We start from the raw sequence: 144179 nt of genomic DNA, 5'->3' as shown, positions 1-144179 counted from the left end.
TTGATCCCTGCTCATGCTAGATCCCACATACCACAATTAAAAGATTCCACATGCTGCAGCCTAAACACACACTCACATACACACGCACAAGATCCTGCATGCCACAGTGAAGATCTGCAGCTAAGAGCTGGAGCAGCCAGATAAATATTTTTTTAAAAAAGAAAGAAAAAAAAGAACACCTGATCACAAAGCTAAAATTTAACTAATATATTGAACTATGAGTAGACCCCCATACCCCACCTCCAGTCCAGCTACTTAGAAGTAATCAATGTTAACTTCCTTCTTGTATAACCTTCCAGAAATGTTCATGACTATGGAAATATATATACAAATATGTTTTCCCCCAACAGATGGTCTCAAACTGTACATACTTTTCTGCAATTTGCTTTTTTCCTAAAAACTACATTTTAGACATTTTTCTACATCAGTATGTGTAGCTCTACATCTTTTTTTACAGAAATAAACCCATGTATACTATTTTCACAACTCATATAAAGGAACAAAACTCACTGCTTAAAGGTTATAAAGTCAGTGTTGGGGGGAAAAAAAGGTCTAGCCATGTGCTGTTTACAAGAGAAATACCTAAAACATGATGCAGAAGGCCTAAAAGTCAAGGTATTCACTCCTACACTGTTGGTAGGAATGTAAATTGGTGCAGACACTATGATGAGCAGTATGGAGATTCCTTAAAAAACTAAAAACAGAGCTACCATGTGATCCTACAATCCCATTCCTGGGCATATATCCAGAGAAAACCATAATTGACAAAGATACATGCACCCCAATGTTCATTGCAGCACTGTTTGCAAGAGCCAAGACATGAAAGCAGCCTAAAGTCCACGGACAGATTAATGGACAAAGAAGATGTAGTACACACACACACACGAAGGAATATTACTCAGCCATAGAAAAAGAATGAAATATTGCCATCTGTGGCAACATGAATGGACCCAGAGATAATCGTACTAAGTGAAGTAAGTCAGATGAGAAAGACAAATATCATATGCTATTGCTTATATGTGGAATCTAAAAAAAAAAATACAAATTAACTTGTATACAAAAGAAAAATAGACCCAAAGACATAGAAAACAAATTTACGGTTACCAAAGGGGAAAGATGGGGAGGGATAAATTAGGTATTTGGGATTAGCATATATCACACTACTATATATAAAACAGATAAGCAACAAGGACCTACTATATAGCACAGGAAACTATAATCAATATTTCATAATGACTTATAAGAGAAAAGAATCTGAAAAAGAATATATATGTGTGTGTGTATAACTGCATACCTGAAACTGACTCAATATTGTAAATCAACTATATTTCAATAGGAAAAAGCACCAAAAGGTGGAAAGGAGACAAAAAAAGACAAAACAACAAAAAAGTGTTCTTGAGAGTTGTTTAAAAAAAAAAAAAGTCAAGGGATTCATTAAATAAGAATACATTCTCTGTGTGTGTGTTTGTGTATTTAAATAAATAAATGGAGGAAAAGTGAAATTTCTGCCTTACAGAAGAAAACTAGCCATTAAGTATGGAACAAATGATGAAAGTAGAAAACTGCCTCTTGGCAACCATCATAATAGTAACTGATGCAAGCTAGAATTATTAATTTTTACTAAAGGGTAAACACTTGAAAATGACAGCTTATTTACAATTGTCTCAAAATCTCAGATAGGGAATTTACAAATTACAAAAGGAAAAATAAGAACTTTCCAAAGAAAATTCCTGACAGACACCACCCTAACCGGGTGATCTAAATTAGCAGCACAGTTCATGTGTCCATCATCTGATATCAGGTACTAAGAAGGACACAGCATTACTTCTGGGGTATTTCTGTCAAAATGCATAATGTGAATATCATCACAATGAACCATCAGACAAACCCAGCTCCAGAGACATCCTGCAACAGTAACAGATCCTTCAAAAAAGTCAAGTTCATAAGAGACAATGAAAGCACTGAGGAAGCATTTCAGATTTAGAGTAACTAAAGAGATGTGACAACAGAATGCAATATGTGATTCATGACTTTCTTTTGTTATAAAGGACAAGGATTTGGATAACTAGGAGAAATCCCAATGGTCTTCCAAGATTACAATTCTGATCTTATAGCCACCTCTACTTGACTTCTTCCAATAGAGGCCCTTTGCCGTCAAGATAGAAACCAAATCTGTTAGCATGGAATTCATTGCTCTTTGTAAGATGTCCGATCTATAAATCCTTCAATATGTATCTCTAAGCAATGACTTTTTTTTTTTTGGCCAAACTGCTCGGCATGTGGGATCTTAGTTCCCTGTCCAGGGATCGAAACTGCATCCCCTGCAGTGGAAGCACAAAGTCTTAGCCACTGGACCACTAGGGAAGCTGCTCTAAGCAATGACTTTCTTGTTGATGGTAATGTCGTTATGATTTCATACAGGGCTGGGTATGGGAGCTACTAGATAGCAGACTCAGAGCCTGTGGACCAGATCCCACCATCCACGATGCTGGAAGCACAGGGGTACAATTGCTATAGATAAGCTGAATTCCGTATCTCTAAAAGTGACACTAGGTCAGTATTTTTAAATCCATCTTCCCTCCAGGTGATTCGAGCGTGTAGTTGGCCCCTAAAAACCTCTCTACTCTCCTCTCCCTACCCTCCACTCTTGAGCTCTGGGGATGACAAACCATAGTTCTGGGGACCCACAGTCTTTTTTTGGTAATATTTATGTATTCGGCTATGCTGGGCCTCAGTTGCAGCACACGAACTCTTAGTTGTGGCATGTGGAATTCTAGTTCCCTAACCAGGATTCGAACCTGAGTCCCCTGTATTGGGAGTGTGGAGTCTTAGCCACTGGACCACCAGGGAAGTCCTGGACCCACAATCTTGAGCTTCCATCTGGGAGGATTCACCTTGCTGTGCCCACTCCCCTGGGCTGCACCTGGCTCCTCTGGACTCTAACATTGCCACATAAGATGCGTGTTTTCCAGAGATACAGAAATTTGTCATTTCCAATAGACATATCTCCTTGAGGCTGACTGGGAAGCCATGGGGAAGGCACTGAACCAGATGTTCTGGGAGTCTCAGAGGAGGAGGCAAGATGTCCCTGGGTTGGAAATTCCAGAAAGGCCTCCCGGAGGGAGTGGCTTTTGTGCAGGGCCATCAAAGTAGGATAGGTGGGTGGAGACCTATAATTGGATTTGCTCCTATCTGATCTGAGTTCTCAAAGCCTGAGGCACTTTATTTTTCTTCTCCACCCTTTACCCCACTTGAATTAAAATGTGATCTTCTGCACCTTGAGGGTGCTTTACCACATGGGCTTTAGAGTCTGAGAATACTGGGTCTGTACACGTGTGGCCTGGGGTGTGTCAGGGGACCTCACTGACCTCAGCTTCCTCATCAGAGAGCTGGGGATGATGGCACTTCATAGGGTTGCAGGAAGCATTGAATGGAATGCTCTAGACAGAGAAAAGCACTGAAGATGAGCAGCTGAACAGTCATTCTGCGGGGGCTTCAAGTAGGGTTTGATGGACTTGGATAGGACATTCATCATATCTCAAGTGGCAAACATATTACCTGACTCCTTTAATTAAATGTCTTATTTTGAGATCATTGCAGATTCATATGAAGTTGTAGGAAATAGCTCAGAGAAGTCCTGTATATCCTTTACCAAATTTCCCCCAATGGTAAGTCTTATGAAACTGTAGGACTATCAACCAGAACATTGACACTGATACAATCACAATTCAGAACATTTCCTTCTCCACCAAGAGTTCCCAGGCTACCTTTTTATAAATACACACACTTCTCTTCGACCCCATCCACTCCTTAACTCTTCAGTTCAGTTCAGTTGCTCAGTCGAGCCCAACTCTTTGCAACCCCATGGACTACAGCATGCCAGGCTTCCCTGTCCACCACCAACTCCCAGAGCTTGCTCAGACTCAAGTCCATTGAGTTGGTGACGCCATCCAACCATTTCATCCTCTGTCATCCCCTTCTCCTCCCACTTTCAACCTTTCCCAGCATCAGGGTCTTTTCCAATGAGTCAGTTCTTTGCATCAGGTGACCAAAGTATTAGAGTTTCAGCTTCAGCATCAGTCCTTCCAATGAATACTCAGGACTGATTTCCTTTAGGATTGACTGGTTTGATCTCCTTGCAGGCCAAGGGAGTCTCAAGTGTTTTCTCCAACACCACAGTTCAAAAGCATCAATTCTACAGTGCTCAGCTTTCTTTATAGTCCACCTCTCACATCCATACATGACTACTGGAAAAACCATAGCTTTGACAAGACAGACTTTTGCCAGCAAAGTAATGTCTCTGCTTTTTAATATGCTGTCTACGTTGGTCATAGCTTTTCTTCCAAGGAACAAGCGTCTTTTAATTTCATGGCTGCAGTCACCATCTGCAGTGATTTTGGAGCCCAAGAAAATGAAGTCTCTCACTGTTTCCATTGTTTCCCCATCTATTTGCCATGAAGTGATGGGAGCAGATGCCATGATCTTAGTTTTCTGAATATTGAGTTTTAACCCAGCTTTTCCCCTCTCCTCTTTCACTTTCATCAAGAGGTTCTTTAGTTCCTCCTTGCTTTCTGCCATAAGGGTGGTGTCATCTGTGTACCTGGGGGTATTGATATTTCTCCTGGCAATCTTGATTCCAGCTTATGCTTCATCCAGCCCAGCATTTCACATGATGTACTCTTCATATAAGTTAAATAAGCAGGGTGACAATATACAGCCTTGACATACTCCTAACCCCTGGCAACCACTAATCTATTTATATAATTTTATCATTTTGAGAGTGTCTTGCATGCAGGGAGCTCAAACCTGGTGCTCTGTAACAATGTAGAAGGGTGGGATGGGGTAGGAAGAGGGAGGGAGGTTCAAGAGGGAGTGAACATATGTATACCTATGGCTGATCCATGTTGATGTATGGCAGAAATGAACACAATATTGTAAAAAATTATCCTCAAATTAGAAATAAATTTATTAAAAACAACAACAACAACAACAAAAAAACCCAAACCAGCCAACCAAAGAGTGTCTTATAAATGGAATCACATAGTATATAACCTCTTGTTCAGTTCAGTTCAGTTGCTCACTCGTGTCTGACTCTTTGCAACCCCATGAATCGCAGCATGCCAGGCCTCCCTGTCCATCACCAACTCCCGGAGTCTACTCAAACCCATGTCCATCGAGTCAGTGATGCCATCCAGCCATCTCATCCTCTGTCGTCCCCTTCTCCTCCTGCCCCCAATCCCTCCCAGCATCAAGGTCTTTTCCAGTGAGTCAACTCTTCGCATGAGGTAGCCAAAGTACTGGAGTTTCAGCTTTAACATCAGTCCTTCCAATGAACACCCAGGACTGATCTCCTTTAGGATGGACTGGTTGGATCTCCTTGCAGTCCAAGGGACTCTCAAGGGTCTTCTCTAACACCATAGTTCAAAAGCATCAATTTTTCGGCGCTCAGCTTTCTTCACAGTCCAACTCTCACATCCATACATGACCACTTGGGATTGCCTTTATTCATTTGGCATAATTCTCTGAAGAGTCATGGAAAGGTTGTTGTGTGAATAATTCATTCCTTTACATTGTTGAATAGTATTTTGGATGGACCACCATTTAACCACTCACCTGTTGAAAGACATCTAGGCTGTTTCTAGTCCGGGGCTACTATGGATAAAGCTGCAATTAACATTTGTATATAGGTTTTTATGTGAACTGAATATATGTTTTCATTTTTCTGAAACAAATGTCCAAGATTGTAATTTCTGGGTTGCCTGGTCATTATGTGTTTAGTTTAAGACATTGTCAAACTGTCTTCCAGAGTGGCTGTACCATTTTACTTTCATGCCAGCAATATATGAGTGAAGCAGTTTCTCTGCATCACTGCTGGCATTTGATATTGTAGTTATTTCTTATTTTAGCTTTTCTGACAGGCAGGTAGTAGTATCTCATTGTGGTTTCAATTTGGATTTCCCTAATGGCGAATAGGGAGGAGGGAATGGCAAACCACCCCAGTATACTTGCCGTGAGAACCTCATGAACTGTATTAAAAGACGAAAAGATATGACGCTGAAAGATGTCCCCCAGGTCGGAAGGTTTCCAATATGCTACTGGGGAAGAGTGGAAGACAACTAATAATAGCCCCAGAAAGAATGAAGCAGCTGGGCCAAAATGGAAATGATGCTCAGTTGTGGATGCGTCTGGTGATGAAAGTAAAATCCAATGCTGCAGAGAACAATACTGCATAGAAACCTGGAATATTAGGTCCGTGAATCAAGGCAAATTGGACATGGTCAAGCAGGAGATGGTAAGAATAAACTTCAACATCCTAGGAATCAGTGAACTAAAATGGACATGGACAGGAATGGGCGAATTTAATTCAGAAGACCATTATATCTACTACTGTGGGCAAGGGTCCTGTAGAAGAAATGGAGTAGCCCTCATAATCAACAAGAGTCTGAAATGCAGTCCTTGGGTACAACCTCAAAAATGACTGAATGATCTCAGTTTGTTTTCAAGGCAAGCCATTCAACATCACAGAAATTCAAGCCTATGCACCTACCACCAATGCCAAAGAAGCTGAAGTTGATCGGTTCTGTGAAGACCTAGAAGACCTCCTAGAACTAACACCAATAAAAGATGTTCTATTCATTACTGGGGATTGGAATGCAAAAGTAGGAAGTCAAGAGATACCTGGAGTAACGGGCAAGTTTGCCCTTGGAGAACAAAATGAAGCTGAGCAAAGGCTAACTGAATTCTGCCAAGAGAATGCATTGGTCATAGCAAACACCCATTTTCAACAACACAAGAGATGACTTTAACAAATGGTCAATACTGAAATCAAATTGATTACGTTCTTTGTACTGAAGATGGAGAAGCTGTATACAGTCAGCAAAAATAAGACCTGGAGCTGACTGTGGCTCAGATCATCAGCTTCTCATAGCAAAATTCAGGCTTAAACTAAAGAAAGTGGGGGAAACCACTAGGTCAGCCAGGTATGACTTAAGGTGATGAATAGATTCAAGGGATTAACTATGCTTGAAGAACTAGGGACAGAGGTCCAAAATATCGTACAGGAGGCAGAAAACAAAACCGTTCCAAAGAAAAAGAAAAGAAGGCAAAGTGGTTATCTGAGGAGGCTTTACAAAGAGCTGAAGAAAGAAGAGAAGTGAAAAGCAAGGGAGAAAGGGAAAGGTACATCCAACTAAACACAGAGTTACAAAGAATAGAAGGAAGAGACAAGAAGCCCTTCTTCAATGAACAGTGCATAAAACTAGAGGAAAATAACAGAAGGGGAAAGACTAGAGATCTCTTTGGGAAAATTGGAAATATCAAGGGAACATTTCGCCCAAAGATGAGCACAATAAAGGACAGTAACGGTAGAGACCTAGTCAACTCAGAAGAGATGGAAAGAACACACAGAAGAATTGTACAAAAAAGATCTTAATGAACCAGGTAACTATGATGGTGTGGTCTGTCACCCAGAGCCATTCTGGTGTGAAGTTAAGTGAGCCTTAGAAAGCACTGCCGTCAATAAAGCTAGTGGATGCAATGCAATTCCAGTAGAGCTACTCAAAACCCTAAAGGATGATGCTGTCAAAGTGCTGCACTCAATATGTCAGCAAATTTGGAAGACCCAGCAGTGGTCACAGGATTGGAAAAGGTCAATCCTCATCCCAGTTTCCAAGAAGGGTAGTACTAAAGAATGTTCAAACCATCAGACAATTGCACTCATCTCATGCTAGTAAGATCACACTTAAAATGTTGCATGCTAGGCTTCAGCATTATGTGAACCAAGAACTTCCAGATGTCCAAGCTGGGTTTAGAGAAAGCAGAGGAACCAGAGATTAAATTACCAACATCTGCTCAATCATAGAGAAAGCAAGTGAATGCCAAAAAACATCTACTTCTGTTTCATTGACTGTGCTAAAGCCTTTGTGTGGATTATAACAAACTGTGGAAAGCTCTTAAAGAGTTGGGAATACCAGACATCATCTTGCCTGTCTCCTGAGAAACCTGTAGACAGGTCAAGAAGCAACAGTTAGAACCCTGTATGGAACAACTGACTGGTTCAGGGCTGAGAAAGGAGTACGACAGGGCTGTCTGCTGTCACCCTATTTAACCTATACACTGAGCACATCATGAGAAATGCCAGGCTGGATGAGTTATAAGCTGGAATCAAGACAAGTGGGAGAAACAAACAACCTCAGATATGTGGATGATATCACTCTAATGGCAAAAGCAAAGAACTAAAGAGCCTCTTGATGAGGGTGAAGGAGGAGAGTGAAAGAGCTGGCTTAAAACTAAATATTACAAAACCTAAGATCATAGCATCTGGCCCCATTACTTCATGGCAAATAGAAGGGGAAAAGGTGGAAGTAGTGACAGATTTCCTCTTCTTGGGCTCTAAAATCACTGCAGGTGGTGAATCCAGCCGTGAAATCAGAAGACGATTGCTTCTTGGCAGAAAAGCAATGACAAACCTAGACAGTGTGTTGAAAAGCAAAGACATTACTCTGTTGACAAAGGTCCATATAATTATGGCTATGGTCTTCCCAGTGGTCACGTACGGTTGTGAGAGCTGGACCATAAAGAAGGCAGAGGGCCAAAGAATCAATGCCTTCGAACTGTGGTGCTGGAGAAGACTCCCGAGAGTCCCTTGGACAGCAAGGAGATCAAACCAGTCATTCTTAAGGGAAATCAACCCTAAATACTCATTGGAAGGACTGATGCTGAAGCTGAAGCTCTAGTATTTTGGTCACCTGATGTGAATAGCTGACTCTTTGGAAAAGTCCCTGATGCTGGGAAAAAAATTGAGGGCAGAAGGAGAAGAGGGCATCAGAGGATGAGATGGCTGGATGGCATCACTGATGCAATGGACATGAACTTGGGCAAACTTTGGGAGATGATGAGGGACAGAGAGGCCTGGCATATGGTAGTCCGTGGAGTTGCAAAGAGTCAGACACGATTAGGCGACTGAACAACAATGACAATTAATATTGAACATCTTTTCATGTGTTTTTTTGCCATCTTTAATAGCATCTTCATGCCTTTTAGCCATCTTCTAATTGGATTTTTGCCTATTTTATTGCTGAGTTTTGAAAATTCTTTATATAGTCTAGATATTCTGGTTATCATATATGTGGCTTGCAAATATTTTCTCTGGAGAAACATGTCCAGAGCTATTTTTTTTTTTTTTGTCTTAACAGAATCTTTTGCAGAATAAAAATTTCAATTTGATGAAGTCTCAATGATCAGTTTTTCTTTTTATGGACATTTTTTTTTTTTGGTGTCAGGTCTAAGACTTTTCCTAGCCCTAGGTTGCAAAGATTTTCTATTTTTTTTCTAATTGTCTTACAGTTTACATTTCATAGTTAAATTTATGACCCTTTTTTTCTTTTTTGTAGCAACTGAGTTTTTTTAAAATTTGTTTTTGCCTATAGATATCTAATTGCTTCAGCAGCAGTTTTTGAGGTTTGCCTCCTTTGAATTGGTTTTACATATTTGTCAAAAATCAATGGGGCATATTCGTGTGAGCCTGTTTCTAGATTTTCTTTTTTGTTCCATTAATATGTCTAAAGTGTCTCTTTGCCAATACTATCAGCTGTAATGACTAGAGCTATAGAGTAAGTCTTGAAATCTAGTAGACTGATCTGTTGTTTAGTCACTAAGTCATGTCCGGCTCTTTTGTGACCCCACGGACTGTAGCCCATCAGACTCCTCTGTCCATGGGATCTCCCAGGAAAGAATACTGCAGTGGTTTGCCATTTCCTTCTCCAGGGGATATTCTCAACCCAGGGACCCAATCCTCATCTCTTGAATTGGCAGGTGGATTCTTTACCATTGAGCCACCAAGGAAGCCCAGTAGACTGATTACTTCCAGTTTATTCTTTTTCAAAATTGTTTTAGCTTTTTGATTTTCCCTATGAAGCTTAGAATATTCTTGATGATATCTATAAAAAGTCTTGCTGGAATTTTGATAGGAATTAAATTTTTATATCCATCTGGGCAGAATTGATATCTTTACTATGTTGAGTCTTCCAATTCATGGAAAAGGAATATCTCTCATTTAGATATTCTTTGATATCTTTCCTCATATTGTAGAATTTACAACATACAAGTCCTATTCTTGTTTTGTTAAATTTATACCGAGGCATTTTTTTGGAAGGATTGTTTATAGTATAGTATTTTTAATTTTTGTATCCACATGTTCATTGGTAGTATATAGAAATATAATTGATCTTTGGATTTTGATCTTGTATTACACACCCTTGAGCTCATTTAGTTCTACAAGGGTTTTGTTTGGTTGGTTTAGTTGTTTTTTGTTGGGTGGGGGAGGCAGATTCTTTGGGATTTTTTTATGTGGTCATGTCATCTGCAAATAGGAAACTTTGTATTCCTTCCTTCTCAACTTATATGCATTTCATATTCTTTTTTATTATACTGATTTGACCTTTCAGCACTATATTCAATAAGAATGGTGAGAGTGGACCTCCTTGGCTGGCCTCAGTCTTAGAGGAAAAGCTTCCGTCTTTCCCCATCGAGTATAATCTTAACTGTTGTAGGTGTTTTGTAGATGCTCAAAGGCTTGGGATAGATTATTTCCATTCCAAAGGAGAGAAACAGGAAAGAAGGAAAGGGTGATGGATCTCAAGCAAAGCTAAAACCTAGCAAGGCAAATTCCACTGGATTTTAAGGCTTGAGAATAATCCTCTTTGGTTCCATGCTCTGCCTCCTGGATCCCCCAAGACAGTGATTCCACTTCGCGGTTTCCTTCATTTCACTTCTTTTCTTCATGTTCCCTTTAATTCAAACTGGCTGGGGAGATAAGTCCTGGGTGTTCATTGGAAGGACTGATGCTGAAGCTGAAACTCCAATACTTTGGCCACCTCATGCAAAGAGTTGACTCGTTGGAAAAGACCCTGATGCTGGGAGGGATTGTGGGGCAGGAGGAGAAGGGGACGACAGAGGATGAGATGGCTGGATGACATCACCAACTCGATGCACATGAGTTTGAGTAAACTCCGGGAGTTTGTGATGGACAGGGAGGCCTGGCGTGCTGTGATTCATGGGGTCGCAGAGTCGGACATGACTGAGCGACTGAACTGAACTGAACTTGCTAGTAGAATCCCATCTCTATTCTGGCCTCTGTTCATTTCCATGTATGGGCTCTCTAGTTGTGGTGCATGGGTTTAGTTGCCCTGCAGCCTGTGGGATTTTAATTCCCAGACCAGGGATCGAATCTGTGTTCCCTGTATTGGAAGGCAGATTCTTAACCACTTGACAACCTGTGAAGTCCTCTCATTTTTTTTTTTCCCACAATATGGATATGTTGAAAATTTTCTGAATCTTCAAGTTCTGGTTCCTTTTTCTTAATTCCTTCTTCAATTCATCTCTTCTCTTCCACGTTTTACTCGAAGTATTCAGGAGGAACCAAACTTCTCTTTCAATGGTTTCTTCTCCTGGAAATCTCAGCAAAGTATCTAATTTTATCATTCACAATTCTACCTTACCCAAAACACTAGAACACATTTCAGCTAAGTTCTTTATCAAATTATAACAAGGATCACCTTTCCTTCAATTTTCAAACTCCTCTTTCTCATTTCTGTCCAAGATCTCACCAAAATCACTTTTTTTGTTGTTGTTTGTAGGCCACACCATGTGGTTTGTGGGATTTTAGTTCCCTGACTAGGGATCAAATCTGAGCCCTCAGCAGTGAGAGTGCAGAGTCCTAACCACTGGATATCCAGGGGAGTCCCTCACCAAAATAACTTTTAACATCTATATTTCTAGCATGCACCTCAAAACTCTTCCAGCCTTTACCCACGGCATGCATGCACGCATGCAAAATCACTTCAGTCATGTCCAACTCTGTATGACCCTATGGACTGTAGCCCACCAGGCCCCTCTGTCCATGGGATTCTCCAGGCGAGTGTACTGGAGTGGGTTGCCATACCCTTCTCCAGGCTTTACCCATTACCCAGTTCCAAAGCTGCTTCTGCACATACAAGTAGTTGTTACAGCAGCATCCCACTTCTCGGTACCAAAATCTGCTTTAATCAGCTTGGGTTCTAAGTCACTTCAGTCGTGTCCAACTCTATGCACTGTAGCCCGCCAGGCTCCTCTGTCCATGGGGATTTTCCAGGCAAGAATACTAGAGTGGGTTGCCATGCTCTCCTCCATAGGATCTTCTCAACCCAGGGATTGAACCTGCATCTCTTACATCTCCTGCATTGGCAGGTGGGTTCTTTACCACCAGCGCCACCTGGGAAGCCCTTGAGCTTGGGCTGTTATGACAAAAGATATACCATAGCCTGGGTGACTTAACGAAAATTTATTTTCCCACAGTTCTGGAGGCTGAAAGTCTAAGGTCAAAGGACAACAAGGTCAATATCTCATGAGGGCTCTCTGCCTATGTTGCCATCTCTTACTCTGTCCTCACATGGCAGAAAGCAAGCGATCTCTCACTCACACTTCTTATAAAACCACTAATCCCATCACAAGGGCCCCACCTTCATGACTTCATCTAACCCTAATTATCTCCCAAAGACCTCATCTCCAAATATTAACACATTGGGGGTTAGGGTTTCAACATCTGAATACAGCCCATAGCATTGTCGAAAAGTCTTCTGTCTTCTTAGGCTGTTCCTTTTCCAATCCTTTGGGAAGAGACAGCAGGCTATTGTTTGAGTTCTCTTGTCTGCTCCTGTTGGCATCTCCAGGTTGCAGGCTTCTTCAGCTGCAGGTGTGAGGTATACGAGGCAAAAACATCCAAGAGACTGCCATGCTGCTCCTCAGGTCCTGACATCCTTAGCCACTCTGCCTTTTCTCCACATTTCAGTCTTCTTTCATTTTCTATATAATGTCCAGGGTTTTCAGGTTTACTTGGTGGAAAGAATAGGGAGAAGTATATCTACTCCCCCTTCCCTGTTACTTTTAATCTTTTTACAACTCTATTGGAAGGCTGTGCCATAACTTACTGATGAACATTTAGCGTTGGTAATAAATGTCATTTTTTCCTACTAGAAACAACACTGCAATAAACAATGGAGTCGACTGTTTAGTTGGCTGTTTGCTTGTTTTTCATGTCTCTATTACCAGGGCTCAGTAGTGCCAAGCCACATAGCAGGTAAGTAATAAATGTTTATTGAATGAATAACTGCATTGTAACTGAGCTGCTTCGTTCTCTACTTGGTGTGGACTTAAATGCATCAGAGATTCTTATCACTTAAAAACCTCAACAGTTAGAACTGATTTGACTGAAAATGCACTTCTCAGGTGAGGTGGGAGGCCCAAGAGGGAGGGGATATGTATATCCATACAGCTGATTTATTTCGTCATACATCAGAAACTAACACAACACTCTAAAGCAATTATACTTCATTTTAAAAAATAGCTTATTAATTGATAAAGACTTAATTTATACCTTCTCTATCGTATTTGCACTTTATGATTGAGAGAACTTCACTTTCTCTGTATGGGTGCAAACATTATTAGAAGGAAATTCATCAAAACAAAATCCCAACATAAATGGGAAGTCCAAAAAGGAGGGGATATATGTAAATATATAGCTGAATCACTTTGCTGTACAACAGATACTAAAACATTGTAAAGTTAACTCTACTCAACAAAAATTAATTAAAAAAAAAAAATCCCAATGTTAACTCCCAATGGAATTATGGGTGATTTACATTTCCTTACATTCTAAGTTTCCTACAATGATCACACTTTGTATCTGAAAAGAGTAACACAATAAAAATCACTCAGAGTGAAAAGCTTTTTTTAAAACTCAATGGCCTGAAGCTTCAGTCATTGGTGGAGGGTCTGGAGTCCTCATAAATAACATCATGCTGTGGGTATATTTACTGGTATGCTGGCCCTGCATGAACTTGGAAACAGAGATGGGAGCCTAATGTGAAATGCATCACACCACCAATAGCATCGCAGCTCAGGGGTCCCCAACCTCTGGGCGAAGGGCTGGTACCTCCTGTCAGATCAGCAATGACATTAGCATAGAAATAAAAGGCACTATAAACGTAATGTGCTTGAGTCATCCTGAAACCATCTCCCCACCCCAACCCTGGTCCATGGAAAAATTGTCTTCCACGGAACTGCTCCTGGTGCCAAAAAGGCTGGGGAATGACTGCCTGCCAGGCTCCTCAGTCCATGGGATTTCCCAGGCAAGAATACTGGAGTGGATTGCCAGGGCATCTTCCCAACCCAGGCATCGAACCTGCGTCTCCTGCATTGGCAGGCGGGTTCTTTCCCGCTAAGCCACCAGGGGAGCCCACAGATAAACACACAGAAATTTCACACAGCTGTACCCAGTGCTGGTCAGAGGAGTGAGCCACATGGATGGCAGACAAGTGACAAAAGCTGGGGTGTGTTGAGTCTTTACCCCACATCAGGTACTGTTCTAGATGCTTCACATGAAGCAATGTCCTAATAACAACACCTACTCCATTTTTACAGTTGAGAAGATGGAAGCAGGACTGCCTCATGTGATTGCCCTCAGTCACACAAGAGCAGACAGAGGAACCAGGATTCAAAGCACAGGAAGCGAAGCTTCAGAACCCAGACTTTGAATTTCCAGGGTGTCGAGGTCTCCTCTGTCCTAAAAATACTTCCTTGTTCAGTAGGTTTCTTGATCTGTCATGCTTGCCAGAAGCAGCACTGAGGTGTTTGTGGACGAAGGGAGATGCAATAAACCTTGCCCATGGGAATTCTGTGTGGGCGTGTACATCCCCATGGCATGCCCCGGATGGCTCACTACTGATTTTCCCCTTCTGCTGTTTCTGGAACACACCCCATGATTTGCCTTCACCCCTAACTTTATTTGGGGTTCCCCAGGTGGTGCTAGTGGTAAAGAATCTGTCTGCCAATGTAGCAGACACAAGAGACATGGGTCCAGTCCCTGGGTCAAGAAGATCCTCTGGAGAAGGAAACAGTAACCCACTCCAGTATTCTTGCCTGGAAAACTCCATGGACAGAGGAGTCTTAGTTGTGTCTAGTTGCATTATGCACGATCTTTGCTGTGCCTTGCGGGCTTAGTAGTTGCAGCCTGAGGCCTTAGTTGCCCAGCAGTATGTGGGGTCTTATCTCCCAGATGAGGGATCAAATCTGTGTCCCCTGCATTGCAAGATGGATTCATAACCACTGGACCCCCAGTGAAGTCCCACCCTTAACTTTTTTGGGGGAATATGATTGCTTTACAATGTTGTGTTGGTTTCTGCTGAACAACATCATAGAGCAGCCACAAGTATACATATATGCCCTCCCTCTGAAACCTCCTTCCTGCCCTCCCATCCCGCCCCTCTAAGTCACTACAGAGCACTGAGCCGAGCTCCCTGTGCTATCCTTAACTTTTGACCACTACTAGACCTTTGCCTTTGGAATAGGTCTCAGCCACCTCATCACACCTCCTCTGGTTCCATCCTTACATTCTATTCTGGCTGCTTCTCATATTCATTCCCATATTTAGTCCCTCTGCTGGGGGTTGACAACAGTGGATTTATTTCTCTGGTTTTGGTCCCTGTGAAAACAGTAGTCCTGGAGAGATACACTAAGTCTCATTAGTATTTTCTCCAGAAAACTCACACTAAGGCATAATTATCTGAGCCAGAAAATCATAGACTGTGAATCTGTTAAAAATAGAAGGGATGACTTTTGATGATGATATTGGTTATTTGAGTGATACCTCTGAGGTTCTAGAGGCTTTATATATACTGTCTTATATTGGGTTGGCCAAAGAGTTGGTTTGGGTTTTCATGTAATGGAAAAACCTGAACGAACTTTTTGGCCAACTCAATATAATCTTCACAGTCTTGGCAATGATATTATTTCCCTTTTACAGATGGAGAACAAAAGACTCAGAGAAGTTAAATAAGATTACGTAGCCAAGATTCAAATCCAGGTCTGCTGGTTGCAAAACCAGAGTTCTTTCTCCATTTCTATGCTTATACCTGAGCGGAGGAGTGAGAAAAGAAAGGAAAAACTTGAGGACACCACATACTGTCTATGTATACAAATACATTATAAGCCCATTACTGGGCATCATCTATCAGTTTTTTGGTTATTAAAGAGACATTCATTGGCTCAGAGACTTTAGGTAATACATTTATACATACACACAGTATAGTTCTTGAAAAATAAGAATGATATCCTGCCAAGAGCCATTGGGAGAAAAAAAAAATCCAAACAAAATTGACTCTGCCCAATGAATTAGAACACTGACTTCAGTGCATAATATTTCTTTTGTGCCTTCTAAATCATTTTTGCAGAAAATGAAGTTAACGTTTCACATTTGGGAAATAGATTTCTATTTGGTCTTTCCAAAGCTTGAACTAAATAGTATGGGTTATACTTGTTTACTGTAGACCAGTGGCTCTCAAAGTGTGGTCCGTGGGTCCCGGGGATCTGTGAGACCCTTCCTAGGGTGCTCACAAAATTAAAACTATCTTTATAATTATAGAGATCATTAAGATGCTATTTGCCTTTTTCCCTGTGTTGAAATTTGCACTGATGTTAAACAATGGTGGGTGAAATTGCTGGTGTCTTAGTAGAAATCAAGGCAGTGGCACCAAACCATACCAGTATGAAAGGTCCATTGACTTTAGAGAACAGAAAGACAAGCAACTGGGAGAAAATATTTACAAAATGCATATTTGATTAAAGAGTAGTATCCAAAATATACAAAGAACACTTAAAACTCAACAATTTAATAAACAACTCAATTTTTAAAAAATGAGTAAAAGATCTCAACAGACAACTCAAAGAAAATACACAGATAGCAATGAGCACATGGAAAGATGCTCAGCATCAGAAGCCATATGCAAAGCAAAACAATGAGATACTACTGTATACCTATTAGATGGCTAAAATTAAAAAAAAAGAAAAAGACAACTAATAATACCTAATTCTGGCAGGGATATAAAACAACAGGAAAACTCATTCACTGCTGCTAGGAACGCAAAATGGTATAACCATTTTGGGAGATCGTCTGGCAGTTTCTTAAAAACTTAAACACAGTCTTATCAGAGAACCCTGGTGACTCATTTGGTAAAGAATCTGCCTGCAATGCAGGAGCTCACCTGCAATGCAAGAGAGCCAGGTTTGATCCCTGGGTTGGGAAGATCCCCCGGAGAAGGAAATGGCAACCCACTCCAGTCTTCTTGCTTGGGAAATCTCATGGACAGAGGAGCCTGGCAGGCTATATTCCATGGGGTCACACGAGTCAGACACGACTTAGTGACTAATCACAACCACCACAGCACCCAGCTATCACATTCCTTGACATCTACCCAAATTGAGTTGCAAAAACTCACACACAGATGTTTGTAGTAACTTTGTTATAATTTCCCCAAACCAAAAGCACCTAAGATGTCCTCAAAAGCTGAATGGGTAACAAATTGTAATACATTGATCAATGGGATTTTACCCAGCTACAAAAAGAAATGAGCTATCAAGGCATGAAAAGGCATAAAGGAATACCAAATGCATATTGCTTTAGTGAAAGAAGCCAGTCTGAAAGGGGTATATAGGGTATGACTCCAACTGTAAGATATTCTGGAAAAGGTGATAATATAGAGATCATAAATAGATCAATAGTAACCAGAGTCTGGGGGAAGAAGGCAAAGGGTAAGTAGGTGGAGAACATGATTTTTAGGTCAGTGAAACTATTTTGTTTGACACTGTCATCATGGTGGACACATGACATGCATTTATCAAAACCCATAAAACTATATGCCACAAAGAGTGAACTCTGTTGTAAGCCATGGACTTTAGCTAATTATAATGTACCAATATTGGCTTATCAATTTTTTTATGTTGTTTTTCAGTGGTTAAATCAGGTCCAGCTCTTTGCGACTCCATAGACTGTAGCACACCAGGCTTCCCTGTCCTTCACTATCTCCCAGAGTTTGCTCAAACTCATGTCCATTGAGTTGGTGATACCATCCAACTATCTCATCCTCTGTCACCCCCTTCTCCTTCTGCCCTCAACCTTTTGCATCAGCATCTTTTCCAATGAGTTGGCCCTTCACAGTTCTGTTCAGTCGCTCAATCATGTCCAACTCTTTGCAACCCCATGAACCGCAGCACACCAGGCCTCCCTGTCCATCACCAACTCCTGGAGTCCACCTAAACCCATGTCCATCAAGTCGATGATGCCATCCAACCATCTCATCCTCTGTCATCTCCTTCTTCTCCTGCCCACAATCCCTCCCAGCATCAGGGTCTTTTCCAATGAGTCAGCTCTTCACATCAGGTGGCCAAAGCATTGGTGTTTCAGCCTCAACATCAGTTCTTCCAGTGAACACCCAGGGCTGATCTCCTTTAGGACGGACTGGTTGAATCTCCTTGCAGTCCAAGGGACTCTCAAGAGTCTTCTCCAACACCACAGTTCAAAAGCATCAATTCTTCGACACTAAGCTTTCTTTATAGTCCAGCTCTCACATCCATACATGACCACTGGAAAAACCATAGCCTTGACTAGATGGACCTTTGTTGGCAAAATAATGTCTCTGTTTTTTAATATGCTATCTAGTGTTGGTCATAACTTTCCTTCCAAGCAGTAAGCGTCTTTTAATTTCATGGCTGCAGTCACCACCTGCAGTGATTTTGGAGCCCCAAAAAATAGTCTGACACTGTTTCCTCATCTATCTGCCATGAAGTGATGGGACTGGATGCCATGATCTTAGTTTTCTGAATGTTGAGCTTTAAGCCAACTTTTTCACTCTCCTCTTTCACTTTCATCAAGAGGCTCTTTAGTCCTTCACTTTCTGCCATAAGGGTGGTGTCATCTGCATATCTGAGGTTATTGATATTTCTCCCGGCAATCTTGATTCCAGCTTGTGCTTCCTCCAGCCCAGTGTTTCTCATGATGTACTCTGTACATAAGTTAAATAAGCAGGGTGACAATATACAGCCTTGATGTACTCCTTTTCCTATTTGGAACCAGTCTGTTGGTCCATGTCCAGTTCTAACTGTTGTTTCCTGACCTGCATACAGGTTTCTCAAGAGGCAGGTCAGGTGGTCTGGTATTCCCATCTCTTTAAGAATTTTCCATAGTTTATTGTGATCTGCACAGTCAAAGGCTTTGGCATAGTCAATAAAGCAGAAATAGATGTTTTTCTGGAACTCTCTTGCTTTTTCGATGATCCAGCAGATGTTGGCAATTTGATCTCTGGTTCCTCTGCCTTTTCTAAAACCAGCTTGAACATCTGGAAGTTCACGGTTCACGTATTGCTGAAGCCTGGCTTGGAGATTTTTAAGCATTACTTTACTATCAGGTGGCCAAAGTATGTGGACTATTATTAAAGTCTTTACTGAATTTGTTTCAATATTGCTTCTGTTTAATGTTTTGGCTTCTTAGACTTGAGGCATGTAGGAGCCTTGCTCCCTGATCAGGGATCACACCCCTATGTTGGAAGGTGAAGTCTTAACCACTGGACAGCCAGGGAAGTCCCCCGGTTCATCAATTTTAGCAAATAAACCACACTCATGTAAGATATAAATAATAGGAGAAACTGACAGGGGGAAGTTTATGGAAACTCTGTACAACTTGCTCAATTTTTTGTAAAGCTGAAACTTCTCTCAAAGTCTGTTAGTTTTTTAAAAAAAATAAACGTTCACTAAGAGGATTTCCAATTCCTCATTGCAGCTAACCTTTAAGAAGCTACTACCTGTGGAGTCTGGGTTTGGCAGTCAAAGAAGAATATTCACAATTATTTAAAAAGGCTGTTAAAATACTCTTTTCCAACTACCTATATGAGTAGGGCCAGATTCTTTTCACATACTTTAACCAAAACAACATATTAATATCACAACAAGTTGAATGAAGTAGCAGATATGAGTCTTTTTTCTATTAAATCACACAAAATCTAAAAACAATCCCTCTCTTTGCACTACATCTTTTTTTAAAGAAAATAGCAGTTCTTTTGAAATGTTATGAATGTTACATGTAACAGATTTTTAAGTTATTTTAAAACAAATACATATCCTTATTAAAAAATATGTTTAAATGGTCTCCGTTCACATTTCTTATACAATAAACACTGATAGATATAATCCATACAAACAAAACCTCATTGGGGTCTTCAAAAACAGTTTAAGAGTATGAAGGGGTCCTGAGAATAAAAAGTTTGGGAGCTGATGCCCTGGGCCTATATGGTCTGGTTAAACTTTAATTTTTAGGCTGTTTTCTGGACCATTTAACAAGTGATGGACTAATAGCAACTGCATCTAATAGTTTCATGGAAGCTGCCAATATCCAGAAAGTGGCCATCAGGGCTGTCCAGGCGTACGCAAAAATATGTATATATATACATGTATGCTAAGTGTATCTTTTTTTCAAGAGTGAATTTGGAATTTGTTCAATTTTCATTCTTCTGTTATCTTTCTTTAGAATGAAACATTTCAAAGAATGTAATAAAACACGAAGGTAAATAAAAAAACAGTGCAGTCAAATTTATGGTGTGGGAACATAAGGCTTGCTATTACAGCTTTTAATGGCAGAAAGTTTACAATAAACATTGGGCTTAGCCTGGTAGAAAATAGTCACAGACAGGAGGTAATTACTTGTCCATCTCCAAGCATCAGAAATGCTGGAGTCCCTCCAGCTGAATAATGCAGATCTGCCAACTGTCACTCACTTGGACGGACGCTTTTTTTGGTTGTTGTTTTAATTAAATTGGGGGGAAAAAAAGAACATAAGATAAACCTCCTTCTGAAAGTGCTAAAATTCCATGGATGGATAAACCCACAGACCATCCTTTTACACTGTCTTTATTAGTCTTGGATAAATCACAGGAGCTCCCATAAATAGAGTCACAGAGGGGAATGGAATGTATACGGTGTTAGAAAGGGCCCATTGCCAGCAAATCTGAATATTACAGTGTGGGTTCTATAAACAGTAAGAGAGAAATAGCTAGATCCCCATGCAGATAACAAGAATATAAATGGACCTTTTAATGAGCTTTGCATCATCACATATGAAATAATAAATACACCCAAACAGAGAGAAAAAGAGGAAGAGCAAAACTATGCAAAAATTCTGTCGTTAAGATATGTGGGCAGCATGACTCAAAATAGAAACCAAGCAGTTTTCCAAAGACTTGAAGGTTTTAGATAAGAAAATATAATCGCTCTAATTCTTGTTTAATCTTGTTCCCTACAGCTTTTGTCAGAAACAGTTACCCACCTCTGTTTATCTGAGGACAGGGGAAACTGTTCACAGAAATATACCTGAAACAGATACTCACAAGTACAGATTCTAATTTTAAGCCTTTTACATTAAAAAAAAAAAATCACGGTGAAATTCAAGGTTATGTGTAGGGAGAATAGCCAAGACACAAATGCCATGCATATTTTACGTTCATCTCCAATATGCTTCACAAACAACTTACACTTATTTTTACAGTGTACTTTGGATGAAAGGGTAATTTAGCATCAATTCTTACATTGTTAACGAAAAAGGCTTTACGTGTTATTAATACCTCAGATTATTTGAAATCAAGGGCTCTCAAAGTCGCACTGATGACTTAGCCAGGATGCTTTTTTCTTGAAATAAAGAATGTGGGTAAGAGTAATTCTAATTTTTATTTGGATTATCATTTCACTGGCTAAGAGGTTGCCCCGGAATTTGCTGTTTGTCTCAGGGAACTCACACAGGGACTCTGTAACAATCTGGAGAGGTAGGATGAGGAGGGAGGGGACATATGTATACCTATTTCTGATTCATGTTGATATTTGGCAGAAAACAAAGTTCTGTAAAGCAATTATCCTTCAATTAAAAAATTAATAAAATCAAATTTAAAAAAAATATTATATATTAAAAAAGAGAGGTTGCCCCAGGACTTCGAGGGAGTTGAAGTCTCCCATTTCATTTCACAGTAAATGAAAACAGTTTTTCCTTATATACCCCTATATAGAACAACTAGCCTATCCATGGCAATGCTAATAATAGCTTGGTTTGTTATATGTTAAAAAAGAAGTTAAAAATAAATAGTGTCAGAACTTAGGCACTGTAATGATCTTCACTTTCATTTTTATACTGAAAATGTATGACGTGTCACAGGTGCCAAACCCCAAAAATAATGTGGACAGTGAGAAAATGAGTAAAATTTTAAAAGAAACTCAGGAACAAACTTATGGACCGGGGGTGAGGGTAAGTGGGAAGGAGAAGGTGGGATAAATTGAGAGAGTAGCATTGATATATACAATGGGTGTGTGCTCAGTCGTGTCCGACTCTTTGCGACCCCATGGGCTGTAGCCCACCAGGCTCCTCTATCCATGGAATTCTCCAGGCAAAAATACTGGAGTGGGTTGCCATTTCCTTCTCCAGGGGATCTTCCCAACCCAGGGATTGAACCCAAATCTCCTGCATTGGTAGGAGGATTCTTTACTGCTAAGCCACCTGGGAAGCCAGAAAAACTTTAGCCAGAGAATAAGTTTAATCAGAGATATCAGAAAATACAGAAGCAAATGAAAGCAGTCAAAGAGGACAAAATAATAGCTTAGTCATTAAGCAAAGTCAGGTACCTTTTGTTCCTCCTCAAGGGCGATGGATAATATTCTGAGCCTTGTCCTTTGAGCCGTATTATAGATACTGACTTTACCCCCACCAGGTGGAAGACGTTAACTACACAATGGCCAGACAGTAGCCATGACAGACGCTGCCAACGTTCCGAGAACTGGCCTCAAGGAAATGGGAACAAAACATCTCTGGAACTGAAGACTAACTGTACTTAAAACAATCAAGATGACGCTCATCAGACCACTGCATGACCAATTTCAAGATAACTGTCAGAGCTGACCCTGCTGTTTCTACCTATGGCCCCCTCCCTCTGCCTACAGGAGTCACCACTGCCCCCCATCTCGCTCCCCCACCCCTTGCCGGCCTCAGAAATAAAGCAACCTTTCTTTTCCTCTATCTTAACTTCAGGGTGGTGAGCAGCTGGACCCCACTTTCAGTAACAGTATGACTTTTCTACCATTTTTCTCTTCTGTTACTGCCGCCTGCTTTCATCAGCTTCACAGGGTCAGGGCAAAAATCAAACACAGAGGCATGAGATCACCATTTTGAAAACGCACACAACTCAATATTGAGCATGAAAAAGTCTTAGATTTAACTAAAAGTTTGCACTTCTAGGTAGAAGAGACCTCATGAGTGGGCTTTGCTTGACCCTGTGTTTTTCTAAAACTTGGATTGTTTGCCAACATTCACAAATCAGGATACTTCACAAGAACATAAACAAACACAGACCTACATTTCTGTCTTCTGGAGTAACTGGACCATCAGCAATTCTGGCAACACAGGACCTCCGTCGCTGTGCCCTGGATGCAGAAGGACAGGAGACAGGCCTTGGCTGTTCTGCACCCAGGGGCTCAAGCGTCCCCCCAACCCCTCCCCCAAGCCCACTTTGCGCACGCGCACTTCCTGCTTGGTATTCTGACTATGAAGCCCCTCTGGAGGAACCACTAGCTCTAGCTGTGAGTCAGTGAGGATGAGCTGGATCAGACTCAGGTGTTAGCTCCTTCAGGGCTCCTCCCTACCCTTTCCAATAAAACCCAATATTCAGTATAAAGTTTCCAAATCCTGACTGAACCTAAAACGAGAGGCATTTAGGGCCATTGCCCCAGATGAGAGGGCTTCCCTGGTGGCTCAGTCGTAAAGAATCTGCCTGCCAATGCAGGAGATTTGGGTTCAGTCCCTGGGTTGGGAAGATCCCCTGGAGAAGGAAATGGCAACCCACTCCAGGATTCTTGCCTGGGAAATCCAGGAATGGAGGAAATCCAAGAATGGAGGAGCCTGGTGGGCTACAATCCATGGAGTCACAGAAGAGTCGGACACAATTGATCGACTGAGCAACAACAACCCAGATGAGAACCACTTTAAAGTTATCATTGATTTAGAGATTTTCTGGGAAATAAAAGCTCAGAGCCTTTACTAGAAGTTTCTGTCTAATCTAGCTTGATCTGGGTAATGTATCTCAATTCAGAGAGAGAGAAATTCTGAGACCAAGCAGGGAAAAGATGTGTGATGGAGGTATTACTGAAGTGTTTCTCTGGGTATGAGATAAGCAAGAGGAGAATTCCTGGGTTCTGGACCCTACTCTGCCCCTAACAACCTGTGGGACTTGAAGTGAGTTGCTTAATCATTAGCTCTGTTTCTTCACCTATAAAATGAAGGGGATGTTTCTGCACTCAGAGGCCTGGCCATACATTAGAATCACTTGGGAGGATTTTAAAGACTACTGATACCCTACACGTGACCCCAGACCACCTGAATCTGATTCTCTAAGCTGGGGGTCCAGGAATCAGTATTTTCCCCTGACATTTCCCTCTGTGATTCTGAGATACAGACAGGGAAACAGTACAACATTGTTTCCAAGGAGAGACGTGAATCGATACAATCTCCAAGGTTCCTTCCCCTTCTCCCATTTTGTGGTCTCAGGGCTTCCCTCATAGCTCAGTCGGTAAAGAATCTGCCTGCAGCAGGAGACCAGGGTTTGATCCCTGAGTCGGGAAGATCCCCTAAAAAAGGAAATGGCAACCCACTCCAGTATTCTTGCCTGGAAAATCCCATGGACAGGGGAGCCTGGTGGGCTGCAGTCCATGGGGTCGCTGAGAGTCGGGCACAACTGAGCAACTACCACTTCACTTCAGGAGTGAATGCCAGGAGAATAACCATTTGCTTTGTTAATTTCTCCTTTATTTCAGATTGCTGGTAAAGGCTATACATTTCACACTTTAAAAATATTTTTTTCAATAAATCACTAAAAGAGGCCCAGACTAGAAGCCCCAGTTCTGACACCCACTCCCTTAAATTAACTCTCCACAACCATATTCAGGCATCACTTGTTCAAGGCACACTGATTCTCACATTGTAAATATTTTTACCCTGAAGAAAGTATCTAAATTGCTAACATTTAAAGATACCAAGGGAGAAGGCAATGACAACCCACTCCAGTACTCTTGCCTGGAAAATCCCATGGACGGAGGAGCCTGGTAGGCTGCAGTCCATGGGGTCGTGAAGAGTTGGACATGACTGAGTGACTTCCCTTTCCCTTTTCACTTTCATGCATTGGAGGAGGAAATGGCAACCCACTCCAGTGTTCTTGCCTGGAGAATCCCAGGGACGGGGGAGCCTGGTGGGCTGCCGTCTATGGGGTCGCACAGAGTCGGACACAACTGAAGCGACTTAGCAGCAGCAGCAACAAAGATACCAAGATTTAACCACAATATAGAACAGTATGGAGGTTTCTTAAAAAACTAAAAATAAAACTACTATATGGATCCAGCAATCCCACACCTGGGCATATATTCAGAAAAGATGAAAATTTTAATTCAAAATGATACATGCACCCCAATATTCATTGCAGCCCTATTTACACAGTGCTAAGACATAGAAGCAACCTAAATGTCCATCAACAGATGAATGGATAAGAAGATATAGTATATATATATATATATATATATATATATATATGACTCCATGGATATATGTATATATGATTGAATATTACTTAGCCATAAAAAGAATGAAATATTGTCATTTGCAGCAACATGAATGAACCTATCATAGGTTTATGATGAACTTTTCATAGCGAAGTCAAAGACAAATATATGATGTCACATGTGTAACATAAAAAGTGATACAAAGGGACTTATTTCCAAAACAGAAACAGTCTCACAGACATAGAAAACAAATTTATGGTTACCAAAGGGGAAATCGGGGTGGGAGGGTGGTGGGAAGAGATAAATTAGGAATTTGAGATTAACAGACACACACTACTATATATAAAATAGATAACCAACAAGGATGCTGTGTAGCACAGGGAACTTTTTTCAGTATCTTGTAATAACCTATAATGGAAAAGAATCTGAAAAAGATACAGATAGCTAGCTAGCTGTAGATCTGAATTACTTTGTTGTACACCTGAAACTAATGCAACACTGGAAATCAATAGGACTTCAGTAAAACAAACAAAAAGATACTAAGAGTATCGCAGCATTTAAACGGTAACTGCCAGCCACACCCTATGCATGAACACCTAGAATGTGATGAGTCCCAGTGGAGATGCACTGGAGTTGAAAAATATAGGATGTAACTTTAGTACCAAAAAAGTAAAATATCTCATTAATAATTTTTATGTCAATCCCATGTTGAAATATTTTAATATAGTGAGTTTTAAAAAATATGTTATTAGGGACTTCCCTGGTGGTCCAGTGGTTAAGATTCCAAGCTTCCCTTAAAGGGGGTGTGGGCTCAATTCCTGGTGGGGGAACTGATACCCTACATGCCATAGGGCATGGCAAATGTTATATATACATGTATATATATTATGAAGTATATATTATTAAAATTGAATTTCCTGGTTTGCTTTTACCTTTCTAAATATGGTTACTAGAAAATTTTAAATTACTTAGGCCTTCTCCCATTTCATTGCTATTAGACAGTTCCGATGAGACATGTCCACTCTCTGAAACTTCTGTTGAAGTTTATAGTGTTTAAAAGAAGACAGCTCCTCAGAATGAACTAAGTTGGAAGTTGAAAAACATTTGATGACTAGTCTTTACTTCCCAGGCTCCCACAAGGAGATGATTTTTTTTTAATTGGAGGATAATTGCTTTGCAATGTTGTGTTAGTTTGTACTGTACAACAATATGAATCAGCTATAAGTATACATACACCCCCTTCTTGAGCCTCCTTCTCACCCCCGGCCTCTCCCACCCCTAGGTTGTCACAGAGTACAGAGCTGACGAAGGGACGATTTTTAATAGAATTGTCTGAAACTACACGACTTCATCTGGATGGGGATGCACAAAATCAAAAGCAGTACTCTATGGCGATAGGACACTTTTATACAGTCAAGTAGGGCCCTTGGGAAAGTTATGACCAACCTAGATAGCATATTAAAAAGCAGAGACATTACTTTGCCAACAAAGGTCCATCTAGTCAAGGCTATGGTTTTTCCAGTGGTCATGTATGGATGTGAGAGTTGGACTGTGAAGAAAGCTGAGCGCTGAAAAATTGATGCTTTTGAACTGTGGTGTTGGAGAAGACTCTTGAGAGTCCCTTGCACTGCAAGGAGATCCAACCAGTCCATCCTGAAGGAGATAAGTGCTGGGTGTTCATTGGAAGGACTGATGCTGAAGCTGAAACTCCAATACTTTGGCCACATCATGCAAAGAGTTGACTAATTGGAAAAGACCTTGATGCTGGGAGGGATTGAGGGCAAGAGGAGAAGGGGACGACAGAGGATGAGATGGCTGGATGGCATCACCGACTAGATGGGCATGAGTCTGAGCAAACTCCGGGAGTTTGTGATGGACAGGGAGGCCTGGCGTGCTGCGATTCATGGGGTCGCAAAGAGTCGGACACGACTGAGCGACTGAACTGAGTGCCCTTGGGAGAATCCTAGTGGAAAACTTTGAGGGAAAATGATGTAGAGGTTACTAGTCACGTCCTCCTTCCTCCCACCCAACATTAGGAATATAATTTCACTATATTTACCAGCCCACAATGTTTTCCTCATTCATGCACTCACTCACACCAGTTCTGTCCAGAAGCTGAAAAAATGCAAACAATCAAAAAGGAACTAGGGACTCCCGGGTGGTCCAGTGACTGACTCTACGCTCCCAGGTAGGGGGTCTGGGTTCCAGTCCTGGTCAGGGAACTAGATCCCACACACTGCAACTAAGAGGTTCTAAGTGCCACAATCAAGACCCAGCACAGCCAAATAAAATAATTTTTAAAAGAAAAAAAGAAAAATGAACTAAATGAGTGAGTGCATTTGCAGGGGACAGCATCTGAATGTCCTACTTATAGCCACTTTGTTTTCCATCACTGGTGTCTCAAACGTTTCAAAGCTGTTGTTTCTGCAGCCTTGTGGGAGATCCAGCCAAAATGTCTCAGATTAGTAGTAATCGGGCCCCCACCCTTGCCTTATCATGCAGCCACAATAGAGGGCCGGGAGGGAAAAACACAAACGACTGAATGGAAACAAGGTCGGCTCTAAGTGCAGAAAGAGTAGGCAACTATCCAGACTATGTGAATTCAGAGGTGCCTGTAGCACTCCAGCATGCTAAGGAAAATGTTTTTTCCCTAGCCAGCCAAAGCTTAAGGCTTTGAAGCCTGGTAAATGCAGGTGTTCCCAGGTGTCCCCCATATTAGTCATTCATACCTTAATGTGAATACTTTTCAGATCGGTTTGATTCCGTAAATGATGGACCATGTGTGGCTGCCCTGAGTAGAATTTGATAAGACTGGGAGCAAAAAGAAAGTGGGGGAGGGAGGAAATAGAGACGGAAGGCGGGGAGAGCTGACGGCCAACGTCATCTGGCTCAGAAGGAGCCAGCGCCTGGCACTGTGAGAAATGCTTCCATCCAAGGGGAACTGACGCGTCACCAGGCAGTATTGAGTGGGGCCTCCAGCAATGCTTGGAGGCACTTCGTTCCTCACCGTGAGAACCTTCCCTCTTTCCATCTCCCCGTCCAGGTCTCCCAGGCCCACACCCTCCTCTATTGTAGGGATTGCTCCATCCTTGTTTACCTTCCTTCCTCCCCCACAAGCACAAAGACTGCATCTTATTCCTCTCTGTCCCCAGGACTTGGCACTTAAGTGCTTAATAAGCATTTGATGAATGAATACATGACTGCACCTCCCTGCCTCCTGAGGTGGGAGGATCCCAGGAGGGTCTATCATCCTGCTGGGGTAACGCAGTTCCAAACCCCTGCCTCAAACTGTTTTTCTCAACTCTGGACACAACATTCTGCAGCAAAGATGAAGGGGCAGAGGCGTGGGACAGGTCGGGGCATGAAGATACCACCACCTAGATACACACGTATCTATTCAGATCCTGCCAGAAGGTTGCTTGGCCCTTTCTATTTTGTATCAAAATAAAAAGCAAGTATCTCAAAACCCTCCCCTCCCTCACCCCCTCTCCAGTAGATTATTATATTTTTTAACAAACTGACTCATCACCATTTTCCAGCACTTGTGATGTGCAGCAAGCAAGTGACTGGCACTCAGGAAGCTCAGGGTTCCAGTAACAGTTGTGTGGCCTTGGATAAGGGACACAGGGAGACTCTTTGTATTCTGGCTTCTTCAATGTATTAAGGAAGATAATGGTAGTTTCAATGGGTATGAAACAAGCTTAACATTCGCCTGCATGAAGCTCTTTGAAATGCATGAAGGGCCCTACAGTGTATAAATCTAACACTTGCCCCAGTGTTCACTTAGAACCCTAGTCTGGACATTTATAAAATCTCTCTGTGGATGTGTGTACACACACACACACAAACACACACACACGAATATATTTTAAATTGCTTAATTGCTTTTAAAATTTTAAGTAAACACACTGAAATGATTATAAGGCATCTGTACAATGTATCCTAAATGCAAGCCTGCCACGATAAGAGCTATTTGAGAAATGAAATCACATCAATGCAAGAATAGCAATGAGCCAATTGATGAAATATTGCATTAGCAACGGCCTCTGACCCCATACGATGCCAACCAAACGCTTTTTCCTCTGTTTGTAATTTAATTATTTTTCAGTTAAATTAATTTCTTAAAAATCCACTCAGATAAGCCGCCTATGGTAAACACACACACACACACTCCAGGTATAAATGAATTAAAGGACAAACTGCACCCTAGTTGGGATTCTCTCTCCCTCTGCTTGATTTTGGAGATGGACAATATCTTGTTTTCTTTTTTTGTTTTTCTATCTCTGAAAGACTTTTCCATAATGTCTTCCTGCTGATGTGTGATGTCAAGGGCACGCCCCCCCTCCCAGTCCCCTAAGACAGAAACCCAGTCACCACAATACAAAACTCTGAAAATACAGCCATAAAAAACCCCGTTGTGTCTCTGGCTTTTTTTTTTTTTTTTTTTTTAAGTTTTAAAAGCTGAACCCTCACTCACTGGCTCAGAAGGTGGCTTTGTAAAGGTAGCAACTCTGAGAAGCGTGCTGACAAGCCCACCCCACATGTTTGTGCTTGGGCTTGCTGGTAGAGTGTATTCCACACACATCCAGGAATTTGTTTGAGGACCGAGCGTGGTTAAGTCATGTTTTAAGAATGTTCTGTCATTATCCTGACTCAGAGGGTGCCGTGAGCCAAGAAGGGAGGCCGCCCAGTGATACCTTCTGTCCCGTCTGGTTTTCAAGAGCTGCCTTCCGCGGTCTTGGTGCCCGTGGACTGATGTCCCCACGGTTCATCCCTTCACACGTTGTTTTTACAGGGTGAGAGCAAGAGCACTTCTTTCTGTTGACATGTTTAAAACTGAGTGACCTCGGGGTTGGGCTGACTGAGAGACGGGAGAGGTGACGGGGAACCAGAGAAGGCTCCAACCTGGAAAGAGAGGCGAGAACCAGGGACTGAGGTCACCAGCCAAGAAATGTTTTGGGGAAAAGAGGAATCTAAGAGCTGCAGCTTGGCAAGTTACTCTGACTCTTAATGAGGAAGGCAGGGGGAGAACTGGGGTGGGGGGTGGGATGAGGAGGGCAGAGGGGTGAGGAGGAGGAGAGCCAGGCAGGGAGGAAAAGGAGCGGGACTCAGCGTGGGACAGAAAGGCATCACTGGGACCGTGCAGTGAGACACCCTGAAATGAGAGGCTGGAAGTTAAAAGTCAGGACATGCTATGCAATATGGGACCTCCGGTCTTGTCAGTGTCCTGGAGGTAGGAGAAAGGGCTTTGATTATTCATCTCTAATCATCTTATCTTGTGCCACTGGCCAGGAACGTACTTGAATGACATTTTGAAGTTTCCTTAATGGCTGGAATAGGGATCAAGTGGTCCCATCTTCCAGTTCTGGTGAGGAACCTCCTCACAGGTCTCCATGTGATATGACACGTGCACACACACATCACACACAACATGCCTTAAAACCACCCATGGCTTTCTGTTTTGGGGCTGCTCCGGGTCTTAGTTGCAGCATGTGGGATCCAGTTCCCTGACCAAGGATCGAACCCAGGCCCCCTGTACTCAGAGCACAGAGTCTTCACCACTGTGCCAACTGGAAGTTCCCACCCATGGCTTTCCATTGTACTTGAAATAAAATCTACCACCAAATCTTGCAACCTCGCCAGCCTTCCCTCACAATAGTTTTCCAGTCATGCTGGATTCCTCTCAGCTCCGTGAATCCCGTGAGCTCTCTTTTAACACAAGACTCTCCCAGCGTTGTTTGTCTCACCTGCGCCCCTTCTCCGCCCTCCGAGAGCTGGCTCCTCTTCTTCCTTCAGATCTCACCCACAGAGACCGACTTTGACTACTTTGCCTAAATAGGTTCCCACCCTCCCCTTCACCACCACAATATTCTCTGTCACTGAACCTGTCCTGGTGCTAATTACCATTTGTCAGCATGTATCTATTGATTTGTCTACATGTAAATTGTCCCTGACACCTATCAGTCAAAGATTTGTTAAGTGAATCGGCAGAATGTTCTAGATTCACTGGTTTGGGATGCACAGCTTTGAACACCAGCAGCAGCCCCCATCTCGACTTTAAGTGTCTCTTCTCCTCCCTGCTGTCCCCACCTAGTGCCTATCTAGGCCATGAAGCTGTTCCTGCTGCCTGAGGACACCCTGAGAGGGCCTCCCCCAAGTTGGAGGGGGGAGCATCAGTCCTTAGTGGGGGCAAAGGCAATGAGAGGTCACAAAGGGTTAAAAAGAAAAAAATTAGTTAGCCACTGATCTGATGCTTGTGCTGGGCTGTGCTTAGTCGCTCAGTCGTGTCCGACTCTGCTTCCCCATGGACTGTAGCCCTCCAAGCTCCTCTGTCCATGGAATTCTGCAGGCAAGAACACTGGAGTGGGTAGCCATTCCCTTCTCCAGGGAGTCTTCCTGACCCAGGGATCAAACCTGGGTCTCCTGCACTGCAGGCAGATTACCTTCTGAGCCGCCAAGGAAGCCCCAGTTAGAAAAACAGAAAGCAAATCATAAAAGAAAGAGTACTGGGAATTCTCTGGCTGTCCAGTGGTTACGACCTGGTGCTTCCACTGCATGGCCCTGGGTTCAGTCCCTGGTTTGGGAACTAATATCCTGTAAGCCCTACAGCACAGCAAAAAAAAAAAAAAAAAAAAAAAAGAAAGAAACCTTAAACAAAAATTTAAAAAATAAAAGCTTCCTGAAGAGAAATACAGACATTAGAAATATTCCATGTCAGGGGCTGCCCTGGTGATCCAGTGGCTAAGACTCCCAACACACGGGGCTCAGATTTGATCCCTAATCAGGGAACTATTCAGAGAAGGCAATGGCATCCCACTCCAGTACTCTCGCCTGGAAAATCCAATGGACGGAGGAGCCTGGTGGGCTGCAGTCCATGGGGTCGCTGAGAGTTGGACATGACTGAGTGACTTCACTTTCCCTTTTCACTTTCATGCATTGGAGGAGGAAATGGCAACCCACTCCAGTGTTCTTGCCTGGAGAATCCCAGGGATGGGGGAGCCTGGTGGGCTGCCCTCTATGGGGTCGCACAGAGTCGGACATGACTGAAGTGACTTAGTAGCAGCAGTAGCAGCAGGGAGCTATTAATAGATCCCACGCGCCACAACTCAGGGGCTTCCCAGGTGGCGCTAGTGGTAAGGAACCCACCTGCCAATGCGGGAGATGTAAGAGACATGGGTTTGATCCCTGGATTGGGAAGATCCCCCAGAGGAAGAAATGGCAATTCACTTCAGTACTCCTGCCTGGGAAATCCCATGGACAGAGGAGTCTCGAGGGCTACAGTCCATAGGGTTGCACAAAGCAGGACGCGACTGCAGGGATGTAGCATGCATGCATGCCACAACTAAGACCCAGAGAAGGAAGGAAGAAACAGACGCCATGTCAGGGAGGAACGCTCCTGTATGTGGGCATGGTCCTCTGTTCTTACTGTTTAGTCAGTCGTGTCCAACTCTTTTGTGACTCCATGGACTATAGCCCGCCAGGCTCCTCTGTCCATGTGATTTCCCAGGCAAGAATACTGGAGTGGGTTGCCATTGCCTTCTCCAGGAGAGCTTCCTGATGCAGGGATAGAACCTGGGTCTCCTGCATTGGTGGGTGGATTTTTTACCACTGAGGCACCTTGAAGCCCATGGCACAGCCATTGAGGGATCCCCAGATACCTCCTTGTGAGTGAGGAGGGCAAAATCTCCATGATTGCCAGGATCAGGAAACACATGATTAGAAAGGGGGCTCCCCCAAATCAGCGCTGCCCCTGCTCCTCTAGGAAGCTGTTTTCTGTGTTGCTCTGTTCCCTCCCTCTCCTGCTATCCAAACAAAACATCACCAAGTAACATCCATTTCTTGAAGGTTCAGGAGTTGCTCAGTGCCCTGTTGATGAGAAGGATTTTTTGTTGTTGTGTTTGGCCTGAATATTCATCTATCCAGAGCATGTTTAATAATCACGTGAGATCCCTGATGTTGTCATAGCTTTCTGAAACCTGAGTCTTGCTTAGAGCTTGGTGATCGGTCCACAAATTATACTCTTGGCCAAACATATATGGCTTGAGTTTATCCCAAATCCAAACAAATCAGATATTCTTTCTGGACAGAAGTCAAATTCTTTCCTTTGGCAATAATTTCTCAGAAATTCAGAAAAGCAGTATGTTTTCTGTTCTCAAAGTTCTTATAATCACATCGACTGCATCAATTGCCATAATGAAGGGTTTTTGAAAAGTCTGACGCTTCCAAAATGGATAAAGAAATCAAGGCCTGTTTGGACTTTTGAGAACTATCCCAACAAACTTTAATGAGTTTGCCCTCTCTTTGTAAAATAGTACAACAGACCCACTACAATTAGAAACGAGGGAAATTCTAAGGGATTCCCCCAAAGGACATGCTTTTTTAAAGTTAATTGTAGAGTTTTCCAATCTCCAGTAGAGTCTACTTTATCCTGCAAGAGAATCAGATCTCAAATATTTGACCTATGAAAGCCCAATAAGTATTACTAAATTTCAGATAGTTCATGAACCACTGCAAGTCTCAAACTGGATACACCCTCACAATTAGGTATAAGGTCATAAAATGTCACTCTCTGAAATTCAGAATTTAAAAAAAAAATCAATCTAAACTTAACCACCATGATACTAGCAACATAAGGTGAACATTTTCAAGAAATAACTATTTTAGAGATATTTTATAAACTCATGCATGATGTATGTACCTTGATGTATCCTCAGCAAGGAAAATTAAATTTACATTATGCAAATAATGACAGCTACCATTTGTTGAAGAATTATCATGTGACAGGCTCAAGACCAGAAACTTCGCACTTGACTTTTCATTAATCCTAACACCAAGCTAGTGAGGAGGCTCTGGGCTATTCCCATTGTAACTATGTGGATCTCAAGGTGTGAAGAGGAATAAAAGTTGTTTACTATGTCTTTTTGTTCAGTCACTAAGTCGTGTCTGAGTCTTTTGTGACTCCATGGTCTATAGCCCGCCAGGCTCCTCTGTCCATAGAATTCTCCAGGCAAGAATATTGGAGTGGGTTGCCAATTCCTTCTCCAGGGGATCTTCCTGACCCAGGGATCAGACCCGGGCCTCCCGAATTGGCAGGCAGTTCCATCACTGCTGAGCCACCAGGAAAGCTCTGTTTACCACATACCATACAGCAAAGGCCACCTGGGACTTGTTAACTCCAAGCCATGCTGTCAGGGGTGTAAATGGAAGAGAAAAGGTTCAGAAAAGTTGAGCAAAAAGGCAGTTAACTGAAACAAAGATGGGGTAAAAAACCTCCCAAAGCTTTGAACAGTCCAAATCAGTTATCCAGACTGAAACCTCTCTGGAGGGAAGGAAGGTTATTCCACAGGGCCTCCTCAACTGCTAGAGATATCCCTGAAGGACACTCAGTTCCCTCTGATCTAATTCAATCTTCACCAAACACACCTTCGGATCTTTAATTTGATCTCCCAGGGATGCCTTTCCACTAAGAGGGAGGACCTTGGGTATGTGACCATGGATGGTCAGCTGCCAGCTTTAGTCTCTAGGCTAAAACATCAGCTCAGTCAGGTGGAGTTCATTTAGTCTCCACTGAGCAGAATTATTAGGAATTAGTTTCCAATAATTCTTCCCTGGTGGCTCAGATGGTAAAGAATATGCCTGCAATGCGGGAGACCTGGGTTTGATCCCTGGGTGGGGACGATCCCCTTAAGTCAGTTTTTTTCCCTTCATTTGTTTATCATCCGTCAGGAACACCATGCAAAGAGCAATGAAGAGTAAGATCCTTTCCCCAACCAGGAATTGTGCTTCTTCAATTTAACATTTCACTTTCCTTGCATTTTGCTCTTTAAGGCTAGAACTAGTCTTATTGGTAATTTACATGAGCAAACTCCGGGAGATAGAGAAGGACAGGGAAGCATGGCATGCTGCAGCTCATGGGGTTGCAGAGAGTAGAACAGGACTTAGTGACCGAACAACAACATAGCTCAAGTTTACTCGTTAAACACTGTAACAGGAGTTGCTTGATAAAAGTTTTTACAAGCTGACCTCTGGAACTCTTGCCCTCTTTCAAAGGCACCATGATTCTTTTCATAGAACTTAATATTCAGAAACACTTGAAATGTAGAAGAGTTTAAAACTGAGACATGAAGTGACATCTCCAAACCTTTTGAAGATTTACAAATCTTCAAAAATGTATGGCTGACATGCATATGCGTTAAATAAAATCTTAAAATACGCCTCAAAAAGTAAAGTTACTGATTATTGAGTGTAGTGGGTTGCCATTTCCTCCTCGGGGCGGGGGGGGGGGGGGGTGTCTTCCCAATCCAGGGATCGAACCCATGTCTTCTGTGTCTCCTGCATTGTGGGCAGATTCTTTACCTCCTGAGCCATTGGGGAAGCCCAATTGAGTGCTTACTGTATATCAAGTAAGATGTTAAGTGTTTTATTTGTCCTATCTCTCAAATCCCCATAGAAATCTTTTGAGGTAAAAACTATTATTTTATATAGATGTTGAACTGGAAGAAAAATGTGGGTCCGATATGTACCAAGGTGCTTTTCTTACTAGTAGTTATCATCAGGGAATCAGAAATGGGAAGTCCTGCTTTTGAGCCACTTGCCATGTGTCCTAAGGCAGGTCACTTCTCTTTGACTATCTCATCTGGATTTCAACTTCCTCCATTGTTAATCATTATAATCATTTTATATGAGGGGGATGTCCTAGCTCCAACAGAACAAACTCTCTACCCATCATTTCACTATTACAGTTTCAATCCAGTGTGTCTTAAAGATTTTTGCATCTTTAAGCACCTCCTTTTGAAAAGCACAAACTGTGGGAAGAGGTCGTAGGTTAGTACTTCTCAGTTAATGTTTCAATTATCAGTTAATACTTTAATAAGGATTACTTGATGGCTAGCTGACAAGAACAGAATATGGGTTGGGCTACTGAAATTCCAGAAAAATTACTTCTGCTTCATTGGCTACACTAAAGACTTTGACTGTGTGGATCACAACAAACTTCTTCAAGAGTTTGGAAAATTCTTGGAAAATTCTTCAAGAGATGGGATTACCAGACCACCTTACCTGCCTCCTGAGAAACCTGTATGCAGGTCAAGAAGCAAAATTAGAACTGGACATGGAATAACAGACTGGTTCCAAATTGGGAAAAGAGTACATCAAGGCTCTATATTGTGACACTATTTATTTACATTACACCCTACAACTTATATGCAGAATACATCATGCAAAATACCAGCCTGGATGAAGTACAAGCTGGAATCAAGACTGCTGGGAGAAATATCAATAAACTCAGATATGCAGATGACACCATCTTTATGGCAGAAAGAGAAGAAGAGTGGGAATGTAAATTGATATAGCCACTATGGAAGATGGTATGGAGATTCCTTAAAAAACTAGGAATAAAACCACCACATGACCCAGAAAGCCCACTCCTAGGCATATACCCTGAGGAAACCAAAATTGAAAGAGACACATGCATCCCATCGTTCATTGCAGCACTATTTACAATAGTTACAACCTGATGTACATTAACAGATGAATGGGTAAAGAAGTTGTGGTACATATACACAATGGAATATTACTCAGCCATAAAAAGGAACACATTTGAGTCAGTTCTAATGAGGTGGATGAACCTAGAACCTATTATAGAGTGAAGTAAGTCAGAAAGAGAAAGATAAATATTGTATTTGAACACATATATATGGAATCTAGAAAAATGGTACTGAAGAATTTATTTATAGGGCAACAGTGGAGAAACAGACATAGAGAATCGACTTACAGACATGGGGAGAGGGGAGGAGAGAGTGAGATGTATGGACAGAGTAATAGGGAAACTTACATTACCATATGTAAAATAGCCAACAGGAATTTGCCCTATGGCTCAGAAAACTCAAATAGGGGCTCTGTATCAACCTAGAGGGGTGGGGTGGGGAGGGAGATGGGAGGGGATATATTATACCTATGGTTGATTCATGTTGAGGTTTGACAGAAAACAGCATAATTCTGTAAAGCAATTATCCTTCAATAAAAAATAAATAAATTTTTTAAAATAAATAAATAAAAAGAAAGAGAAGAAGAACTAAAGAGCCTCTTAATGAAGGCAAAAGAGGAGAGTGGAAAGCCTGGCTTAAAACTCAACATTCAGAACACTAAGATCATGGCATCTGGTCCCATTACTTCATAGCAAATAAATGGGGAAGCAATGGAAACAGTGAGAGACTTTATTTTCTTGGATTCCAAAATCACTGCCGATGGTGACTGCAGCCATGAAATTAAAAGACACTTGTTCCTTGGAAGAAAAGCTATGACCAACCTAGACAGCATATTAAAAAGCAGAGACATTACTTTGCTGACAGATGTCTGTATAGTCAAAGCTATGAGTTATGGTTTTTCCAGCTGGTCATGTATGTATGTGAGAGTTGGACCATAAAGGAGGCTGAGCGCAGAAAAATTGATGCTTTTGAACTGTGGTGATGGAGAAGACTCTTGAGAGTCCCTTGGACAGCAAGATCAAACCAGTCAGTACTAAAGGAATCAACACTGAATATTCATTGGAAAGATTGATGCTGAAGCTGAAGCTCCAGTACTTTGGTCACCTAATGCGAAGAGCTGACTCATTGAAAAAGACTCTGATGTTGGGAAAGATTGAAGGCAGGAGAAGGGGATGACAGACGATGAGATGGCACCACCAACTCAATGGACATGAGTTTGAGCAAGCTCTGGGAGATGGTGAAGGACAGGAAAGCCTGGTGTGCTGCAGTCCATGGGGTCCCAAAGAGTTGGACACAACTGAGCAACTGAACAACAATGCCACAAGAGATAGACAGGTATTAGGGATTGCTGAAGAACCAATGAAGTTTGGATGACAAAGTGCCCAAAATAAAGACTTCACATAAATATTGGGTTGTCCAAATATTTCATTCAAATTTTTCATAAGAGTATGGAAAACCCAAACATATTTTTTGGCCAACTCAATACATTTGCTCTGGGCTCTGCCAGGCTCAGGATGTGCCTTAGGAGTTGGTATGAAGGCAGAGAGTAATGTTCAGTATGTAACACACAGTTGCCTCTGGTGGAAGTATGATTGAAGAAGTGCTGAATGAGGAAAAGCAAGAAGGTAAGCCCTGGGGAAGGGATTTCATTCCCCAGAGAGTAAGGTATTTTGAGAGCTTCCTAACAGTGTGGCTCAATGACACTGGATCTGTGCTGGTTTTAGAACAATGGAAATGGTGGGCATAGGGTGTGGAAGACAGGGATGCAGGGTGTGGTTAGGAGGCCCATCTAATAATCCAGTTAAAAGGTTGTGCTCAGGTGCTCAGTCGTGTCTGACTCTCTACTACCACAAGAACTGTAGCCCGCCAGGCTCTCTATCCATGGCATTTTTCAGGCAAGAATACTGGAGTGGGTTACCATTCCCTTCTCCAGGGGATCTTCCTGCCCCAGGGATTGAATCCACATCTCCTGTGTCTCCTGCATTGGCAGGTAGATTCTTTACCACTGAGCTACCTGGGAAGATTAGTTAAAAGGTCATAGAGCCCAAAACTAGGGTGGCAGTGATAAGAAAAGAAGGAAGGGTGTGTGATGCTGCAGGAGACATGGAGGTCAGCTGGATTTGGGGGATTACTGAGAAGACACCCAAACCACGGACACCTGAGGATTCTGAGCACTGATGAAAAGTCCAAGTATTTCTATTCTCCCTTTTCCCTATTCTCTATCCAATAAAAAATGCCAGACCTTGACATTAGTTGGCAAGTTATCAAGTGTCTAAATATGCACAATAAATGGAAGAGAGTCATCTTTGCCTATGAAAAACACAGACAAAAATAAACCTGGCAGAGGGTGTATCTAGCACAGGCTCCGGTGCCTTCTTTGCAAATCTGTGGGCACTAGTCTAAACCTCTAAGAGCCTCCTACCTTGGGAAAAGCAGCCAAGATTACTGATAATCAGGAGAAAACTGGATTCCTGTCTCCGATCTACCACTGATGGGGTGACCCCCTTAATCATTTATTTCTTCCCTTTCATGTTGCCGCAGACATCTCAGAGATCCCCTGCACAGTTCAGACTGCAGGGCTACCGTTGTGTTGCCTTTAATATTATTTTATTCGATTAAAAATACTTTCCCCTCTGGTTTTCTAACCTCATTCTTCAACACTAATCCGGGCAGGAGCGAAGGCCTCAATATCTAGGTCTGGGCTTTGGACATCAAGACAAAGCCAATCCGACTCCTTCTTCAGCATCTCTTCCTCGCTTGCCGCCATCGCCGCTTGGCCTTCCGGATAGCATCCCGACTAGTTCCCACGGCAACCGGCCGGGCGCCGGAGTCCGGGTTCAGGACCTCCTCGGCCGCAGCCCCGCCCCGCCCCGCCCCCCACGGCCGCGAGAGGAAGTAGGGGGCCGGGTTGCCAAGGAAACGGGAGGACGCTAGGCAGCCGCCCCCACCGCCTCCGCCCCTAGCAAGCCCGGCCGCCGCGGCTAAAAGCTGCCTCTGGGGAGGAGGAGGAAGAGGGGCCGCTAGAGGGGGGGGAGAAGAGCGAGGAGGAAGAGGAGCACCGGGACAGCCCCGCGCGATTGATGGGCGGCTCCTCCGCCCTGGACCGGCCCGCCTGCCCCGCCCCTCGGCCCCTTTAGCCCCTTGCAGGCGGAGAGGACTGACCCGCAAGGTAACGGCCGGCCCGGCTCGGCCCAGCCGCCCACGCGACCACGCGGCCCCTGGTCCTCCGAGGAAGTGGGGGAAAGAGATGGGAGACCACTTTTCCTTGAGACGACTCCGATTCTGGGACGGGGTTGGGGGGGAGGGGGGTGCTGAATCCAGCCTAAATCCTGAGGACTTGGTCACTCCCTCCCAGCTGGCCACACCCCCCGCATTTTTCTGCCTCAGACACGGTTTGGGGGTCATGTATTTGCACTCTGGCAGGCCCCCTAGCATCCACATAACTTCACCACAGACTCCAAGATGGGTATACGGTTCACGGCCCTTCCGGCTCCTCAGTGCGAAATTATTGGTATTGTTGAGAGCATCGAATTGCTGGTCTAGCCTGTGACATCCCCGCCCAGCCCCAGAGTTTCCCAATTACACGTTGAGTCTCTCTTTACTGGGCTTGATGGTCAGTGTATGAACGTCCGGTTCTTTCACGGTTTGATTAATAAAGGGAAGTCAACGCCAAAGAACTTTTCTCATAAGCCATTTATAGTACTGCACCCCAACCCCGCCTCCTGAAGAGTCAAACCATCTACCCTCGCCCCTCTCAATTACCCCGTCTTTTTCTTCGGTCATAGTATGATTCTCTCAGTAGTGGAGTGTTAGAAGAGTGAGCCTAAATCACTCATATTTGTCGCCTATACTCAAAATATTTTTGTAAGTTAAGATTTTATTAAGTTTTTTTTTTTTTACAGATTTTTCAAATTTTTAAGATTTTTGAAAGTCAAATTTTAACAAGTTTTGTAATCTTTGTTATTACAAATTAATTGTGTAAAGAAGATGAATAAATCCTCTGCAATCCTTCTTCCTAGCACCGAGTTATGGAAAGGTGGGGGATTTATAAACCTGATGTGCTCTGCTTAGTCACTCAGTCCTGTCTAACTCTTTGTGACCCCATAGACTGTAGCCCGCCAGGCTCCTCTGTCCATGGGGATTCTCCAGGCAAGAATACTGGAGTGGGTTGCCATGCCCTCCTCCAGGGGGTCTTCCCATCCCAGTGATTGAACCCAGGTCTCCCACATTCCAGGCAGATTTTTTACTATCTGAGCCACCAGGGAAGCCCATAAACCTGATGGTCAAGTATAAATATAAATACAGCCATTTAGGTTTTGGTTCAGAGGAACCTTGAGTTGAAAGAGGGGCTTACACTGACATTTTTCTTTGTGAGTGAACCAATAACATATTCATTTTGATGACACTTATAACATGAGAACACCATAAGAAAACAGTGAAATGGCTTGCTTATTATTAATAATAAAAAGGACTCCTTTCCCATCAATTCCTTTTTGTGAAACGTGACCAGAGAACAGAAAGACAGCACATGTGATTTTTTTTAGAGCACTGGAAGAAATATATTCTGCAGTCAGACTTTGTTTCTCCTTAGTCAGGGAAATTAAGTCTGAATTCACTGGAAATTGACACTAGAGAGGAAGGCATATGTCACAAAGTTCTTAGAATATTCCTCCCTGAAATTTCACAGACGTGTAGAATTTTGAGGCCAAGAAGAATTGTTCACTCTCGCTTTCAGCCAAGCAGGACTTCCTCTCCCACATGCCTCCTCCTCTCTTCTCATTTCCTGCTCCCTCTCCTGACTTAATATGGCTTCTCCTGTGGATTTCTAAAGCCCAAAACTGGCACATTATCACCAGAGACTTAAAACAGAAGTGTGCATAACCATGAGTGGATATTGAATTGAGAAGCAGTTCAAAGGTGAGAAACAGCAGAGAATACAGAATGCTGTTTTAGAAACATGCACCCTGCCCACATTTTATTATCACTCTCCTCCCCTCCACCTGTCCGTATTTGCTAAAAAAAAAAAAAAAAAAATTGGGGCTTCAAATGGCCATCTGGTTGAGTAGGCCCACAAAGCTGAGATCCACACATGAAGCATGATCTCATGTGGATTTATTTCCATATAGTGATTTCCGTTTCTGGTTCCTCCTGGTCAGTTTTTCAAACCTGAAGTCCAGTATAAAGTTCAAGTGCCACTTCAGAAATGTGGAGGATGTTTGCCTAAACTGTGGTGACCTACCCATCATCTCCTTGATCTATCTCCAATAATCTGTTTCTTTGGGGCCTAGAGTATTTGTTTAATCTCACAAAGTATTGGTGTATTTAAGTAAGAGATTAAATGTGGCACCATGATGCTTCTAAATATTGATTTTATAGTAGAGTCCAGTCCTAGAGAGTTTATGGGAGGACCAAGAGACTTGTAGGCAATTTTAAAGTCCATTATTTGGTAGGTGATTGTGAAGTCAGAGGTAACTTAGCATGGAGTAATTCAGATAATGCTATTTCCCACCTCTTTAGACAAAATTATTTCATGTCTCTTGACTGAGAAGCCTCCTTAAAATAACACAGCATTAAAGCCAGGAGAGATTAGCTGGCTTTTCCAGGTTAATTTTATAACCAAAATGTTTCATCCAAGTGGATTCTGGGATGCACTCTTTCAGTGACCATTAACATATTTTCGTTGTGAATCCTTATGTTCTCTGCCTGGTTAATATTCAGACAGGCTTTTCTTTCCATCAGTAGCAGCAGGGATTCATCTTTCTGCCAGTTTTAACACCATTGTTTTCTGAAAAGCGTGGGAACATAAGTTTATTCTATGCAGGTACAAATTCATATGAAAAGTTAAAAGTGGTCTCTTAAGTGAGACTTCCATAAATGACTATTAAAATTCTCAGAGACAAAATTTAGGCTTTGTGTGTCATCTGTGGAACTACCTATCAGATTGTAGTTTTGGATTCTGACTCACAAAGATCAACTTGCTATAAATGAGAGAAAATATGCCCCAAGGGACCAGCACAAGTTCCTAGATGATATTGTTTGGGGCTTAATAATAAATCTTGCAAGATTTCATAGAGACCAGACCAGACACTGGGTCACCATGAGTCAGAGGCAACCTGATTCTGCCAATATCTGCACAACTGGAAAAACAAACCAAACAAGGAAGGAAAGCCATAGAATATAAACACTTGCGGTCAAGAATGTTATCTGTCTTATCTTGCTGCTTTCCCAGAGCCTACAGCAGCATCTGTCACATGGCTATCATTAAAAAACACATGTAGGAAAGAAGAACCAAGCTGGAGGCATCACTCGTCTTGATTTCAAACTATATTACAGTGCTACAGTAATGAAAACAGTATGATATTAGAAGAAAAATAGACATATAGATTAATGAAACAGAATAGAGAATCTGAAGTAAACCCATGCATATGTGGTCAGTTAATTTATGACAAAGGAACCAAGAATATATAGTGGGGAAAAGATAACCTCTTCAATAAACAATGTTGGGAAAACTGGACCACTGTGTTACACCATACACAAAAATCAACTCAAAATGGATTAAAAACTTGAACATAAGACCCCAAACCATAAAACTCCTAAGAGAAGTAAGATAGTAAATTCTTCAATATTGGTCCTTGCAATGGATTTTTTAAATGTGGCAACAAAAGCAAAAATCAACAAGTGGGCCTCCATCAAACTAAAAGGCTTCTGCATAGCAAAGAAAACCATCAACAAAATGAAAAAGCAAACCCACAGAATGGGAGAAAATATTTGCAAATCATATATCTAATAAGGGGTTAATATACAAAATATATAAAGAACTCATACAACTAAATAGCAGATAAACAAACAACCCAATTTTTAAAATGAGCTGATCTGAACAGACATTTTCCCAAAGAAGACGTACAGGTGGCCAACAGGTGCATGAAAAGGTGTTCAACATCACTAATCATCAGGGAAATGCAAATCAAAACCACAACAAGATATCACTTCACATGTGTTTGAATGGCTTCTATCAAAAAGAAAAGAAACAAGTGTTGATGACAAGTGTCGGCAAGTATAAGGAGAAAAAGAAACCCATGTGCACTGTTCGCGGGAATGTAAATTGGTTCAGCCATTATGGAAAACAGTACGGAGGTTCCTCCAAAAAATTAAAAATAGAACTACATTTGACACAGCAATTTCACTCCTGAGTATTTAAGCCAAAGGAAACGAAAACACTAACTCTAAAAGATATTAACATGTGCACCCCTATGTTCATTGCAGCATTATTTACAATAACTTAGACATGGAAGCCACTGAAATGTCTTATCAATGGGTGAATGGATAAAGAAAATGTGGTGTATCTATAAAGATCCCCTGGAGAAGGAAAAGGCAACCCACTCCAGGATTCTTGCCTGGAAAATTCCATGGACAGAGGGGCCTGGCAGAGCTTGTCCATGGGGTCACAAAGAGTTGGACATCACTGAGCATGCATACACTCATGGACACACATACTCAAATACACACACATACACACTTAATGGAATATTATTCATCTATAAAAAAGGAGGCATTTGTGACTACATGATTGACCTTGAGGGCTAAGTGAAATAAGTCAGAGAGAGACAAAATACCATGATCTCTCTCATATGTGGAATCTAAAAAATGAAACCACCAAACTCATGGATACAGAGAGCATACAGAGAACAGATTGGTGGTTGCCAGAGGCATGGAGTAGGAAGAGAGTGAAATGGTGAAGGAGCTAAAGAGTACATGCTTCTTGTTATTAAATAAATAAGCACTAAGGATGCAATGTACAACATAGTAACTATAGTTAATAACAGTATATGTTACTATTGCTAACAGAATAGACACATCACAAGAACAAAAAATAATTGTAATGATGTGGGCTGACAGATGTTAACTAGACTCTTGGTGGTGGTCCTTTTGCAATACATACAAATACCAGTGTATTCCTGAAACTAGTATGATGTTATATGTCAATTATGTAGTTGCTTGGTTGCTAAGTTATGTCAGGCTCCTCTGTCCATGGGATTTCCCAGCAAGAGTACTGGAGTGGGTTGCCATTTCCTTCTCCAGGGGATCTTCCCAACCCAGGGATCAAGCTTGTGTCTCCTGCATTGGCAGGCAGGTTCCTTACCACTGAGCCACCAAGGAAGCCCATATGTCAATTATATCTCAGTAAAGAAAAAAAAAAAAAGATATGTAGAAATAAGTGAAAGAGCTTTACTGGTCAATAAGCAGAAATAGTGTGGGACCCCTGATGACCCTATAAATGAAAGCCAGTAGACTCACTATGATCTATGCCATTAACTAATTCAATGTTTTTGTCATCAATTTAGACCACAACAGTCAAACTTCTTGAAAGCATCATCTGCACTTCCTTACCTCACATTTATGCAACTCGGTGCAATCTGTCTTCAGCCCCGTCACTCCACTAAAATACTCTCATTGAGGTTATTAATAATTTCTTCCTTGAAACACGCACTTCTCAGCATCTATGAAACTGCACCCACCTGATTCTCAGTTTTCCTCCTGCCTCTCTGGCTTCTTTCCAGAGTTTCTTTTCTGCCAACTTTCCTGTTCTTAAAATCCAGTGGTCCTCAGAATTTTGTCCTGGGTGATCCTTCTCTTTACAATACCCATCATGCCTTCCACTTCAGCTGTTACCAAAATGCCAGCAACGCCCCAGTCTTCACTTCTCTAATCAGCTCCAGAGCTGTATATCTCACTGCTTACTCGACATCTCCATTTGCTGTCCCCGGCCCCTTCAAAATCCGCATTATTTTCTCACAAACCTGCTCCTCATTCCAAGTTTTCTGAAGGGAATGTTGGCATCAACCAGCTAGCTGCCCGAACCAGTAACCTGGGCAGCCACCTTTACACTTCCGTCTTTTTTATTATCATGTCATTTTTATTATCGTGTCATCTTTATTATCACCAAGACCTGATGATTTTTCTCTCCTCAGTGTCCCTTGAACCCATCATGATTAGAGCATGGGTGCTGGCATGAGACTCCCTGGTTTCAAACCCCAACTCTTGGGCTTACCAGTTCTGTAACCTTAGACAAGTTACTTAATCCCTTTGTGCCTCAGTTTCCTCATCTGCAAGAGAGTGATAATTTTTGCTGCAATCATGAAGATTGCATGAGTTAGTATGTTTAAATATTTCAAACACTACTTAGCACTTCCAGAGGCTCCATAAACAGTAGCTATGAGCTCCTCCTCCTCTTCCTCTTTCCCTCCAGTTGTGACCCAAGTCTGGGCACCATCTTATCTAGATTCCTCTAACATGTCCCCAGTGGTCTGTCCACTTCCATTCTTCTTTGACCTCCTCCCCCACCCTCCATCCAGTCTCTATCCTACAGCTGGAGGGACCTTTGGCTTTGTTTTGGTTTTGGCTACAGCTTGTAGGATCTTACATAGTTCCCCGACCAGGGATTGAACCTGGGCTCCTGGCAGTGAGAACATGGAGTGCTAACCCCTGGACCACCAGGGAATCCCCTGGAGGGAACTTTAAAAATGCAGATCTAATCACATCCTCCCCCTGATCAGAACCTTCCAGTGGCTTTATATGACTCTTTGAATCCAACCTCCAAGGCCCCTCATGAGCTGGGCCCACAGCCCTTCCGTGGCTGTCCTGGCCTCCCTGTGTTCCAGCTGCCCCGTCCCCTTCCTGCCCTGAAGCCTCTGTATTTTTTGTCCTTTCATCCCAGATCCTTTTGGTCTCATTTCCAGCCCTGCTCACTCCTTAGCAAACCCAGTGTCCTTCCCTAAGGAAAACCATGCCTCCCCCTCCCCCAGTGACAGTTTCTCAGAGACCCTCGTTTTTCTGCTCCATCGCACTTATCAACATCAGGGTCCACTGTCAGTGTTCCAAGACTTGGGGTTTGAACCCAGAGAGTCTCACAGCAGTGCCCAAGCTCTAATCATGATGGATCCCAGGGATATTCAGGGATGAAAACCATCAGGACTTGGTTTTCATATGGATGGACCAAGAAAGGGCAGGGTCAAGGAAGCCACCCAGGTTACTTGCTCGGGCAGCCAGCTGGTTGATGCCAACATTCCCTTCTGAAAACTTGGGAGGAGGAGCAGTTTGTGAGAAAGCCATGTGGAGTCTGAGGGGGCTGGGGGACTACCATGTTCAGTGCTGGCTTCCACCCTAGACTGAGAACCACAAAGCCCAGGACCATGTCATCTTGCAGACCACCTGGCCTCCATGCCCAGTGGAGTGCCTGGATTGGAATAGGGGGTGTGATCATCGTAGAGTCCATGAGTTTATGTGACCACGGGGCTTGGAGCTTCGGTCATTGCTAATCAAGCTAGGTTCTTTTTTATCGTGTGGTCAAACTGCTTCTGCCAGTCTAACTCCCTCTGAGTAACCGGGACAGGCTGGCTGAAGCCAGCTGACAAAAGTAGCTACATTATTTATGTCTGGAACAAGAGGGCTGTAAGGGCATCGACACCCAGACAAAGAGTCCTTTGAGTCTGTGCTGAGGAGCATCTGTGCCCTTCCAACAATGGACTTGAGATTAATAAGAGAATAAAAGCAATTATACTAAGAGAAGTCCCCAAATGGCAAAGCAACAGAGGGTTATATCACAGCACACTTATCCATCTTCTGTACGCAGGTCGGCGATTAAGAATCATGTTACACGAAGCAAAGGAGAGGCAGAAGTTCGTCAGTGATATTCAGTATCTGCGGGACATGCAGCACAAAGTGGACTCAGAATACCAGGTAATAGCAGCAAATGAGAATTCTCTTCCACCAACAGCATGAGGAGAGAATCGGGGGAACCGTACTGGTATATGAGAAGCAGGAATAGGTTTCCAAAATTCAAACCCCACACTTGGGACTTCCCTGGTGGTCCAGTGGTTAAAACTTCGCCTTCCAATGCAGGGGGTGCAGGTTTGATCCCTGCTCTGGGAACTAAGATCCCACATGCTTCAAAGCCAAAAAAAAAAAAAAATGTAAAACAGAAGCAGTATATTAATGCATATGTGTGGAATCTAGAACCATGGTACTGATGAACCTATTTGCAGGGCAGTAATGAGACGCAGATGTGGAGACTAGACGTGTGGACACAGTGTGGGGAAGGAGAGAGTGGGATGAATTGAGAGAGTAGCATTGAAACATGCACATTACTGGGTGTGAAATAGACAGCTGCTGGGAAGTGGCCTGTAGATCACAGGGAGCTGAGTCTGGTGCTCTGGGACGACCTAGAGAAGTGGGGATGAGGATGTAGGAGGGAGGTTCAAGAGGGCGGTGGCAAGGGGGCGCAATATATGTATGCTTATGGCTGATTCAGGTTGTTGTGCAGCAGAAACCAGCACAACATTTTAAAGCAATTATCCTCTAATTAAAAATATATTTAAAAAAAAACAGAAGCAGTATTGTAACAAATTCAGTAAAGACTTTAAAAATGGTCCACAACAACAACAAAAAAAATCTGTAAAGGAAAAAAATAAATCTCAAAAACCCACACTTAATAGCTGTGTGACCAATGAAAAGCTACTTAACCTCTCAGAGTCTGTTTCCTCGTCTGTACAATGGGGATAATAGTGCCCATCCCCTCCCCGCCCCCCATTATATCATCATGGAAATGAAATAACATTTTTCAACTATTTAGTCCAAAGCTTGGTACACAAACCTTATCAACAAATGACATCAGGGCTTAAATTGGATAAACCAGCAATCAAGAAAAAAAGACATTAAGGAGTTAACCGGGTCACCCTACCATTTATCAAACAACACACCCTTCCGTTGTCCTGCTGCCAGAAGAAAGGTGGTTAACACATTCTACAACAAGCTAACTCTTAGTCACCCTAGTTACAGTGTTTACATGCAAAAACAAAACAGACAGGGAGCCTGAGAAGTCATGATGTAATTACCCAGAGCTGGCGTGGGACAAACCTGCCAGACTGGCTTGTGGGATTCTGGAAGCATTTAGAAAGTGTCGCTCAGCCTACTGGCTGGAGGTCACCCCTCAACAATCAAGGAGGCACATCCTTAGCTTCAGCTGAGAATCAAAAAGTGATCCTTCCCAAAGGAAAACATAGACCTGTCATTATCAGGTTTTTCTCCTTCTTAGCAATTTCAAATATAACCGAACCTCCCGTGTCACCAAGGAAACCAGACCGATCTCAGTAACCTGATTTCACCTGTATAACACAGTTCAGCTCTGGGCCTGGAAATGAAGTCAGCAATTGCCTCCTACACTTGTCAATCCACCTCCAAGGCTGTAGAATTGAGGGGATTTCTATAAGATAATAAGAACGTAAACATCCGAACTGGTCACACTGGGAGGCCCTCTGCTTTCCACGAAGATGCCTCTGCCACAGAGCCCAGGTTTAGAAATACTTGCTTGAAATTGTCTCCAGAACAGGCACATAAGAAAATCAATCTTATTATTTGATGGTCTTTCCTGAAGAAAACCGCACAACCGCGCGGCTTGGAGTCACTTGCAGCTTTATTTTCTAATCTCATTTGGGCTTTGAACACTGTGCTTGTTAATAAGGACACTTTCAACACTGTGTTTATAAATAATAATAATTATTAAGTGCCTACTGTGTCCTGAACAGGGCTTCCCTGGTGGCTCAAATGGTAAAGAGTCCACGTGCTAATGCAGGAGACTTGGATTCGATCCCTGGGTCGGGATGATCCCCTGGAGAAGAAAATGGCTACCCACTCCAATATTCTTGCCTGGGAAATCCTGTGGACAGAGGAACATGGCTGGCTACAGTCCATGGGGCAGAAAAGAGTTGGACATGACTGAGCAAGTGAACAACAATGTTCTAAACAAAGTCCCTTCTCTCCCCAGCTTCTTATTCTATGACTGAGAAACACAAGTAAATTAATATGTAAGACAATATGATATATGTGATGAATATAATGAGGCCAGTAAAACAGAGGTAAAGGGGATGGGGTGATGCTCTTTTACACAGGGAAGGCATCTTCTTTGAGGAAATAACATTTGATCCTGGAGGTAAAATGATGGGAAAGAGCTGGTCAGAGCATCCTGAGCAGCAAGGAAGCAGGTGCAAAGGCCCTGTGGCAGGAACTAACTTGGTGCAAACAAAAGAAGGTGCGCTTGGCTGAAACACTAAGGGAGGGTATGGAAGAGGTAGATAGGACCAGATCACATTGAGTCTCTCAGGACAAAGCTTGGTCTTTTGTGTTTATTCTTATCCCAATGAGAATTATTGAACAATTTAAAGCAGGCGAGTGGGATGATCTGATTTACCTTTTTAAAAAGATCACTTCAGGGGCTTCCCTGATGGTCCAGTGGTTAAGAATCTGCCTTGCAATGCAGGAGACGCCAGTTTCATCCCTGGTGTGGGAGGATCCCGCAGGCCTCAGGGTAACTGAGCTCATGCACCACAACTGTCAAGCTTGTGTTCTGGAGCCCGTGAGCCACAACTACTGAGCCCACATGCCTAGAGTCTGTGTTTCACAACAAAAGAATATACTGCAGCAAAAAGCCTGCACACCACAACTAGAGTAGCTCCCCACTCGCCGCAACTAGAGAAAGCTTGTGTGCAGCAGTGAAGACCCAGAGCAGCCAGAAATAAATGAATTTAGGAAAAAAAAAAAGATCACTCTGGCTTTTGTGTGGGAAAAGGACTGAAAAGGGCAAGAGAAGCTGCAGAGAAACTTGTAAGGAAACTGATAAAAATTTAGGCGAGACCAGCATGGTGACAGTGGGGGTGGTGAGAAGCAGCCTGACCCCAGGAAATATCAACAGAAGCTGCATAGACATCTTGCTGATAGACAGGGAGGAAGAGTAAGGGAAAGAGGGATGAAGGATAACTCCAATATTTTTGTTGTCCATCAGTTCCCTCCATTATCACGGTTTAAACTTTAGTTTTTCAAACCTCCCATCCTTCTACTTTCAACAAGGACCATCTCTCCCTGTTTTACACACACATGAAACCAAAGAACTTGAGGCTGACAGGTGGGACACCACTCAGCTCTTCCCCTTCCATCCCGGGATGCATGCCTGTCTAGCCCTCAAGTCTCGAGGGGTGAAGGACACTCTCACTGCTGGGGCCGGACCTGAGAGTTTGGTCCACGCTCCTGTGTCTCAGCCCCTCTCCATCTGTGGACCTCCCATCTGCATCCTTGGAATTCCTCCTCTTCTTACTGTCTCAGCCCACAAACATGTTCAACTCTCTCTCTCTCACCGAGAACAAAAGAACAAAGCTGCCTGTGGACCACGTGTCCTTTTCCAGCCACAACCCTGGCACTTTCTAGTCTCCATATGTCCCCAAACAGTCAGCGAGACTTTTGTCTCCACTTCCTGCTCCCTCGGGTGCATCTCACTACCTACTGGCCTGTTAGCCTGGCCATCTCCTAAGGCCAGTAGCAAAAATCAGCGGACAAATTTTAAGTCTTTGTTTTCTGAAACTTTATCTGCATTTGGGGCCATTATTCTTTCTTTCTCGAAACATTACTTCTCTGGCTTCCTGACATCATGTTCTCCTGGTTTTCCTCCTGTTTCGCTCACGTTCCTCTCTCTACCCATCATGTGTTAATTCCCGTAGGTTTCCATCAGCCCAGTTTTCTCCTAGTTCACAATTTCTGTGGCCCATTTCATCCCTTCCTATGTTTTTAACTACCACTCATACACTGATGGGGCTTCCCAGGTGGCTCAGTGGTAAAGAACCTGACTGCCAATGCAGGAGACATGGGGTCAAGCCCTGGAAGATCCCCTGGAGAAGGAAATGGAAACCCACTCCAGTATTCTTGCCTGGGAAATCCCATGGACAGAAGAGCCTGGAGGGTTACAGTCCATGGGGTTGCAAAGAGAGTCAGACATGACTTAGCGACTAAACCACGGCAATAACACACACTCATGACCTATAATCCCGCGTCTTCTCAAAGTGTCGGAATTCCATACACAGCTGCTTGCTGGATGGTTCCAGCTAGGAGTCAGAAAGGCACACTGAATTCAGCGTGTCCGTGGTGAACTCAGCATGGTCCATCCCCAATCATCCTCTTATGTACCCCCTCTCTGAAGATGGTGGCCCAAACCTTCCCTGACTCCTTCCTCTCTGTCACCACCCACAAACCACCCCACCACCACCCCCGCCAATTACCGAGTCCTGCTGAGTTTACCTAAAAGCTCATGAACTTGTGCCTCCCTTCTCATCCTGTGGCCATTGCCCTGCTTCCAACCTCCATGGTTTATCTCCAAGTTTATTAAAATATCCTCATAACCGCTCTCCTTGCCTGCAACCTTGCCACCTTTCAGATCAAAATTTATGGAAAATGAGAACTGAGTATGCGATTCCATCGTTTTCCCCTCATGCAGAGGCAGGTCCCAGACCCAAGAACCACAGCAAGAACAGCCCAATCCTCCACCACTTCTCTAACCTCCCTTCCCTGGTCTTTATTCTCTCAACAAGAGTGGTGAAGATCATAGTTTTAACTTAGAACTAGAGGGAACCTCTGTATTCCCATCACACCCTCTTCAAAACAAAACAAAACCTTATTGAAGTGTAATTTACATATCATAAAATTCACCTGTTTTAAGTTTAAATTTACCAAGTTTGCTGTCATCACCATCATCTGGTTTTAGAACATTTCTATCGCTCCAATACCAAAGCACCCTCTTCATACCTCTTCTTCATTGTTGATGAGATTGTATTGTTGATGAGATTGTATTGGAATTGTCTTTTGTATGTCTTTCTATCAAACTGGACCACAACTTCTTCAGGGAAGGACGGAGTCACTTTCCTATGTTGAATCGAATGCCTTGTCATTGATTAAAGCCAGCATTAGCGAACTTGACCACCAACAATGTTTATCAGACACAGGTTTAGCTGACTTGTAACTAATCCTCAAAGTCAAATCCACCTTCATTGAGCATTTTCAAAACCACTCACCACAAGGTCTACAAAAATAAATTTGGTTGTCCTTAATATGTTTTGAGGATTGTCAAATTAAGTATATAGCAACCCACAGAAACTGCTTTGATGGGAATAGTGATGAGTTATATTGTCGACTCTGTCCCTCCCCTTCTTCCAGAAAAGATTTAAAGTAGGGATTTAAGAATCAGTTGCATGGGACTTCCCTGGTGGTCCAGTGGTCAAGACTTTGCCTTCCAATGGAGGGGCTTTGGGTTCAATCCTTGGTCGAGGAGCTAAGATCCCACATGCTTTGCAGTCAAAAAGAAAAGAAACTCTCAAAATAAATAAATAAATAAAATGGAAGCAATACTGTAACAAATTCAATACAGACTTTAAAAATGGTCCATATCGGAAAAAAAAAAGAATCAGTTGCATGACTTTAATGACCCCCTCAATAACTTGGTCCACATACAACCTGCATGTATGTAGATAATTTACTAAGATAGACTTTGCACTGGGTAGATACTGAAACCCTGGGGCATCAGTGAGCTTGGCCAGTTGCTCGTGGAAACCCCAGCTTTTACTCGCAGCCCAGTGACGTGCAAAGGACTCCCCATTTCAGGGTGTACAATAGTGTAAGGCCTAATAACCAGATGTGACTCCCAAATCATAGACCTTTGTCACATAAGCCTTCCTGTGCTGGACTTGCCTTTAATGAACCGGCTCGAATTGAAGCCCTTAGAAACCTGCTATACACACTATTCCTGCGACTGCCTAAAATACTCTTCAGGCTGGTATGCACCAAATTAGCAGTGCCTTTACAGGTCTGTCTGTTAGCAGCAGGAGAGGAAGGTTAAACCCACCCTGAGTTATTCTGATGCTATTCCTCTCAGTGGTTGGGTGGGACACTTTTGAAAAACCAAGAGGAAATAAACATCTATTTGGCATATTACATGCTATTTCAGAATCTGGTAGCTAGTACGTAATTATACGCCATCTCAGAATTTGGCTCTATTTCTTCAAGGGTGTTCATGCTGTTTAGCTTTTTATTTCCCCTTCTTTTGGTCAAATGTGTTTATGTAGCTTGTGGCAAAATTTAACCATTAACGTCCACTGAAAGCTAGAAAGAAAGATTACACCTGGCATTTCAGGATGATTTTCTCAACTCTATCAAATGTGTTCAAATGGGTTTCACTTCATGTTGCTTATTTTTCATTCGGGTTCTTTCAAGCACAGATCAAAACCTAATATGATGATATAAACTTGTTTAAGGATGTGATGAGTCACTGCACCAGGTGGCACGAGTCTGGGGACTATCCACTCAGGGGGTTGAGGGAACAGAAATAATTCAACTTTTTTTCCTGCAGGAGTCACGGGGAGGGGTATGTGACATGTGGTGTTTCTCTACTCTTAGAACGCACAAAAAAACCTCACTTGAGGGGAATAGCATATCAAACTGTTTTTTACACCTTTGATTTCTCAACCTCTTAAAACTGATGAACTTTGATAATGTCCCCAGTGATAATTAAAAGCCCAAACTCTGAGTTAGGCATGTTGGATCATTGTTGTTATTGAGTCACTCAGTCGTGTCCAACTCTGCGACCCCATAGACTATAGCCCACCAGACTCCTCTGGCCATGGGATTCGCCAGGCAAGAATACTGAAGTGGGTAACCATCCCCTTCTCCAAGGCATCTTTCCAACCCAGGGATCAAACCGGAGTCTCCTGCATTGGCAGGTGGATTCTTTACCACTGAACCATCAGGGTAGCCTCTGATGGAGCATAAGAACAACTAAAAGCAACTGAAGGCCGTAGCAAGTCCCGCTTCTCAAAATGCTTGTGGGGTTCAAGTAACAGTAACCTTGCAGATGAAGATATAGAGTTGGGTCATCATTACAATGCTTTTTTAGACCAGAACCATGAAGCTGAAAAGTGTTCCTGGGGTGCGTGGCTTCATAAGGTACCAGGAGCCCCGATGATGACTAGAAGAATGGGGCTGGTGATAAAAGGGACAAAAGAAACTTTGAGCATCCCTGTGGGTTCAGAAAGCTGTAATTCTGAAGAAAATGGTTTACAGAGGTAGCCTGCATGACTGGGAGTGGGAGCTCTTCAGTTGGCTGCTGAGTGGGTGCGTGGACTCAGCAAGCAGACCTCTACTTCTTGGGCAGATAAACAAGGATGAATGTCAGGCCTGCAAGAAGAGTCTTTCTTCTTCCAAAGCCAAGATTGGAGTCACATTATTTGGCAAGAGCGAACTTTAGAAAAAGGAGTACAGCCAGAAGTGGGATTGGAAACAATTAGAGGTTGATCAAGACTATGATGAAGATGGTAGTGGTGACAGTGATGGGGGTGGGGGTAGTAGATGGTGATGATGCTGAGTTTTACTGATGCTACAGCGAGCCAATCACTCTGCTAAGCATCTCACTGCAGGCTCTCCCTGCAGTCTCCCAGCACAGAGACACCTCCATCCCAAAGACGGGAGAAGCAAGAATCTATGGAGTTAGTCAGCTTGCCCAAGGTCACAGGGCTAGAAAGTGGCAGAGCTGGGCCTTGTGGCGTTTACCCATACTGAGTTACAGTGAATCACAAAACCCACATCATCCCCCGAAGGCACATAGGCATGTTTGTTTTCCAGCCTCACAGTGGTAGCTTCTGCAAAGAAGGCAGGCTGACAAGCACATGTTACAGTCAGAAGGATGGGTTTGGGGGTCCAGGGGGTGCAACACCAAAGGAGGAGTGAAGGAAGAAGCCCCAATTCTCCCCAGAAAGAAGAAACAAGGAGTTACCTGGAGCCTCCATTTCAAGACTCGGCCAGTTCTTGTCACAAGAACAGAAACTTATTTATAGCCCTCTAGCTCCAGACACATGAAACTGAAAGAGAAATAAAGTCCCAGGGTAAGGGGAGCCCCTGGTGATGATGAATTACAAATCTGTTCCTTCTCCCCATCCTGGGGATTTCACACTCCTCAGCCCCTATCCCTTCAGGACCCTCCAAGCAGAAACCACATCGACATCAGAAAACAACAACAACAAAAAATCATTCACATGTACAAATAACAAGAAACTGGTCCCTGGGTAGGGCTGGGGGTTATGGCTAGATTCTTGCTGTTTCTAGGACTGGAAGTCTGAACTTAGCTCTGTCCCCATGTCCCCTTCTCAGCAAAACTGTAACTTGGAGAGAACTAATGTTTGATTTACATGGAAAGATTGCTTGGCTGTTTCAAGATTAAAATTAGAAAGTACCTACCTTGCCACTCGTTTCTTCTCCTGCTCCTCTATGAGAGAAGGAGGGGGCGAGAAAACCGGAGGGGACAAACATTTTTTTTTTTTTCAACATTGCAAATCATTCTATTCCTCCTCCCCTTTTAGTAAAGAAATATTTAAGTCGCATGCATTCTTGGAGACAAGTTTCAAAAAACACTCAGCCCACAAGAATTCTGTTCATCCCACAAAATCTGCCTTGGTCCTGCATGCAGTTGCTAATACGGGCTCCTCCACTTTCAGCCCATCAGCATTTCCTTCCCTAGCCTCTAATACAAGTCAGTTAGGGTAACAGAGACCTCTGAGGCTCCAGGAAACAATACTACAGGCTGGGGCTCCCCTGCCCCCAACAGGAGCTCCACTCTGAAGTTATCATAAAGAAATAGAGGAAAAAGAGGCCCATATTTAGTTGGACTTTACTGAACTCTCCAGCTGACTCTTTTTAGTTTTAGCTTGGTTTATTCTATCATTTGGTGTCTGTTTAACTTATTATAGTTACTATTCAGTATTGGGGAGGGGTTCTTATTTAAATTATTTATTAAAACAAACACTGTCCAGAATTATTTAAAAGCCTTGCTATCTATTGGAATATGGCATCATTTTTTAAAATAACAAACCAAGGGCTGGGATCAAGATTGCTGAGAGAAATATCAACAACCTCAGATAAGCAGAAAATACCACTCTAATGGCAGAAAGTAAAGAGGAACTAAAGAGCCTCTTGATGAGGGTGAAAGAGGAGAGTGAAAAAACTGGCTTAAAACACGACATTCAGAAAACTAAGATCATGGCACCCAGTCCCATCACTTCATGGCAAATAGATGGGGAAATAGTGGAAACAGTGACAGATTTTATATTCTTTGGCTCCAAAATCACTGCGGGTGGTGCCTGCATCCATGAAATTAAAAGATGCTTGCTCCTTGGAAGAAAAGCTATGACAAATTTAGACAGTGTATTAAAAAGCAGAGACATCACTTTGCCAATAAAGGTCCAAATAGTCAAAGCTATGATTTTTCCAGTAGTCATGTATGGATGTGAGAGTTGGACCATAAAGAAGGCTGAGTGCCAAAGAATTGATACTTTTGAACTATGGTGCTGGAGAAGACTCTTGAGAGTCCCTTGGACAACAGGAGATCAAACCAGTCAATCCTAAAGGAAATCAACCCTGAATATTCACTGAAAGGAACTGATGCTGAAGCTCCAATACTTTGGCCACATGATGCAAAGAGCCAACTCACTGAAAAAGACCTTGATGCTGGGAAAGATTAAGGGCAGGAGGAGAAGGGGGTGACAGAGGATGAGATGGTTGGATGGTATCACCAATTCAATAGACAAGAGTTTGAGCATACTCTTAGAGATAGTGAGGGACAGGGAAGCCTGGTGTGCTGCAGTTCATGGGGTCACAAAGAGTTGGACACAACCTGGCGATTGAACAACAACAAGGGGAAAAATTCCACCATTTTGGAGTGTTCTCCCTTTCCAAGCAAGGTGGGGTAAAATGACACTTTTCTCCTAAGTACCCAGGATTCACCTTGCTGCAGGTGCCACCTGGCCACTGTAGATGAACCCTGAGACCAATGCTTCACCTGCCAATCAGTTTTGAAGCACAGTGTAACTGATTCTCTGTTCCAAAGCCCAGGTGGTAAATGTTTTGTTACTATCAGGCCATTTCTACTCTTGACCTTGTGGCAGAATATTGGCTCTCCCCTTGGCTGTGAAATTCTGGCAAGTCCTCCAAGGAAGGAGATGCATTTTCTAACAGAGGGAAAAAGATGTGGAAGGAATCTTTCCTTTCTTAACCCAGGCAGGAAAAGGGAGATGTCAGGCCTAGTTTAGAAATAAGATTGTCTGTCTTTACACTGCATTTCTTTACTGTAGCAGTGGATAATTCGGCTCTGGCAGGAAAGGTGAGTTCAGTTATTGGACCTATAGAAACTCTGCAAGAAGTTTTGCTATTGTGCAGTATTTAAAATGTCAGTTGAGGGCTTTCCTGGCAGCCCAGTGGTAAAGAATCCACCTGCCCACACAGGGGACATGGGTTTGATCACTGATCGGGGAAGATCCCATGTGCCGTGGAGCAGCTAAGACGGTGCAACCACAACTATTGAGCCTGTGCTCTAGAGCCCAGGAACCCTTGAGCCCTAGAGCCCATGCTCTGCAACAAGAGAAGCCACAGCAATGAGAAGCCTGCACACCGCAACTAGAGAGTATCCCACGCTTGCTGCAACTAGAGAAAGCCAGCACAGTAATGAAGACCCAGCACAACCAAAAATAAATAAGTTATTTTTTAAAAAATGATGATGAAACAGTTGGAAGGGAAACCATATGCAAAGGGAGAAAGGGAAGGAGGAAGAGATGAGAAGACAGGAGAAATAAACCAGGGTCCATACTTCACATAGGGCTTCCCAGGTGGCAATAGTGGTAAAGAACCCACCTGCCAATGCAGGAGATGCAGGAGATGCGGGTTTCATCTCTGGGTTGGAGAAGGTCCCCCGGAGAAGGGCACAGCAACCCACTCAAGTATTCTTGCCTGGAGAATCCCCTGGATAGAGAAGCCTGGTGAGCTACATGCTATGACTTAGCATGCATACTTCGTATCATGGTGGTGGTTTAGTCCCTAAGTTGTGTCTCACTCTTGCAACCTGTAGCCCACCAGGTTCCTCTGTTCATAGGATTCTCCAGGCAAGAATACTGGAGTGAATTGCCATTTTATTTTCCAGGGGATCTTCCAGACCCAGGGATTGAACCCAGGTCTCCTGGGCTGAAGGTAGATACTTTACCGACTGGGCCACCAGGGAAGCCCTTATTATCATATATAAAGTTAATTCCAAATGGATTATAGATCTGTATGTAAAACTCTAAAACTTTTAGGAAAAAAATAGGAGAAAGCCTTTGTTACCTTGGGTTATGAAAAGTGTCCTTAGATACACCAAAGTGAAGTCGCTCAGTCGTGTCCGATTCTTTGTGACCCCATGGACTTTAGCCCACCAGGCTCCTCCGTCCATGGGATTTTCCAGGCAAGAGTACTGGAGTGGGTTGCCATTTCCTTCTCCAGGAGATCTTCCCCACCCAGGGATCGAACCTGGGTCTCCTGCATTGTAGACAGACGCTTTAAAGCACTATGCAAAAATAAATAAAAATTTAAAAGCCAGATAAAGATAAATATCATATGATATTGCTCATGTGTAGAATCTTAAAAAAAATGACACAAATGAACTTATATACAAAACAGAAATAGACCCACAGACATGGAACCAAAGGGGAAGCGGGGGAGGGATAAATTAGGAGTTTGTAATTAATATATACACACTACTACAAATAAAATAGATAACCAACAAGTACCTACTGTATATAGGGAACTGTACTCAGTATTTTGTAATAACCTATATGGGAAAAGAGTCTGAAAAAAATGATTCATATATCTGAATTACTTTGTTGTATACCTGAAACTAACACAATATTGTACATCAACTATACCTCAAAAAAAAAAAAAAAATCCATTGACATGCCCATAGAACACAATAGCCTTGGATTTTGTTCAGTCCTAATACTGGAAGAGAAATATTTTGGTACTAAATTTTGCTTTAAAAAATGGAACAATTCTTCGGTTGTTTTATTTATTTATTTATTTATTTATTTTTATATTTGGGAATAGATAGTTCCCTCCAAAACAAAAAGGAAGTTTAGCTAACATCAAGTGCTAGATGCTGGGGGATTCAAAAGATAAGGGTGGTCTTTACCCTCAGGATTTCTTGCTGATCAGCAGGAGAAACAGGCTCAAGAAATAAAACAATACAATACTGGAAAAGTTGCATCATTCAAGTCACGTATGTATATAGGGGCAATTAATAGGGCCTGGGGAAGAATATACCCTGAGTCAGGGTAGAAACTACAGGGATGAGATGCCCTATGAGCTGATTCCTAGCAGATGGAGCAGGGTTTGCCAAGACAGTGTGCTGCGAAAGGTATTCCAAGTGGGAGGAACAGCATGTGCTAAAGCTCTCATGTGTGAAAATTCTTATCCTGTAGCTGGGAATCTACAGAATTCTTATCCTGTAGCTTGGAATCTGACCCACGGGGATACAGAGCAATGGAGGTGAGCATGAGGAGTATGAAGAGAATAAGAACGAAGGGAGGGATAAATTAGGAGTTTGGGGATTAACAGATACACACTATATATTAACAGATACACAGATTAACAGATACACACCATATATATAATAAACAGATACACACTGTATATTAACAGATACACAGATTAACAGATACACACTATATATATAATAAACAGATACACACTATATGTTAACAGATACACAGATTAACAGATGCACACTATATATGTAATAAACAGATACACACTATATATAAAATAAACAACAAGGACCTGCTGTATAGCACAGGGAACCATATTCAATATCTTGTAATGACCTATAATGGAAAAGAATCTAAAGAATATATGTGTGTGCGTATACCTGAATCACTTTGCTATATACCTGAAACTAACACAAAATTGTAAATTAACCATACTTCAGTTTTTTAAAAAGGGAGGCTGAGAACAGGAAGAGTAGTAAATACAGCGTACTAGGTACTTCCTGCCTCTAAAAGGCAGTTTTGGGGTAAGTACTTGACAAAATGCCTCTGTTGTTTGAATTTATTAAGGCAGCAGCTAATATTCTTGACCTGGCATTTGGGGCAAAGAGAGGAGGAAATGATGCCTGGATATCTTTACACCTGATAAGAGGTATTGGTGAACACTTAGAGATGGACTTAGATCTGTATTGCATGTTCCTCATAATAGGAATTCCAAGCATAAAGTTATCAGAGCCAGTTGTAGACCTAAGCCAAAGAAACATTTTTGTTGTCATTCTGCAGGCTTGTCTACGACGACAAGAATACAAAAGAGACCCAAATGAGAAGAAACGAGATCAATTTTGGGGGCAAGAGACAAATTTCGAGAGATCCCGGTTTTCAAGCGGGTCATCTTCCAAACAGGTACTTAGAACTCTGGGAGACATTTTTTTTTGCTGCAGAGGGTGTGTGTGTGTGTATGTGTATCTCTGTGTGATGTTTAAGGATTTCAAAGGGCAGGGCAGGGACAAACAGCAGCAGAAGTGCTCATCCTGGGTACCACCCCCACCATGCCTGCTCCTCCTCAGCTGTGTGACCCTCCCTCTTCACCCTGCTGAGTCTCACTCTTCTTTCCTATATATAAAGGGTCCAGTGGAGAGGTACCATCCAAATCAGAAACGCTGTGACCATTTAAGAGTTGGAAGCACTGGGCCTTCTAAAGTGCAGTATCGTAATATGTCTATATACCTATATCTATGCCTACTTGATCTGTCTATATAGAGACATATATATATGCAGGCTTATGATCTTACCCATTGCATTGCTTAGTACAGATTTTATTTCAAATAGAGTAAAATGCAGTAATAATTGCACCATGTAATAACTAGAAATTGTTCAAATATTTTTGTCTGGATGATACTAATAAATAATAAGACCAATATAGGGACTTCCCTGGTGGTCCAGTGGTCAAGAAGCCACTTGCCAAAGCAGGGGACACGGGTTCGATCCCTGGTGTGGGAAGACTCCACATGCCTGGGGGCAACAAAACCTGTGTGCCAGAACTCCCAGCCTTTGTGCTGCAACTACTGAAGCTTGGGCACCTAGAGCTTATGTTCCACAAGAGAACCCACCGCAACGAGAAGCCTGTGCACTGCAACAAAGACCCAGTGCAGCCAAAAATAAATATAAATAAATAAAATTAAAAAAAAATAAGATCAGGAGTCTGCCTGCAAAGCAGGAGACCCAGGTCCAGTCCCTGGGTGGGGAAGATCCCTTGGAGAAGGAAATGGCAACCCACTCCAGTATTCTTGCCTGGGAAATCACACAGACAGAGGAGCCTGGTGGGCTACAGTCCACGAGGTTGCAAAGAGTTGGACACGACCTAGCCACTAGACTACCCCAACATAATAGCAATATGAAAAGGATAACAGTAGTAATAGTTACTATCACTTGAGTGATTACAATGTCCCAGTACCATGCTAGGCTCTTTTTACCCATTCATTTATTTAATTCTCATAAATCTCCTTGCAGCTTATAGCCTCATTTTATAGATGAGAAAACTGAGCCTTAGAAAAATTGAGAAAGTTTACCTAAGATTTCACAGCTAGTATGCCCTGGTGGCTCAGTAAAGAATCCACCTGCAATGCAGGAGACCTGGGTTTGACCCCTGGGTCAGGAAGATCCTTCTTCCCCTGGAGAAGGAAATGGCAACCCACTTCACTATCTTTGCCTGGAGGATTCCATGGACAGAAGAGCCTGATGAGCTAGTCTATGGGGTCACAAAGAGTCAGACATGACTGGGCAACCACACACACACACACACACACACACACACACACACGCACACACAGACTCCTTTCCAGGCAGTCTGACCCCTGAGAGGGTGGCTCTGAACCCCTGAGCTGTATGATCATATTTCATGTTTAAGATCTTATCTGTGTGAGGTTTTACTTATCCTATGTGAGCCCTGAATACCGCAGGCTGCATTCAACACTGGTTATTAGTATGGAGAATTGATTTAAGATGAGTAATATGCCTTTTATGAATTCTTATTTAATACTTTATGCCTAAAATGTACTCTGGAGGATGGACTCTCTTTTCTATCAGTGGTGTGGATCCCTGAGATAGATCCTGGATACCTGATATCAATCAAGTTCTTGTTGGGATTTCTTCTCTAATCTAGGACATTCACATAGCAGCTATGTGTTCAAAGGACACCTTAAAAACATCAGTGATGGATGTTTATGGATATATCCCTGGGAGAGACCTCTACTCCCTATTAAGGAACATAAAATTGCACAATAAAACGTTCCACCTAAAGCCCGAAGGTGAAAGAAACTACCTCACAATATTGGCAGCTCTGAGAAGAACACGCTGCCTGCATCTTTTCCTGTTTGTTGTTATTGTTTAGTCATTAAGTTGTGTCTGACTCTTTTGCGACCCCATGGATGGTAGCCCACCAGGCTCCTCTGTCCATGGGATTTCCCAGGCAAGAATGCTGGTGTGGGTTGTCATTTCCTACTCCAGGGGATCTTCCCGACCTGGGATCAAACCCACATCTTCTGCATTGGCAGGCACATTCTTTCCCACTGAGCCACCAGGGAAGCCCATCTTTTCCTGTTAGTCAAGGACTAGATAAAATGCCTGCTGCTGATTAAACTTATGGAGTGAGATTAATCCAAAACTTAAATCTAGTTTGGCTAGAACAACACATTTTTAGCATTAAGATAAATTCTCCCAGTTTTGCACTTAGAAACAAAAATCAAGGACAGATGAGAAAAAAAAAGTAACGTAATTTCAGTCAAACAGTAGCATGTAGCAATCTTCCTAGACTGGAATTACTAAACAAATAGGCAGCTGGGTTCTTCTTCTATTTTCATGCAAAGTCTCACGTGCAGAATCTTGGCCATTTTGCACGGCAACACTCATGCATTTGGGATATTCTAGGACTTGAAGTTTCATGATGTAAAAATTACTCATTCTCTAAGGCAGGCATCCCCAACCTCCGGGATCTAATTCCTGATGATCTGAGGTGGAGCTGATGTAATAATAATAGAAATCAGTGCACAATAAATGTAATGTGCTTGAATCATCCTGAAACCATCCCCCCACCCCCGATTTGTGGAAAAATTGTCTTCCACGAAACTGGTCCCTGGTGCCAAAAAGATTGGGGACTGCTGCTTTAAGACAGCATTGCAAAATACTCAGACCACATCTAAAAAAGGACACAGTTGTACATATAAAAGTAATTATGAAATAAAGACAAAAATATGTGGTGAAATGCATAAAACCGGCAATTTCTCAAGCCCAAGGACAGGATTTTTCATGTTGGCTTTGTGTCACGGCACCTCAGTATGTCAGAGAACTCAAAACATGACTGAATACTCCCGATTTTTTCCAGATGATGCTGTCCCAAGGGCTTGGGTATTGATTGTACAAGTGCCAGGGCTGCCCTGATGGCTCGGACAGTAAAGAATCTGCCTGCTTTGCAGGAGACCTGGGTTCTATCCCTGCGTCGGGAAGATCTCCTGGAGAAGGCAGTGGCTACCCACTGCTACCCACTGCAGTATTCTTGCTTGGAGAATTTCATGGACAGAGGAGCCTGATGGGCTATACAGTCCATGGGGTTGCCAAGAGTCAGACGCAACTGACATTTTCAATTTTCACTGTTGTACAAGGGCCTTCCAGGCTGCACCTTCTCTATCAGGAAGAGCGACAAAACACTGCTACATTTAAAGTGGACAATCAACAAGGACCTACGTAAAGCACATGGAACTCTGCTCAGCATCATGTGGTGGCCTGGATAGGAGGGGAGTTTGGAAGGGAATGGATACATGTATGTGTATATGTATAACGGAGTTCCTTCGCCGTTCACCTGAAACTATCACATTGTTTGTTCATCAGCTATACCCCAATACCAAATAAAAAGTATTTTTTTAAGAGTAGAAAATAATAGTGGTTAGCCCAATTAATATTTCTTACAAACCTATAAAATTATATCAATTTTTTATTGAATTTATGCATAACATAAATAATGAGGGCATCATAACCCTATTTATTAATAAGCCAAGGACTTATGTAAAGAAGGAAATGGCAACCCACTCCAGTATTTCTTGCCTGGAGAATTTCACGGACAGAGGAGCCTGGCAGACTACAGTCCATGGGGTCACAAAGAGTCGGACATAACAGCACGCACACACGTAAGGACTTAAGTACCAAAATAGATTACCTAAGTCATTAATCACAAAACATTGGATTGGCAATAAATGTGGGAACATTTTATCCTACAAAGTAGTATTTAATTAAAGGAAAATTAAAGGGCTGATTTACAAGGTTAAAAAAAAAAAGAGTGACAAAATTTGAGTTTTCCACAGTGAATTTCACCTCTGCTTCAGTCCCTGTATTACAGACATTCCTTGGGGGATCCTGGAGGGATCCTTGCCTCTGGATACAAAAGTGCAGGCAGGGTAAGGTGAGGGGAGATGTCACTTAAGGCATCCTTCTCAACAGCCATCTGGCTTGTATGCTCATAATGCTAATCACTCCTCGCTCCATCTTTCGACTTCTGCCCAATACAAGTGAAGTCAGAGAACCCTTATGCTAGCAGTCCCGAAACTTTTTGGCATCAGGGACCAGTTTTGTGGGAGACAATTTTTCCACGGACACAGGGGAAGGGGATGGTTTGGGGGGATGAGTCAAGCATATTACATTTATTATGAACTTTATTTCTATTATTATTACATTATGATGTATAATGAAATAATTATACAACTCACCATAATGCAGAATCGGTGGGATTTTACTATGGTCTCTGTGCAGTCAAACCTCTCTGCTAATAATAATCTGTATTTGCAGCCTTTCCCCAGCGCTAGCTAGCATCACCACCTCAGCTCCACCTCAGACCATCAGGCATTAGATTCTGATCAGGAGCGTACAACCTCCTGCTGCTGCTGCTAAGTCGCTTCAGTCGTGTCCAACTCTGTGTGACTCCATAGACGGCAGCCCACCAGGCTCCTCTGTCCCTGGGATCCTCAAGCCAAGGACACTGGAGTGGATTACCATTTCCTTCTCCAATGCATGCATGCATGCTAAGTCGCTTCAGTCATGTCCAACTCTGTGTGACCCTACGGACAGCAGCCCACCAGGCTCCTCTGTCCCTGGGATTCTCTAGGCAAGAATACTGGAGTGGGTTGCCATTTCCTTCTCCGCACAACCTAGATCCCCGAATGTGCATTTCACCGTAAGGTTCATGCTCCCACGAGAGTCTAATGCCGTTGCTGATCTGACAGGAGGTGGAGCTCAGGCGGTCATGCAAGCCCAGGGGGAGTGGCTGTAAATACAGATGAAGCCGGTTTCCCTGGTGGCTCAGTGGTAAAGAATCTGCCTGCCAATGCAGGAGATGCAGGTTTGATCTCTGATCCAGGAAGATTCCACGTGCCGCAAAGCAAACTAATCCCATGCGCCACAGCTATTGCGCCTGAGCTCTAGATCCCCTGGAGCTGCAGCTAGTAGTACACATGCCTAGACCCTGTTATCTGCAAGAAGAGAAGCCCATGCACTGCAACGAAGAGTGGCCCCCACTCGCTGCAATTGGAGAAAAGCCAGAGCAGCAACAAAGACCCAACACAGCCAAAAATAAATTAATTAATTAAATTATTTTTAATAAGAATATAATAAGTATTTTTTAAAAAGAAAAAGAGTGTAACAAATATTTTTAAAAGAGAAAAAAAGCAAAGACAGGGGCAGGAGAAAGATACAGTCCAATAAGATAGCGTAAACCCAATCAATCCAAGCCCTCTTCCTTAGGAGAACACTCCCCTGAGTAATATCTTTCTGTAGGTGGCTATGGCTGAAAGCTCGAGGGGAGGTTTCACCTCTGATTGGAGAAGGCAAGTTCATTCCCTGATTGAGTGGGTTGTGTGAGAGTGGATGGCTTAATCCATGGAAATTTTTCCAACTGTACAATCATGAGCTAAGGCATGCCACCACCTCATTTTGACACATGTATTGCAATTTCCATTACTCGTTCATTCCTTAAGCCAGTCTCAGGCCATCACAATGCTGATGGGCCTGGAATAAGTGAGGCATTTGCCATTAAGTAATAGCTCCAGTATCAAGATATCATTTCCAAGCACCTGCCTGGGGGGTGGGCAGATCCCCAAATAAGCAGTTAATGTGGTAGCCTTTCCCTTATGGCCCAACCTCCTTACTCCCGAGGCTTTAACCACTGGTTATGCAGAGATGGTGTTCAATCTAAATCCAAGATAAAGCAATCATCACCAAGCCTGTGCTAAAGTGGTCTTTAAAGCAGCACCTTCTAGAAAAGGGAACCCTTCTACACTGTTGGTGGGAATGGAAGTCGATGCAGCCACTATGGAAAACAGTATGGAGGTTCCCTAGAAAACTAACAATAGAATAACCATATGATCCAGCAATCCCACTCCTGGGCATTTATCCAGACAAAATTATAATTCAAAAATACACATGCACGCCTATGCTCATAGCAGCACTATTGACAATAGCCACGATATGGAAATAACCTAAATATCCATCGACAGATGAATGGATAAAAATGATGTGGTACATATATATGATGGAATACTACTCAGCCATTAAAAGAATGAAATAATGCCATTTGCAGCAACATGGATACAATTAGAGACTATCATACTAAATAAATTAAGTCAGAAAGAGAAAGACAAATGCCATATGATATCGCTTATATGTGGAATCTAAAATATGACACAAATGAATTTATCTATGAAACAGAAACAGATTCACGTACATAAAGAACAGACTTGTGGTTGCCAGCGGGAAGAGGTTTGGGGGAGGGATGGAGTGGGAGGTCGGGGTCAGCAGATATAAGCCATTATAAGTAGAATGGATAAACAACAAGGCCCTGCTGTATAAAACGGTGAACTATATTCAATATACTGTGATAAACCATAGTGGAAAAGAATATAAAAAAGAATGTCTGTATATGTACAACTGAATCACTTTGCTGTGAAGCGGAACTTAATGCAACATTGTAAATCAACTACACTTCCATTTTTAAAAATTACCAAAAATAATAAATAAATAAGTGGCTCCTCCTAAATACAATTAAGTTAGTGATGTGACTCAGTACAAGGAATACTTACCATCAAGGCCCAGCTCTGCCTCTCATTACAGTGCAAATTCAGACAAAGCACTTTACTTCTAAGTACTTCAATTTCCCATCAAGGAGATCCTTATTATTATGCTATTATCTCATGGGATCACTGTAAGAATGAGTGAGCCTCTCAAGTGTCATACTAACATTAGATTCATTATAAATTGCCTTGGTGTCCAGCTATTTCTGCAAATGATGCTCCAACACTTCTCTATGGAGGAGCAGCTTCCGAGGCTTCTAGAGTGCCTCCTTTCCCCTCAGCCAGGCCCCAGGCCACATGTCTAAAAGCCAACCTAATGTAGCAACTTAATTTTAGACCTTTTGCAAAGTTACCTACAACCTTCTGAGCTGTTTAATCAAATTAGAATTTAACAGGGAAATAAACAGCAGCTCCGCAGAACCAATGAGACCTTGGATGATTTAGTAGATTAAAAGGCAAAGCAGGGACTTCTGTGGTGGTCCAGTGGTTCAGACTGTGCTTCCAATGCAGGGGGTGCAGGTTCAGTCCCTGGTAGTGGAGCTAAGATTCCACATCTCTTGCCACCAAAAAGTCAAGCCATAAAACAGAAACAATATTGTAACAAATTTAATAAAGACTTTAAAAATTATCCACATAAAAAAAAAAAAAAAAAAAAGAAGAATATAAAAAGCAAAGCAGTCTCTCAGTATAAACAGGAAACAGTGTCCCCAGGACACTGATGGCCCAGAGAAGCCTGCTGTGATGACAGGGACACAGGGATATTTTGCCCTCTCAAGACTTCACAGAGAAGGGTCAGGAGCCCCAATTTCCCCACAGAAAATGGTGAAACTGATTGGGGGACAGGAACCTTCAATGAAGAAAGTCATCATGGACCCTTCTCATCCCAAGACCCTGCATCCGTGCCAGATGGGAATTTCCAAAAGCACAAATGTCAAGGATTGAGGACGCACACAATACAGTATTTACAGTATCGGCAAAGAAGGTGGGGACCAGCCCTCAGTTTCTCAAGAGCACCCTTTGCTAACAGGAATAGGATTATCGTCCTCCCACCATCAGCAACTGAGCAGCTCGATATCTAGATCCCACGTCACAGGGACGCAACGTGACGCTGGAAAGAGGCGGTGAACCTGACGCCAGCAGCAGCTGGCTCTGCCCCAGGCCTGGCTCAGCGGGATGTTTACCTCCGAGAGATCACCTGAACCTCCCGGAAAGCAAGGTAAACTAAAGTGTGGAGGTGGCTCCCCAACACAAACATTTTTAATTGTTTTGTTCATGATCATCCACACAAACTTGAGAGGTTGAAATGAAAAGTAAAGCCTCTTCAAGTAATCTGCAGTGGCTTAAAAAGTCAGAATGTGTGTTCATTCATGAAGGCAGCAAAAACAAAACTGTGCTGTTTAATACAGTGGACATAAGCCACATGAGACTATATAAATTAATTAAAATAAAATTGTAAATGCAGTTCCAGGTTCAGTAGCCACTTGTGGTCCAGGGCTGCCATATAGGACATTAACATCATTGCAGAAATCCTGAGGAACAGCACTGCTCCAGATTATGTTGTTGTTTAGTTGCTAAACTGTGTCTGACCCCATGGACTGTAGCCTGCCAGGCTCCTCTGTCTGTGGGATTTCCAGGCAAAAACACTGGAGTGGGTTCCCATTTCCTTCTCCAGGGGATCTTCCCAATCCAAGGTTCGAACCTGCGTCTCCTGCATTGCAGGCGGGTTCTTTACCACTGAACCACTAGGAAAGTGCTCCAGATTACAATCAAGTCCAAAAGATAAGACAAGATCTCATGGGCCAGGAAGGGGTTTTGTTTCCCAGAAATCAGCCCTGCATAATCCAAACTGCAGTGCTTTGCCCATGATAGCTCCTTGCAAATGTTCGATATCCGATGATGAGTCAGCTGGCTTGCTTTGCATTTGGGTTTTCCTCCGACCTGGGTATATTTGCATGCGTCCTTTCACTACGTTTCTCCTCGGCCTCTCCTGCCTGTGAAAACCTTGAGCCTCTCCTCTTTCAAACGGCTCTCAGGGAGTTGTTTGTCCTCCCATTAATCTGTCAGTGTCAACCTACCAACACCCTTGGTGGTGTCACGGAAGCAGCCAGCTTAGCACATGGCATATGTGTTCCGTGACTCATCCTTTTGATTTTCTCTAACTTTGACTTGTGTGTTGCCAGACTCCCCATGGGCTGGGCCTCCCATCCTTCTAGCCCTGGGGGCTGTGTGTGGCTGAGGCGGGTCTCACACACACACACACACACACACACACACACACACACACACACACGCTGGTTCCAACTGCCCCACCCTGGGAGGCTGTGAGTCATCCCTAACACCTGGCCAGGTGTTGTCACCGCCACCCCCTTGACTCTAGCGCAGATTCTGCGCCCTCGAGGTGCCCCTGAGTGACAACACACCTCTGCCCCGCATCTCGAACCCGACATGGACGTCAGGGAGATGGAATGTGCAGCCCACGGTTTGCCCGGTGCACACCTGTGAGAATCTTCGCTTGAGTTTGTTTTGCCTGAACTTCTTCCTGCCCAGGAGAATTCTGGAGAGCCTCAGACTCCTCCTCCCTCTCCTCCTCACATTTGACAGCCATCAGACACCAGAGCTGGACTATCTTACCTTCCTCTGTCTTGAGATCTGTCCACCAGCGCCTCCCTTTACACGGCTCTGTCTTCCTTTTTTCTTTTCACCTGGATTATTGTAGGAGCCATTTTCCTGGTCATTTCACCTTCCCCCCAACCCTTCCGGCCAGCGTCCTAGGCAGCAGTAAGAATGATCCTTCTAAAAGCAAATTAGATTGTGTCACTCACTAGTAAAAGTTCTTTAGTGGGGACCTACCTGGTGGTCCGGTGGCTAAGACTCTGAACTCCCAATGCAGGGGGCCCAGGTTCCATCCATGGTCAGGGAACTAGGACCTACCTGCTGCAGCTAAAGGTCCCATGTGCTGCTACTAAGACCCAGTGCAGCCAAATAAATAAATTTTTTTAAAAAAGTTCTCGAGTGGTTCCCCATTGTCTTGGGACCAAGTTCAAATACCTTGGCAAAGTGTTTGATGGCCCTGATGGCCCTCAAGGCCACTGGTGGCCTGACCGTCAACTCTGCAGGCACACCCTTTGGGGAGAGCTTCTGAGCAGCTCCTGGGGGGTCCGGTGGTTTTGTTTTCGTTCCTCCACTGTGTCCCCATACCACCCTCCAGGCTCAAGCCCACCTTAGGACACGTGTCTGTCTCCTCCGCAGGCTGGGGGTCACTCAGGAGCAGGCCCTGGTGGTTCCTCCATTTCCAGTGCCCACCACATGCTAAGCTCTTCATGAATGCTTGAGGACTGACAGTCGCAAGACCATTTTAGGAATATGCTCATGTTGAAGTCACAGTGATGCAGCCACAATAGCCGGAGCAGGACTCCTCCCCTGAGTGGGAGAAGAAAGCGGGTACTGTTACCAGGGTGGTGAGCGCTCCCCAGCCTGGCTTGAAATCATCCAGAGGAGGGTGGTTTGGTGAGACAGGCAGTGAACAAGGGCCAGTCTGACTCTGAAGATTGGAACTGCCATCAGCCATCTGGAAACAGCCTCACTGCTGATGACCAGACTAACCAGCTGCAGGGAGCCTTCTTTTCCTGGCTCACCACTCCGCCGAGGGACAGGTGGCAGCTTTAAAGCGCCCGGTGGGCTCCTTTTGTCCCGGGTGGGCAGGGACACAGAGACGTAAGAAGCCTGTCCCGCCGTACGGCACAGGGGAGTCTGCTGGGTGCTATGGGGCGGCCCGGATGGAGGGAGGTTTGGGGGAGCGTGTGCTGCTGCTGCTCTGCATGCTGTTGTGTCCGACTCTTTGTGACCCCAAGGACTGCAGCCCACCAGGCTCCTGTGTCCATGGGCTTATCCAGGCAAGAGTACTAGAGTGGGTCACCATGCCCTTCTCCAGGGGGTCTTCCCACCGCAGGGATGAAACCCAAATCTCCTGCACTGGCAGGCAGATTCTTTACTGCTGAGCCACCTGGGAAGCCCCTGGGGGAGAATGGATACTAGCATATGTATGGCTGAGTCCCTTTGCTCTGCACCTAAAACTGTCACAACACTGTTCATCGGCTATATTCCAATACAAAATTAAAAAGTTAAAAAAAAACAACTCATGACTGAGCAGAATCTTTGGAGTTGACCTCTGGACATGAGTCCACCATTGCCTCAGACTGCTGGCTTTTCAGATGAAAGCATCTTCTTTTTACTAACACACACACACAAACACACAAAAGACATAAGCAGTTCTCCGTGGACAGAGGAAACTCAGAACAGCCCAAAGTTGACCCAGGACTCACTCACTCATATTTTATAAGAGGTCATCTTGGTGTGATTGAACATTCCACCAGGTAACTCACCAGGCTGAACCAGAGGTTTTCTTTGTGATCAGTTCCGTTCAGTTCAATCACTCAGTCGTCTCCGACTCTTTGCAACCCGATGGACAGTAGCACGCCAGGCTCCCCTTTCTATCACCAACTCCCGGAGCTTACTCAAACTCATGTCCATTGAGTTGGTGATGCCATCCAACTCATTCTCTGTCTTCCCCTACTCCTTCTGCCTTCAGTCTTTCCTAGCATCAGGGTCTTTTCCAATGAGTCAGTTTTTCTCATCAGGTGGCCAAAGTATTGGAGTTTCAGCTTCAGCATCAGTCCTTCCAATGAACACCCAGGACTGATCTCCTTCAGGATGGACTGGTTGGATCTCCTTGCAGTCCAAGGGACTCTCAAGAGTCTTCTCCAACACCACAGTTCAAAAGCATCAATTCTTCGCCACTCAGCTTTCTTCATAGTCCAACTCTCACATTCATACATGACTACTGGAAAACCATAGCCTTGACTAGACGGACCAACAGACCAACAGACCAACTCTGTTGACAAAGTAATGTCTCTGCTTTTTAATAAGCTGTCTAGGTTGGTCATAACTTTTCTCCCAAAGAGCAAGCGTCTTTAATTTCATGGCTGCAGTCACCATCTGCAGTGATTTTGGAGCCCAAGAAATAAAGTCTGGCACTGTTTCCATTGTTTCCCCATCTGTTTGCCATGAAGTGATGGGACCGGATGCCATGATCTTAGTGTTCTGAATGTTGAGTTTTAAACCAACTTTTTCACTCTCCTCTTTCACTTTCATCAAGGAGTTCTTCAGTTCTTCTTCACTTTCTGCCATAAGGGTGGTACAATCTGCATATCTGAGGTTACTGATATTTCTCCCGACAATCTTGATTCCAGCTTGTGCTTCACCCAGTCTGGCATTTCGCATGATGTACTCTGCATATAAGCTAAATAAGCAGGGTGACAATATACAGCCTTGACGTACTCCTTTCCCTATTTGGAACCAGTCAGTTGTTCCATGTCCAGTTCTAACTCTTGCTTCTTGACCTGCATACAGATTTCTCAGGAGGCAGGTCGGGTGGTCTGGTATTCCCATCTATTTAAGAATTTTCCACAATTTGTTGTGATCCATACAGTCAAAGGCTTTGGCGTAGCCAATAAAGCAGAAATAGATGTTTTTCTGGAACTCTCTTGCTTTTTTGATGATCCAACAGACATTGGCAATTTGATCTCTGGTTCCTCTGCCTTTTCTAAATCCAGCCTGAACATTTGTGAAGTTCACAGTTCACACACTGTTGAAGCCTGGCTTGGAGAATTTTGAGCATTACTTTGCTAGTGTGTGAGATGAGCGTAATTGTGAGGTAGTTTGAACATTCTTTGAGGTTGCTTTTCTTTGGGATTTGAATGAAAGCTGAACTTTCCCAGTCCTGTGGCTGAGTTTTCCAAATTTGCTGGCACATTGAATGCAACATTTTCACAGCATCATCTTTTAGGATTTGAAATAGCTCAACTGGAATTCCATCCCCTCCACTGGCTTTGTTCATAGTGATGCTTCCTAAGGCCCACTTGATTTTGCATTCCAGGATGTCTGGCTCATGGTTATCTGAGTCATGAAGATCTTTTTTGTATGGTTCTTCTGTGTATTCTTGCCACCTAGTTCCAAAGAATAGCAAGGAGAGATAAGAAAGCCTTCCTCAGTGATCAATGAAAAGAAATAGAGGAAAACAATAGAATGGGAAAGACTAGAGATCTCTTCAAGAAAATTAGAGATACCAAGGGAACATTTCATGCAAAGGTTGTGATCAGATTACAGAGTAATTGGAAGACCTGGAGCGCAGGCTCCTCTGGACACACCAGGGCCCACAGACCTTTCAGAGCAGCAATGGCGCAGGCGAATAACTGCATCCAGACAAAACCAGCAGGGCCTCATTTCTCCTTTGTTTCTGTTCTTTGCCTGAGCTCCACTAGGTAATCTTAAAATAGGGCATGGCAGGAAAATGGGGCAACTGTCAGTTTAAATTGCAGCTGCTTCCAGAGCATCGTCCTGCCTTTTCAACAGATAAGCAGGATAGCCTAGAGTCAATCCTTCCACAGGACGACTCTGCCATGCGGCCAGGTCAGACAACCACCAATTGGTTATCCCCGCTCAGTGAAATCCACAGTGCCAAGCCTTGCTGACCTCTGACCCCGAGAGTTCCCCGTGTTAATTGGACTGAGCAGCTCAGAAATTGCATGAGCAAAGATTATAATAAAGTGGCTCTTTTCACATTTTATGTAGTGCTGTGTGTTTCTGTTTGCAACCTCTTATTAAAATCCCCTACTTAAAAAAAAAAAAAGATTCCAACTGCTTTTTAAAACCAAAAACTTGTTAAAAACCTATTAAAATTCAGATATCAAAATTTTAAAAGTTTTCAGTTGCGAGATGTGATTAGTCAGAGGCAAACCTGCATTAAATATAATTTGTAATGACAGCATTTCATCCTAAAACCTCCTTTTGTTTTACTGTTACGTTGCTTTCTTTTTACAGAATTATAAATAACTGGTGTCCAAGACACTGTGTTGGGTGGTATGGGGCGATAGTGATGAATAAACTGTGCCTCGCTCCCGCCCTTGCCCTCGGGTAGTTGGTAGTGTTGGTAAAATAAGACATCACAGGAATGCCGGCAGGTCAAGATAGTATCTGATGAGTGTGATAAGAAGGCAAGGGAAACCTGGGAAACCTTCCTGGAGATGCTGAGTTTCAGTCGGATATTAAGACGCGGGCAGGTACTGGGGAGCTGGGAGTGGGGGGTGGGGAGCCAAGGTAGGGCAGAGGTTACAGGCGGAAGGGACAGCCCGTGTCAGGGAGAGTCACACCGAGGAGCAGGTAGGCTGGCCAGGCTCCCCTGCAGCACAGGAAATGTGCATCAGAGCGCCCCCTGGGGGACGGGGTGGTGCTGTTCACATCCCCCCACGTCCCTTCCTCGGGATCAGGAGGCAGGAGGGTACCCTTCTTGCTCCCTGATGCTGCCCTCAGACCCCTGCTCCCCGGCTTTGTTGGACACACCGTCCCCTGGGGCTTGTGCTGCTTTATTCCACCATTCCCTCCTGCCGTCATCCTTGTTGTCTCCTGGCCACTCTCCCCTCTTCAGTGAGGACCAGCCGTGGCTCCCTTCCTCTCCACACCATCTCCTGAACTCTGGTCACAAGCGTGGATCAGCGGTCCCCACCCTTTTGGGCACCAGGGACCGGTTTCATGGAAGACCATTTTTCCATAGACCAGGGGCCGGGGGATGGTTTGGGGATGATTCAAGCACATTACGTTTATTGTGCGCTTTATTTCTAACCTGATGCCACTGCTGATCTGACAGCAGGTACCACCCTGCCTTCTCAGTTCCCCAAGCATCTTGAAGGTCCCCCTCCATTCCTCTCCGCTACCCTCCCGAATGCCACATCCTAGTCGGCATCATCAGATAAGTGTTCTCCATCTCTAAAAGCTACTGATCACCACCAGCCTTCCTGCTCTTCTGCTCAACCACTTCTACTGTGACATTTCTTCCCATGGGGAACCTCAGTGGACCAGAGGTTCTTATTGCCCGTCTTATTGCCCCTCTTATTGGTCCTCTTATTGCCCCCTCTGGGCTAAACTTCCCTTCCCAAGCAGACTGTGTTCTGTGTTTGATCCTCTTAATGTTCCCTTGCCCTGTGTTTTATTTCCATACCTCTCTGGCAAAATCCTGCCCATCCATGGTCTCTGGGTCGGTACCCAGGCCACTGAAGACTGCACTGCCCTCCCCTCATTACCATTCAGTCATCAACCTCTCCACCTCTGCTCAGGAGCCCACCTCCTAGCTCTCTCCTCGGGACCCTCCTCACTCCATCTATGGTTCCTTCCATTGCTGCACCTCCCAGCTCTGTACCAAGGCCTTCCCATCAGTGTTTAATCATGACCTAAGCTCTCAGGGCTTCCCAGGTGGCTCAGATGGTAAAGAATCTGCCTGCAATTTGGGAGACCTGGGTTGGATCCCTGGGTCAGGAAGATCCCCTGGAGGAAGAAATGGCAACCCACTCCAGTAGTCTTGCCTGGGAAATCCCATGAACAGAGGAGCCTGGAGGGCTATAGTCCAGGGGGTCACAAAGAGTTGGACTGCAACTGAGCAACTAACATTAAGCTCTCCTTTCTAAAACTGTAAGAAAACAACAGAACAGACCTTCCTCGAGTCCACATCCCCTCCGCTTATTTCTTCTCCCTCACAGTCAAGGGTCTTAGAAGAATCATTTATTCTGATTGACTCCGTTTTCCCACCTCTTAACTCACAACGCAACCCACTCCAACCTGGCTGCCACGCACATCGTTCCACAGAACTGGCTCTTGGTCAGATGCCTTCCACGTCCGTGGTGCAGAAGGTCTCCCGTGCTCCTCACTGTGCTCCACCTCTCGGCAGCTCTGACTCGCCGGGCCACTCCACACTCCTTGAAATGCTGTGTCCCTGAGCTTCTCCGAAGCCACAGTCTCCTGATTCTCTCCTGGCTCCTCCCGCTCCTCCCTTCTCCAGTCCTGGGATTTCTCCAGGCTTGCTTCTCTTCTCACTCTACACCTGGGAGTTAATCCTGGTTTTGTGTCACAGGCTTCTTAGGCAATAATGATGACTTCTTTGCATCTTCTTCTCACAATATTTTCAAATGCCTAAAATAAAATGCACTTCCTATTCACAATGTAACCCACTTCACTCTGGCTGCCCATCAACAGGCCCAGTGCTAAAGTTCCCAGCCTGGCCCTTCATTCTTTTTTTTTCTTCTAGCTGCACCACATAGCATGTGAAATCTTAGTTCATCAACCAGGGATCGAACTCATGCCCCCTGCCATAGAAATGTAGAGTCACAACCACTGGACCACCAGGGAAGTCCCTGTCAGCTGTTCCCCCAAACAAGATGGCAGCCTTTGATTCCTTATTCTCATATTCCCAACATAAGTAGCTATGTTGCCTTTTCCATAGGAGGGTCCCTGTTAGTGTAACTGTATGCTCATCCTAAAGCACCAAATGTAAGATAAGACATTCTTTTAAAATTTATCTTACATTGACTTTGCTGAATTGATCATCGATCTCTCATTGTTACCTGATGATACCATGAGGAGAAAGATTGTTTTTTAATATTTATTTATTTGGCTGTGTTGGATCTAACTTACTGATCTTTGTTTCGTCATGAGGGATCCTTCATTGTGGCATACTTGTCCTCTAATTGTGGCTCATGGGCTTTCGTAGTTGCAGGGTGCGGGCTTAGTTGCTCTGTGGCCTGTGGGATCTCCCCAGACCAGGGATCGAACCTGTGTCCCTGGCCTTGGAAGGTGGATTCTTAACCACCGGACCACCAAAGAAGTCCCGGCCAAGATTTTTTCACTCTAAAGAAATGAATGTCTGTGATGAACCATGCAACAGAAGACCAGCAGCACCCCCCAAAGTACCTCGTTTATCCCAGCAGCCCTGAAAACACCTGTACTTCTACGTCGGCAGTGCTGCTCCATTTCCCTCCAGTGTTTTACCAGGAGCTTCTAAACTCTGGAAAAGCTGGCAGAACTGTACTATGAATATCCACATCCCCACCATCTAGACACTACAGCGCTGACGCTCTGCTGCACTTGCTTTATCACGTATCTAGCCCCTTATCCATCCATTGAGCCATCTTGTCTTTAGGTGCATTTCAAAGTAAGCTGCAGACATCAGTACTCTACCTACTTCCCCCCAAAAAACTTCAGCATAAGATGTTATGGAAAAACCCAAACGAACTTTTTGACCAACCCAATGCATCATTCTGGAGAAGGGAATGGCAACCCACGCCAGTATTCTTGCCTGGAGAGTTCCATGGACAGAAGAGACTGGTGGGCTATAGTCCATGGGGTCGCAAAGAGTCAGACATGACTGAACGACTAACACACACATATATCATTAGCTAGAGTTGAGTATTTGTTTATGATTTTTGCGATTTGATTTGTTCTATTTTTTTCCCCATTTTTTAAATTTTAGAGGTAAAAATTACCTGCAGTGACTTATACAGATTTTAAGAGTAGTATTTCATGAGTTTTGATAAATGCTTGTAACTATGTAACCTGAACCCCCACTGAGTTTCCATTACCCCAAGCCCCTTCCCAGTCAATTCCTGCCCCATCCCTCTTAGAGGCAACCACTATTCTGCATGTTTTCACCATAAATTAGTTTTGCCTTTTCCCATTTTTTTTTACACTCTCTTCAGTTCAGCTTTTAAGTCATTTCAGACCCTTTTTAGAAATAGGTGGTATACAGATTCTAAACAGATGAGCTAAATAAATGAACCTATTTAATAATTAAATTTACATACAAGTTACAAATTACAGTATTTTCCCAAGATGACAAAGATTCTTTTTAAAAGATAGTATGTAGTTGGAGAATATTTGTAGAATCTGGCATGTACATCTGGAAATGTAAATTAATACAGCATTTCTGGAGGACAGTTTTGGAACAAAAATTTGTAAATCTTTGTGATACTGTTAATCTACCAATATAAATTCCCACTTCAGAAATAAAATAATTGATGATGTGCATAAATACATAAGAATATTCATCATAGCATCATTTACCATAGAAAAAGTTGGAAGCAACCTAAATGACCAACAGAAATAATTATGACAGAGCCATACAATGTGAATATATTGTAAAGACAAAGAGAACTGTTAAGAAAGAATAAACTTTACTTAGTGGGTTTGTTAGAGTAACATTGTATTGTGATTCTGAAATTATTTCATGTGTATTGCAGAGTAAAACAAATTAATAAATGTTTTAATATAACTGAGGAATAAAGATTTTAAATATGAGAGAGAAAATAAAAGAAAGGAAGAGAAAATTCCATAAGGTCTTTAATTTTAACTTTAAATATTTCTGCGAGCTCATAATTTTTAAAATACATATTTCTAATTAATTCCACTGAAAAGACTTAGGAACACTGTCCCTCTATTTGCAATGAATGCACATAGCAAGCAGATATTGATTTCTAAGTAGCTTTCTAAACTAGAAGAAACCGGAGCTTACAGGGAAAACAACTGATTCTAGGTCCGAGCCAGGTAAAGTACAAGGTTAGGCTATGAAATTTTACTGTACCAGAAAGCAAAGAAGTGCTCAGAGACTCAGGTCAACAGCAGACTAGAATGAATTCCCATTCAGCACTTCTAATATAATTTGAGCCACAAAAAATGTGATGAGATAATTAAATAAAATATGCCCATGAGGCCACAATGATGATAACAAACAAGTAAACAAGTAAGAAGGGAGGAAAGGAAAGTTCTTCTTTAGAGAAGAATACCAGCTAATAATTGTAGAAGAAATGATAGAAAAATCACCCTTTCACTACTTTGATGTAATTATCAATTCAGGCAAAGCACATCAAAAGATGCTAAAATTATTGGGTAAAAATGTGTAATTAATAGGCTATTTAGTGTCAAAGAATCATCCCATAGATTACCTACTAATTACAAAAGGGGAAAATGCACTTTTATATTGGAGAAATCTAGTAGTCTGCTCCTTACCCTAGAGACCAAATAGCGTTGTTTGGTGCTGAGGTGATGTTACAAAGATGGATACCACCACCCATGGAATATTCTTACCCAAAACAACCCGAATTTTATTATGAGAAAGCTTACAAATCCAGAACACACAACCTTCTATGAGGCTGAGACTTTTCAAACAGTAAAAATCATGAAAAGGCAAAAAGGGTCGAGAACTAAAGAGACATAACAAGTGTACACAACTGGTGTATCTTCATTGGATGGTAGATCGAAACAAGCATTTTGGTGACAGTTTGGTTTGAATATGCTCTAGATATTAGGTGATGTTATGAAACTATTAAATTCTCTTGGGTAGGATAACTATATTGTGGCTTTGTAGGAGAATGGCTATTTTGATAGAAGATGCATGTTGAAGTATCTAGGGGTAGAGTATCATGAAGTCCAGTCACTTTGAAATTGTTTGGAAAAAGAATATATATATTAATTATATATATATATAAAGAGAGAGAGAGAGAGAGAGAAAGCAAATTGGCAAGGTGAAGGGTAATGGATGTTATTTCTATTATTCTTTCAACTTCTCCATAGATTTGAAATTTTTCAAAATAACGAAAAAATTGTAGAAAGGTATCTATGGATGCAATGTATTGTTAAGTGACAATGTAAAGTATGGTTCAGTTCTATTTCTGTGAAAAGAAACATTTATGCAGATGCATAAACATCTGTGTAAGGTAATGTTAGCTGCTCTAACAAAGGGACCAAAAATGTGGTGACTCAATCAAGACAGAGGTTTATCTCTTGCACCTATGACGGCCCAGGTTGGCTGAACCAGATCAGAAGGCATCTCTCCTCCACTAGGACTCACAGGGATTCAGGCCTGTGATGTTTCTAACACATGACTTTCAAAGCTGTTGCCTTTTCAGCTGAGGTGCAGGGCCAGAGATGCTCTCTGAAGCAGGCCGCACACATCACTCCTGCTCCCATCCCATTAGGGAGCCTTTCCTCCCGGGGCAACACCTCGTTTTGGGGGAAACTGAGTCACTGAGTTCGAGGTGGGCAGCCACATCCCAGCTGCAGCTCTTATCACTTGAGCAGGGATTTCAGTGGAAAGCTAGCAGTCTCCAACAAAGTCATTAAAAAGGGGTCTGAAACAACACAGACCAAGCGATTTGCAGTTTTTATTCCAAGGTTAATGGAGCTTTGAATGCTTTAAAATTTCTCTCTTTGTCTTTAGTTTTCCATTATGAACATGCATTTTTCTTGCAATAAAGAAAAGACTTACATTTTATGAAAATAAGCCATTGAAACTACAAAAACATCATTTCACTGGCAAATTGGCTGGATGCTTCATTTTTTTCTCCCTGAAAGAAACATACAAGCTAATCTTAAATACCACAAATACCACATTAAAATGACAGCTTTCAACTCAGAAACCTTCATTTGGACCCTATTCTCCAATGCATTGATTCTCCATCCTTTGCTTGAATCTCAGAGACCCCCGAAATGTTGGGGGGACTGTGCCAGCCAGCTGTATTTCTTACCTCTCCTCCCCATGCCCTCTGTTCTGGCCACGTGCATCACTGAGAATCACACCACATGTGTCATTCTATCCACACCTTGGCGCCTGTGCTGACTCCAGCCAAAGCCAATTCCTATCAGTCTTTCATAGCAAATACCACCTAGAAAATACCACCTCCTCCATGAAGCATCCCTTAACTTCTTGTTTTCTTTTTTTCTTTTTTGCTGTGAATGCCTTTGAAATTCAGAATTGGTACCACCCAATTTATCACTTAACTAAACATAGTTTTGCAGTATGGCTAGTATTGCGCTTCTCCCATTGCAAGCATGGGCTTCCCAGATGGAGCAGTGGCAAAGAGTCCACCTGCCAATGTAGGAGATGGAAGAGATGCAGGTTCAATCCCTAGGTTGGGAAGATCCCCTGGAGGAGGAAATGGCAACCTACTCCAGTATTCTTGCCTGGGAAATCCCATGGACTGCAGAGCCTGGCAGTCCATGGAGTTGCAAAGAGCTGGACATGACTGAGCACGCACACACTGCAAGCACCTTATTTGTATGTGGGGGCTGAAGACACAGTAGGTACATATGATGCTTTTCAATGAAATGTTCTATGACTTATTGTTTCGAGTAGGAGGTATTTTCATGGATGACCTCCACTTAAGGGCCATCTTTCACGTTCTTCAGATGCTCCTCTCACAGAAGGTGGTCTCGGTGTGCTACAGAACACTGTACTGGAGTGTCCAAATTTTTTAAATCCAACAATTTCCTGGCCACATGCCACTTCCTCACTCACTGCCCACCACACTGAACTCCATCTCAGAGAACACTACATTCGCTTGTCCCCCAAGCATGAAAATGTATGGTTACCACCCATGTAAACCAACCATGATTTCCGAAGCACATGAGGGATTCAGTTGGGTTTAAGAAATACTAGCAAGTGTCATAAAACAGGTCACGTTTGCCATTTCAGTAGCTTGCAAAGCTTTCACCCAGAGGCCCTTCCCCAGGGGGATGTCTCGTCAATAAGAAGCAGGTTCTATTAAAGTTCCACAGTGCCTCTCCTTCAGAGAGCAGCCCCAAAGGTGATCAAAGACTATGAAGACGTGAACCCCCAAGGCCACTGTTGCTCTCAGGTCAGTGTCTCAGACGGGACCATTCCAACTTGCTAGTATGAGAATCAAAGAAAAGATGGCAGACAGGAGCACATTCTCTATAGCCATCGTTGGCAGAGACAACAGCTCATGAAATTCATGCACATGACAGCCCAGCTGACTCCCCAAAGCTCCTCCTGCTGAGCCTGGCCTCGTCCAACCCCACCTGGCAGCCACGTCTTCAGGTGGGAGACACAAACGGGGTAAAGAAGCGGTGGGATTTAGGTGAGTGGTCAGTTCAGTTGCTCAGTCATGTCCGACTCTGTGACCCCATGAATTGCAGCACACCAGGCCTCCCTGTCCACCACCAACTCCCGGAGTTTACTCAAACTCATGTCCAAAAAAAAAAACTCATGTCCATCGAGTCGGTGATGCCATCCAGCCATCTCATCCTCTGTCGTCCCCGTCTCCTCCTGCCCCCAGTCCCTCCCAGCATCAGGGTCTTTTCCAATGAGTCAGCTCTTCGCATGAGGTGGCCAAAGTATTGGAGTTTCAGCTTCAGCATCAGTCCTTCCAACGAACACCCAGGACTGATCTCCTTTAGGATGGACTGGTTGGATCTCCTTGCAGTCCAAGGGACTCTCAAGAGTCTTCTCCAACACCACAGTTCAAAAGCATCAATTCTGCGGTGCTCAGCTTTCTTCATAGTCCAACTCTCACATCCATACATGACCACTGGAAAAACCATAGCCTTGACTAGATGGACTTTTGTTGGTAAAGTAATGTTTCTGCTTTTTAATATGCTATCTAGTGTTGGTCATAACTTTCCTTCCTAGGAGTAAGCATCTTTTAATTTCATGGCTGCAGTCACCATCTGCAGTGATTCTGGAGCCCAAAAAAATAAAGTCTGACACTGTTTCCACTGTTTCCACTGTTTCCCCATCTATTTGCCATGAAGTGATGGGACCGGATGCCATGATCTTAGTTTTCTGAATGTTGAGCTTTAAGCCAACTTTTTCACTCTCCTCTTTCACTTTCATCAAGAGGCTTTTTAGTTCCTCTCCACTTTCTGCCATAAGGGTGATGTCATCTGCATATCTGAGGTTGTTGATATTTCTCCTGACAATCTTGATTCCAGCTTGTGCTTCTTTCAGCCCAGGGTTTCTCATGATGTACTCTGCATATAAGTTAAATAAGCAGGGTGACAATATACAGGCTTGACGTACTCCTTTTCCTATTTGGAACCAGTCTGTTGTTCCATGTCCAGTTCTACCTGTTGCTTCCTAACCTGCATATAGGTTTCTCAGGAGGCAAGTCAGGTGGTCTGGTATTCCCATCTCTTTCAGAATTTTCCACAGTTTATTAGGTGAGTGGTACCCAAGTCCAAATCCCACCCCACAAAATTACTAATCCATTCTTTACTGTTGTTCAAGTTTACAAATCCTGGTAAGCAATTTCAAAATTGTCCTGCACATGGAAAGCGCTTTGCTGCCCTTGGTGGTGGTTTAGCTTTTAAGCAGTGTCCGACTCTTATGACCCCATGGACTGTAGCCCACTGGGGTCCTCTGTCCATGGGATTTTCCAGGCAAGAATACTGGAGTGGGTTGCTATTCCCTTCTCCAGGGGATTTTCCCAACCCAGGGATTGCTGTCCTGACAGTTGTGTTTTTTTTTCCCCTAGAAAACATTTAGCCAGCTTTATGAGACTGCATAGAACCTGCTAACTTTATATTTCTTGAATTCATAAAGGTACCCATCCTGTCCAGAATGCTATTGGGTTGGCCAGAAAGTTCATTTGGGGTTTCCCATATGACGTAATAGAAAAACTGGAATGAACTTCTTGGCCAGTGCTATATTTATACAAGCTGCCCTCAATTTCCAAAGGCAGCTTTTGTGTTTGAGGCGCAGTAGGAATGTGGACTTTGGGGACACCGCTCGGAAGACACACGTTTGCACCCACAGTCCCCTGGCCACCCTTCCCGTGTCATCACTGTTTGAGTGTCGAGTTTCACAACCTTGATCCTTCTCTTTCACAATCTCATGAGAATGCTTTGTTTCAGCTGTAACAAGCACACTGGCTTTCTCTGACACCAGCCTGACACTGCTCTTTGCCTGTTTTCTTATTCACAGCAGGTCATGTCCTGATCTCTACACTAGGTCACAAGATCCACTCAGCTCAGCCTTCCATCCATCACATGACATGTGGCTACAATGGGATTTGCACACATCAATCAGAATTCAGCAACGGGAGGGAGGGAGGTGGCATACCAGTTGAGAAGCAGCTCCTTAGGTCTTGGAACTGAGCCATCAGGCAAGAGCTGGAAAATGACTTGATCTTCTCTGTTCCTGACTACTTCTGTCTCCTTGCCCTTCTGATCATCTCTGTTCAGTGTCACCTTGCCGTTTCAGGCTCAACATCAGTAGGTCCTTGTTTAAAGATCCAGTCACTCTCACATCCCTGAGAAAATGTATCCCACTTCCCAACTCTTGGGTCTCCACCTTCCAGAAGGTCTAACCAGAACCATTATAATGTTTCAAAGTCCTACTTCAGTGCCCAGTGCCACTTACATACCCTAAGGTAAATTTCTTCTTTTGCCTGTATGAGTTTTTCTCTGAACTTTCTTTTTTTTTAATTGGTTTGATTTAAAATTTTTTTATATTATTTATTTATTTGGCTGTGATGGGTCTTAGTTGCAGCATGCAAACTCTTAGTTGCAACATGTGAGATCTAGTTCTCTGACCAGGGATTGGACCCAGGCCCCCTGCATTGGGAGCATGGAGTCTTAGCCACTGGACCACCAGGGAAGCCCCTTTCTGAACTTTTGAGAGATTCTAGCTCTGCGTAAGGTAATATCTCAACTTTGTTATGGACGATGCCCAAAGAGCAAGCTGGGGAATCTTTGAAAAATGTTAATTACAAAAATCATAATACCCTATATACATATTAATTTCAACAATAGTTTCTTTAGTTAACATGGCTTTCTTAGGACTCTTTTCAAATTACCAAGAGAGAATTTAGTCTGGGATTTTCTGTTTTGTTTGTTTGTTTTTGTTTCATGTTTCAGGCTTTGATTTTGAAAGACAGAGCTAGTTTTCTTCCTCTTAAAGAAATAGCAATGTGCTGTTGCCTCCAACCTCCACGTGACATTTCAACATAGCAACATAAGGGAGAAGAAATGAAAATTGTAATTGCTCTTTAAAATTGCAAGAGGAGGAGACATCATTTTAAAATTAGCTTTAAATCAGTGTAATTTAATTATTATCGTCTGATAATCTTTAAATGTTAAATATTTTCCATTAGAGCTTTACTGTCTGAAAGGGAAATTGTACCATATTTTTCTTAAGGCTAGATAAATGTCAACTGGCTACTTATGTCACAATCATAAATTATACAGCCTTTGGAAGAAATCAAGAGTCTGGTGTAGGACTTGCCCCACCTTGCTGTCCATTGCTCTTTGAAATATGTGAAAACCCATTAGAATTTCTCAGAGGGGCTTATGGTTTTGGTTTCAACAGCAAGCAGTTAATGTTCAGTAGTTAGCTAGTTAATTGTCTAAACGGCTTAACGTGAATGGCTAATTGCAAAAGCCAACACTTACATGGCACTTCCTCAGTGCCTGGCAGTGTTCTAAGTGCAATAAACATATCTTAACTCATTTTGTCCTCAGAGAAACACCGAAAGGAAAGCACTATTGTTCACAGATGAGAAAATCTGAGAGGTAAAGAGATGAACTAACTAAAACTAACCCTACGTCACACAGTCACTATGTGTAACAGTGAGGATTCACTCCCAGGATGCTGGGCTACAGCCTTATATATTAATATTACATTTTACTGCCAGAATGAGTTACTGCAACTCCTTTCACCCAAGGCTCATCCTCCTTGGATAATATAATGGGTTTTCAGGAGAGAGGATGCATGAGGCTGAGTACATGATAAGACACAAATGAAGACACAAAATGTTGAAGTGATTGGCTTAAGATTAGTCAATGAAGCAAGCAGGAAAAGACCCAGTAGGGCATTTATAAGTATTCTAGTTCTTTCCATTGTGGTTTTAGTTTCCAGCTGACAAAACACTCACTTTCAGCTGTAATTTCTGGACCCAAGAGTGATTATCATACTCGTAATATGTATGACTGAGTTCCTATGCTGTCTACCTGAAACTATCAGCTATCTTCCAATATAAAATAAAAAGTTTAAAAAAAGAAAAATAGAGGGATTCAGAACCAGAAGTCAGGTTGATAGAACCAGGAACCAGAGAAAGATGCATTTGAAAGGCAAGTGCTTGATTCCAAATATAATTTTGTTGTTGTTTGTTGCTTAGTTGTGTCCAGCTCTTTCAGGCATGGTTTAATTGGCCAAACTTTCTTTCACGTTTGGTGCTGTTAAAGCAAGAGGTTACAAATGAATGGGTGAAGGAAGGATAAACATGGCTTAACACCCCACCCAATTAAGAGTCTCTTCAAGACACGTGCACCCCAATGTTCATCGCAGCACTGTTTATAATAGGCAGGACTTGGAAGCAACCTAGATGCCCGCCAGCAGATGAATGGATAAGGAAGCTGTGGTACATATACACCATGGACTATTACTCATCCATTAAAAAAAATTCATTTGAATCAGTTCTAATGAGATGGATGAAACTGGAGCCCATTATACAGAGTGAAGTAAGCCAGAAAGATAAAGACCAATACAGTATACTAACGCATATATATGGAATTTAGAAAGATGGTAACGATAACCCTATATGCAAAACAGAAAAAGAGACACAGATGTACAGAACAGAATTTTGGACTCTGTGGGAGAAGGCGAGGGTGGGACGTTTCGAGAGAATAGCATCGAAACATGTATATTATCAAGTGTGAAACAGATCACCAGCCCAGGTTGGATGCATGAGACAAGTGCTCAGGGCTGGTGCACTGGGATGACCCAGAGGGATGGGATGGGGAGGGAGGTGGGAGGGGGATTCAGGATGGGGAATACATGTAAATCCATGGCTGATTCATGTCAATGTATGGCAAAAACCACTACAATATTGTAAAGTAATTAACCTCCAACTAATAAAAATAAATGGAAAAAAAAAAAAAGAGTCTCTTCACCAACTCCTCTGGATTCACCACCGCCTGGGGCAAGCAAAAATTCTAGTTCTGGCTGAGGGTGATGGGGAGAGACCCATCAGTAGCAGTGAACACTATTAACTGCTCTTATGCTGTAACCATGGATATTGGTTGTCTTAGCCCAGAGCATCTTTCCTACCTTTCCATTGGCTGAAAATAGATGTGTGAGCAGCCTTCTCCATTCACTAATGTAAGTGTGTGGCAGTTTGGTCACATGCTCACTGATGTTCTTCTTGCCTATGACCGTCTTAGGCACCATCATTAAAATTTGCCCACATTTCCTTCTCTGAGAATGGGAAGCCTATCTCATGCCCAGAAATGACCTCATGTTTCATCTTTGACATTTCAGAATCATTATCAAGGATTTCTATTAAATTCCAGATTCACAAGGGAAAAGGGAGAACAAGCAACTCATTATGTCCTTTCCTTCTTCTCATCCCTTTATCTGAGGGTGGTCTGTTTTCTGAAAATGCAGAGAGAAACAATAATTATTTGTTGGAAGGCTGTCGCCAGGCTCTAAGTTACCAAACATGATTTATAATCCAGAGAAGAATGATCTGTCCACCTGTAGATTTGTACTGACTTCCCTATAGAAGACTGACAGGTAGGGGACTGTTTTGAGAGCTGAGTTTGTCTTATGTTGCACCCAATAATTCAAAGCTATTCAAAGTATTTTCCTGAGTCAGGTGGCTTAAAATGAAAATGCCACAACTGTCAGCGAGAACAGGGAGCAAGATCAATACAAACTGCCACCACTAGAGAGACGTGGGGGGCATTAATTTAGCACTCTGTGTTGACAGAGGAATACATTTTCAGAGGACTTGCCAATACAGACCATTGTGCAATGCAGGAGTATTTAGTGACCCTTTTCCTGGAAGGAGGGGCAGCAATCCTTTGGTTTTATCTGCCACGGAGCATATCACCTAGCAAATCATATGAACACCAGGACCTAGGACCATAAGGCAGGACTTAAATCACCTTCAAGACCAAGTTTCTCCTAATTATGTATGCTGTTTTCACTCTAAGTGTGGCAAAGTATGATAATTGCTCAGTCGTGTCCAATTCTTTTGCCACCCCGTGGTATAGCGTGCCAGGCTCCTCTGTCCATGGAATTCTCAGGCAAGAATACTGGAGTGGGTAGCCATTCCCTTCTCCAGGGGATCTTCCCAACCCAGGGATCAAACCCAGGTCTCCTGCACTGCAGGCAGATTTCATTGCATCTGTAAGGCTGTGTTAAGATATTCTGACACCACGTGAGTCATGATTTGTCCATGCATAGATTTATACTGACTTCTTTACAGCAGACTGACAAGTAGGGGCTTTCTTAAAAAATTATTCTGGTCTTATGTTGCACCTGATAATTCAGAGCATAAACTGAGGTCTCATTTATTCAGTCCCAACATACGTCTCTAAATTTCCTCTTCATTATCAACTATATGATTAACATAAGGAATGGTTCTTCCTCACCCACCCTGGAGTAGTTCAGATAACAAATAGCAAGAAGTTTAAATGCATGGATGCTTTCATGTGCAGCTTTTAACATGAGCTGTTTATTGGTCATCCAATTACTTAAGGGTCAGGAATTCATTCTTTTCATAATGTCCTACCAAATAGACTCATTAACTCTGCTATTATTTCTAAATTGCTACGCCCAGTCCATGAAAATCTGACTGGCGAAAAGGGCACATTGAGCTGGCAGGACACTCCGATATCTCTGTCGAGAGGTTGCTGCATTTGGCTTGTCTCTTTTTCCTCTGCCCAGCAAAGAGGACCTATTGATCACTGATACTCAGATCTGACCTTTCATTTTCGGTAGAGTTCTGGTGATGAGGATGCTCAAGCCGAACCAAGATTATTTGCCACGAGTTCTGCTTGTAAGACCGATTCTAGACTTCCAGCAATTGACCAAACCTCAGTCAAGCAGAAACATAAGAGTACCATGACTCCCAAGAAATCAGAGAAAGCGGGCCCCAGCAAACCCCCTCCAGGTGAGTGGCAGATTTATCGAAATTCACAAAATCTAAAAGGTGAGTGATGGTTTTCTGTTTTGTTTTGAAACTCACAAGCTTTTTTAAGTCTAGCATCACACTAAGGACAACAATCAGATAGGTGGTCCGATGACAACCCAGTGGTTTCCATGTGGCTCATTCAGGTTTTGGAGGGTTTGATGATCTGCTAGTGATCAGATTTATTTCAGAGAACATCAGGTTGAAGAGATGTGAAGTAGGCAGAGTAAGGGTCTCCACTGCCCACGCATTCTGCCCACTCATTGCCTTTGTGTGGCACTGGCTTAGAATGGCTGCCCTTTCACCTTTGTTACCCTTCTGGGGGGATAAAGGCATTTGGCCCCAGGTATCAAGTTTTATGACTCAATCCAGAGCATGAAGGGAAGCTTTCAAATGCATCTGAATGGCATAATTTACTGCCGAGAAAGAGAGTAATAAAGTCTTCTAGTTCTGTGGTTGTCCTCTCTGGGGGAAAAGAAGGGGAGCCTTGATAAATCCTCCCCTTTGTGCAATTTGGTAAATAATTCACTCTTTAGCTGCCTTTGAAGCAAAGACCCGTCCGCTGCTTCAGGCAGGAGCGACTTAATAGTATCCAGAGAGGGGATAAATGTAGCCGGAAGTTTAGAGTCCCTCAGGCTCATCTCCATTAGAGCTAACATCTGTAGGACAAACTTGATTCCTCTGGGGAACTGACGTGGAAGTTGGGATAGCCAGGCAGAAAGGCCCATCTTCTGCTTGCAATGGAATGGAAACGACCCAGATTAACTGCCCAAGAATTCGTAAATAGCATGCAATTTGTTTAAAAGCACAATGACTTTCTAATCCTAAATAGCTCCTGTTCTGCAACCACCCATCCAGTTAAGTCTGGATGCATTTTTAGACAATGGCAGCTCTCAGATTAACTAGGCATATTTTATAACTTTAATGAAGTTGGGAAAAAAAGTTGACTTCTGAAATGATGTCCTTTCAGGCAAAGCCACAACTCCTTTTCCTATTTAATTGGCCAAATTTTCTTTCACCTTTGGTGCTTTTAAAGCAAAAGGTACAATGAATGGGTGAAGGAAGGATAAACATGGTTTAACACCCCATCCAATTAAGAGTCTTCACCAGCTCCTCTGGATTCACCACTGCCTGGGGCAAGCAAAAATTCTAGTTCTGGCTGAGAGTGATGGGGAGAGACCCACCAGTAGCAGTGGACACTATTGCCGCTCCTGATGCTGTAACCACAGATATTGGTCGTCTTAGCCCAGAGCATCTTTCCTACCTTTCCATTGGCTGAAAATAGATGTGTGAGCAGGCTTCTCCATTGTAATGTAAGTGTGTGGAATAAGTTCGGTCACATGCTCACTGATGTTCTTGCCTATGACTGTCTTAGGCTCCATCATTAAAATTTGCCCACATCTCCTTCTCTGAGAATGGAAAACCTATATCATGCTCAGAAGTGACCTCATGTTTCTTCCTAGTTAACAACTGCTCATTTGAAGTGTTTTAGTAGGAATTAGGTTTTTAATTCGACTGTTTAAGAATGAAATAGGGCAGATAAGATCACTCCTCAAATATTTCAAATACACGCTGTCATGGATCAAACTGAGGACGTCTTTTAAAAATTGAATTTAAGTTTAAATAATGGAGCTGTAATCACTCGTTATAATTTTTAGCCTTCTTGCTAAAACTGGGTAGCCATTTGCATGCTGTGTTTTGTCCTTTGCAGAGATAAATCATTCAAATGGACAGTTCAGGCCCATTCCACGTTTAGTTTGTCTGATTAACACAGATGTTCTTCCAACTGAGTGAACTCCATATGGAACTTACAACACTGACAGGAAAGGAAAATTAACTCACTTTCCATTCTATAAAACCTCAAATTTTAGGAATTACTAGGCTGGAAAGCACCAAGGTATAGGCAAGAGAGCCAGGTTGGCAGAAGGATAATTATTTCACCAAATAAGAGATGTTACTTCCCCAATGGCTCAGCAGCAATCTGCCTGCCATGGAGGAGACATGGGCTCGATCCTTGGGTCAGAAGATCCCCCGGAGAAAGAAAGGGCAACCCAATCCAGCATTCTTGCCTGAAAAATCCACAGACAGAGGAGCCTGGAGGGCTACAGTCCCAAGGGTTGCAAAGAGTTGGACACTACTGAGCAACTAAGCAAGCAACACTTGGAGTAAAAGACTTTAAAAACCACCTTGATAAAAAAAAAAAAAAAAAAAAAAAAATCCACCAGCTTTAAAAATAATACAATAAATAAATTTTAAAACACCAGCTTTATTAATTATAGCTCTAGACTGTGTCCGAGCTCTTTGCAACCATGAGCAGGACCACTGTGGCCCAGCCATCCAGCGAGCATAAAAACCCTGCTGATTGATGTTAGTTACGCAGAAGCCAGTTCAGTTCTATAGCAAATTGGGTTAATTCGGGTGAACTAAAGGTAGAGTCTTGGTGTGTTGGGATCCACTCGTTTCACATGTGCAGTCTCACCCACAGAATTCCTTTATCAGTCCAGTGAAATGAGAGCTATGGACAAGGCAATAACTTAAGCTGAGTTTATTCAGGCAAAGTTGAGTCCAGTGGTGGTGACAACTCAGAACATTCTGATAAATACCCTGCTGTAATAGAAAAAGAGGTGTGGGGACCTAAAGTATCTAGGACACATCCATCCAATTCAGTGGGTAAATTCACAGGCTCCTGTTTTCCTCCACTTCTGCGGGAAAATAATTTTCTAAAGCATTTTGGGGGCCACCCAAAAATTGCAGTGAGTTACCAAAACTTGCCGTGTCAGACCTGAGTTCTACGCAAAACTAATTCCATTAAGACAGTGGAATTCCTTTGCTCAATAGGCTAACATTCCATATTGTGTTATGCCACACTTTTCCCGGATAAAATAATTCAGCTGGGGAATGTGGCTTGACTTACGTGCAAACCTATGTAGTGATATTCCATTATAATCCTTATATGTGAATTATCATCTGGAATCCCTAAAACGGCTATTTACAAGAGAGGAACCACCAGTACCCGCTACTAATAGATTTATAACCAAGAAGGTCTCAGATTTTCATTGTAATTCACACTCTCTTAGGAGGAATTCATGCATTTTAAATTAATTCATATATTCCATGGAACTGTTTCTAAATGAGTTGGCTTATGATTCTCCTTGTCCCCTATCTCCGTGCAGTTGTGGGCAAGTGCTTTTGCAACAAAATGCTTGGATTAGCATCTGGGCCCTGTTTCTCATTTGCTGTGTCCCTTTGAAAAGTAACTTCTCTGTGCCTCAGTTTCCTCATCTGTAAAATGGCAGAGCCTGGGAATCAGAACAGTTCCTACCTGCTAGCATAGCTGTGAGGATTCAATGATAAAACATATTCTCAACCATTAGAATGGCCTCCAGCACCATAGCTCATATATGATAGCTCATGTATGATAACTCAGTTGGTAAAGGATCTGCCTGCAATGCAGGAGACCTGGGTTCGATCCCTGGGTTGGGAAGTTCCCCTGGAGAAGGGAAAGGTTACCCACTCCAGTATTGGGTGGAGAATACTGGCCTGGAGAATTCCATGGACTGCATAGTCCATGGGGTCACAAAGAGTCAAACATGACTGAATGACTTTCACTTTCACTTCACTAAGGCATCCTGCACACAAGAGCTTTATTCAATAAGGAGAATGGACTAGAAAATTTTTTCTATCTTTATGTTAACTCCTCCCCCCTCCTCAGTCTTCTTCCCCTTACCAAAAATCAGAGTTGTACTTTTAAACACCTAACACAAACACAGGCACAGACACTTTTACTACACCCTGAATTTCCAAAGCAAAACACCAAATGGAAAAAGATGAACAATCAGAAAGCATTCACCAAGCCAGAGATTTGCTTTCCCTCCAAAAAGACATGAAAAACTCAGGCAGCGAGTCAAGACTCAGCTGGGCCTAACATGCAATCGATTCAGAAATCCTATTTCACAATCAAGGTGAACATGGATGCGGAGTGAAAAATAAGCCTGGCCCTGTTAACATATTCTTCTTTCAGAAGCAGAGGGAGGAGGCTTGGGGATTAGCCTTTACCAAAGGCCCAGTCTGTACCCAGGATCTGAGTCCTTCCATCGACCTGTAGGAACCAGTGGGAAGCAGAGCAGACAGCAGGCCAATTAAGTGCACGGAGCTGTGGGGGCCACCGGCTCCTGGACTCCTGCCTGTTCCCAAAACACCTCCCAGCCCTGTCCTGACTTGGACAGGAGCTGCCTCTCCTTTCCAGGACATGTAGAGCCATCCAAAGGCCATTGTGCTGTGGGGGGTCTGGCACCCAGAGTCCTAAGATGCTCCTGACCCCCAATGCCAGGCTCATAGGAAGTAAAAGCCCTTGCCTGCCCTCTCCTCTCACCCGGAGCCCGGGCAGAGTCCCTCTTGTTATGTGCCAGGAAAAGTGATCTGGATGGAGTCCGGTGAGCCTGCTTCCAAAATCTTGCCCTTTAAAACAGAGCCAAATGTTCTGATATTCTCCTCACTTCTTATTGAGTTCAGTGTTAGTCATTACCAGATACAGATTTGTAGGAGTAGCAAGACCTAGTCAGCCTAAGAGTGGGCTTATGATCGAGACTAAAATGAAGAAAAAGCAGTAAACTCATATTTTAAAAGGTACACCTCTAAGACAACTGTGGTCTCTTTTGGATTGGGAAATATTCACTTGAAGAGCAGCCAGGAAGAGAAATTTGAGGGCAAATCCCAAATCTTCATAACTTACCTGGCAAGTCAGTTCTGTTGAAGATTCCCTGAGAGGCCAAGAGGAATGGGTTTCCAGGCAAGTCCAGCGGCGTCCAACAACTTTCCAAGCTGTCTGCCCAAGTTAGAAAACAACTGACATAAGCAAATGCTCCTATATTTATAGGCTGAATCTTAATTCTCAGTCCATATATGGTAATGCTCCTAAATGAAGGACACAGGTATCACAGAGCCTGGAATTTGAGGTCCTGGTTCAGATATCTGGTCTACTTTACCCTATGAAGATTAACTGGCAAATTCTCCAAACTCAGTTTTCTCAGCAGTAAAATGGAGTTGTTACCAACACCACAAGGTAGACATGAGGACTAAAATCCTGGGTACAGACTGGGCTTTAGGTAAAGGTTAGTCCCAAAGACCCCCTCTACTTATGAAGTCTGCTGCCAACACCGTAGGCTGCTCCCAGGTTAGCATCTGTGTAAGAGAATAGCTCAACCAAAGATATTTTAGTTTGAGATGTGACAGTTCATAACCTGATTATTTAAAATGTTTAACTCTTTGATTATCAATAAAGTCATCCATCTATACCCCCAGGACTTATGGGATATTAGCAACACATTCAACTTGCCCCCACCATCTCAGAGTGCATGGCACAAGGGGCCTTGGTTTTCCTGTTCATCATGCATTCAGTCAGCACTTCACTATTCACTTACTGCCTGCTTATCTGCCAGGCACCACATAGATACTGGGGATACAAGAATCAAACACACAGGACCTGCCTTCCAGGGGCTCACAGCCTAGTGGGAGGGTGGGACAGCAACACACCCTGGCCAAGGTAAGTTCTAAGGATGTGTTGGGAGGGGCCTGTGGGGCAAAAAATCCTGAAGGAGGGGATTTAGCCAGGGCCAGAGGAGGAAGGTGGCTTCCCAGGTGGCTAGGGGTAAAGAACCCGCCTGCCAATGCAGGAGACACAGGTTCGATCCCTGGGTCAGGAAGATTCCCTGGAGGAGGAAAGGGAAACCCGCTCCAGTATTCTAGCCTGAAAAATTTCATAGACAGAGGAGCCTGGCGACCTATAGTCCATGGGGTCACAGAATCAGACAGGACTGAGCGAATGAGCACGGGAGATTAAAGCAGGAAAGGTGCACCCAGCAGGAGGTGCTGAGTACACAAAGGTGTGGGGGAGAGGACGAGGAAGAGGGAGGAGAGAGAGAGGCCAGACAGACAGACAGACGTGGAGGAACTACAACGAGTCTAGGGGCTCACAGTATCTCCAGACAAGGAACAGAGGCATCACCTGAGAACTTGTTAAAAATGCAAGAACCCCAGCCCAGCCTTACTGATGCAGTACCCGCATGTAACAGGCTCTCTGGGAGATCTGTGTGCACAGGTTGAGTTTGAGAAACTCTGGGTCAGGATCAGGCTACAAGTTAGGAAGCATAAAGTTGGTGCCCTCCAGGTAAGCAAGGACTCAGCTCCCGAGGGCCCTGAATGTCATGCTGGGGGTGATGGAGCAGTGGATTAAGCAGGAAAAGGACTCTATCAGATCAGCGTTGTTAGCAGCTGACTGTGACCAGAGAAGGGGGTTGGCTAGGAGGGTGAGGGCAGACAGAAGCCAGAAGACCAGATTATCCACAACTGCAGTGGACCCAGAGAGACCTGAGAAGGGCTTGACCTGGAGCAAAAGCAGAGGGAGAGGGCCTGTGCTAGAGGGGTGTTTAAGGAAGTAAGCCTGGAAGAATTTGGTGAGGGTCAGGAATGGGGAAAAGGAAAAAGGAGGAATCAGAGAGATCTTGGATTTCTGGCCCAGAAAACTAGGCCAACGGCGGCTGCCTTGGCCAAGGCTGAGAAATCAAGGAGAAGGCAAGGCTTATTCTGTAGCTGTTGTCTTTAGGAACATCCTGGTCAGGCCAGGAGATGCCAGGAAGCACCTGGTTACCCAGGTCTGCTGCTCAGCAGAGAGCTCCTGGCCACCAGGAGGAAGCCAAGGGTCTGCAGGGAGTAAGAGGTGGCTGAAACCACAAGAGTGTCTTCCCTGAGAGAGTGGACGGAGTAACGAGAGAGATGGTGCAAGAACAGTTGAGGAAGGAAGGGAAAGACAACTACAGAGAAAGGTTCCAAGAAGTAGGAGCCACTCCAGGAGCCAAGAGAGGCCTTTGGAAATGGATGGGTAAGCTCCTACAACACTTTCAAGTGCTTAAGGATTAGAGCCCTCCATTATAGGTAATGGCTCCAACGATGGCTTCTTAGCTTTGGAACTGAGTTCAGCCATAGCATTTCCCAAACTCTTCTGTTGCTAAGAATCTCCAGGGCTGTCTTTTATAAAACACACACCCCTGGGGCCTGTCCTGACTCAGAGCATGTCTCTCCAATGAAGGGGCCGCAAAGCTGGTTTTTTAACAAGCTCTACAGGTGATTCTCATCATAAGTTTGGGCCACTGTCTCATAGCCTTGCTTCTCAAGCTTTAAAATTCTCCAGAAATACCTGGGGACCTCAACAAACCGCCGGTTATGGTTCGGTAGGTTTGAATGGGCAGCAAGTCTGCATTTCTAGGCAGCTTCCAGGCGACAGCCGCACTGCTGTGGTCTCAGGACCACCCTGGCAGGAACAGGGCTAGAGAGAACACCTGTCTCATTTTGCAGGCAAGGAAACAGGTTCTGAGGCGGTAAGCCGTCAATCCAAGGTGACCCAGCTCGGCAAGCGCCAGAGCGGAGAGATATGTCCTGCCTGAGGGGGGTCTCTCTGGATCGTGACTCCATCAGGCGCCCATATTCTGCCTCCAACAAGGATGGCAGATTGAGTGTGAGGTTAGCAAACAAATCATTAACTTCACTTGGACCCCTCCCTCCTGTCCACCTGCTTCTTCCTGCTTGCCCCCTCTCGCTGCCCGTGAGCCCACCAGGATGTCTCCGCTCCTTTCCCTTTTCCCCCCAAGCCTCCCCTCTGCAACAGAAAGGCCAGATTAGGGCATGACCACAACCTCCCAACCGGGGTGGGCAGCTGGAAGAGCGGGGGAGAGAGGCTTACCTAAGTGAGACCCCGCGGACCACCATATGTTGCTGCCAGAACAGCTAATTAGACTGGCTGTGGGAGAGGAGAACGGCCCGTGAGCTTCCACATGGGAACCTAGTGGGGAAGAACTTTCCTGCATCTGTTGGGGACGCCAGAGACCACTGGCCAGAAAGGGGGGTGATGGTGATGTCACTGCCCTGCTTAACTCTTCAGCGACCCTGAGACCCAAGCCAGGCACCTCCTAGGCAGGAGCTGGGCACTCAGAGATGCCATCCAGCCCTCAGGAATGATTTTTTGAGTTTTGATTCATTCATTGTCCTTCCCCCCCCCCCCACCCCGGGGCGAGTGTTCCCTCCTGACTGCTTTTTTCTTTTGTGCAGGTGACAGCAGCGAGCACCCGCTGTTCTGCGTCGAATATTCCCCTTTCTGCTCCGTCTTTGCTTTCTCCCCTGTCCTGCAGCCCAATACCAGTTACTGCTGCCTCCTCCTGCCGCTAGTGCCACCTGCCTCCCCAGCGGCGGGCCAGGACACCCCACCACACCTCCCTCCAGCCCCCTTCCCCCACTTGCTGAGCCCCTCTCCTTCCTCCCCGGGCCCCGTGCCCGAGTCTCCAGCCACACTGTGCTACTTCCCCATCTCCAGCCCCAGGCCCATCGAGACCCCTGTGCTATGCCTGCCCGGCCCCCGACGGCCCAGTAAAATCTACCTCGTGTGGTAAGCGGCCCTCGGCAGGGCAGCGCGCACAGCACAGTGGAGCCGAAGAGAAGGGGGGAGCCTCAAGCTTCCGGAGGGCAGGTGGACAAGAGGGGGGCCCATGGCAGGCCGGTGTGGTGCGTCGGGGAAGACCAAACAGCTGCAGCCACTTCACTCAGCCTTCTCCTAGCACTTAAAGGAGTGAGCGACCAATAAAATCCCATCCTCCCTCTCTCAGTCTCTTTCTCTCTCTCTCTCGAGACTCATTTGATTTCTTCACGCCTGTGTCTGGCACAGTTTGGATCATAACCACCAGAAACCCAGTAGGCCCCTCCGTGTCCAATCGTAGTCCTGGAGGCATGGCCATGCACGCAGAGCCGGCCCTGAGAGGGAGGCATCAGAGACGGGACTGGGTGGGGGACGTCCACGCTGGATGTGAGAGCTCAGGACCACACCGGGGAGGGACAAGTGAAAGGGCTCAGTCACTGTTTATGTTTTCTTTCCTGACTACTTATTAGGCCCTACATCTCTCCAAATCAAAAAAAATCCCACCTCCTGTGTTCCTAAATAAAACACATTTATGGTCCATAATTAAGCTTTCATTAAGATCTCCTCTGGGGATGTGAGACAACACACATTTCCCAGCATACTCAGACCAGCAAACAGACACAGCCTATTATTTGTGACTGTACAGAAGGCTGCCTATTCCACCAGGGCAACATCAGCTCTTGCGGTTAAGCTGTAATTCTGCCCATGATCCAAAAGAAGCAATAAAACCTTTTCAAAAGGCATCTCTCAGGCAGAATCCTAGGCACTGGGCAATAAAGTGGAGATGGTGTGTGGGGGGCGGGGGGGGTACAGGTTCAGGAATTGTATTTCTCTCTCCACCTTCCTTTTCGACTTTGTCTATCCGGAACTGTGTCTGTGTATACAGTGATGTGAGGAATTAAAGGATGATCAGGTGCATGGAATTAACATGGGCCACTAAATGGACTTGCTTCTCAGTTGTCAGGGGCCTTGAGGCAGGTGGGGTGGGGGGGTTGTTTTTTGTAGGTCTTTTCCTTCTCTTGTGTTTCCTGCCTAAAGAAGTTTCTTCAGTATTTGTTGTAAAGTTGCCTTGAAGGTGCTGAATTCTCGTAACTTTTAAAGCTCTTGATTTTTCCATCAAATCTGAATAAGCGCCTCACTGGGTAGAATATTCTTGGTTGTAGTCTCTTCTGTTTCATTGCTTTAAATATATCATGCCATTCCCTTCTAGCTTACAAAGTTTCTGCTGAGAAATCAGCTGTTAACTTTCTGGGTTAACCCTCGTATGTCATTTATCATTTTCCCTTGTTGCTTTTAACATCTTATCTTTGCTTTAATTTTTGTCAGTTTGATTAGTATGTGTTTCAGCATGTTCCTGCTTCAGTTTATCCTGCCTGGGACTCTCTGAGTTTCCTGGACTTGGTTGAAGTTCTATTTTCTTTTTCATGTTAGGGAAGTTTTCAGCTATTATATCTTCAGATATTTTCTCAGGTCCTCTCTCTCTTGTCCTTCTAGGGCCCCTATAATGAAAATGTTGACATTTTTAATGTTATCCCAGAGGTCTCTTAGGCTGTCTTCATTTCATTCTTTTTTCTTTATTCTGTTCTGCAGCATTGACTTTCACCATTCTGTCTTTCCCTCAGTTATCCTGCTATTGATTCCTTCTAGTGTATCATTCATCTGTTTTGTTTCTTCTTTAGTTCTTCCAGGTCTTTATTAAATGTTTCTTGCATCTTCTCAATATTTGACTCCATTATTTTCCCCAAGATCCCAGATCATCTTCACTATCATTGTTCTGAATTCTTTTTCTGGAAGGCTGCCTATCTCCACTTTATTGTTTTTCTGGGGTTGTATCTTGTTCCTTCATCTGGGACATAATCTTCTGCCTTTCTATTTCTGTGATTTTCATTCTGGAGGCTGCAGGATTATAGTTCTTCTTACTTCTGGTAGATGAGGCTATCTAAGAGGCTTGGGCAAACTTCCTGTTGTGAGGACCTGGTGGTGTGTAGAATTGAGGCTTGCTCTGCAGGGCAGGGCTGTGCTCAGTAGAACTTTAATCTGTTTGTCTGGTGGGTCTGTGTTCCCTCCCTGTTAGTTTTTTGATCTGAGGCAACCCATCCCTGGAATCTACAGGTTATATGGTAGAGCTAATGGTGATCTCCAGGGTGGCTTATGCCAAAGGGTACTTCCTATGACTGCTGTGGCCAGTGCCTTTGTCCCTGTGGCGAGCCACTGCTGACCCATGCCTCTGCAGAAGACCCTCCAACATTAGCAGGTAGGTGTGGTTCAGTCTCCTGTGGGGTCACACTGCTGCTTCTCTGAGTCCTAGTATACGCAAAATTTTGTGTGTGTCCTCCAAGAGTGGAGACTGCGTTTCCCCTGGTCCCATGGAAGTCCTGCAATCAAATCCTGCTAACTTTTACAGAGAGATTCCCTGGGGATTCCTAGTCCCTTTGCCAGATCCCCAGGCTGGAAAGCCTGACATGGGGCTCAGAACCTTCACAACGGTGGGAGAACTTCTGTGATACAAGTGTTCATCAGTTCTTGGGTTGCCCATCCAGTGGGTATGGGACTTGATTTTATCATGATTGCACCCCTCCTACCATCTCATTGTGGCTTCTCCTTTGACTTTGGACGTGGTGTATCTTTTTTTGTTGTGTTCCAGCATCTCCCAGTCAATGGTTGTTCAATAGTTAGTTGTGATTTCAGTGCTTTCACAGGAGGAGGTGAGTGCACACCCTTCTCCTCCACTATCTTGAACTAATCTCCAGTCATCAGGGTCTTGTATAAATATAAGATTTCTACTTTTTTTTTCCCTTTGCTGGTCAAATTAAGAACTATTCAGTCAACAGTTGGTGTCCCAGCAATGTCAAGACAATTGAGGCAGACACCTTCTATGTAAACAGTTGTTTGATTTCTTTGCTACTGGAGGCATCCCTTTGCCCAGATACTAGAAGGAATGGGTTTCATGGTGCCCAAAGCAAGCCACATTCTTCCCAAAATTCACTGACAAACTTCAGGTTGATAGGTTGCCTGGCAACAAAACTTCTGAACACAACTTGCTCTATCCTCTGTAAGACAAAGGCTTTGTCTTACTACCTGGAGAGGAAGTTATATTTTACCTTTTAGTGTCAGTATAATTTAGTCTTCCTAAAAATTAATATATGTAGCATGCTACCATGAAGATCATCTTAGAAAGACCCCCATGGCCTGAGGTTATGTTCACTTTGGATGTGAGTAAGGTGATTAGGAACTGGAATTCATGTATTGATACATACAAACTAGGCACTTTGTGTGCTGCTAGCCTGTCCAACTCTTTGTGATCCCATGGACTGTAGCCTTCCAGGCTCCTCTGTCGGTGGAATTTTCCAGGCAAGAATACTGGAGTGGGTAGCCAGTCCCTTCTCCAGGGATCTTCCCAGTCTGCAGATTTAACCCAGATCTCCTGCACTGCAGGCAGCTTAGGTCCCTTCATTTGTAACTGCAGATGCAGATGGAAAAGAAGGAATATTTCATAAGACTTTGCTTTCCATAGAACCTAAAAGGGTATCACAGGGAAAAAGTCAGTGGTGCAGCCAAGTTAGATTATAATCTTTAGGCCAAAATGTCTTACTCATCTTTGTGAGCCCTTGGATTATTACACAGAAAAGGCATTTGCTGAACAAACTACAATAAAAAAGAGTTGTTATTTGTCTTTTGGATTTTATAATAGGATTAAAGAAGAGAGCAAGAATTATACAGGAATAAAGGCTGCTGAATAAGTTATCCTGAACCTATAAAGCCTGCATAATAAAACATTTCTGGTCAAATTCAGTTCTCTCAGGGGAGTGACATCAGATTTCCAATTATTATTGGTAGTGTTATTATCGCTGTTTATGGTAGAAGCAGCAGTTACCGTTTTTATCAACTAATAAGCACCAGACACTGAGTTAGACCATCTACCTACATTATTGCTAAACTTCACGATAACTCAACGAAATGAGAACTTTCCTGTTTTACAGTTGTAGATACTGAGGTTCAAACTCCCCAGAGTCAGAGGACTCTGGCTTCACTACCAGCAATGTTTTCTTCACTGCCAGACCCGGTCAAACCATCTCTAGTTTTTTTCCGTTTCATTACTTTAGTTTGCTGAGAACTCAATTAGAGGAGACATGGTTACAGAAATCATTTTGGAAATCACTTAAGAGATCCGATGCCTTGAAGAAAGTACTTTTTTGAACAGGAAAATAGACTAATCTGTTATCTTGGGTTATCTGGGGGTGTTCAGCACAAGGGAAAAAAAAAATGGTGCTACTTTTGGAATTCCACACAGTTTTCAGCTGAATGCACCTTCTCCAGCCCTATAAAACATACTAGGTGGTGGTTGTTTGTCCTGCCAGAGAGTTTGAGAAAACACACAGGCTGGCTAAGACAGGGTCCTCATCCTTAAGGAGCTTACAGTCTAGTTGGAGGGAAAAGACACAATCCTCAGGCAATCTTGGAATATTTAAATACTAAAAGCCCTAAGGACCCTGAAAGTTCTGGCCAAAGCAGACTTGTAAAACAGGAAACAGACCTCCAGGGACCTGCTGGCTGGAGCAAGCTAGTGCAGGCTGGCTGGAGGAAAAAGGCCCTCTGGGAGGCAGGGGGTGTAGGGGTGTGGATGGGGTTGGGGAGTAGGAGGGCTGCTGCCTGGGGTGTGAAGGAAGTCTGAATATTCGGCTGGAAATCAAAGTAAAATCCTCATGGGAAGGACCTTTGAGCCAGGTCCTGAATATCCATTGGACTTGGCCTGCACCCCAAGCCTGCCCCTTCCCTGGTCCTCCTGTTTCCTCTTCAGTAAAGAATGATCCTGCTGTTTCCCCGCCCTGCTGCACCCATCTGTCAGGTGCTAAGCAGGGGGCAGTTGATGACTTCTGAGAGCTGCAGAGAAATAAGGCCTCAAGTGATTGGGAGAAGCCTATGCGCCAGAGGAATGCAGCTCCTGGGGTGGGGGTGGGGGGGGGGGTAGGATCCCCTACTGTTAAGCCCTCCATCCCTCTCTCTCACCCTCCTCTCTCCCAACTCAGTCAGTGAGATCCTGTCTAATCACTATCCTACACCCTCCAAAGAATGTGTTCTCATTTTCTGGAGAATTCTCTTTCTGGTCATGCCCACAACCTCTCTGGGCTCCACTGACGTGCCCTAAGCTGGAACCCACACCACCGGCAGCTCCCCCTTCTAGCAAGTTCCCCAATGAGGGCCTGTCAGGGAAAGTAGGTTGTAGCTAATCATAGTTTTAAACCAGGCTTCACGGGCAGCCAAGGAGAACTTCCATTCCTTTCCTCAATCTGATTTAAAAAGATCCACATAACCACAATTTACACTGTGGGACATAAATCCAGTCATCTTCACGTGCCAAGGAAGGCTGTTCTCTTGCATACAACTCAGAGACCCTTCCCAGCTTTACCCCTTTCCTCCTTGACTGGTGGCTATTTGTGAAAGTTCTGAACTGTCCAAGAGGAGATGAGCCAGGCAAATTCTCCTGGAAGCATTTCATCTAGAAATTCACAATCTAACTGCCTGTGAACTTGAGAACTTGTAGAGATGCTTGGAAAACAGCAAAACCCTTTTCCCAAGCTCACATGCACTGAGACTTAATACATGTGAAGAGGAAACTTGAGATTATTCATACCAATTAGCAACCTAATTCAAAATGTGACTTTAAAAAAATATATTACCGGTAACTCAATTCGACTTGGCACTTCAGTTACTGTCTTCCTGGGAATGTATCAACCCCACCCAGTGGTGGGTAACACACAGCAAAAAAAAAAAAAAAGGTCCCCAGATGCTTGGAATCTTTCTGGAATGCCATATTAGTTGCTAATAAACAACCTGAGGATATGAATGTGTAGGTGCAGAACAGACTGTGCTTCATGTTTAGATAAGGACATGGGGAGCCGGGCTTTGTGTGTCCCAGAGGTAAAGGCTCTTGATGGTTTTACCAGCAAGTCCATCCCAATATCTATGAACTGGAAGCTAGAAATTTCTTAGCAAAAGGAAGGACCCCCTTGAGACTCCACATGGCAGGTGTCAGGGGGTGCTCATGAATGGTGATCAGAGCCTTGTGAAGTAGGTATTATTATTCCCATGTCACAGGTGGGGAAAACTGAGGCTCCCGGAAGTGATCTGTCCAAGCCCATGTGGTTACAAGGTCATCGAACCAGGGTTCAAATCCAGCTTCACCCTCGCCTCCTGTTTTTTGTTTTTTTTTATTCCCTTAACCGCCTTCCCCACCACAGGCCCTCTGAGCAGTCTTTCTATGAAGATGTTTTCCTATAAAAAATTATTGAAAAGATTTTGCACTTTTCAGCAGCCCAGGCACCACAGATTTTATCAAGGAAGAGGAGACCAAACCTGGGGAGACTGACAGTCAGCCCAGAGATGCAGAGCCCACGATTGTCTGGGGACAGAAGCAGACAGAAACTGCAGCGGCCTGGGAAGGTACCTACCCTCAGGGGAATAGGTAAGGATGCTCATACATCTCTGACCTCAGAGACTGATTTGAGCTGTTACATGGTGAATTCCATGTGCTTTTTATGTGAAGAGAGTGTACCTTACAATGAAACACTTAAAAGGTTTTAAAAACAAACTATTGGATCCAGTTTCCTTCTCCGAGGGAGGCTGGTAGGAAAAGGCAGGGCGGGGAGAGTTTTCATTTTCTCTGCCATTACTCCATAAGCAAGACCATGAAAGGTTTTCAGTGGATGGATGCCCGCCGTTAGGCTTCTGAAGAGGGTATTTTGGTGGTGGGTGTTAGGTATGGGAGTGGGTGGGGGAGGGGGAGGGTAAAGAAGTAGTTTCCAGCTCTGAGGATGTCTCACCCCGCCGCAGTTCCCCACCCGCCTCCCAGGAGGGGAGGATAGAGGTCTGTGGATGGCAGACAATTCACCTCCCCCAGAGATTTTCTCCCTTCTGATCCAAGGTGTCAAGATCTTAATGTGTAAGAAATAACATAGAGGCGGATATAGGCTTTATTTCAAAACACTGGTTTGGCCGACATCTCTTTTGGTCCTGAGCATTCATCCCAAGGCCCGAGCCACGCTGTTCTGCTAATCATGCTGTCCTCTCCTGCGGTGGCAAAGGAAAGGAGGAATAGGTCCTAAGGAGCCCCCGTGGGCATCAAGGAAGGGGACACTTGACAACCCACCTTGCCAGCCAAGCACCTGTTTCATCCCCTTGGGGGAGCCAGTGAGCATCACATTTCCTCACCACCCACTGAACGCAGGAGCCTTTACTTAAAAGGTCGATGTGTACTGTGGTGGACACAAGTAAATATAGAACATACACTTGGATGGCTTGAAGTTAGGGGTGATTAGAGCACATGTGACTCTGTAACAACTCAATGTCCACAGGCCCCCAGTGATCTAATGCCTCCTGGCAGGAAGGGCGGACCTCACTTCTAATTCCAGCCCTCCTTCCTCCCAGCAGTGCAGCCTGGGGTGGTCAAGAAGCCAGTCTGGGTTACAATGACCATGTTTTAAAATAAGGATAATGAAATCTACCTCATTGCCTCGCTAGAATAACGAAAGCAAGTGCTATTCTCAGCAGCACTTGAATATCGCGGGCACTCAGCTACGCTAGTTTCTCCTGCCATCTCCCCAACAGTCCTCAGTAAACTCTGAACTGCTGTTTGGAAGGTGAGGTTCCCCATGCATCAAACATTTCTTGACCCACCAGGCTCATCTAATCCTCCACGTGTGCCCAGAAGATATCTTCCATTATGCTGAGATTCACTGAGAATTTGTCCTGATCTTCTATTATACCCCTGACTCCTTATCTTGCCTCTAATCCTTTTTTCCCCCACATTCCAAAGTAGTTTGCAAAATAAATAAATAAGTATAATAAAGTCGTTTGCATAAGTTGGAGTAGGAGCCAGATGTTTGAATTGTGTCAGCAAGAGATCCAAAGCAAACGTGACAGAGAGCTAATATATTGAAAGCGCTTACAAATCAATAAGGAAAACATGAATACCTAATAGAAAAACTGGGGAAGAGGCACTGCAGACAGTTTCACAGAAGAAATAATACAGGTGGTTAACAAAATCTGGGGTGGGGGGTGACAAATAAAAAGTTCAAGCTCACTCAGTAGTAAATGTAAATTTACAAGAGATAAATTTGGCCTACCAAATTGGCTAAGGTCTTTTTCTAGAATAATGCTCAACGACTTCCCTGGTGGTTCAGTGGTAAAAAATTCCCCTGCTGATGCGGAAGACATGGGTTTGATCCCTGATCCAGGAGGATCCCACAGGCTGCAGAGCAACTGAGCCCATGCCACAGTTACTGAAGCCTGTGCACCCAGAGCACGTGCTGTGCAACAGGAGAAGCCCACACACGGCCCACTAGAGAGTAGCCCCTGCTCACCCTAACTAGAGAAAAGCCCACACAGCAATGAATGCCCAGCACAGCCAAAAATAAAAATAAATAAATATAATAAACAAAATTATATAAAAAAAAAAAAAGCTCAATACTGATAGTGAAACTGCTGCTGCTGCTGCAGGACACACTTCAGTCGTGTCCGACTCTGTGCGACCCCATAGACGGCAGCCCACCAGGCTCCCCCATCCCTGGGATTCTCCAGGCAAGAACATTGGAGTGGGTTGCCATTTCCTTCTCCAATGCATGAAAGGAAAAGTGAAAGTGAAATTGCTCAGTCATGTCTGACTCGTAGCAACCCCATGGACTGCAGCCTGCCAGGCTCCTCCGTCCATGGGATTTTCCAGGCGAGAGTACTGGAGTGGGGTGCCATTGCCTTCTCTGATAGTGAAACTACTGACTAACATTTCCCAGGTACAGATACTCAGGTGCTATGCCAAGCCCACAGCATACATTCCCAGTAACCACCACAGTTAGGAGAGATGCTTTCATATCCTACCTGGAGGGTCACTTGGTCCAAACTGGAATTTGGCAACCTGTGTCCTAGTCTTTAGAGAGCTTGCAATTCCACTCCTATGAATTTGTTCTAAGAAAATAAGACCTGCAGTCAAGGAGGTATGAGCGAGGATGTCTATCATGGTGTGATTCCAGCAAAAATCTGGAAACAATCTACATACCCAACAGGGAAGAGTTTGTATAATGTACCCTTAGAGTAGAATCATTATCATGTTCTTAAAGAATAATTAATGGCAGGGGATAATGCTCACATAAAAATGTTTAGGGAAAGAAAGCAGGACAGAAAATTGTATATATCCAATACCCAATTTTGTTTTTAAAGACAGTATTTCTAGATAAGCAAGCCCTAGGTTGCAAATTCAAATGTCTTCAGGGGACAGGTGGGAAAGGCAAGAGAAGTACCTAACAAGGGCTAGGATGCTTGCAGTCAACCAGACACACTCCACCTGAAGGCAAGTAACTCATTGTTCAAATAGACAACTGCAAAATAAAAATAGCCCGGGGTCTTGAGTTTGCAACCCACCTCTGAATTCCAGAACAGTAGTGATGTTCCTCTGAGTTTCAGATACTTGGTGATTTTTACTTCTTCTTCATCCTCTTGTATCTCCCAAGTTTTCTACAATAAACATCAACTACTTTTATTAATCGGAGGAAAACAGTTAAAAGTTTATGGCTGTCAAAACAGATGAAACTGTTGGTCAAGCACATGTAGAAGTCTAGAACAAAGCCACAGCCTTCGGCAGAGAGGTGCTTTTTCTGGTTTCATCTCATTGCACCTACAACATTCAGTCGCACCTAGTGGGGTTCCTGGAAACAGCAGGCCCTCTGCTCACAGCTGGAGCCCATGCAGGGCCTCAGAAGCATCTGCAAGGCCTGATCTGCGAAAACTACATCCCTGGACATATGCAGTCGAGGGGTCATCCCAGGCCTGGAGCTATGAAATCTGCTCCCTATTTGATAGACACAAGAAAAAGGGTTAAAATAGCATAACATAGAATAGCACAGTCTGCCACCTTTAGGGGAAACACACACGCACACACACCAGCGACTGAATTTTTAAAGAGGGAGGCAGCTGGGATGATGAGGAAGGGTGGAGACGCGCTCCCTGGTGTTTCTGGAATCTGCACCGCTGCAGGGCCGCACTTAGCCTGCGACTCCTCCTGACCCAGAGGCCCGTGTCAGCGGCTTCCGTGAAATAAGCTGTGGCTCCTGCTGTTTCCAGTTTCTGGGTTTCAGAAGCTGCTCAAGCTGATTCTTGTTAGCTAGCTAGCTAGCTAGCTGATAGCCTGTTGCGGGGGTGGGGGCGGGGGTCTCCCGGAGCCTGAACTAAAGAGACTCAGGGCAGAGGAGCGGCTCTGTGTGTTCAGGGGACAACCAGAAGATTCAGGTCTCAGCACTTGCTAGCTAATCTCTGAGGCCCTTGGACTCAGTCACTTGAGTCCGACTCTTTGCGACCCCACGGACTATAGCCCGCCAGGCTCCTTTGTCCATGGGATTATCCAGGCAAGAATACTGGAGTGGGTTGCCATTTCCTTCTCCAGTCACATTCAAAATGAAAAGTAACCAACCAAAGACTATACTTCTGAATCCTCCACATTATCTTTTTCAAAAAAAAAAAAAAAAAATATATATATATATATATACACACAAAAAAAACATATATATGGACTTGCCTGGTGGGACAGTGAATAAGAATCCGCTTGCCAACGCAGGGGACACAGGTTTGATTCCTGGTCCAGAAAGATTCCTTATGGCACTGTGCAACTAAGCCCGTGTGGCCATAAGTACTGAGCCCACGCGCTAGAGCCTGTGCTCTGCAACAAGAGAAGCCACCACGATGAGATAGCCACACCGCAGCTAGAGAGTAGCCCCTGCTCACCGCATCTAGAGGAGGCCCACATGCAGCAGTGAAGGCCCAGTGCAGCCAAAAATAAATAAAAATAGCAGTGTGTACATGTAATATACACATATTTATACATACACACATATGGTGGCATAGTGGTAAAGAATCTGCCTGCTGATGCAGGAGACACAAGAGATGTGAGTTCGATCCCTGGGTTGGGAAGATCCCCTGGAGGAGGAAATGGCAACCCACTCCAATATTCTTGCCTAGAAAATCCCATGGACAGAGGAGCCTGGTGGGCTATAGTCCAGGGGTCATGAAGAGTCAGACACGACTGAACACGAGCACAACAACAGATATATATATCAGGAGAATTCAGATCGCTACATAGAAGCATTTGTTCTTTAAAAAGCCATCAGCCCAGCCTGGGTGGACACACAGCTCCATTCCTGTATATCCACAGCCACATGCCCAGAGCATCCTAGAATCGCTGCTTTGTCTCTTACTGGGGTTTATAAAACCCAGGAGGAGCCTGATAGGAAAGCTTAACTGATTTCCAGAAGAGCCAATGAGTAAAGATTCTCACTGTGTCCCTGAGTGTCCCATGCAGTTCACAATAAAAAGAGGCTTACAGAGGGACCAGGACTGGTGCTCCCTGGGATACACCTCCATTAAAGTGAGTCCGTATGGACTTGGCCTTTAGCTAAGCTGGACACTCAGAGGATTTGCATTTTGCCTGCCTGAGCTGTTACCACACAGGCCTTCCCAAAGCTGTGGAGTCCTGGCCACCCTACAGGGTGAATTGCTTTAGAAACTGAAGGAAAAGGACAGTAGCACCTCACCAGACCCTGCAAGACAGCAGGGAGGGGAACGGAGGAGGGGAGGGTGGGGCGGAAGGAGGGCTGATGGCAGGAGGGAAAACAGGTGAGTGGAATCAGAGAAGTAGGTCCAGTGTTCTGTCCACACTATGAGGGTAAAAACACTCAGCAGTTCACACGTGATGAATGAAGTAGATTCTTATTTTCACAAGGAAATTGTTTCTTCAGGAGCAACACAGGGTAGTGGTTATGGAGACAAACTGTAGCATCAGGCAGACCTGAATTCAAATGTTCACTCCATCACTTACTGGAAATAGGATCTTGGCAAGTTATGTGACTTCCTAATGTATATAGCACAGTTAGCATGCTGCCCTCAATAAGTCGTGCTTATTCATTAATTTTACAAGGTAAATTTTGACCAAACCATTTCACACTCAGACGATGCCACCCATTTAGGCACTCACCCTCTCTTCTCTTTCTATATCTCCCCATACTTTAGATTCAGGGGACAATGGAGAGGAATTCTATCATAGCCAGAGGTCACAAATTGATGAGGGGCTAGTGACAAAGGGGAGATCGTGATTTCATGAGAGAGCTATGATTTTATCTGCACGGAATAGTAAACGTAACCACAATCATCAATCTAATGGGGCACCAGTTTCTAGAGCCTTCCTCCAATCTGCCACAGTGGACCATGCATTTCTTAAGGTTCTGTGAAGCTGCGTGTGAAGCAGGAGTATCCTGAATGTATGTTGGATGAACTGGGATGGGACAGTGCTGGTAGTTTCTGTAATAGTCATTCCTGGAGTGCTGGTTTTCCTTCTCAATAAAGACTGGGATGAATATGAAAATCATATTCATATTGAATGAGAGGTTTTACTCATCATCAGCCCTGACTGATATGGGGGCTGGACAGTCTTCCAAGAGTTTCTGCAGAAAAGATCTGTATCCTCAGGGTCACTCTGCTGCCCCAGGACCAACCTGAACTCCACAAGTATGCAAAACAGAATTTGTAGGTGGTAAACTGAGGCCATGGACAGAGAAGCCTGGTGGGCTACAGTCCATGGGATCGCAATGAGTCAGACGCGACCGAGTGACTCACACTTTACTTTTAAACTGAGACTGACGCCCCTGTACACTCCCAGTACCTCCAGCCACTTTAACCATGCCCATTTTCCTCTCCAGGGCTTGTTGGTTGCCTTATAGGACCCTCCCATTAGGTATTAAAAGGTCTTGCATCAACGAGCACCTACAGTAAAATAATTAAGCTTGTCTTTTCTCAATGCAGATCCAATAGTTCAACAAGAACATCCATGGGCAAGTGACACCAAGCTGAAGAGGCCAACACGAGAGAGAAGAAACTTGGTCCCATCCTCACAAGTAATAATGGTGATGGAAAACACCCCCACTGAAGGAGCCAGAAAAGGAGACCCAATCGCGCTCTCCCAGAGCGAGCCACACCCAGCCCTACCCCAGGCCTTCCAAGGAACACACAGTCCCCAAGAATTGAGCGAGTCCTTGGGGATACCACTTGCAGCCAGCACCCTGAGAGGGCCAAGAAGAACCACGTTTCGGTTCAGAGATGAAGACTTCTATTCCATTTTATCCTCAAACCCTGGAGGAGAAAATGATGACACAGAAGAGGAAACCCACGTGGAGGAAGCACTTTTGATGGCTGGCATGCACCTGCCCCATTCTCCTTCCAGTTATAAGAGAAGTAGATTCCTTGGGACACTGGCCACTCAGGCCAAAAATAAAAATTCTGAAGAAAATCCTGCACACTGCAGAGCGAATTCTATAAGGAGGAGTGAGGCCAGCCATGGCTCCTTAAGAATTAGCAATGCAATGGAGCCAGTGACAGAGCAATCTTCTGTCAGGCAAAGGATATCTCAAAACCCTGGGTTGTCTGATGGGGGATCTATTAAAAGGAAAGACAGCAGTGACAGTGAAAGTGAGAAAAAGGCCTCTTATTCATGGGACACCCATTCCGAACCCAGCCTGGAGGATGACATCAATGCTGAAAATGTATCCTATGATGGTATCTCTGTGGAAGAGAGGCCTTGGACCCATGCTTATGAAAGAGACTGGCAAGCCTGTTTAAGTGAGTCTAGTAACCCTCTTGATTCTTTCCTTGCTGGTAGACCGACAGCTCCAAGATCATCAATGAATTTGTCCCATAACATGCCTGGATCAGTCACACATTTCACTCTGAGAGATGATGCTCTGGCAGACCTGCCCCCACCATCTACCTTAGTTCCCAGTTCAGACTCGGAGGGAAGTTCCAGGTTTGGTCAACCACTGTCCTCCATTAGAAACAGGAATCTACTTGCTGGTGCTGAAAATTGCAGTTATTTTCCAGTAGATAGTGCACATGAACTTGATGTCAGGGCAGCAGAAGATGTTACTTCAACAAGCCCGTCTCAGGAGGCTCCTAAATTATATACAGACAATCTCTTACCGAATCCTCAGGGTAACTTGTCCTTGATGGAGTCTTCCAGCTCCTCCCCATCAGGAATGAATGTACAAGGCCACTTGCACGTGGCGCGGTCTCTGCAAGAAAATATACCTTTTACACTCTTTGCAGTGTCTGAGTTCCCAAACCAAAATGAGAATGGGAGCAGAATGGAGTTCCCTGGCTTTTTCAATGCAAAGGGAACCCCTAAAATGAAGACGGATCCTGAGAAACTCAAGAAAATACAAGAAAGGTGAGGGGTTTTCATAAATGTATGAATATGCATCTATATTTTTAAAATTCCATTTCTCTAATGCCTTAAGCAGTGCTTTCCTAAAAAAGGTTCATGGCATTTTAAATCACAGGTAAGCCCTTCCTTGACATTTTAATGATTGCTTCTTTCAAGAAAATTGTCTATTTTGTTACTTTTAAAATATATGCCTTTACAAAGAAACATTCTGTGTTCCAGCCCAATGTCTTCAGTATTCCCAAAGTGTTTTTTTTTTCCTTGCATGCTATAACTGTGAGAAAGGAAAGTTTGCCAGAAAGAACGTCTTTTGGCTGCATTGCATGTCTTGCAGTAACTTACTTTCCTGACCAGGGATTGAACCCATGCCGCCTGCAGTGGAAGCACCAAGTCCTAACCACTGGACAGCCAGGGAAGTCCCGAGGGCTTTTGACTGTTACATAGGGCTTGCCTTTACCCACTCCCCCACCCCCAGCAATTAGAGATTTTTACAAAAAGGTTGCTATCTCCCCAGAGAAGGAGCCACTCAGCACTTGAAGTTCACCAGCTCTCCCCCATGGGACTCTGCGCAAATCCAACCAACAGTTCTAGAATTTGAATCTTCCAAACTACAAGGACAGTCTCAAACAGTTACCATAGTTACCTCAGTTCTCTGAAGGGCCACACTGGGGTGATCACTGCTTCCATTTTCTGTGCTGTTTCTCATGCATGAGAAAGAGAGAAATCAGATCTTTTTTGAATTGCTCTTTTCTTTGATCTCTCCTTTCTTGTGAGATGATTTGGGGATATTCCACAACTATGAAATGTGATACTTTTTAAAGCCATCATTAAGCATCATGTCAGGATTCGACCATTTCACTCCTCCTAGGGGTTACCATGCCCTGATGTTGGCTTACTGATCTGGAAAGTGGTTCTTCGAAGGCAAGCCCTCTTTCTTGTGTGTTAGTATGGCTCACTGGGCCATTAACTTATTAATATTCATTTGCAAGTAAGAAAATTCCATGGCAGTGAATTTGAATGCAAAAAGGAGGAAAAGATAAGACTTAAGACTTAGAATGCACACACACTCCTATAGCTATTCTCCAACTGCAGGGATGAAGTTAACTTCCTTGTTAGTGGCATTTTTTTTTTTTTTTTCCATATCAAACTACCAAAAGACTGACCCAGGGTTAAGGGCCAAAAGGTCTCAGCACCAATCCATCCTCATCTACCTCAAAACACAGTTTTAAACCCACTTGTCAAGGGTCTGGACTTCCATCATCCCAAAGCAATGCCTTTGGGTGAAAAAATGACTTCTGTTAAAAATCCATCTACATCTAGGTGTAGTAATGCATTAAACAGCTATTTGTGTACTGTGTTTATCAGACACTCTCTTTTTCTGTATATGATAAACCTTATGCCGTTCTAATTATTTGAAAAACATTCATTTTGGAAAATATTAAAAATACAAACTTAAAAGAAAAATCACCAATAACCCTATAATCCAGAGAAAAGCACTGTGAAAAACTTTGTTTCCAGTCTTTGGTCTTTGCATATAAATGCAGTTTTTAGTAAACATGGTCATATTTTATAATATGACTTAAGATTTCAAGCCCATTTCTCAATGCCACTTACACTCTTTAAACTTTTCCCTTGATTAGTTACATACAAATAAGTATATGACATTTGCACACATCTAGAAAATTAGAACAAAACCTAGGCATCTGTATGACTACCTTCCAGCAGACAGCTCACTGGAGCTTGTGAGCCCCTCACCCACCCTACCTCCTCATGTCCTCCCTTCATCTCCTCCCTCTTAACACCCCGTGTGTGTGTGTGTGTGTGTATGTGTTAGGTGCTCAGTCATATCTGACTCTTTGCCCCTGGAAACCATTCTTGCACTGAATTTATAATTCCTTTGCTTTTTATCTTGCTGCTGCTAGAAGTTTTTTGCCTTATGGCTTCACCATGTGAGTATATGCACGCCTAAACAACACACTGTGTATACTTTTGAATTCTGTAGAAATGTTACTATTATTTTTGAACTCCATAGAAATGGAATAGCTGTTCTTCTGTGACTTGCTTTTCCCACTTATATCATTAGGCAGATGCATCCTGGTTAATATTTTCAGGCTTTAATGCATTTGCTTTCACCACTACAGACCACTTCGTCACAGAAATATACCATAAGTCGATGGACGTTTGCGTCTTCTACTGTTTTCTGTACGCGGTGCTGCATGATCATTCTTGTAAACGTTGTCTGTCCTCCGGGATATTTATGTAAGAGTGGATTTGCTGGGCTGGTGGGTAGCACAGCTTCCACTGTGCAAGTTAACATACTGTCTCAACGATGTGTACAATGATGTGTACGATGTGTACTGTCTCAGCGATAGTTACACTCAGCACAGTGCATGCTAAGTCACTTCAGTTGTGTCTGACTCTCTGCAACTCCATGGACTGAAGTCTGCCCGGCTCCTCTGTCGATGGGATTCTCCAGACAATAATACTGGAGTGGCTTGCCATTTCTTCCTTCAGGGGATCTTCCCGACCAGGGATTGAACCTGTGCTCCCTGCAAGATGAGTCAACTACTGGACCACCAGGGAAGTCCCTCTTGACTTTTAAATGTTAAACAGCCATCTGTCTTTCTTCTTTTATAGAATGCTTACCTATGTCTTCTGCCCATTTTTCTTTTAGAATATTTTTCTTTTATGTTAAGAATCCTTCATATATATATATATATATATATATGAACCCTTTATACATTCTGGCAACTAATCTGATCCTTTGACAGTTATATTTTGGACATATCTTTTCTCAATTTGTATTGATAGTTGGTATCTCCTCTTTCTTGATGTTTTCTTAATGAAAATAAATTCTTAATTTTAATGTAGTCAATTGTATCCATCTTTTGTATGGACTGTGATTTGTATCTTGTTGTCTTAATTAAGAAATCCTTTGTAACCTGGAGTCATTGTGGCATTCTTCCTACTCTCTTCCCAAATCTCTACAGTTTTGCTTTGCATACTTAGGACTTAATGTGAAATTAATTTTGGACTTAAGTGTGACATTTAATGTGTGGTGTGAGGTATGCATTGTGAATACCCAGGATCTTCCCCCTGCAGAGCCCCATCTGTCATATAACAAGTGTGTAAGTTTGTCTCAGGGCTCTCTCTTCTGTCCTATTGGCCTTTTTGTTTTTCCCTAAAGAACATCATCTCAATGACTGCAGCTTTATAAATTTATCAGAGCAAAGCCTCCCTCTCCATTTTGTTCCATAGGAATCTTTCACTATACAAACACTTAAGCATCAGCTTGTTGGGATTTTCATTGGAATTGCATTGAATCTATAGATTATCTGGGGGAGTCTTTTTTTGATAAACATGGCATACTTCTTCTTTTGTTGGTGACTATCACGAGAAAGTGTAATTCTGATCCTTTTCATTGAACTTCCCTTTCTTGGGGAGAAAATTCTCTTAAGAAACAGCATACTCTCCTATATCCAGAGCAATGGCTATTTCTTCCTCTCTGTTGATTTTAGTCTCCAACCAACTTTCCTTTCCATGACTAGACAGTCCCCAGGCCCATGAAGATTCTAAAGAACAAAAAAATAGCCTTGGGCTTCTCAAAAGCCTCCCTACAGAAATATCCACCAGCTATTCCTGACTTACTATTTATGAGATACAAATATGTTTGCTTACACTTTCATTAATTCCATCTTCATCACATACCAGCAGCTTATATTCTGGAATGTCAGCATAATTCACTGGCAAGGGTACTGGTGAGCTCAGGTCCAAGTTCACTGGTTCATCATTCATCCCAACCAGCATCTACTGAGTGGTCTGCACCTGCCGATGCTCGACAGGCTCCAGATGCACTTTATCACCATCCCCTGCACCCAGGCTGCCCTACCACCCTTGTAAATAGGTAGCAGTTGTCAGATTATCCTCATGGCTTTCCACTTGAGGAAACAGACCTGGGAAGCTTAAGCAGCATGTTGTTAAACTCCAGGAAGCCTCAAACCCAGGCCTGCTGACCACAAATCCCCCCACGCTCACCTCCCCGCCACACTCACTAACAAACCACACCAGCGAAACCCCACAGTGGCCGAGGTGTGGAGAGGGGCTCCTAGCCTCCGGCTCAGTTTCCCTCTGGAGTCCTTTCCCAATCTCTAGCTGTGTGATAGGAGCGCTGGGTTCTCCTGGTGAGCTGCACCCATCGGTAACTGCAAAGAAGCCTGCCAAGAATCCACACGCTTATTATCAGGAACCATGCTGCAGGGTCGGAGGGAGCAGTGGGTGAGCCCCAGGAAGGCACAGCGGTGGAGATTGTGCTCCCTCAACCTTCCTCCCTCCAGGCTCCCTCTGCCTCCACCACCCCCCCTCCCCCTGGCCCCAAGGATGATCTGGGAACTAGTATTTGTGGGAACTAGTATTTGCGGAAACTAGTATTTGTGGAAACTGCCGACGTGCAGACTCCTGGTGACGAGAACTTGTTTTCCTTTTAGTCTCCTGGAGGAGGATTCCGAGGAGGAGGGAGACTTGTGTCGCATCTGTCAGATAGCCGGGGGTTCCCTCACCAATCCTCTCCTGGAGCCATGCGGCTGTGTGGGAAGCCTGCAGTTTGTTCATCAGGAGTGCCTGAAAAAATGGCTGAAAGTGAAAATAACATCAGGTAGGTGGGGAAGGCGCAAGGACACACGTGCCGCAATATGTAATTAACACGAGGCACCGCCGTGTGGGACCCGCGAGCCCCGACAACAGGGAAAAGGGGGGGCACCGTCCCAGGGCTCTTGCTGGCAGGCCCATGACGGACAGGATCAGGACTAAACGCTGCTTTCAAATTATGGGAGGAAAAGGAGTTGGTTTTGGTTTTAGGTTTTTGTTTTTTTTCAAGGCTCCGGGATGAATCCTGGAATGTTCTTAAATTCTACTCCTGCCTGAGGCCTGAGCAGAGATGCTAAGATTGTCTCATAGGAAGGAGGGAACTACAAATGGGCCCATGGTTGGGCCTCAGCAAGCACCCAGCGGTCAGGACAGCCGGTAGACCCCCAGCAAGACCTCCTTCCTTTCACTTGTGAGAGAGAGTGGGAGGTGTGGAGAGGTTTGACACCCAGAAACTGAGCCAAGATGCGTTTCTGGAACAGGGGAAGGAAAAGCGTACCAATCTAATTTTTCTAGCCCCACATTAGATAAAGACATTCCCATTGTGCTCATTTCGGTAGCTCTGTCTTTACAGAGCATGTAACTGGGTGTGAAGTCCCCGTTCTCAAACCCTGGGGAGGTTATAACCTAAATATAGCCACGTCAGTAGGTCAGCTGTAGTTTTCTTGGCAGAGAACAAGAAGTTTCTTTAAAATATTTATGAACAAGAGCAACTTGAACAAAAAAAAAAAAAAAAAAAAAAAAGGACGCCAATGCAAAGAAGCATTTACTTTAAAAAGACCTGCTATGTCTTTCAGAGTCCCCATCTCTGCAAACGTTTTACCCCAGAGCCAGAGGCTGTTTCTCTCCTCCACGCTCTCCTCCTTGCTTGTCATTGTGCTAGACGACCCAGGAGACCTAGAACTTGACCCTGTCCCCATGGGTTGTGGCCAGGCCCCCTCACCAAGCACAGCACACCATTTAATCAGGGAATGAACACTCGGGATGAACCGGTTAACTCTTCTCTCCCCGAGGCCCTTTCTCCACATCTGCAGAATAGTAGCGACTGCAGCCCAAGTTGCTTAAATGCATCTTTGCACAGTGAGCAGAGAACCTAGCCCTTCAGAGAGCAAAGAACAAGTGGATCTCAGCAGCTAATGACCCTGCCGTGCGATGCTTTATCTTGCTAGAAATTTGGGCCAATTAAACATCTAGCACAGAATAAAATTACTCATGAGATGTGTGATGAAAGTGCTGCTAAATGCTTATAAATGCCAATTCTGGCCTGGGTGTGCTAGGCAGGATTAGACTGGAGGACACATGGGACGATCCATAGCCTTAAGTATTACAGAATGCTGCTTAAAAAAAAAAAAAAAGAAATCAAGTCAACAAAATGCAGATGAGAGATCAGTGTTCATCCTTGTCTTTTGGAATTCTCTATTATTTACTACCTCTTTGTATCCCCACTGGGGAAAAGTAGAACTGGGTTATAAAACTGTACAAACCCCATCTTTACCAAATAAATTCAAGTAACTGATTAGTCTTCTGTATTCTTTTTTTTTTTTTTTGGCTATGCCTGGTGGCCTGTGGGACCTTAGTTCCCCAACCAGGGATCAAACCTGGGCCCTCTGCATTGGAAGCATAGAGTCCTAACCACTGGACCACCAGGGAATTCCCAGTTCTCTGTTTTCTAAAGCATTAAACAAACACTGGTACATCATTAACCAAAATGCACCATCATTAACCAAAACACACACCAGGGGGAAAGGACATATGGCATCACGTTTGCTTAGACATAACAACCGTAGATCTGCATCTTCCACTTTGCACTGAGGTATAGGATAAAGGGGGGAAAATGTGCTAATCTAGAATTCACATTAAAAAACAAAACTAAACAGGAGGACTTCCCTGGTGGTCCAGTGGATAACACTCTGTACTCCCAATGCAAGGGGGCCCAGGTTCAATCCCTGGTCAGGGAACTAGACCCCATATGCCACAACTAAGAGTTCTCATGCCACAACTAAAGGTCCCACGTGCCACAACTAAGACCTGGCATAGTCAAATAAATAAATATATTAAAAAACCAAACCAAACAAAAAATCAACAGCAACAAACCAGGAACAAAGGGAACCTCCTCCTGCTTCTTTTCCCAAATGAGGCTGAGCTCAGGCTCAAGTGTTCACCCCAGATATTGCTATACCACAGCCCACACATGGGCCTGGGGTCCCTCACTCTTCTCAATCGAGGAGTTACATGGGCAGAAGTAAAGGCAGATTTTTAAGCCATAGATCGAGGATAGCTTCTGCCATCAATTTGGTCCTTACTAATTTATTTGCTTGGACTTGCATTAGATCTACCAGGAAAAACATCAATAACATAGACCCAATGTTCACTCTTCTGGCAAACATTTGTGTTACAGACTCTCAGCCTCCATGTAGTAATTCCAATTTTATGAACCAATGTGTTTATATTTAAACAGAGAGCAAGACCTGTTATTTAAAAGTCACAGGAATTTCACTCATGGGAAGCTTGCATAATAGTGAAAACAATGACAAAGGAAATTTCAGATCTCAGGTTCAAGGTCATTTTCTACAGAAGATGACCCACTTTAAAAAGAAGGTCACCGAAACTCAGAATTCCTAACACATACAAATTCACTCTCAAAATGTCAACACCAAGAGAGTTACATGTAACAAGGTTCTTTCATTTTAAGGAGCAGATCTTAGCGCTGTAAAGACCTGTGAGATGTGTAAGCAAAGCCTACTGGTCAACCTGGATGATTTCAACGTGACTGAGTTCTACCAGAAGCACCAGCAGTCCCGGGTAAGAGAACTTCCTACATGCCGGGTCCACAGGCTAGAGCTGGGTGGAGGAATAAGGCAGAAAGGAGCTCTCTCTGATACAAGGACTAGTAGTGGAGGTGGGGTGCGGAGGTCCTGTGCAAGGCTCCTAATTCATCTCACTTCTCTAAGGAAGTCTGTTCCCAAATTGGACCAGAGGATTAGAAGACAGTCCCACTGCTGAGGTCCCACTACTGACAGGGACAAAGTAGGAAGCTGCAGTAGCTGACCAGACACACAGAAATAGGAAAAGTCTGGCAAGCTCTACACCCAAATTTGCTGAAACAATTGAAGTTGAATAGCCACAAGAGAAAAAAAAATCAGGGTCTTAGAGAAATAGTCCCCAATTTATATATCAAGTAATCTTGGGGGGTAATGAGGAACTGCTTTGCTCAGGGTTTAAAAACAGGTAAGCACCTACTTTGTCCTTTTTTTTTTTTTAAGCTGCACCCTGCGTCCTGGGCAGTGAAAGCAATCAGTTCTAAGCACTGGACCACCAGGGAATTTCCGTACTGTATAATTAAAAAAAAAACAAAAAACCTCTTGAATTAACTCTCCTGGGGCATTGGATTGCAATTCTAATACTGTGAAAGAGTTAACTTTAGGTGGGAAGGTGATTTATGCCTGGAATAATAGTTCATTGCCCAAGTCTCAGGCAAATGGTTTTCTGTTTAGAGCTACGCTGCTCAACATGGAAGCCACAAGCCACGGCTAGCTCACAAACAAGTGGTTATTTCCAGTCCAGGTGTGCTGTGTTACACACCAAATTTCAAAGGCTCAGTCCAAAACTAAGAGTCAATTATCACATAAATAATTTTATGTTATAGTTTAAAAAAAGTAAAGTTAGTCGCTCATTTGTGTTTCTCTCTTTGCAACACCATAGACTGTAGCCCGCCAGGCTCCTCTGTCCATGGGATTCTCCAGGCAAGAATGCTGGAATAGGTTGCCCTTCCCTTCCCCAGGGGATCTTTCCAACCCAGGGATCAAACCCAGGTCTCCTGAATTGCAGGCAGATTCTTTACCACCTGAGCCACCAGGAAAGCCCATATTATAGTTGAAATGATATTTAAAACATATCAGATCAAATAAAGTAAAATTATTAAAATTATTAATAATTTCTCCAGTTTCTTTCTATACTTCTTTATTGCGGCTCCTAGAAATTTTCAGGTTACATGTGTTGTTTGCATTGGTGACTCACATTGTATCTCTGTTGGGTAGTGATGATCTGGACGATGCCTAGCAAATAAGCAGTCAATAGATATTTATCTCAAATGAAAATAGGCCATCATTACCATTATAATTCAAGACTGACCTCCCTCATCATGAAATTAGGAAAAAAAAAATGATTAATAACCACCACTGTAAATGACATAATTTAAAAACCATAAAATCATTGTTAGCAACTGAAATGTCACTCTTCAGAGGAGTCACTTTGACTTTCAGATCATTGGCCTGTCAATGTGTGCATGCCAAGTCACTTCAGTTGTGTCTGATTCTCTCAGACCCTATGGACCATAGCCCACCAGCCTCCTCTGTCCATAGGATTCTCCAGGCAGGAATACTGGAGTGGGTTGCCATGCCCTCCTCCAGATCTTCCTGACCCAGGAATTGAACCTGATAACCCGCGTCTCCTGGACTGCAGGTAGATTCTTTACCGCTGAGCCACCAGGGAAGCCCTACCCTATATCCAGACCTTTTTTGTGCATAAAGTACAACAGAGTCAAATTGGTTCCCCTGAGTTTGGGCAGTCCTATAGTCACCTTTTTAAATCCTGGGTTATGGCTCCAGGAGAGAGTCACCACCAGCCTGTGGGTAGGGGAAAAGCTTCCATGGCCACCCCACTGCCCCACAGAGAGGGAACCGGGGGATAACTACTCCAGCCTCTCTCCTCCTGCCCTCTGGTATCCTCTCAGGGCCTCCCATTGGCTGAACACAATGGGGAGCCAGAGGACAAGGGAGCCAAGTAAATGCAATCCATAGAGATCAGCCTCTCGGCCGCAGAGCAGGGTAGAAAATGGAGCTGGAGGGGAAGATGGAAAATATCCAGCACACTAATTACATGACATGGAAGCAGAAAAGAGTTTAAATTAGTTTTGAGGAGAACTTGACAGGCCATCAAAGCCTTTTAAAAATGCCCTTCATTATAATCACAGGGAGAAACTAGATTGACAGACCCACCCTGGTGGGAGAACAAAGGTCCCAAGAACCAACGTGCAATATTTATCTGCGGATGGAAAGCAGCTGAGGGCTCACACTTTTATGGCAGTTCCGACTGTTCTGATGGCTGGTGGTGAATTTAATAGTGTCTGTTTGCTAACAGTCCGAGTTAAACTGGAGGCACTAGGGAAGTGTGACTTCCACAAGTTCAGAAACTCTCCATGGATGAAGATGGGAGTAACTGTGGTTTAGCACAAAGATAGTGAGGAGGGACTTCCCTGGTGGTCCAGTAGCTAAGACTCGGTGCCCTCAATACAGGGAATCCCAGCTTCGATCCCTGGTCAGGGAACTAGATCTCACACGCTTCAGTGAAGATCAGAGATCCCATGTGCCCCAACTAAGACCCAGCACAGCCAAGAAAAGACCAGAGAGGAAAAAGAGTGAGCCCTCCACACACAGGCTTTTGAGGACAACGCCCTCTAAGATAGCTCACTTAGCATCTGACCACAGACTGTGGACTTGCCCAGTAGGTACCCAGCCGGCACTGTCAATATTCCTTGAGGGGCTTGGATTAGTGTGTGTTTCTCTGGTTTGGTTCAATGCACCTGAGTAGGGCCAGCAAGAATGCTAACCGTGGCCTCTAACAAGGTACTGAAATCCAATTATCCCTCCTTTTTTTGGACACTGGGTGGTCCCCATAGGGTCCACCAGAGCTTGTTACCAGGCTCCAGGTGGCTAGATTAGAAACTCCTATAGGCTGTCTGGGGAGTGGCCCCATGAAGCTAAATCAGCTGGTGGGGGTGGCGGGGAGGCCAGGACCTGACCTAAGCACCTTGGGCTGTGGGCATCAGGTGGTCCATTTATTGGCCTGCTGGGGCTGGCATCAACTTGCTCCCACACTTATTCAAAGATGCCTGAAAATGAAGCCCAGCAGGCATTCCACAGCCACTGCCCACCTCCCTGCAGTGTTGCCCGTGAAGCAACTCCACATGCTCTTGAACCTGGAGGTGGGACTTATGATTGATTGATGGGTTGGTTGATTGGGTTTCTGAGCGGAAGGAAGAGCTCCTGGATGGCAACAGGTAGAGCTCCAAGGAATAGTCCAGGTTCCAAAATGGACCAGGAGAAAAGAAGTTTAAGAAAAGTTGAGGTCAGAGATTGTACACTCAAATGCCATAGAGACCAGGCAGGTTAACAGCTGCTCAGAATCTCCCGAGTGCCATCCTCTGGGAGTGGTGGCGACTGTGGCGGGGCAGTGAATACTCCCTCCAGCGGAAGGTGGTCACATCCTTCCTTCTTTCCTTCCCTCCTTCCTTTCAACCAGAGCACATCCACAGGCCAGCTTCTGCTTACTGGCTACCAACTGTTGATCCTTAGCTGAGAGCAGGGGGCTCTCAAAGATGGGCAGTTGCCAAACCAGGGCCCACAGCATCATCTGGGGATTTGTTAGACATGCACATTCTTGGGCCCCACCCAAACCCACTGAATCAGCATCTGGAAAAAAAGGGGTGTCCAGTAACTGCATCTAAAAGACCCTCTCAGTAATTCTGACATGTGTTAAAGTTGGGACCACTAGAGTCAAAAGTCATCACTAACCCCAAATTACACACTTTCCCCCTCATTCTTTGATCCATGCATGTATTTATTGAGCAATCATATCCCAGGCATGTGCCGGGCACTAGGAGCAGAGGGGCAGGCAAGGCACGTGTGGTCCTTGCCCCGAATCCTAGCTTTAGCTCTTGTCTGTTGCAGGATGTTTTCTGTTTTGCGAAATACCATGTCCACTCGTATTAGCTCATTTTGTCATAACGCCTTGAGGAAATGAGGCAGTGCAGAGGCTACAATTCTCCCCATTGATAAATGGAGTCCCCTTGCCCATGCACAGTTAAAAGTCTTTGCCCAACGTCACAGGGCATGGTGGTCCTAGGCTGCCCATTCTGGGATCCCAGGCTCCCTGTGTGATGGAGTAGTGTCCCTGCCATCCTGGCCCCTGCCACACAGGAGGGGCTCAGCGGGCCTCTGGCTGTCATTGCTTGGAAGCACAGGCCTGACCGTGCTCCCTCTCGGCCATGGACAGATGTCCCTGGACACACACAGCCACCTAATCCCCCTCACACCTGGGAGCATCCTTGGAACATATTTAACGACTTGCTAGAACTCCTAGCCAGGCTGTCTTTCTTTGAGCAGATTACATTGAGAATTTCCATCCATAACAAATCTCTCTGCCGAAATGGATTTGAACAAAATAAAAGGGCAGGAGAAAAGGAAGAAGAACATCTGGTAGGTGGGCTGAGTGCCCCCCTGAGCTCCTGCCCACTACTTCACGTGCCTCCCCACCCCCATCTCTGCTGTTGCACGTGGCCAGCAAAGTGTGATGCACATGGGCCAAGGAGGGTCAGGTCGGGAGCAACTCCAATAAATAATGCTCCAAAAATTAGCTCATCCTGCTCTTACCGACCAAACATGACGGATGGAACTCTCTGATAACAAATGCCTCCCACTTGTGGCTTAGGGTAAAAAGGATGACTCCAAGCTGACTATGAAATGCCTGCCCCGATTGGCCCGCCCGGCCCCTTTTGCCCAGCATCACAGGCTCGGCAAAGGGCACACACAATGGAGCTGGGCCAGTGAGATTTATGGCACCGAGTGACAGGTTCCCTCCCACAGACCAGAGCAGAGACACAATCTGCTGGAAGTGACTTTTCAAATGATCTGCAGAAAACATTAGTGGATATTTTCCCATCTGCATGCCTCCGGGTCTTATGGAGTCATAAAAAGTAAATGATTTCCCTGCACGCTTTGACAAACCTGATAGTTCCAAGCCATTTTCTAGCTGATTGATTTGCCATTATGCATCGGAGTGTCTGGGAGCAGAAAGGCTTCCTGGTGAAGCAGGCACTCAGGAGAGAGCCATCGACAGCTCACGGGAGACCCCCCACCTGGAAAAGTCAACGAGGGACAAGGCTTGGTCTGTGTGGTAGGTAGTCCGGGAAGGCTTCCCAGAGGCGGTGGTTCCTGAGACAGATGGCAAAGGAAGCACCGACTCCTGGGGAAGGTGGGAGGAGGCCTTTAACACAGAAAAAGGAGAAACGCGCCATCTCCTCTCTGCCTGTTCTAGGCCAAGGTCAGAAGAGAAAGGCTAAAAATAGGCTAACCGCTAAGGACTGTTGGCTGGAGTCTTTGAAGGCAGGTCTGTAGGGCGGTGGAGGGGGCTCAAGCAGTGACCTTGAGGCTGGTGGTCACCAAGATTCAGAGCTGGCCCCGATGCAGAAGGGAAGAGCACAAGGATCTTTGCTCAGCTTGAGCACCTTCTCTGGCAGCCGGTCCATCCTGGAAGGGGTGTGCTCTCTGCCGGCTTCCTGTGCTGCCCTCCACGGGATGGGAACAGGACGCCAGGTCTGTGAAGCCCCTTGGGCCTCCGGGGGAAAGGAAGGAGGAGGCGCTGAGATGCTACTGTGTCAAGGCTGAGCTTCAGTCCTCCTGGGAAAGCAGTCACGGTTTCGACCTTTCCCAAGGGTGATGTCAAGGGCCGTGCCCTCTGCCAGGGCTTCTAGTCCTCTGGGGTTTCCTAAGATCCTCCCACCCTGGAGATCTGACCCGAGGACAGATGGGGAAATAAAGCGGCAGACGGGGAGGAGTCATCACAAATCTGAGAGTTTATTGAAGGTCGAGGCAGGTCCACGGGGCGAGGCTCTGCAAGACAGACCGCCAAAGGAGCCGAGGACAGAGGTGTCACAGTCACTCGGATGGTCAGATCTTCCCTAGAGGAACCTCCCCGTGTTGTCAGCACCAGTGAGAAAAATACACCACCACCCACCCACCGAGAAAAAGCAAAGACATTAGCCAGTGCACGATGCGGCATACACAGCAAAGATGAAGGCTTAGGACTCAGGGAGGAACGCCTGAAACAAATGAGTTTCATCAGGAAGATTTCTGCAAGGAGGCGACCTTGTGACGGCTATAAAGAAAGTCATGGACACAGCCTCGGAAAGGTGGAAAGTGGCAGAGATTTCACAGCAGAGACACAAAGGGACTTCCCTGGTGGTGCGGAGCCTGGGACCCCATGCTCCCAGTGCCGGGGGTCGGGCTCCGATCTCTGCTCAGGGAACTAGATCCCACCTCCTGCAACTAAGAGTTTGCATGCTGCAGCTAAAGATCCCACATGCCCTAACTAAAGATCAAAGATTCCGAGTGCTGCAACGGAGACCCTGCACAACTAAATAAAGATTTTCAAAAGAAACAGACGCACAAAAACAAGCTGACAGACCACGTGAGAAAGAGCATGCGCAGAAGCCGTGAGGTTCGCGGTGCCATCCGAGGCCCGGCCAGGCACATGCTTTCTGGGGCTTAGGTGACAACAGGACAGCTGGGGAGGGTGGGGAATCAGGGAGCCCCTAGGTGCGACCATCACTAAGCCCAGTTGTGAAAGGAGAAACTTAGAGAACTAAGGCCTGAGGCCCTTTCCCTGAGCAAATGAGGGATGTAGGAACATCAAATGTTCCCACCATGGCACTTGTGTCCCAGATTCTCCAACAGACCCATCCGCTTTCCTGAGTCACACAGCCTCATCCTGTTGACTCCTCTTCTTGGTGCCCAGCAGCTACATGTGTATACGTAACATGACATCCAATTGCCTCCGTTCTGCCTAATATGATCCCACCTTACCATCTCCCCAGCCCATGCCAAGATTTTTTAAAAATTCAAAGCCCCCTCCCCATATACTCCAGCTATACTGGTGAGTAGAGAATTTTGCCCAACAAACACTCCGCCCCCTCATGTGTGTGCTGCCAGTCAGCGCTTCTGTCTGAAAGGTCCTGAATGCCCCCCAGAGCCACCTACCAAAGTCCCTCCCATCCTTTTAGGACCATCAGAGACACTGTCTTCCAGGTCATATGCCACCAGCCTCTTTCTTCCCCTTCACGACTCTTCTGTGGCCCTTGACACATCCCGCTGGTACTGGAGCCGTCTATGAATGAGGCACACTCTCTCCCACATGACAGAATGGGGTCCCAGCAGGGAGCTGAGACCTTTGGCCCTGTGTTCTCCTGACACTCAGCTCAAGGCTACGGCAGGTAACTACTCAGTAAGTGTCCACAGACCAGGACCAAGCCAGGAACTTCTTCAGGCATCCTCCACTAGGCAGTCAAGGATTCCAGGAAGGCTACCCTGCCTCCACCCTGGGTCCCCTTTTGCTCTGTTCTCCCCTCTGGAGCAGGCCTTGCCTTGGGGCTTGGGCTCTCGTTCCTATTACTTGTCCCCTCTTGGCCTAGTATCCCCCACCCTGTGATTGAGACCATGAATATTTTATAGATGAACTTAAAGGCTTTCTTGTCCACCTGTAGGTACAAAACGAGCTGATGAATTCAGGCTTGTACCTGGTGCTGCTGCTTCATCTCTATGAACAGAGGTTTGCAGAACTCATGAGACTCAACCACAACCGGGTCACTAGAGAGAGGGTGAGTGGGGCCCTGCCTGGACCGTCAGCAGCAGCGTCCCCGACCTTGTGTGTGCTTTAGTAGGTGTGTATCTGTGTTCAGCGGGTGGGATGAGGCACTGTCATCATTGGCACCAAGACTCATGTGCCAGGTGTAGGCACAGTGGCCCTCTGGCTGAAAAGTGACCGGCAAGGGTGAGTGTTAGTTGCCTAGTCGTGTCTGACTGTTTGCAACCCCAAGGACTGTAGCCCACCAGGCTCCTCTGTCCATGGGATTCTCCAGGCAAAAATACCAGCATGAATAGCCATTCCCTCCTCCAGGGGATCTTCCTGACCCAGGGATCGAACCTGGGTCCCTTGCATTGCAGGCAGATTCTTTACCGTCTGAGCCACCAGGTCACGTAATTGTTTCCTATTAAATATGAGTGGTAATTAAATGGTCATTAATGGTTATATAAGCAAGTGGGTCTCTACGGATATTTGGCCCCCAAAATAGAGGCCAGCAAGGCTGCGGGGGCTGGGTGTGCGTTACGCGTGGATGTCCGCTGCCCAAGCAAGGAGGGTCCGTGAGAAACAAGAACCTTCCCTGCCCCCAGCCAAGGGGGCTGTTTATTTTGCTTTGGCTCCCAGGGTGTGTTATCCCAGCGTCTGTGTGTGTGTGTGTATGCCAAGAAACAAAGGTGCTGATGGGGTCCCATCTGTCATTAGAGAAGTGACAGCGTATTTACCAGGAATGATCATCTGTGGCCGCCCTTCCTTTAATAAAAGAAACAGGGCCCTCTAGGAGACTGCATGGTGTGGGGCGAGAAGCCTAGATCCACCACTCAGATCAAAATGAGGGAGAACAGGGCAACCTCTGAAATGTACAAATACCCTTGGCCATTATTAAGTCAGAACCCTGAGCCCCAAGAGACTGCCCTCCTGGTTAAATGCCCCCCGGTGGCCGGGCCAGGGAAGAGCACCGCAGGACATGGGTGCCTTCCTTACCTGAAGGCCATGCCAGGCACTGACATGCTTTTAGTGTTTGGAGTTCCCAGGACACCCCCTGAGGCTTGAAATTTGACCTTCTGCTCACTGCAGAAGGTCACCACAGATTCAGAAGGGACTAAATTCACAGGTTCACAGAGTTCAAAGGTTCAGAAGGGACATCCCTGGTAGTCCAGTGGTTAAGACTCCGTGCTTCCAATGCAGGGGATACAGGTTTGATCCCCGGTCAAGGAACTAAGATCCCACATACAGCTCCACATGCCAAAAAAAATAAAAAAAAAAGGTCACCACTGGAAAGCAAGCCAGTGTCGCAGTGGACAAGCCACCAGTGGAACCGTGAGGCAGTTTTAGTGATGCTCTGTGACATGTCCCATGTACCTCTTTGTCTTCACCATCTTGGCTCTCTGTCTTTACTCTTCCACCTCAAGTGGACAAGAGGCACCTGCCAGCACCCGTCACTGTCTGGAGTTGAAACCACACGACTCCAAGTGCTTCCTACACAGCCCCAGTCCCTGCACCACTGGAGGCCGTGGCAATCCATTTGGAGCCATCCCTGCTAGAAATGGGCTTCCGTGGTGACTCCGTGGCAGAGAATCCACCTGCCAATGCAGGAGACATGGGTTTGATCCCTGGGTTGGAAAGATCCCCTAGGAGGAGGAAATGGCAATCCACTCTAGTATTCTTGCCTGGGGAATCTCATGGACAGAGGAGCGTGGTGGGCTACAGTCCATGGGGTTACAGAGTCAGGCATGACTGAGCACACACGCACGCCACTAGAAATGTTGGGTTCAAACCATTAGTCATAAGAATTTGAGATCTGTCTCTATATCTTTCTGGCTTCCATTCTCCCCTTAGACCCTGAGCTCTCAATTAAGACAACAGGCTGGGTCTTCGCCAAGATATCTCCTCAGGCATCTCACCCTCTCTCTGACCCAGGCCTGTCCTTCCTTTCACTCTTCCGTAGTTTTAATAGTGACATAAATTCCTTAGAGAAATACACTTTTTTTTTTAAGTATAGCAGGAAGCAGGAAATGATCCTTTGTTAACATTTCTATAACCTTATTTTCACAATTCCACATCTTTTTAATGAACTTTTTATTGCACATTGAACTTCAAAGCACCCAGGGTTCAGTATAGGTTACAGATGGCCACACCATCAGCTAACAAAGGCAAGAGACATTAGCCTCTGGGACTGTAATGCGCACATGAGAAGGCAACAGATAGTGCAACCCATTGGATGAAAAACCCACGCCCTTAAAGCTTTGACTCTAGAGAACGTTCTAGTAAAACTATCCCAGAGAAGGAGCAGGTGATGCGGGGAGCAAGCCGGGAGCCAGCAGGGAAGGAAGCAGGAAGGACAAGGCAACACATCTCTCGTCACAAGCTTACTTGTAATTTGAGATTCCCCCGAAATATTGGGTGGGCCAAAAAGTTCACTCAAGTTTTTGTACCATCTTGCAGAAAGACCCAAACAAACTTTTTGGCCAGCCCAGTAGCTCTCACCCATATAAATCACCAAGCAGTAACCAGTACTAAGAACCAGTTAAGAGGTACCCGAATGGAAGTAGGAAAACAGGTGTCTGAATGTGCTCAGTTGCTCAGTCATGTCTGACTCTTTATGACCCCATGGACTGTAGCCTGCCAGGCTCCTCTGTACATGAGATTCTCCAGGCAAGAATACTGGAGTGGGTTTGCCGTAACAAGTGGCTTTTGTCAGATTGAGTCTCTTCTGGATTTGAGTCTCAGTATTTTCTTGCAGAAGATTCTAAGGGTGACGTTTAGCAAGAGAGAGGCACTATGATGGGAAAGAGTGCCTCCTTCTGTCTTCTTTACTGACCAGAACCTGAAAAGCTGTTCACAACAGGCTCCTGGTTGTGTCTCAATAAGGCACAGTGATGAAGGCCTGTCCATGGTGGTGATTACTCATTCATACCTGCATTTATGCCCGTGTCAGGTGCTGAGATGGGGATCTGGGAAAGTGGCTATCAGACATGATGTCCCCTTCTCTGAGGACCTAATAATCAAGTGGGAAGGTGAGACTCACATATAGGGAAAACCAGGAAATAATCAAAAAGTAGCCCTTGATCAAGAGAACTAACAGATCCAGCGAATTCCCAGAGGCTGTGAAATAAAAAACCCAAGATCTTCCCTGACAGTGGCTTCCTGGGGTTTTCAGTGATCTTATAAACCAATCATTTGGCTCCCCAGTGAGGCTGTGAGCCTTTTTAAGGCAAAGTCAAACCTTCTACATCTGTCCTTTCTCTGAAGCTGGACACACAATGAATCATGTTTGACTGCTGACCAAGTCCCAGGCACTATGGATGCCAGGAGCATTGAGTGGTTACAAACTTGCTAAATTACTGCCAGAAAAGGATGTGGTCTGCTAAGAGTTGCAGGAGTGGGTCAGGGGGGAGGATATGGTCATTGGCAAGTTGGAACAAGGAACACTTACCTCTTTTGTACATGTGGTCCTCCAGTGCCTTGAAAATGCCTGGCACATACTAGGTACTCAGTAACCTCCTGATGCTCAAGCAATGAAAAAGTGAACAATACGTGCTTCTTCAAGAGGCAAGTATTGAGTTATGTTTTGGAGAAAGTGATAATATAAATTTATGGAGAGAAAAGGGTATTCCAGGTAAAGGAACACTTTCAAGTTTAAGGTATATTTAAGTATTCAGAGGTTTCCTGCATGCCTACCATGTGCTAGGTTCTAAAGTGTGCTCAGTCTGCTCAGCCATGTCTAACACTCTGTGACCCTGTGGACTGTAGACCCTCAGGCTCCTCTGTCCATGGGATTTTCTAGGCACGAATACTCAAGTGGGTTGCCATTTCCTCCTCCAGGGGATCTTCCTGACTCAGGGGTTGAACCTGTGTCTCGACCTACATTGCAGGTGGATTCTCTAACCACTGAGCCATCAGTGAAGCCCTTGAGTTCTAAACTAGATCCTGGGAAATATAAAGATGATCAAGACTCACTTCGCCTAAAAGGGATTCAGAGTCTAAAGAGACAGATGGGTAACCAAGAGTATCCAAAAAAAAAAAAAAAAAAGTGCCTTGTGTTATTTCAGGAGATGGAGCCGGATGTGGAAGAAGGCAGAGTTAAAGGACAGGAGGGGGCCACTGTTCTTGCCCACTCCCCCGCCCACTTCTTCCATACCTTCTCCAGGACAGACCCTCCAGGCAGGAGGGACACACACCAGCATTTCAGAGGGCTTTGCTCTGAATCCAGTTAGCTTGTCCTCTTTGCCATCCATCTTCCCACGGCTTTGGGAGCCTGGTGGCAAAGCTGCTTCTTTATTGCTCCTGTCAACTGATCAGCTGAGGAGGTGATGCTGGAGCTGAATCTCGGGCCAGGGCTGGTGGGGAGGGAAGGGCATCCATGCAGAAGGGAACACAAAGCCTCAGGAAGGAAAAGACTTGCGTGTCTGGGAAAGTCAAGGCACTGAGTGTGTCCAGAGCCGGCCAGAAGTGAGCAGGATGTGACGGGGTTGGGTGCAGCTCTGGGAGGCTATGGCAGGCTTTCTAGCCTGGGGTTGACAGGTCAGGAGAGCTATGTTTCTGAGAGGGAACAGGAGCGGCCATGTGGAGGGTGGGCTGAAGGGGGAAGAGCCCAGCTGGGCGGTGGCTGCACTGGGACAGGGTGAGGGGACCCACGTGGGGGGCACTGGAGATGGAGGGCCAGATTTAAGTGGGCACAGAATGAGGTGTGGGCTGAAGGGAGCAGTGACTGTTATGCTCTGCAAAGCCTAGCAGGAAACTGGCCTTTTCTCTCTTCAGCTGTTCACAGTGGGAGCATCTCCAGAGAACATGGGGCCCCACCAGCCTCACCTGACCTACTTGGCTCACCCTTTAATCTCATGGGGATACAGGACTGTTCTGCAGGGTGAAGCTAAATGGACATGCCTTCCCTCCACCTTCTCCCTTTCAGCGCCCATGTGGGGCACTCCAGTATTCAGGGACTGCACCCTCCGGGGTTCCCTAACCTGGGCTTCCTCCTGGCTGTGGGTTTTGTCTGTGCCACGCTGTCCATCTCCCCCCCTCAATGAAATGACCCTGTACCCGAAATTGCTCTCCCTGCCTGCCCAGGGCAGCTTCCTTACACCTCTCAAGTGCCTAATTTGCCAAACTAGATGAAATAGAAAGAATTCCTCTGTGTGTGTGCACGCTAACAGGCAGAGCGCAGGCGGGACCCCACGCCTTCCACGATGCCCTCCTGGCACAAGTACCCACCTGTCTTCTGCCACAGGTGTGCTACTTTCACACTTCACCTGGAGGGAGGGGGAAGGGAGGGCGCTGAAGTCACTCTGAAATCTCACTGGCCTATCCGTGTGTGAGGCTCCATGGACTTTCCCTAGGCTCTCCCCATTCACACCATTTCTACAAAATGGAAAACCCTTGCCTCAGAAGACCAAATCTACCCAAAATTATGCAAGGCCCAGGCTTGGCCAATTATTGGGAAAGCTTGCCTACTCACCAAGTTGGCGCCCCCTGGTGGCCATCATTAGATAGCCACCATCTCCGGGCACAGAATCTAGAGGCGGGATGAGGTCGTCCTAGCAGCCTGGGGAACACGCAGGCCGTTGCTAGCGCCCGGCGGATGTATAATTTACCAGGTAACTAGCACTGCTCCTCTAGAAGAAATTCCAACCTTCTGCCCTTCCCCCCGGCCTTCTGGGGAGAGGGACCCAGGGGCTACACTGGCCAGGCAGTTGCCCCAGTAACAGTGTCCAGCACCCCTTGTTTTGTTCCCCAGCCTGTCACAAAGGCCCTCCTCCCCCTGGGGGGGAGCCCCTCTGCCCCAGAGCCCACATCCTCGCAGCCTGGCACAATGGCCTCCCACGGAGTAAACAGTGTTTCTCATTGTGGCATAAAATGCCATAAAGTCAGAACAAAGAGGGAGCCCAGAGCCTTGATGGGCCTGCTGCTTCCTGCCGGGCGGAGAATACAACCGATTGTTTAAAAGCCAGTGGTGAGGCAAGTGGCCAATTAGCACCGCTTTCACCCCCACTGCCTGGAAATGTGACTCTGGACCATCCGGATGGGGTTCTGCTGCTCAGATCAATTGCTGAGAGGACGCAGGTCTGTTCACACTGCCAAATTTAGATGCCCCAAACGGGCGAAGGTGACCTGTGCTATCGCTGACGCTGTCTTTAGGAGGCGCCTACGCCCCACAGGTGCTGAATATCAACACTGCCCTTGCACCTCCACGCCTCCTCCTCTGCCCCTTTAAGGTGATGTCAGGGATTCCTAGAATATTCCCGGGGCTAGGGGATTAGACATCTGTTCACAATTGCTTTGGAAAAAAACGGTTCATTTTTCATTGTCTTCTTTCCCATAGTTGTCAAGAAACTACCCACAACCCAGGCCGGAAGAAAATGAAAGTAGGTGTGGGGATCAGTCCTGCCATGTTGAGGGTGTTTGGCAATTTGCTGTCTTTCTGTGGCTGTGTTCAACCTAATCCTATGGAAGGAAGTAATAACCACCCCCTGCCCCCAGAGGCAAAAATAACCCCACAAAGCTGGGGAAACCCTAGCTGCAGCAGTCAGCAAGGCAGTCCAAGTGTGCTGGATGCAGAGGAGATGAGTTTGAACTCAAGCTGAAAGCGAGAGCAAAGGCGGGCAAAGGGAGGATGGGAGGATCAGTCTTCCTTGGACATAGGATGACCCGCTGCAGGTTTTTTTTCCTTTCCCTTTGCTGGGATTCTCCAGCATCCAGCACTTGGGGAAGCCTCTTGGGTTTTCTTTTAAACCCCGGAAGGGCGCTGTGCAGCCATTACCTAAAGGGACCACCATCATTCACAAGCTAGTATTGGAGTTACTGGATTTTCTCACTCTTCGGCCCAAGCCAGTGGGCCTGCTGGATTCAGAAGTTGAACAAGGAAAACAAGTATCGGGAAAGGGCCAAAGAGCCAGGCCAGCTGTCTCCAAAGCAGGCTTATGATCCCATAGAAAACCCGACTAAAGAAAACATGCTCAATTAAAGCAGGCAAGCTGGTGGTCAGATGTGGGAAGAACCTTCCCATCAGCTGGGAGGATAAATGTTACAGTGAGCTAAGGAAGGGGGTGCCAGAGGTGACAGTTCCATCCCCAGAGGCTGTTCTGGAGAGAAACGTCACAACGGCCTGCCTTAAAAGGGTTAAAACAGATATTTCCACTCAGGCTTTGCCATCAGAATCACCTGGGGAACTTAGAAAAATATAGATTCCTAGGCCCCTCCCAGAGACACAGATTCAGGCACTGGGGTGGGCGCCTGGTGACCCTGATACAGTGGTCATGGTCATGCTTTGGGGACCCACACCCCGCCCCCCCGCAAACCGACCCGCCTGCAGAGGCTGAACCAGCTCAAAGCTCCACAGGGTGGGGCCCAGATGAGGACCCTAGAGCACCCAATCTATTATTCAGGGCACGCAGTCCCAGAACCCGGCAGCTCATTTTCAGAGTGGGGAGGGCTCTACCAGGCTCACCGTTCACAAAAGGAACTCGTAGGGTCCCAGTCCCCGGGCGCCACCGCGGGGGTCCAGCCGAGCCGGGTGAGGGCCCAGAGCCCCCTCGCGCCCTCGCAAGGTCCCGGGGCCACTCGGGATGGGCGGCCGGTCCCCCGGCGCCGCCGCCCGGGCCGACCCCGAGCAGCTGCTCCCCCTCGGGCCGCCGGGAAGGGAGGGCAGGCAGCGAGCGGTGAGGGCTAGGAAAGACCTTTGTGTGCGGGCGCATGCACCCCGTCTGCGCCCGGCCTTCGGTGAGAGCCCACGCTCGGTCCCGAAAGGTCCCCAGCGCGTCGGCCAGGAAGGCTCGGTGGCCCGAGGCTCCGGGCAGGCTCTCGGCGCGGCGCCCGGCCGCGCCCCTCCCCGGAGGCGCCCGCGCTCTTCCCGGTTCGGGAAACCTGCTGCGGCGGGCGCGCCCGGGCGGGTCTGGCTGGGCAGGGGCGACCCCTAGTGCCCAGCGGGGCCCGCTGCCGCCCTGCGGCGGGGGGCGGCCCGGAGCAGGAGGCAGAGCCTCCCTCCACACCCCAGCTTGGGGATGCGGAAGGGGCACCGCGGCTCCTGGTCTGGGGCCCCCGGTTTGGGTGACATCTCTAGAGGACGGGAGAAGAGCGCCCCCGGGGTGGTGCTTAAAACAGAGTCGCCGCGGAGGGAAGCCTGCCTCCTGTGTTGCTCCGAGGCAGACGGTCCCCGCCCCCGGCCCCCGCACCGTGTCTCTAACCACGTCTCTTCAGGAAGCTGGGACTAGCTGTAGGCTCCACCCCCCTCCCGGTAGAGTCCTAAGGTGGGGGCCTCAGAGTTCCCCCGCGGGAAACGGGTCTAGGCCCTCTCCGCCTGTCCGAGCTCTGCGCACACCCCAGGCGCTGGCAGGGGCAGCCCCGCGCAGAGGGACCGTCTTGGCATGCTGGTCAGACGCCGCCGGGGCCTGGCTTCCCGCCCGGGCCCTGATCAGGACAAGAGCCAGGGCAGCCCAAGGCGGATCCACACGCCTCGCGCCCTCCCCCTGGGGCCATGGCTTCTCTGGTCCCCGGCAGCCTGGCAGGGCTCACCTGACTCACAGCTGTGACCCGCCGCCCTAGCCCCAGGCAGGTAACCAGGGAGGGAAAAGGCAAAACATCAGGGCCCAGCAGGTGACACAAAGATGCCAGCCTGTCTGTGGCTCATGCCAACCTTCTCGCTGGGCACCCTGTCCTGGGCGCCTGGGAACCGAGGTAAGGGCTGCTGGGGAGAGGCCCTGGGTGGGCGTGCCTGGGTCTAACAGACTGTCACACAGAGCCCCCCTGACAGCTGCTTCTTGGCTGGCACGAATAATGGTCACCACAGCCAAGTCCAAGTCCAGGGAGGGGAATCACGCCTCCAGCAGCCATCAGTACAGGTGTGGACAGGAATGGCCATGAAGGCCTTCAGCCAAGGCTGGGCCGGAGCACATGCCACCAACCCCCACCCCCACCCCCCCCCCACAATGTACAAGTCAAGGCAACTAGATTTGGGGGAAAGAGGAAGGGGAAAGAAGGTGGGCAGCTCTTGGAGCTGGGGCTGCGTTGTGGTGGAGGAAGAAGCTGATAAGGGTCCAGGTAGGGATGGAGGGAGGCGATTACTTTTGTTCCCTTGCCCTTCACCAGTCAGAATGTGCTTCCAAATAAGGAGCGCGCTCACTCCAGCCAATGAGAAAAGAAATACTGAGAATAAGAATCTTTCCCAAGAATAAAGAAAGCACCCCCACCTCACCTCCTCCGCTCTGACTCCACTGCTTCTCACTGGCTCTGTGCGCCCCCCTCCCATCACATGACCCTCTGTGTCCAGCCAATTTGATCCCTGAAAGTCTTCGGGGTCTCTGTGCCTCACACTGTTCCAGGCACTGTACCGTGTATGTGTGGTGTATGTGTGTCTGGTCACTGGTGCTGGGGCAGGGGCTTGGGGGAGCTGGGCAGAAAGGGCAATGATGCCATCCTCCTCCACGACAGAGCCCGCAGCCTGAGCGTCCTCTTGCTTTCCAGGTTCCGAGCTGGGAGATGGGAGTGACAGCAGCATTTGTGAAGGCAGCAGCCGAGTTGTCTAGCAAGGGAGCTGGCCCTGGAGCTGGCCGGGCAGAAGCCTTCCTCCTGGCCGCCCTTCCTCCGTGCCCACAAGCCTCCCTTCCTCCTCCTCGCCACTGAAACCGAAACCCACGTTCCCAGTTATCTTTTTCACCTTCTGCCACTCTCTTTTTGGGGTCTGGCTCGAGCATCCACAGACAGCAACAGCGATCCGCTCAGTCCCAGGCCTGGGCTTGCTGAGCCCCCACCGGCTACCCAGCTGCTGCCCTTCTACCCAGAAGTCCAAGGGGACCCATTGGCCCTTAGTGGGTGGGCCCCATGGCCTGGGGTCCCTCTGCGGAGGGCACCCCTTCAGGTCTCACTCCACCCTGAGTGGAATCAGTAAACTGACGTTATTCACCCAGCTTTGTCTTGTGCTCATTCCAGTCCTCTTGGACAAAGGCTCAGGGCCTGAAACTCTGAGGAGTGCACCTCCCACACCCCACCCTGTTTCACCTCTCCTTGCCCCCCACCATCACTGCCGCGAGGGATGACGCAGCCTGGGCCCCCACGGGGCTGGGTCAGGCCCCCACAGGCTGGCCGGCTGCCTCTGTAGGTACCCACGTAGGAGGGTTCGGTACATTTACTCCACACTTCTCTCCTAATTGCACCTTATCACCCAAAGGCCAGATCAAGACTTAGGATGAAAAAAAAAAAGGCAGAGAATTCAGTAAGAAAAGAAGAGGTAGGTGTGTGTCTAAGAGAGAGAGACAAAGCCAAGTCAAAAAATAAAAGATGGAGGGAATGAACTACTGATGCCTGCAAAAACATTACAGCAAGTGAAAGAAGCCAGTCACGAAAGACTCCATACTGTATGATCCTATTCACGTGCAATTTCTAGGAAGGCAAACTAGAAACAGCAGCGGCTGCTGGGGGTTGGGGAGGGGAGCGGAGAGGGACTGCCCATGAGCTCGAGGGGACTTTGTGGGGTGATGAGGGGCTTCTGAAAGCTGGTCTGTGGTTTATGTCCCCACAACTGGATGCATTTACTAAAGCTTATTGAACTGTGCGCTTAACATAGGCGAACTCTGCGGTGTAATTGTAAACTGTGCCTCAACAGACTCTCTAAACAATGGAAGAAGGGACAGAGAAAGGGTAAGAGAGAGGAAAAGGTAAAAGGAAGAGGTGCTTCTCGAACCACCTTTAAGACCTGCCCTCCTCAGAACAAGAGTGCCCATTGAAGATGTTGCTGCCAAGGGGTCCCCCAAATAAATTACAGTGTCGGCAGAGTTTAGGAAGAGCTAGATGTCAAAATCTTGTCCCACTCCTCTGATCTGTTCCACAGGTAGGCAAAGTGACTCAAGGACTACAAACAAGAAGATTCCACCAGGCCACCTAGATCCGAGAACCAAACAAAAGGACATCTTTAAATGTGCATGGTCCCTAGAAGAGCCACTCAGGTTGAAAGTATCTCCGTGATGTACATAAAATTCCTATGACCTCAAGTTGCCCCACTCACCAGTGGAGCTCCAAGCCGTGATCATTCTATGAGAGAGTGGGTCTTTATTTTTAACTGAATTGTAAGGTCAACTGAAGATAAAGGATTTGTCCAAGAGCCAATACTGAGAAATATCTAAGGGACAATGCATATTTTAAAACAAGGTTTATAGAGAACTTAGTGGAATTTGAGGTGGCTGGGTAAATATTCTGGCAGGCCAAACGCGCAGTAAGATGTGACAGGGTTTGAGGCAGCTACCTTGAGACCATTACAGGTTTACATCAGCTGGTGTTGGGTTTGGGGAAACTATCTGAAGGATTTACAGACAACAGCAGGAGTGCCTCCTGTGAGGTCTGGGTGGCGAGAGGTGCAACACAACAGACCTGCACCATCAATTCATCGTCACTGCAGCCCAGGAGTCTGCCAATGGGGCTTCTCATGGCCCAAGAAGCCAAAGGACCAAGTCTCATTTATTAAAAGACAACGATGCGTCCAGTATTCTTTCCTGGGAAATTCCATGGACAGAGGAGCCTGGCAGGCCACAGTCCATGGGGTGTCAAAGACTCAGACACAACTTAGTGACTAAACAACAACATGGATTTGTCAGTTTCTGTTGTGTGTGTGTTAGTCACTCAGTAGTATCCAGCTCTTTGCAACCCCATGGACTGTAACCCGCCAGGCTCCTCTGTCCATGGAATTCTATAGGCAAGAATACTGGAGTGGGTTGCCATTTCCTTCTTTAAAGGATCTTCCTGACCCATGGATCAAACCCGGGTCTCCTGCATTGCAGGCAGATTCTTTACCCTCCGAGCCACCAGGGAAGCTTCTGTCACGTGAGTACTGAAAGTGTGAAATGAAAGTGAAAGTCACTCAGTCGTGTCCAACTCTTTGCAACCCCATGGACAGTCCTTGGAATTCTCCAGGCCAGAATACTGTAGTGGGTAGTCTTTCCCTTCTCCAGGAGATCTATCCAACCCAGGGATCGAACCCAAGTCCGGCATTGCAGGCAGTTTCTTTACTAGCCGAGCCACAAGGGAAGCCCAAGAATACTGGAATGGGTAGCCTATCCCTTCTCCAGCAGATCTTCCTGACCCAGGAGTACTGCAAGAAGCTAAAACAATTAAATGCATTATTTGTAATTAAAAAAAAAAAAAAGATAATGATGGGGACTTCCCTGGTGGTCCAGTGGTTAAGACTCTGCATTCCCAATGCAGGCAGCCCAGGTTTGACCTTGCCAGAGACGTAAATCCCGCGTGCTACAACTAAAAAAAATTAAAAAAATAAAAAATACTGGGTGCTACAACTAAGACCTGGTGCAGCCATATAAATAAATTTTCAAAAATACTTAAAAAAAAAAAAAAGAATGTTGAAAAGGGCTATCTCCCTCCTCTATAGCTGGCTAAATATTGGCAGAACTTACTTGAGGCTGAAGCACATTGAACAGGACACAGGGTCTTTCTATGCCTTTGGCTCTTTAGGCAGCTTTTACCAACTACCAACTTGTGCGTCTCTGGTGTATCACAGTGTAAAGAATCCACATTGCAGGAGACCTGGGTTAGACCCTTGGGTTGGGAAGATCTCCTGGAGAAGGGAATGGCTACCCACTCCAGTATTCTTGTCCAGAGAATTCTGTGGACAGAGGAGTCTGGCAGGCTACAGCCAGTGGAGTCGTGGAATCCGACTCAACTTTCACTTTTTTCAACCATGTGCAGGTTGCAAAGATACAGGGAAAAAAATGCACAGTGCCCACCTCCTTGGAGCTCAGTTCTCACTGGGGCAGCAGGACACGTGTAGAAAACATCATACTGAGGTAATGGGAGCCCACGGGTCGCACTTACAGAGCACTTCCTAGGAGCTTGGGCCTGAGGGTAAGCGTTTTACATTTATCTTTAATCCTCACAATACGCCTATGAGGCAGATACTAGTAACCCCATGTTACACGGGAAGAAATGTGCACTAGGGTTCTCTAGAGAAAAAGAGCTAATAGGATATATAGAAAGAGATTTAGTATGAGGGATTGGCTCACAGGATTACGGAGGCTGAGAAGTCCCACCATCTGCCATCGGCAAGCTAAGGACCTAGGGAAGCCAGTGATGCGGTTCCAATTCAAACTTGGGCCTGGGAACATGGAGGGTAGGGGGTGGGCGGCAAGAGTGTGAACCCTGGTTGGCGTCTGAAGGCCTGAGAACCAGAAGTGCTGATACCTGAGAGCAGAAGATGGGTGTCCTAGCTCAACAGAAAATCTGTCCTTTCTCTCCCTTTTTGTTCTATTCAGGCCCTCAATGGATTGGACAATGCCCACCCACCCTGGGGAGAGTGATCTTCTTTACTGTTTATTGATTCAAATGCTAATCTCTGGACTTCACTGGAGGTCCAGCAGTTAAGAATCCGCCTGTCAATGCAGAGGACACTGCAGCATGTCAGGCTTCCCTGTCCTTCACTATCTCCTAGAGTTTGCCCAAACTCACGTCCGTTGAGTTGGTAATGCTATCCAACCATCTCATCCTCTGTTGCCCCATTCTCCTCCTGCCCTCAGTCATTCCCAGCATCAGGGTCTTTCCCAGTGAGTCAGCTCTTCACATCAGGTGGCCAAAGTATTGGAGCTTCGGCTTCCGCATCAGTCCTTCCAATGAAGCACCACAATTCGAAAGCAACAATTCTTCAGTGCTCAGTCTTCTTTGTGGTCCAACTCTCACATCTGTACATAACTACCGGAAAAACCATGGCTTTGACTATATGGACCTTTGTCAGCAAGGAGATGTCTCTGTTTTTTAATGTGTTGTCTAGGTTTGTCACAGTTTTTCTTCCAAGGAGCAAGTCTTTTAATTTTGAGGCTGCAGTCACCATCCTCAGTGATTTATATACACTACTATGTACAAAGGACTTGCCTTGTAGCTCAGTTGGTAAAGAATCTGTCTACAGTGCAGGAGACCCAGGTTCGATTCCTGGGTTAGGAAGATCCCCTGGAGAAGGAAATGGCAACCCATTCCAGTATTCTTGCCTGGAGAATCTCATGGACTGTAGCCTGCCTGCCAGGCTCCTTTGTCCATGGAATCACAAGAGTCGGACACGACTTAGCGACTAAACCACCCCACCACAACCACCACCACCACCACTATGTACAAAATAGATAACTAGTGACAACGGACTGTATATAGCACAGGGAACTCAGTGCTCTGTGGTGACATAAATGGGAAGGAAATCCAAGGAATACAGGATATGTGTACACGAATAGCTGGTTCAGTTTGCTATACAGTGGAAACTAACAACACTGTAAAGCAACTGTACTCCAATTTTTTAAAATAATAAAATAAAATATCCACAATAGTGCAAACGTCTCATTTATGAACCAAGCCCCCACTTCATTTCTACACATACTAAGCAATTCTCCTTTTTTGGCCTCAGAGTGCTGCATGCAGGATCTTAGTTCCTCAAACAGAGATCAAACCCGGGCCCCACAGAGTCTTCACCACTAGACCTCCAGGGAAGTCCCAATCATATGCAATAATGTGCATGGTGTCCCATGTCCAACCCCAGCCCTGGCTAATCAGGTGTCCCATGCCGCTGCCTTAGTAATGGAGGCCAGAGAAAAAGGAAAGGAGAGAGGTCACTTTTAGCCCTTACACTCAAAACATGCTTCTGAAACTCAGCACAAATGTCTCAGGTTGAGACAGAGTTCTTGAGCCTCAGAGTTTGACTAAGATCATGGGGGGTGGGGGTGGGTTCTCTCCTGTATCCCATCCCCCAACCTTTTTATAGAGCAGGGACGGTGGAGAAGTGATCAGCCAAGTCCTTCCCCCTCTCAGTGTCTCTGTTTCCTCATCTGTCAAGGGGCACAATCGCAACCAGCTGATGATATGTTGAGAAGATAAAATGAGTTTATTCATGGTAAGCAGTTAGAACAGGGCCATACCTAGTAAATAATCAATAAATATCTTGATCATTACCATCATCATGGAGGAATGGCCTGTCTGAGGCAATATCCCTGAGTTCCCTGCAGCCCCAGAGTAGGAAAAGACACCATCCAGAAGTTTCTCAGGCCCCAGAGAGAGATACAGATGGGCCTCCCTGCGTAAGCTGGCCGGGCTGTGCAATGACCGAGGAGGGCCAGATCCCTGGACACACCACAGACCTCAGAACTTAAGAGATGCCAGGCAGGAAAGAAAAAAACAAAGCCGACTAGAAAACCTGAACCGACCAGGGTTTCCCTGAAATGGCTATAGTTCTGCCATCAGCCACTATCAGAAGCTAGTCCATTTTCTGCAATGACTGCAAGCAACAAATCCATTTCAAGGGGGAAATGCCTGCATGCTGCCTTGTCCCTTTCCTCTCTCCAGGGCTGGCCTCCCTGGCTAATTTGCTGGACAAGGATTGCCATCTGCAGATCCAACAGGGCCGATTCTGCGGGAAGCCCAGACTGAAGTCAGCCTTCACTGGGCCTCCTGGCTGCCCTGACCCCTGAGATAGAGGCCTGAATATCCGAGCACTTTCATCTCACGCCAGTCTCGCTCAGGGCCCCTCCATGTTCCCTCCACCTCCTTTCCCTTTCCTCCCCCTTCCTGCCTGCCTTTCTCGGGAACTGCCTCTCCCTCCAGATGCAGTTCTTGACCTTGTCCCTGCCACAGACTCCCGCCCTCGTGCTCCAGGCAGCTTGGCAGGGCCTGGCCAGCTCTGTTCCAGGAGAACCATGTGGTGCGGCTGGCCGGCTCCTCACCCCTGCGGCCTCTCAGGGCTGCCCGCTGGGCCAGGCCAGCTCCGCCAGGACACCTGGGAGCAAGCCATCTCTGATTTGACAAGAGGAGGTTGTGAGACAGCTGACACCACTCTCTGGAGAGCGGCCCGTTCGCCCGTTCATTCATGGATTCAGGGAGCTGTCCTGGAGGCCAGGTGGCCAGATCTGAGCCGGTTTTTGCCCCACCAGTGCCGGCGGGGCTTGGAGCCTGGATTCAGTGCCCTTTGCCCAGGCACCAGGGGCTGGGTCTCAGGGCATCATAGATGGAATGTAGAGAGGCTAAAGGCCTATTGCATGGAAATGAGCAGAAAGAAAGGAGTTTCTGCCATGCACCCTACCAGAACCAGCACTGGCCGGGAGCCAGAGGCAGATGACCCCAGTCCCAAGCCTTCCTCCTGCCCGCAGAGAGCCACCCGGAGCCCCCTGGCCTGCCCCTGGGCAGGCAGGAGCCCTCAGCAGAACAAGGTCTATGGGGAGCCCCCAGGTGCACATGAAGCTATCTGAAATGCTTCTGGGTGGGGATTCAGGGCTCTGGCAAGGACTAAAGCCACCTAAGGAGAGAAGAGTGGGGAACAAGTATTTCTGGAGTGATTTAAACAAGGGGTCCCCAACCTCCCAGCCATGGAGTGGTATCTCCTGTCAGATCAGCGGCAGCATTAGATTAGAAATAAAGTGCACAATAAATGTAAGGCGCTCGAATTATCCAAAAACCATCCCTCCCCTCCCAGTCCTTGAAAAAATTGTCTTCCACGAAATCTGTCCCTGGTGTCAAAAAGGTTGGGGACTGCTGACTTAAACCTCTGGACACACAGCAGCCACTGGCCCCAGGTAGCCCTGGGGTATTTGAGTCCTCACTCCTTCAGCTACTCCTCCCACCCCCAAACCTCACCCCGGAGCCTGTGACCCCGCCTTCACCCCTAGGCTCTGCCTATCTCTCAGGGCAAGGGTCAGCAGCCAACTCCCCAAGGGGCTTGGGCTCAGCCTGGTCTAGCCATCTGTGAGTTGTGGCTAATGGCCGGGCACTCAACTCACAAAGGGAGCTGTTCCCCTCCGTGGAGGGCTAATCACTTCAGGCTGAAGTGGATTAATCATTAAGGACCCACCCCCCCACCTACCCACCCACAGGATTGGGGCTCCCTCCCTGAAATGACCCGGGCCCTGTGTTTCCTGCTGCTGCTACAGAGAGAGGAGAGTAGAAGGAGGGCCTTGGGTTTCCAAGGCTCCGAAGAGGAGCTCCCAGACTCAGATAGGGCACCTCGTCTACCCCACTGTGCAGGCCCGACGCTTTGGACTTCTGAGTGTGTCTTTTCCTATCATGTGGGCTTAGGCTTTGAATCACGTGACAGGATTACCGATTTAGAAAACAAGAAACTTGC

The 144179-nt window shown here is 45.1% G+C and overlaps 1 protein-coding gene and 1 non-coding gene across 3 annotated transcripts; one reads left to right on the top strand and one right to left on the bottom strand.

Moving 5' to 3' along the window:
* Positions 1 to 40038: 40038 nt before the first annotated feature.
* MARCHF10 (membrane associated ring-CH-type finger 10) lies at positions 40039 to 137014 on the top strand. Of its 2 annotated transcripts, XM_061144313.1 has the most exons (11): positions 40039 to 40098; positions 47560 to 47666; positions 60914 to 61033; positions 89144 to 89315; positions 104105 to 104257; positions 110632 to 112048; positions 116527 to 116693; positions 119376 to 119485; positions 127002 to 127115; positions 133419 to 133461; positions 136556 to 137014. In XM_061144313.1, exons 2-11 carry the CDS (start codon positions 47577 to 47579, stop codon positions 136615 to 136617), a joined length of 2448 nt encoding a protein of 815 aa, XP_061000296.1. In that variant the 5' UTR covers positions 40039 to 40098; positions 47560 to 47576; the 3' UTR covers positions 136618 to 137014. The 2 variants fall into 2 exon arrangements, 1 of the variants encoding a protein (XP_061000296.1); XR_009693055.1 differs by lacking the exons at positions 40039 to 40098; positions 47560 to 47666; positions 60914 to 61033; ... (5 more) ...; positions 127002 to 127115; positions 133419 to 133461 and adding an exon at positions 135324 to 135769.
* TRNAW-CCA (transfer RNA tryptophan (anticodon CCA)) lies at positions 118261 to 118333 on the bottom strand. The gene has a single exon. It is a non-coding gene; the product is annotated as a tRNA-Trp (tRNA).
* Positions 137015 to 144179: the final 7165 nt, after the last annotated feature.

This window comes from Dama dama, chromosome 5, assembly GCF_033118175.1.
Source record: "Dama dama isolate Ldn47 chromosome 5, ASM3311817v1, whole genome shotgun sequence".
NCBI classification, from domain to species: domain Eukaryota; kingdom Metazoa; phylum Chordata; class Mammalia; order Artiodactyla; family Cervidae; genus Dama; species Dama dama.
Note: the sequence above shows the minus strand (reverse complement) of the source record. Positions and strands in the feature narration are given on the sequence as shown.

Excerpts from the sequence above, each read along its gene's own strand:
- MARCHF10 (XM_061144313.1), top strand. The coding sequence starts at position 47,577 with ATGTTACACGAAGCAAAGGAGAGGCAGAAGTTCGTCAGTGATATTCAG. Across the intron at positions 127,116-133,418 it reads ACCGGGTCACTAGAGAGAGG|TTGTCAAGAAACTACCCACA; the intron begins GTGAGTGGGGCC and ends TCTTTCCCATAG. Across the intron at positions 133,462-136,555 it reads CAGGCCGGAAGAAAATGAAA|GTTCCGAGCTGGGAGATGGG; the intron begins GTAGGTGTGGGG and ends CTTGCTTTCCAG.